This window comes from Gopherus evgoodei, chromosome 9 (genome assembly GCF_007399415.2).
Source record: "Gopherus evgoodei ecotype Sinaloan lineage chromosome 9, rGopEvg1_v1.p, whole genome shotgun sequence".
NCBI lineage: Eukaryota > Metazoa > Chordata > Testudines > Testudinidae > Gopherus > Gopherus evgoodei.
Genome location: NC_044330.1, coordinates 106,655,738 through 106,794,092, shown reverse-complemented (window position 1 = coordinate 106,794,092; position 138,355 = coordinate 106,655,738). Strand labels below are relative to the sequence as shown.

At 42.8% G+C, this 138,355-nt stretch overlaps 2 protein-coding genes across 4 annotated transcripts in view; one reads left to right on the top strand and one right to left on the bottom strand.

Moving 5' to 3' along the window:
- Nucleotides 1-31,855: 31,855 nt before the first annotated feature.
- Nucleotides 31,856-110,951, bottom strand: LRCH2 (leucine rich repeats and calponin homology domain containing 2). 3 transcript variants are annotated; one of them, XM_030576583.1, is made up of 23 exons: nucleotides 110,710-110,792; nucleotides 90,447-90,590; nucleotides 82,074-82,218; nucleotides 79,731-79,857; nucleotides 74,031-74,136; nucleotides 73,807-73,943; nucleotides 71,332-71,465; nucleotides 70,595-70,682; nucleotides 69,173-69,284; nucleotides 68,756-68,853; nucleotides 68,601-68,668; nucleotides 68,272-68,376; nucleotides 65,676-65,753; nucleotides 62,183-62,251; nucleotides 53,945-53,993; nucleotides 52,528-52,644; nucleotides 45,840-45,884; nucleotides 42,868-42,918; nucleotides 41,333-41,390; nucleotides 39,335-39,447; nucleotides 37,708-37,845; nucleotides 37,322-37,399; nucleotides 31,856-36,193 (listed from the first exon to the last, which is right to left on the bottom strand). In XM_030576583.1, the coding sequence occupies exons 3-23, from the start codon at nucleotides 82,094-82,096 to the stop codon at nucleotides 36,074-36,076; spliced, it is 1,914 nt and encodes a 637-aa protein (XP_030432443.1). In that variant the 5' UTR covers nucleotides 82,097-82,218; nucleotides 90,447-90,590; nucleotides 110,710-110,792; the 3' UTR covers nucleotides 31,856-36,073. The 3 variants fall into 3 exon arrangements, with proteins under 3 accessions (XP_030432443.1, XP_030432441.1, XP_030432442.1); XM_030576581.1 differs by lacking the exon at nucleotides 90,447-90,590 and having other exon boundaries at nucleotides 110,710-110,951; XM_030576582.1 differs by lacking the exons at nucleotides 65,676-65,753; nucleotides 90,447-90,590 and having other exon boundaries at nucleotides 110,710-110,951.
- Nucleotides 110,952-137,047: 26,096 nt separating this feature from the next.
- LOC115658078 (UAP56-interacting factor-like) overlaps nucleotides 137,048-138,355 on the top strand; it is an 18,084-nt gene continuing 16,776 nt past the window's right edge. Inside the window, exon 1 of the mRNA XM_030576587.1 lies at nucleotides 137,048-137,161. Coding sequence (XP_030432447.1) covers nucleotides 137,086-137,161 — 76 coding nt within the window. The 5' untranslated portion in view covers nucleotides 137,048-137,085. The remainder of the gene's footprint in view (nucleotides 137,162-138,355) is intronic.

Sequence of the window (138,355 nt, the reverse complement as noted above, 5' to 3'; positions counted from 1 at the left end):
CTCTAGTAGAAGTTCCCATAGATCCTCTCTTTCATTGCACTCCCTTCGGGTCTGCACTGAATGATTTGATGCTCACCCACTGTATCAGAAACAGTAACTAGCTCTGTCATTTTCTTCTCCTCCACTTTCAATACAAAACTATCTGGGCGAAGAGTTCTCTCTCTGTTCCTCTTGGTGCCATGCCTGCGCTGAGGCTCCAGGGACGTCTGCTAGTTCTTTTCTTCACAGCAGCTTAAAGCCTGGTGCAGTGTTCCCGAGAGATTTTTTTTTGAGCTGCTCTTCCTTTCCTAACACATACTTGCTCTCTTCCCCCCAACCCTGCCAGGAGAAAGATCTACAGCTCCGATTTCCCTGGAACTCTCTGGCGCTCCTTTGGCCTGGATGGGAGGGGACGATGTCCTCCAGGGTTTGGGCAAACCCTCCGTTCTGCAGTCTCTGTGGTTGAGCACTGTCTGGCTTGGCACACCCTGCTGCAGTCGGGCTAATTTCATTCCTATTGTCCATGACAGCTCCACCGGCCCCACACCGAGGGCTGGCAGACAGAGTCCTTACTGAACAAGTCAGTGGTTACTGTGCAGAAAGCAACTGACATTCAACCTCTGTGAAGCTCTTGGTAGGTACAGTAAATAACTCAAGGCTCAGCTGTGAACGTGGCTAGAATAGGCGGCCACTGGCCTATGGAGCTGCGGGGCCTCAGGGGGAGCTCCTGGAGCCGTAATGGGTCTCCCTCACCAGTGGGAGGGCAACAGGAAGGTTTTATTCCTACCTCCCGTCAGGAGTGCACTGTGCATTCCTCTCGGTTTGCAGAGAGGGACTGATGACCTGTCCCTAGCCCTTCCCTGAGCCTTTGCAGTTAACCAGGAGCAAGCCCAGGAACTGCTACCACATCCAGCTCCTGCAGTCGGGCACCAGAAGGCGTAAAGGCTTCCTGCCCCCAATCCCCCCCATCAGTATTTGCATGGGGACCAGCTACAGCCTGACCTGCAGGCAGGGACTTAGCAGCCAGTCTATACCAGCAAGCTTGCAGATAGCGACACATAATCCACAGATGAATCAAACCCATGTGATCCATCCCGGTTATCTCACTCTGCACCAGACATGAATGGAGGCACTCTCTGTAAAGCACAAAATAGCTGCCATCCACAGCCGAGTACTTGGGCCATGAAACTAGCCCAGGACTAGTTTTAGGGAAGATTAGAGTTTGTCCACCAAATGCTCTTGGCTATGAACAGACAAATTGATTTAGATCAAACAGAAACAGAAATTTTCACCAAAATTTAATTAACTCCAGCTTGAATTTTTATTATTACAAATGATGCCACAAGTCTGCAGGAAAGCTATGACTGTGGGAATTGTACAATATGAGTTTCTCTTGAGAATTTCCAAATTTAATTTGTCATGCCCTGGGGTTTGCGGAAATCAGGATAAACATCTGGAGACACGTTTTGCCTTCAGTGCAACCTACCGAAATCTCCTAGGAATCTTATGCTAACCCAGCCAGTGAAATCAGAGTCTAGGTCAGAAGGGGTCATTTGATTCTCGGCCATTACGTTGCACTCCGTTACCCAACAGCTTGTGTTTGGCTAAAGCAGCTGAAAGGCAGCCAGACTGTGTCTGACGACATCCACCACTTACTCTGGGAGTTTGGGCCAATGGTTAATCACTCTCCCTGTTAAAAATCTGCGTCTTAGTTTTGTCAGGCTTCAACTTCCGCCACTGATTCTTGTTCCGTGTTTCTCTGTGGAGGAAAGAGTCCTTCGCTCCCGGCATTTTCTCTCCATGGACACACGTGTACCTCAGAATCAAGACCCCTCTCAATTTTCTTTTTTAATAAACTGAACAGATGGATCTTAAGTCTCTCACTGTCAGACATTTTTTGCAGCCCTTATATCATTTTTGTGCCTCTTTTCTGCACCTTCTCCAGCATTTCAACATCTTTTTAAAGATGTGGACAGCAGAACTGAATGTCCTGTTGCAGGATTGGTCTCACCAACGCTGTATACAGAGCTGAAATTAACTCCCTACCCCACTCACTACTACCTTGTCTCTATATCTAAGGAGCAGATGAGTCTTTTTGTCATTGTGTCACAACAGGAGCACCTGTTGAGTTGCTTCTTTAGTATGACTCCTAAGTCTTTTCAGAGCCACTGCTTTCCAGGATCTAGTCCCCTATTCTGTAGGTCTGGCCTACATTCTTTGTTCCTAGAGGCATAACCTTGCATCCAGCTCACGCCGTAAGACGGCCCTGGTCTTCTCATTGTTTAGCACTCCACCCATAGTTGTGTCAGCCATAATTTTGTTTTGTGATGTGATTTTGTATTTACTTTCAGATCATTGATGAGAATGCTGAATCGTGTCAGCCCTGACAGGGATTCCTACGGAACCCTGCTAGAAATACCCCATTCAGCCTTGATGAATCCCCATTGACAACTTCGAGATCTGTCAGTTAGCCAGTTCTTAGTCCTTTTAATGTGTGCTCTACTGTCAGGGACCTGCGATCATGCTCATTTTAAAATCAGAATATTGGGTGATACTTAGTCACACACTTTTTACAAAGCCCAAGTATATTAAAACTACGCAGTTACCTTTATCCATCAAAACCAGTAAGGTTTCCCCATCTCCAGTGTTGATGAAGGGTCCAGCTGGTGGGAATGAGACGATGGAATCATCAGCCAATGAAAGCTCCATGTCCTAGCCCAATATTGAACACAGGGGCTCTAGGTCCAGGCTTGGTAGGTAGCAGCATAACGAGCTGCACTGTACTAGCAGGAACATCAAACAGGCTCTGCCTCGCCGAGTGATGCCCCATGCCGGAGCGATTGCAAAGCACCTCCCTGCTCCTCCACCCCCCCTCACAGAAAATAAAGTGCCACTGCGTCTCCTAGCACCTCTCTGCTGTTACCAGGACTTCTCTCACCCAGCTGCTCCCCCACAGGATTCTGAAATGCACTCGCATCCATTGGCGAGGGAGCCCTGCTTCCAGGGCCTCTGCTAATATTCCTGCAGGTCGGCTCTGGCCCGGAGGCATTGGCTGCGGCTGTTACTATTGCTACCCGCACTCAGCCTTGTGACCATTTGTCTTGCCCTGCCTTTACACTGTCCTGCAACACGCTATACAAGCTGTGTTCACCTCAATATATGTTCAACACTGAAGAGTCAAATGCAGATTGTTTGAGCTCCTTAACTCTGACCACTCTGGCCAGCCTCGACCAAAGGCGGTAGAGCCCAGTTCAGCCCTGAGTTACGGGTGCGCACCTCTGTCACGAGTGGGGAATCTAGCTGACGGACCCTGTGTGTTTTAATCCTCTGGAATCTGAAACGAGTCCACTCACTGCCCCTTTCTGGGGTCCCTAGACACACTCTTTGGGCACAGCTTCTCTGTCTAACACCCCTTCCTCAGTTTAGACCACGCTGCCCAACTGCCCAGCTCTGGACCCTCGGACTCCCCCAGACCGTAAACCCCTCCTCCCCCGCCCCCCAGACCCCACGCAAGGTATGAGCCTTGTGTTACAGCGCAAGTGTCTTGGGCTGCGGGATAAGGGTCAGCATGTAACTCAGCCAGCATTCCTCTTTCCTCTGCCACACTGGAAATACGCACATCTACACTGAGATAATAAACATTGCCCCGCCGCCATTCCCTCACCGCTCCAGGGCATTCCTGGGGCTGGGGTCAGGTCGCCTGGGACCCTGCTGGATCCTTCTGCTGCAGAGCACGCTATGGGTTCTGAAACATGGGGCCTGCTTCTGCAGCTCACTTCTGTCCTCGGCCAGCCCATCCCGTTCCCCTCTTCTGCCCAAGCTCCCTCTCTCAGCCTTTCCCTGCAAGCCCTGTTGTTCTGACTGTCTCTTTGAAGGGAGGAGGAAGTGGACAGGCAGGACAGACAACAGGAGGAAGTATCTTTTCACAGCGTGAGCAAACCACCTGACCATACCTATTGTCCACTCAAAGCACAGTCATTAAAGTAAGAACTACCCATTGTCTTCAAACTGGTCTGCACCTGTTGCAGATCCTGTCAGCAGTGGGAGAGAAACACTGGCATGGGGGCTTCCCCGATACAGAAATTTCCTAACAACTAGAATCTATAAGTTGCACCGACTCGCTCCCCAAAACCATCACATTCCACGAAAGTCAGTCAGAACTGCTTGTGTGTATCTTGGTGTTACAGTGAGTAGCAGAGCTATATTGCCAGTTACTGGCTGTTCTGGCCAGCGTTCTGTTCTGGTTTGCTGGAGGCTGGGTATTAGTACTGTGAGTCAGTTCTCCCCAGACCTTAGTCCTGCCTATTCCATTGCCTGTCACTGTAAACTTCGATCTGTCGAATTGTTTAAAGAACAGGATTTAACATCTTCCTGTAAGAGACAGTCATCTGCATCACACAAGGCTTCTTTCTCGTTTGATGGGTCACTTAGTCACAGGGGCTATAGACCATGAGAATGTTTGCTGTTAACGATATCCCATGTTATAATGTGAGTACGAACAATATATGCAGCATCCAACAAGCATTTTGTAACACACTAGACACATTCCATCTCTATAAAAGCAAGAATGCTCCGTGTCAGGCAATCTCCTTTGTTCTGCACTCCGCAGAGTGGTTCTCCTGGATTCCATCTGAGAGCAATGTAGTAATTCATTTCTTCGATTCTCTTCTGCGGCACTACGGTAGAGGTCTGCTAGCCACAGAAACACACTCTTCCCCACTGAAAAGCCCCTGAACATCTGGGACTGACCCCATGCGAGAACCCTCTCCTTGGGCTTGGCTTTTCAGACCAGAGGGTGAAGGAATCAGCCTTGTATTTCTGAGGCTGGGAGTCGGCAAGTGACGCAGGCTGCCCTGAAGCAGTCTGTTCAGGGACTCGCTCTTAAACCCTTCCCCCCTGTATTTCTCACTCTGGGTGAGAACTGGGGAAATGGAGCACTTGGATATATGCCAAACCCAGGTACACGCGACTGTCCCAAACTGAACTAGAAACCAAGTCCCAAAACTTGGTCTGACTCTTTTTTGCAACACCCTGAAGTTCAGGGTTTGCATCCAGAGTTTTGGCTGGGGTTCACCTGCTCTCCAGACGCAGCTAGTTTGCTTTGGAGGGCTTCATTCTACATTGTGCCCTTCAGGACAAAGCCTGGCGTGGCGTGTTGCAATGATTGGATATAACATCACGTCAGTACGTGCTGAGCATGGGGCCCACGTTTTATCAGACAGGGCATGTAGGAGAGGTTGAAGGCTTGTTCCTGGAGGTGGTGGTTGCTGCTTTCCTGCACTGGTTTATTGGCTGAGTTAAATTATTATTTGTATCAAATTAAATGTTCCATCCTGGGGAGCTGTGGGAGAGGTGTCAGTATTTGCAATCCTGTGTCTGACTAACCTTTAGGGCATCTGCAGCTTTCTGTAGGGTCACGTCTAACATTTATTTAAATTGAAAATCAGAATATAAATTGGCCATTCAGCACAGCCCACCCACAAAGCCCTGCACACCTGGAGCCAAGTTACAATTTGAAATTTTGACAAAAAACAAGGGCCCTGGCTCTGTAGCCCATTCTACTCTGTGCCCGTCACTGCGCTCTCCCGTTCCCTTACAAGCATGACTCCACACATGGTGTAGGCAGAGACCCATTTATGGCCCTTGTCCCTAATCGGAGGCAGCTAGGATTCATCTTTTCTGCCTTGTTTCCCTTGCAAAGGAACAGACCTGGATCTGCAGATGGCTTTGCCAGCTTAATTCTGAAGGATACACTGTGCCTCTCATCTCTCTAAATGGGCCCCTTCATTGTAATGCACCACTCTCAGCATGCCGGCCTGCTCCCTCTCACCTTGGCCCTCAGGTTCCTTGAACTCTACATTTCAGATGAATCCCAGCTAGAACTGAAAATAAATAAGCACACTCTCCCGTGGAAAGAATTACATTTATAATTAACTAGCTCTGGGGGATAACGTTCTGTAAACCCATCTGAAAAAAGGAACAGAAAAAAATCCCAATTTAGTTTAAGGTTTTTCACTTTTGTCAAAATTTCAAAATCAGTAACAATTAGAAGACACTCACTCAGCATCAGTAGTAAACTGTTAGACACATGGCCTCCGAAATAAGCTCTTTCCTCTAATACCTTTGTGATATTATTGGGAGATTTGAAATCCTGGGTGGTTTGTGTCTGACATCCGGTCGGGTAAGTGCAGTATTCAAGGTGCAGCACTTTGGTAGAGTCTGAGTGAAGCAATGCAAAGCAAGGATTTCAACTGGCTTTTAACCATAAAACAAACAACTTGTAATTTGTCACTCTGGTAATTAGCTGTCTGTCGCACATCTTCAGTACACAGACTGGAATTCTCCTCCAGCCTGGGACAACCCTCCCCAGGTCAAAGTCTTGGCCCTCTAGACATGTCTCCAGGATTTGAGTTGAGGGGGAGAGGAAGGAGGGAGGCCAAGTGATGTCACTTCCCCTCTTTTATAGTTTCTTCCAGATTGCTGGAAAGATCTTTTGATGTGGAGATCAGGCAGTCTCCACTGGTCAAGCATTCTCCATTGTATACATACTCTCTCTGAGAAGTCTTCTGGGATGGCTGTTGGGAGAGTGGATTCCCTTTAATGGGCCATCAGCACATCTGGCTCCTTCAGTGTTATACTGCAAGGCTGGTTGTGGGTGTTCCCAACCTCACAACATATTTCAGTAACACACACAGCAAAACTTCATTACTTCCCAACCAATGACAGCATATAGAATGTTCAACAGATCAAGACTTTTAGAATGATACCTCACGAGACAGACTTTGTGTAAAACATACCCTAATTCCATGACAGTGGTGAATAAGGGGGTGCCACGGTGCCACTCTGAGGTCTGGAGTGTCACAGTTATCTTGCCTTAATTTGGGGGAAGAAAAAAGCCTCTTTTTTAAAACTCGAGAGACAGCCTCCTTTTGCAAATCCACCTCTGTAAATTTAAAGATGCAGTAACCCAAATGCCTGCAAACATGCGATTGTGATGGATGTTTGGTTGTTCCTTATGCCCTGGTTGGAAGGTGTCTGTAATGTTACACTACTTTTAATACAAACATAACACATGTGAATGCCTCCTCCTTCAGAAATGCTTCCGTCCGTCACAAACTATTTCCTAGCAAGCCTGTGTGTATGTGCAGAATTTACACACACATGTAAACACTAAAGCACATTCTGAAGTAGGCTAATTCCCATTAAATTCCTCAAGATGGAAACCTACAGTGTACAGACTCAGCCTACATCTTTGTTGCAACATGCTTCATTAGGGGAAACTAACAGATTTCAATATGAGTCATGGGATTTTGAGACCAGGCCATTAAGAATTAGACACATGCACACCAAATACATATAAATTCTGCTTACTAATAGCTCCCTGCTCCAGGATACTGCCTTCGCTAGTCCCAGAAGATTCAGAGAGATGAAGTATCATAAAAAGATTAAATTGAATAAGAGCAATCAAGTTTACACTGGAAGGTTTTTTCAAGGCTCATGAAACTTGGCTGCCTAGAGCTTGCTTCCAGGAACACTATCAGAGAGCACAAGTCAGCCCCAGGGCAAAGGCTATAAGAAAGATAAACAAATATATTTTTTCCTGCTATATATGTGACAGGAGTCTACATTGTTCAAGGTATTTCACAGTGGAAATTCCCAGCCATCAGTAGTGATGCTGAGGAACTGGATGATGCAAAGGACCAAGTGCCTATAGGAAGGTCACTTCCCATTGTAAGCGGAGTTCTTTGAAATACATTATTTACATGGGTTCCACCTGGGATGTGCACTTACCCCATCCACTGGAGACTGGGCACTTTAAGTAGCAGGGTCAGCTGGTTGCAACTGACCCCCTGAACGGTATCAAAAGGGTTGAGTGACCAACCGACCCTCAGTTCCTTTCCACCACCCCTGGCTGTGAGATGGCCCCAGCTGGTAACAAGCCCTCATTGCTCCGAAATCCAAGAATTACAACTCAAAACTGTGCATCTAATGTATCAATGTAATGGATTTATTTTACTGGTTTTCTTGGCAGCTGATGGTGGCTGGGCTCTTCGGTGGCCAAAATGAAACATGCAGAGCAGGGACATTCAATCAAACTAGACGATCCTGTGCTTGCTGCCCCATACTGCTACACTCCAGCTCTTCCAGGAAGAGGGAACCCCTAATGCCAAATCTCATCTGAGAAAATCCTGCCTCTCCCACGGAATATTTATCTTCAGAAGGTGCCACCATGCACCTTCCATGTGGTCCTCACTGCTGTGACAAACTGCCTCTCTCCTGATCACACACCCAGCTCCTAGACTGGTCAGGCCCTTAAATATCTTCAATTGCACCTCAGAGTGAAGGGGAAGCCGCTGAAGAGACTAGCAGCTACGTTCTGCACTTCCTGGAGCTGGTCACAGTTGGATTGGTTGTAGTTAAATCAAGCAAGGAGGAGACGGTGGCTCACCCTTGTAAAGTTCACATTAGACGCAAGTGTCTGTAAGCTCCTGGCCATATTTAGGCCATAACGTAGCAGCCACTGCTACTGTGGAATCCAGGAGCAGCAATAGGTTACAAACCATTTAGGGATGGAGACGGCCTCTCTACCCATCTTTCTAACTGCTTCCCCCGGCCACAAACATCATTTCAGTCTGTCCCAGGATGAATCTCGACTAGTTTGGTCTCATCCTGGTGGCTTCTGACTTGTCAGACACCAGTGCCAGGCTTACGATGGCACCAGTGGCACTGGGCCCGTGCTCAGAAGGGGCCCCAGCCTGCTCTGCTTGCACTGTGCCCTGAGATCCCACCAGCCTGCTGGCTTCCCCTGCCCACCACACCACCCACCACTTGCTCCTCTCCCACCCCCAACCCCACCCACTGGCTTCTCTCTGCCCCCTGGCCAGACCCCAGTGCACCTCCAGCTCCGGGCAGTCTCCGCTTCCCACCACCTCTAGGTCCCCGCCTGGGACTGATGCAGAAGCCTGGCCAGTCTCAGTCAGTTGCCTGGAGGGGCCCAGCCAAGGCCCCCTCAAGTGGGTCCTGAGAAAGCCCGGCCGGGGCAGGCCCAGCCTGGCTGATCGCACCACTCCCAAGGGGTCAGAGCAATTCCCCATCCTGGGACCAGCCCTGGCAGCTCAGCCTGGCAGCCGCAGTCACCTGAGTGTGGCAGGGAGGCAGGGAGTGGGTCTGTGGGGAGTCTGGTTGCTGCGAGGGAGCGAGGAAGATCTCTGTGTGTTGAGGAACTAGGGAGTGGGGGTTCAGTGTGGGGTGCTGGGCAGTTATGGAGGGGTTGTGGGCAGGGCGCTGTGCATTTGTGGCACCGAGCAGGAGCCACACAACGGTTCTGTGCTCAGTCTCACACGCTGCCCATTAACACTGAATAGGAGCTGCGACAGGAGGGAAAACTGCAGGGTCCCACAAGAGAGGTGATTTGAGGGAGATGAATAATTTCCCACCAACAGCCTCTGATGTAGGAATGTAGCAGCAAAGCCACCCAACGGCCCCTCTTTGTCCATTCCTATAAGATCCAGTGGATGAACTACCAATACCGTATAGATAATGTCACCAAAAGGTGCTGAGAGGTGTAAATGAAACACCGTGGGCACCTGACCTGTGTCCATTGCCATGTCAACCATCAAAGATATCAGGGCAGACCCAGGTCTGAACCCGACCAATAAAGATACAAGTGTAAAATCCCAGACTAGCTGGATATTGTTTCCACCTTTCCAGTTGCCTTCAATAGACAGGGATCTTTCAGACAGGAGAACTGGTGAGTTTGCTGGCTTCCAGAGATTTTTTGAGGAAGGGCCTAGCCACCCCTTGTTATGTGCGATGTCAGCTTGCCTTCCAGAAGACAGCAAAACAGTATATTCAACTTTTCCAAAATACTTAGTCTGAAATTCAGTATTTTGGGTTGGTTATAACCTAAAATGCAGCTATAAAACTGTAAAAATAATGCTTAAAAAGTAACATCTTGCATTTTTATACACCACCTTTCATTCGAAAAGATCCTTCTCTGCTGTACAGAGAAAAATGAATGATAACTATCAGGTGAACCACTTCATTCACCGGGATGTAGACAAAATCTGATTAAAAAAACTGATACAATTCAGTTTTGCACAATGTCTAATTAACCTGTGGCATTCATTGTCACATGGTATAACTGAGGCCAAACCTTAGACATATACAACAAAAAAGCAAATGTTATTAATTGGAATATTTATAGTTACATTAGATAAGATTATTTTTTAAGGATACAGTATAAACTCTCATTCTTAAGGAGTTAAGGCAAACCATCCACTGTTTGGAAGAAAAATGATATTTGACTACATGGACAACTGGTCTGCATTATCACCAAAATTCTTGTATTTCCAATACAGGTCAGCAGATTATTATTAACGGAGTTGGATGGGCTCAGCACGTGTATATTATAGAAAAAATATATAGTAATGGATTATATGACTATAAATACAATAACCACTATTCAAGGGATATTCCTTGGAAATTAAATGTTTAGATTACAGGATCCAGAGTCATAGACCAAGCAGTTACTGGCAGTGGTGCTTCTATTGCATCACTGGTCAAATATTTTGCCTGTGGGGAAAGCACAAAGTTAATCTGCTGTTTCAGTTCTGTCATAGGCCCCAGGCCAAATTCTGATGTGTTCATTTCACAACAAAGAGTAGCAAAAAGTCTGGGCGCCAGAGCACAGTTTACTGACACAGAACATTCTTTATCTTATCAAAGGCTTCCTCCTACTCCCAGACCATGTTTGGTGCTGATGCCTTTGAGATGTCTGTCAAAGATGCTCCCAAGGTTGCAAAGGAAGGCATGAAGCAAGAGTAATAATTTGCTAACCCAAGCAATGCCCACACTTCCTCTTTGGTCTTGGGGATCAGAGCTTTTTTAAGGGCCTCTGTCTTGTCCTGAAGGAGCTGGATTTAGCTGTTTCCCAAGAGACACCCGAGATATCTTGTTTCTTGCATTTCTGAGGGTTTACTGTGAGCCCAGCCTCCTCCAGCAATTGTAGGACGGAAGCCATAAGGACGTAATGTGACCACCAGTCTGGACTCACCACTGCTCTAAAATGGATTTCCATGAGATACCTGCCCTTTTATCTTTCCTGGATAGAGGATCTCATAATCCACCTGCCCAGCTCACCAGATGACTTCATCTGGGCCCTGTCATTTGGCCCAGAGTTTGCTTTCTGTGCCAGGGATGAGTTGCAACCCACAATCCCAGGCTGATATGCTGTCTTCTTAACCCCTTTGTGGTAATTGTGATGTTCCCCTCTGGTGTTTTCTGGACCGGTGATCTGCTAGGTCACTCCAATCTTTGACTCTGGGAGCCAACCTTACCTTGCTCCACTGTGAGAACCCCCACTCCCGGCCTGTTCACGCATAGCCTCCTGCGTGTAAGCTGCTCCCAGCTATGTGAGTGAACACTTTTGGCCAGCTGCTGCTTGGATTGTGCAACCAAATGACCCTAGCCAATATTTCCGATCCCAGACACAACCCTAGGAACCTCCGTCTTGCAGTGTCCAGTTACGCTTGCTGGATGCTGCAAGCTTGTATGAGTTTGTCAATTTAACAAAGAAATTGATATGTACCAGGCTTGTTATCACCGAGGGGAGTCTCTGACACGCTTCAAAACAAACGCACTACTTCAGGTAGAATAAACAAACAGATTTATTAACTACAAAAGATAGATTTTAAGTGATTATAAATCAAAGCACAAGAAGTCAGATTTGGTCAAATGAAATAAAAGCAAAGAGCATTCTAAGCTATCTTAACACTTTCAGTGCCCTTACAGACTTATATGATTCTCCCCACAGGCTGGCTGGTTGCCCTTCAGCCAGGCTTCCCCTTTGATCAGCACTTCAGTGGCTTGGTGGTGATGTCTGTAGATGTAGGTGGGAAAGAGAGGAAGAGCCTGGCAAACATCTCTCCCTTTAATCATGTTCTTTCTTCCCTCTTGGCTTTGTCTCCCCCGCGCCCTGTTCAGAGTCAGGTGAGCATAACCTCATTGCAATCCCAAACTGACCAAGAGAAGGGGGGTGACTCACTTGAGAATCCAACAAATCATTTGTTGCTGCCAAGGCCAGTGTCCTTTGTTCCTGTGAGGCTGGGATGGGTTAGTCCCATACATGCCCTGATGAGGTGTGAACTCTGCTCCTGGAGCATTTTGCTTGGGCTAGTTTTAAGCCATGAGGACACATTTTCAGCCTCCTAAGTATATACATGAAATTACAACCTGTAACATCACTATAACAACAATGCTCAGTGCACCACGAGCCTTCTGAAAACACCCAACATGACAAACTGTGCATTGGACACCCCACGATCATTTTATAAGAATGAACATGGGGGCGCAGAGTATTCCCCCGAGGTACAGAGCATCACAGTAGCATCAGGCCTTGGTCTGCTGGGCTCGTGGAACATTTTCTCAGACAAATTGTCCCATAACTTCCCACATATGCGGGACATAGGGTAGTACATTTTGGGAGCAGGATTGTTCTTCTCAGGCCTCCTTAAAGAGATCAAGGATTCTCTGGTGCAGTTGTCTATACAATAATTCAAAGGGCGGGACCTTTGTCAATGCTTGTGGCACCTCCTTCACTGCGAAGAGAATTAATGATAGAAGCTGGTCCCAAGCTTCGAGGTCTGATTTACAAAAAAGGTTAATGTGTTCTTAGGGTCTGGTTAAATCTTTCCACAAACCCAGCTGTCTGGGGGCAATAGACAGAGATTTGACTCTTAAGGAGTTGCCAGATCTCCTGTAGTAAATAGGCAATGAATTTGTTTCCTTGGTCAGTGAAGACCTCGGTGGGCAAACCTACCTGGGAAAAGGCCGGTACTAGTTTCTTTGCAATTGTTTGGGCTGTCATGGGACATAAAGAAATAGTCTCTGGGTAAGCAGCAAAGAGTCCTGTGGCACCTTATAGACTAACAGATGTTTTGGAGCATGAGCTTTCGTGGGTGAAAACACCCAGAATCTACAAACTCCTACAATGTTTTCCCGAGTTTTACTGAGCTATGATGCTTGGTAACAGCTGTCAGCTCTGGGATCAGAGGCAACAGAGTTCTCTGATTCCTTGTTTGGATGGCAGCCACCAGGGAATGGGGTTATGTTGTCGAACCCAATCTGAATACCAGCTGAAGTGTGCCCAACTATTGTTCTAATAGCATAGAATATAATGTCCATCACATTGCAAGGATGGAATTCTTCAGACACTGGGCAACAGCCTGTAGTGTGACCTGGGAGCACAAGGCTCCATTCAGAATTGGTTGTGAGGGCCTCTTGACCTCTGCCACCTCAAGGATAGTAGTCTTCAGACTGTCATAGTCTTTGGCCACCTCATTGTGTAAGGTCCTGTAAGTGACCTGGGCTTCCTTGGACAGGAAAGGTACAAGCTCTGTGGTTTGGGTTTCCTTAGCCCACTGTGGCATACAGCTACCCACTCAAACCTCAGCAGATATGTTTTTAGGTCATCAGCTGGCTCCAGCTTGGAAAGGGCCAGACCAGAACCTTGTGCTCCACAGACAGATGAAGTGACAATCCACTGGAGCGCCACCTCTTGAAACGGACACACATGCTGGTGGTGTTGCTGTTATTGAACCAGCTCAAGAGATAGGGCCTGCTGCTGCCGGGCAGCCCACCAGGCCTCTTCCTTGCTGCTCCAGGAACAGCTGAAAGGTTTCAGTGCAGGCCTGCTCTTGTGTCAGAAATCTTAGTAGGTTTCCTACTTCCAGAACCTGTTACCTCAGGCTTGCCTGAGTCAGTGGAGTGTCTCGTGAAGTGAGCTGCCTTAATTTTACAGCAATCAACTAATATTTAACTCAAGATAGTCACCTGGGCTTTACATTCCATAGCCTAGAAGAGTGTTTCTCAAACTGGGGTTGCTGCTTGTGTAGGGAAAGCCCCTGGCTGGCCAGACCAGTTTGTTTACCCGTCCTGGCCGATCACAGCTCCCACTGGCTGCCGTTCGCTGCTCCAGGCCAATGGGGGCTGCTGGAAGTGGTGACCAGTAAGTCTCTCAGCCCACGCTGCTTCCAGCAGCCCTCATTGGCATGGAGCAGTGAACAGCAGCCTGTGGGACCTGCGATCGACTGGGGCAGGTAAACAAACTGACCCGGCCTGCCAGGGGCTTTCCCTACACAAGCGGCAACCCCCAGTTTGAGAAACACTGGCCTAGAACAACAGTCCTTTGGTGGTCTAACTAAAAAGGTGCAGTCACAGTCTGGCCACTGTCCCGACTGGGTTTCTTGGATTAAGACAGAGGAAATCTTTCCTCCTCTGCCACAGCTTCATCCAGAAATGGCTTCCGCCCATTTCCAGCCCTTCTTGTTGCCAGAGGAGGCCCAGCTTATATTGGTCCTGCCAGTAGCTGATCCTGGGTGCCCTCTCCTGCAGGTCTGAACTTGCTATTCTTTTTCTCTTTGTTGTGGTGTGCCAAGGTAGCGGGGCCTCTAGTCTGGGGCAGCAAATGCGTATTACACCCCTGCACAAATCCTAGCAATGTGAATCAGCCATTTAATATTTTATGCTGGGCATATGGCTACTTTAAAATGAATTTTTATACTGTGTTACTAATTAGAACAGGTGAATATTACTAAAAACTAAAACTTTCAAAATGTTTTCATGGATAGAATCACAAGGTTTTTGTTGTGACCTCTTTAAAAATTGTTCATAAATCAAAGATGTTTATCCAAACGTTTGCACCAGAAAGTGAGTTATTTGCTTTTCCTTGGCTTGTCATTACGCTTTGATTATAACAAAAACAGTAACATGAGACTTAAGTGACCAAGAACATCCTCCCAAAGAACAAATATTTGAAGACAGCAGTTTGTCACCAGCCTGTAAACTGATAGTCACTGGATGAACTACTATCTGGTGAATTCTTATGAAGAACAAACACATTAACAAAAATCAGGATCAGCGTCAAAGTGATTCACATGAACAGAAAGGATCAATGTCACAAAAACATTTATAAATGATTAACTTGACAAGCTTAATTTCAATAAGAAAATTAGAAAACAAAATCCAATTAACTCTGGGAGCCTGGCAACCCGGAAATCCAAATCAACTAAAAGCCAAGCCAACTTGAGGTACAAAAGTTAGTTACAAATTTGCATACATAATTTGGAAGATAAAAGTGGTGTGACCAAGGCCCTGACAACGTGTAGTTTAAAAATTTGGGCAACAGGCTGTGCAGAACTAGGAGGTGGCTGCAGAGGCCATGTTGGAGTGAACTGCCTCCATGCTCATTGGAAAGCCCACCTATGCGGAGCAACAGGTGCTCAATCTCCCTGATCAGCTATTTTTTCTAACTGTGTTGGGAAGGAGCTTTTTCGGTTTGTGCGGGGGCGGGTGGAGGAGAAGGGTGTCTGGCAAAGAGTGGCCCGTTCTCGTTCCTCTCACAACCCATCAGCAAGCAGCTCCATCAGGAAGTGGCTGCAGCGGCGACGGCTGCTAAAGTCAGCAATGTCTCTGCGGAGCTGTTCAGCTGGCTAGCATGGAGCTGGCATGGCAATGGCAATGGCAGTGACTCCTTGGCTGCTAGAGATGCAGATGAGGAGTCATCTCTGCTTGTGGCCAGCTTCTCAGGTCAGCCTGGGCATTCCGCAGGCCCAGGCAGGTTATATGAAGTAGAGGAGAAGACCCAGGGAGCCTAGCGTCTCGTGCCATAGGAGTAGTACAGGCTGGGGGGCACTCCTTGTGAATGGATGCAATGCAGAGCTGCAGTTGGCCAATACAGTGGGTTACTGTTCACTTTGATGTCTTACTCCTCTTCAGGGCTCTACCACTTTTCATGACCTTATGACAATCTTAGAAGTAACTGGAAAGTAAGGGAATATACAAATAAATATACAGTAATTCCTCACTTAACATTGTAGTTATGTTCCTGAAAAATGCGACTGTAAGTGTGTGTGTGTGTGTGTGTGTGTGTGTGTGTGTGTGTGTGTGTGTGTGTGTGTGTGTGTGTGTGTGTGTGTGTGTGTGTGTGTGTGTGTGTGTGTGTGTGTGTGGTTAGTTTCCAGGGAAAATTTTTTTTTGCCAGACAAAAGGCATTATATACATTTCAAACAAGCAATTTAATACAGGTACAAGTTTTAAAACAAAAAAAATGTAATATTACAATCATCACTGCGGAGTATGAAGCTTGGTCGAGGTGGTGGAGTCAGAGAGTGCAAGAGGATGGATTGCCCGGCTGCTTCTCTTGCTGTTCTTGCAAGCACAGGCACTGACTTTGCTGGAGGTGGGGGGTTCAATCCTTGGCCCATCCACTCCACCCCTGCCCCCAAACCCCCACCCTTGACCGCCTCTTCTCCCCTGCACCTCCTCCCCCTTTACTTCGCACACTACATCCTTGCTCCTCCTAAACGCCACAAGCCAGCTGATTGCTGTGGGTAGGAGGTGGGGGAAGGCGCGATCAGCAGGGTCTGCCAGCGGGCGGGAGGCGCTGTGGGGACAGGGCGTGGGGAAGAGGCCATATAGGGAGGCTGCCAGCTGTGGAGAAAGCAGGCAGCCAAACAACGTAAGAGTGGAGCATTGCACAACTTTAAATGAGCATGTTCCCTAATGATCAGCAACATAACGACGAAACAACGTTAACCGGGATGACTAAGTGAGGAGTTCCTGTATTGCAAACACAGAGCTAAGCAAAACCTATTTTAGCATCCTGATGCATTCAAACTCCAAGTAATTCCTAGGGTTTCTGTGGTGTACTGTACCAGGGGGAAGTAGTGGTGTGGGGCCTGTGCATTATCTCAAGGGCACTTACCTTGATTATGAAATTGGGTATTTTCATCTCTTAAAGGACAAGTAGAAAAAATATTTCTTTACAGGGCTGTAATTTGATTGCTGGAGAGTTAAAAAGGGCCATAAAAAGTTACATTCACTCCATGAATGCCAATATTAAAATTAATTAATAATTGGAGATATACCTATCTCCTAGAACTGGAAGGGACCTTCGAGTCCTGCCCCCTGCCTTCACTAGCAGGACCAAGTACTGATTTTTGTCCCAGATCCTTAAGTGGCCCCCTCAAGGATTGAACTCGCAATCTTGGGTTTAACAGGCCAATGCTCAAACCACTGAGCTATCCCTCCCCCAAACATCATGCTGATAAAACCTTTATGGGACACTATCATATATTCCACCTTGTGTGTGTATAAATACATGCCATTTTTGTTATACTAAAGAGATAACCATTTAATAAACCCAATGTTAAATACTGGAAGGACAGATGTTTACTGAGCAGCTGAAAAATACAAATATTCAAATCATTTTATAAATTCATCATATTTTAAAATATCAGTTAAAAAGTTTAAGGAATTACTACATACAGGCTGGTTAATTGTAACATTTTCCTATTAAAATACAAATGAGTTTATAATGATACACATTTAAATCTTTAACGTATTTCTGAAGTTCACAGGTAATTAACATTTTCTAATTCTTTTTACACTATCCGTTATTACCTGCAAGTTATTGTTGTGTTCCCCTACAGAGATGTTTGTCATTCAGTTACAAAGGCAAATGAGTTGAAATGACTTTTTAAATTAGGATATAAAGCTGTCTGATCAGAACATTTATTACTATGAGATTTCCATCCTGTTAGAGCCCTCGTTTGGAAATAAAGCGAACAATTACCTATGCGGTTTGGGAATAGCTTTGACATGCTGAAATAACATGCAACCTTTTAAAAAAGAACTCTAAGATTTACAGAAATCACTTCAAACTTTTTAACAGCTATCTGAAATGCTAAATTTGTAGCTAATTATACCTTGATCGCTATTTCAATTTAATATAGCCCCACAAATATATTTTGAAGGGGTTTTGTTGTTTTTTTAAAAATATTTTATGGTGATTCCACAAGTAAAATGTACTGGAATGTTGCAGTTTATATAGGGATTGTTGTATGATCAATATTCTCAACTGAGTGCACAAAAATCCTCTTTCTGCAACTTCCACAAACTCTTGCTCCTGTACACATTTAGAGGGGGAAATTTTTCAAATGCTAAGGTCAGAATAATGAATCTCAAATCAAAAAATCACAGCATGATGGTTGGAAATTGGGAAACATCAGCTGCTTGTCATGTGAAAACTGAAGAAAGATTTAAAAAACCAGACTTGTATGTGAATGAGAACGTGTATTACTTGACTAGTTAAAAGTCTACCTTGAGAAGCACTGGTAACTTCAAACCACAAATGGAGAGATAAGCTTTCCCTTGCAACAGTCAACCTGTGATGAAGGAATTGTACATGGAGTGTCATGCATAGTTCACATGGAAGAAAAACAGACTGAGATCTTGCACAAGAACCACATGAAAACAAAGATTCCTGTGTCACTGCCCAAGCTAGTGAGATTTGAACAGAAAGTTGCATAAGTTCATAAATGATATTTGCATTACCAGCTAAGAGGAAAAAGGTATTGCAATAAAGATTCTCTAGAAAATATACTCAGTGTTACAAAGTCCTCTTCCCTTCTCTTCATCAATAGTATTAGCAAGAGTGTCTGCCTTTTGCATTGCCTTTAACAGAGGTGGTAAATAGAAAAAACAGTAAGTACTGCCTTTGCCTGAACTATATAGCTAGCAGGTGGCATCCTAAAAGCTGGAATAATAGGGACCATTTTTCTTGGGTCCCCTTGGCCTAAAAAATTAACCCTCTCCCTACACATCTCTCGAGAGCCCCCTGGATGCTCAGTTTTTCTAGAAACACCTCCATGTGGAGATTGCAGATTGTTAGATTATTAAATCTCCTCTATGCAGTACTGACTTGTCTCCATTACTGTGTGGATACTGAGTATCAGACTTAACCAAAGAACATTCTATGTTTAAATCTTAAAACCTTGAATTTTTGCTATAAAAGAATTCTTTTAATACCCGCTTACAAGCGTTTTCCACGGGATTTGATCCACTTTCTTTGTCATGCTGTTTCTCAATTTCTACTTCATAATTTCCCAAATCAGGCTTCACAATAGTAGAATGGAAGACCAGGCTCTGCTGCAAGATGCCAAATCTTACATCATGAAAAAAATGCCCAAAACACCCTATGCAAAGGGAACGCTTTCACACTTTTAGTATTCAGGAACCCTAAGGCCCAGAAAATCTCAGTGTAAAAAAAATTAACTAAAAGCTAAACACAGGCAGAGAAGAAGGTGCCATCAGCATTTAAGTCTTGTATCTTAGATTATGATTTTGTACCATGACAACTGAACATTAGGATTCAGAAAACACACAGAGCGTTCGCCCTCAAATATACAACCAACAGGATGTTTGTTGGTCTTATGTAATATAAATTAGGAATGATTCCACATCAAAAAGTCCTCACTAGAAGTGAGGACTCTGTCTTCACAGGTTATGAACTGTTGGTCAAGCAAGTCATCACAATCTCCCCTACTCATAAGAAGGTATTTCAATACACAAAGTATTGTGGCAGAAAAAAGTATATTAATTGTTAAGAGAACAAAAACTGTGATGCAAAAAGTCTTCATTGTTGCCTCAAACATGAGTACTGGCCTTTAAAAGAAGCAATGACTAAGTGATTGAATTTGGCAAGTTATACACCATACGATACAAAAGATTAAAACGAATAACTTGACTACATAGAAGTTATGAAAGTTTGTATTTTATACATAGAATATGTACACTGGTTTTGGACATGTGGGTTTTATCCATGCAAATTCAATACAAAACTATTTACAAAAAATAACAGTAGGATTGTTTTTCAAAGAAACATGTACATGTTGGAAGCTCCAGCAATAATGGAAGTCCTGAAAAAAGAGACACAAGATACAGTATTGTACACACAGGTGAACTTAAAAATGAGGAAAAGGGTTTACAAAACATGAAATGCAGAACGAATTAAAACACAATATCAAATGGTTGTATTATAACTATTTACACAATTTAAGCATTTGCTGCTACGTAAGTGATCACTTTCCAGATATCTGTCTCATAATTACTTTGTAAATTTTGCATACATTTACATGTTGCTGATTTGGTTACATTGTGTTCTGAGTTTTATAATCACAAAAAAGGTACAAAACAAAGTATCTGAATACGGACCAAGTGGTAGTTTAACATGGTTTTTAAGCAATCACATTTTCTTGGTTCTATAGATTACATAACAGTTAAAAGTTAATTCCAACTAATCCCACACTATTCACCGAACAATCCCTTTACAATGTTTGTGTGCGCACTACACAAACAGGACTAACATATGCATATACTGTATCTGCAACGCAGAACAGCGGCGACTTGGAAATTCCCACTGTTGTGGCAATGCCCTATCAATGCTTACTACAGTACATGGGCTCAGCAACCAAAATGGTACTAATACTTGCAAATAAAGGCTTGTTCCTGCATGTGCTCTACCAACAGAACTCCCATTCTTCGATGTTAATTCCATGTGGGCAGCAACACGGTCAGGCCCAAAATAAGAACTGCCATTCTGGGCAGACTCTACTGATTTAAAAGGAAAACAAAAACAAAACATAAAACTCCCACACTTTCGTGGTTACCTCCACATATTTGATCTGTCTGGCGTTATGAAAGTACTACACTTCCACCGGGGGGGGGGGGGGGGTGCAGAGCCTTAACTTCGTCTTAAGTGCCAACAGGTTGTTTTAAATGGGTTGCTATGTAGCTCAGTTATAAAACACAGGGGAAAGCCTAGTTTCCCTGAAGTCAAGGAGAGTTTTCTCATTGATTTCAATGGGGCTAGAATTTCACCCATCGTGAATTAATCTGTATCCGGTTTAAATCAATTCCTCTATTTTAAGACTTGTTAGAAAAGTGAGGGAGAAGTTTTGTAAAGCTTAGCAAGGACTGGCATTCTGATGCATGGAACAGAAGGAAGTTTACTTAAAGAACCTTTGTTTAAAAAATGTTAATTTTAATTTACTTTAAAAGCAATTAGAATATCATTCAGAGTGACTGATGCCATCATGGTTGTTACTGTTTTCTCCTGCCAGCCTTAAAAATTATCTTTAGGTGGCTTTATAAACTAAAGCATGTTTTAAAAAAAATGATAAGAAATAAAGAAAATCACAGTGAAACAATGTAGTATAAAACTATAATTTAAGACTGTTAACAGAAATGCCCTATAGACAATATCTCTTAAAAATTAATACAAAGCTCTATTCTATGAAATAAAAATTAAAATCATTGTCTGGAATTAAACTGAGAAGGAAGCTTCTCTATTTTAATCACAGGGGCAAAGTAGAGAAAACAATTTCCACATTAGAAATAAAAGTGTAATGTTTTCTTTTCACATTTATATCAAAATAACTGTACATAAAACATTGTGCTTTTTAAACAAAATCTGTGCATTTTATATACATATTTTCTCCACAGGTGTGCAGAGACCTCTAATAAATGCATTGTGTGTATATTATGCTTAACTGTGTGTGTTGCACATGTAATGGCCAAGAGTGTTAATACTATTTCTTTTCATACCATTACAACTACTGTATAGTAGCTCAGAAACTGGAGTCAAGAAGCAATCTTAACTCCAGGGAAATTTCTTCGTTTGCAGCACTGCGCACTCCCCTACAAGCATTCTTCTCACGAGTCCAATATGCCAGTATTTTTTTTGAGTGAAAATTATTGGAAAATGCCCGCTCTCACCTCACTTTCCCCAAATAATTATTCTGGTCTTTCCTAAGATTTTCCGCTCTCTATGCAGAGAGGGTACTGTCCCTTCAGATGGTCCACAAAAGAGGATTTGGATTTTCACAGCCACAAAATCCTAGCTCCCTTACTTGTATACAGCAATTGTCTTTGTGGAAAGGATCTTGGAGAAGGTACTTGTTCTACGCACTGCCCAATGCTCTAGGGAGAGTGGACGTGCACAGGATGGGAAGGGAGCATTCTTTCCTTGATGACTGGGGGGAGAAGGGCAGCAGGAAGAGATTCTTGACAGACCTATATGAGAGAGCCAGGAGCTTCCTGCAGTACTACGATAGAGGAACAGAGTCCTTAGCTTCCGGGAAACTGAGAAAGCCAATTCTATACCTACTATAGCCTGTACAGAGAGATGTAGGTCCAGAACTAGGATGATCCTTTCAATCCTAAAACTATACTGTAAATCCAAACCATCTACTTTCTTCCCCCAATTCGCTTCACCAGGCTAACCCGTCTTCTGAATAATCTGGTCTTGGATGCAGCCAGCATACACCTCACTGGAAATTCTATGCCACACAAAAATTGCACATATTCTCTTGTATATGGACCATTAGAATTTGCCTTTACAATTTCAGATCAGAGTGGTGTTCCTTTATTTACATGCAACTTTTTCAAATATCAGGCATTTCATTTTCAGCTGGAAGTTGTTGGAAATGACAGACGAGCGTTTCAAAATGCTCATTTAAAAGCAAGGTTGCACCCTTTGGTATAACCTAGTGCAGAAAATGGTAAAAGAGGTTGCTTACCTGTAACTAGAGGTTCTTCAAGATGCATGGTCCCTATCTGTGTTCCACACTTTGGTAAGTATATGCACCACACACAAATCGAGATTTTTAGTAAGCAACGTCCATTGGTCCACATGTGCACAGTTGCTCTCCTTATGCTCTGAAGTGAGGGTGTGAGGAGCAGTGCAGACTTATGCCGCTTCATTTTGTTCTCTTACCATGAACCCAGTCATCAGCCACCATAGAGGGGATGGAGAGTGGGTAATAAATACAGCTAGGGACCATACATCTCAAAGAACCTCCAGTAACAGGTAACCTACCTCCATTTCTTCTTCGAGTGATGGTTCCTAGGGGTATTCTACACATGGGAAACTAGTCAGCAGCAGTCAAACAGGAGGTGGGAGCAAGGATGAAGATGGTATGCATGTCTGTAGTACAGCTGTTTCCACAGCTCTATCTGCAGCACTGGTATGGACCAACGTATGTCTGAAGGTACTGCTAGAGCTCCAGGTAGCTTCCCTGCTTGTATCCAGCAGAGTACATCTCAGAGATGCTAGAGAGGTTGTTTTGGCTCTAGGGGAGCAGGCTCTCATCCCTTCAGGATGTGAGAGAGACATGCTAGTTGGTAGCAAAGATTCAGCTTGAGATCCTTTTAGAGAGAGTCTGTGCACAGAGAAAGCTTGAGTTGTTGACTGCTCTGCTAAGGCGCTAAATAGTATTGGTGGTTTCCGATTTGCTTTCATTCTCTCCACATAGAACACCAGTGCCTGTCGGATATCTAGAGAGCGAAGCCTATTGTCCGCATCAGAAGTGTTGAGATTTTGGGGAAAAAGGATGCCAATAAGTGGATGGTTTGTTTTATGTGAAACTCTCATTATTTTAGGGATGAATTCCAGGTAAAGGCAGAGAGGTGTCTCTATGAAAAGTGGTATAGGAGTATTTGCCTTGAATATAAAAGAGTGGCCATACGGGCCATCTAACCCAATATGCTGTCTGACAGTGGCCAGTGCCAGAGGCTTCAGAGAAAATGAACAGAACAGGAAAGTTTTGAGTGGTCCATCCCGTTCCACCTTCTGGCAGCTGGAGCTTTAGGGACACCCAGAGCATGGGGCTGCATCCCTGATCATCCTAATAGCCATTGATGGCCCTATCCTCCATGAACTTATAACGAGGCTCAAAAAAGAACGAGATACTTTTGGCCTTCACAACATTCTCTGGCAACAAGTTCCACAGGTTATTAATTTCATCATGTGACCCTGGATCTTGTATTATGTGAAGGGGTAAATAAAACTTCTCTATTGACTTTCTCCACACCAGACATGATTTTTATAGACCTCCATCACACCCTCATTTAGTCATCTCTTTTTTAAGCTGATCAGTCCCAATCTTTTTACCTCTCCCCTAATATGGAAGCTGTTCCACGCCCCTAATTATTTTTGCTGTCCTTCTCTGCACCTTTTCCAATGCTAATGGATCTTTTTTTTAGATGAAGTGACCAGAATGGCATCAGTATTCCAGGTGGAGGCATATAATGGATGTATAGAGTAACATCACGATAGTTTCTGTCTTATCTCTCCCTTTCCTAATGGTCTCTAACTTTGTTAGCTTTATTGGCTGCCACTGCACATTGAGCGGATGTTTGCAGAGAACTATCCACAATGACTCCAAGATCTTTCTTGGGTGGAAACAGCTAATTTACACTTAATCATTTTGCATTCTGGTATTTTTGTGTCCCATTGATTATTTTCATCTCACCAAGTTTCCAGGGCGCCTGCTACATCAATATCCTCATTTAATGCCAGGCAATTTAGTTCACCCACATTGGTATTTAGACTATTATTTTTATATAAGCACTTACAACATTCAGTTGCTTGCTTTCATGTGTTCTATTTAAATGGGATTCTTATGTTTTACTGTTCCTCACTAGTTCTAATCTGTACTTTACGAACTTCTTTCCTAGCCTGTTTACTAGGATATAGAATATCCCCCTTAATAAAGTCATCTCTAGGGGACATCTTGGTCCAAACTATGTGCTCCTCCACACCTGTTGGCTTTCTCCCAGCCCTACGCTTAAAAAAAAAAAAAAATCTTCTACAACTTTTTGAATTTTACATGCCAGCAATCTGGTTCCAATTTGGGTGGAGCCCATCCTTCCTTTCCCCGAAGGTTCCCCAGTTCCTAATAAACCTAAAACCTCTGCTCCCTACACACTCTTCTTGTCCACACACTGAGACTCTGCAGTTCTTCCTGTCTTCCTCGCACTATGTGTGGAACTTGAAGCATTTCAAAGAATGTTACAGTGGAGATCCTCAACATTAATCTCTGACCTAACAGCCAAAATTGGCCCTCAGGACCTCTCCCCTACCTTTTCCTATGTCATTGGCACCGACATGTACCACATGTACCACTGACTCCTCCCCGGCACTGAACATAAATGCACTGTCTAGATGTCTTGTGAAATCCACAGTCTTCACACCTGTCAGGCAATTTACCATAATGTTCTCCTGGTCACCACAACCTTAACTACCTATATTTCTAATAATCTGATCCACGTTATTATCTGTTTGTCTCAATAACTGGAGTTGCCTCCCCCAGTTGGGTATCCTGAGTGCAAGAGGATACCATGACATCATCTGGAAGGAGGGTTCCAAATATGGGATTTTGGATGTTCTTCCATGAGACATGGGATGGGACCGTTCTGCTGTGTCCCTGAAAGTCTTACCTGTATACCTGCTTCCTTTAGCTCCTCTAGTTCAGCCACTCTAGTGTCAAGAGCCTGTACCTGGTTTCTGAGGGCCAGGAGCTGCTTGCACTGAATGCACACATGGCACCTTCAGAGCAATAAACCGGACAGCCCCATTCTGCTGCTGGACTTTTGACTCTTGAATGGTCTTTTTGGGGGGTGGGAGGGGTGATGGTTATTGGCCTATGTTTAGAGAATGTTTGTTAGATATATCTGCCTCATACGCCCTCAAAACTCCGTTTGCGGGTCCCATTCACTAGCTCCTCTGGTTGCTAAGGAACTCGCATTTTAAACCCATTCTCCCTGAGTTAGTCCTGCTCCCTTGTCAACGGAGTCCAAAGGGGGTTAGCATCAAAGGATAGCAGGCTTGAGCTTCACTAGTAAGCTCCCAACTTAGCCTAGCTGGCCCCTTGGCTCAGCACACAGCCCCCAAAATCAACCACACTATAATCTTAAGTCAACCAAGCACACAGCAAGCAAGCACACAAAAGACAAACTCATCCCAAGGATCACATAGTCTTGCCTCCTTCATCTGAGAACACCCTTGCAAAAAACTTTCGTTTGCTGCTGTTTGCTAGTTGTGGTTAGCCATGAGTTCCCCCAGCTTGCTCACACTTCTGATTGATGGGATGGTGCCGAGGAAGACAACTTTCATCGCCAGGTGGGGCGTGGAACAGGTGGCTATTGTCCAGAAGGAGATCTGTTAAGTACTGACAGGACAAGATGGAGATCCCATTCTGGTGTTAATTTCACCACTGGTGAGAAGGTTCTAATGAGCCCCTTTCAGGATGAGTTGTTGGATGAGTGAAAGTAGTATGGCACTCGATTGGAGGACTGAAGGATGAAAGGCACTGATTGCTACAAGATGGATCTACTGTCTAAAAGGTGAGTAGAGTAGTCTAAAATAACAGGAATGCCAAAGGATTATGGAGATAACTAGTGTGACCAAGAGAAGTGCTTCCATTTTGCTTTGGTTGAGAATGGAATGGACTTCCACCCATCCAAATACCAGGTCATGAGTTGCAGAGAGGTTGTGCAGGGATGCCTAGTTACACCATTATGTTGTCAGTAGAGTTGGAAATGGTCAAATGCTGCTTGGAGGATGGGATCCTCAGGAAATCCAAGATCCAGAACTGTCTCCAGCCAGTTGGGTGTGATGAGGATGACCTGAGCCTTATTGTGATGAATCTTTACCAGAACTTGTGGTATCAGTGGGATGGGAGAAAAGGCATATCTGGGATGGTCTGTCCAAGGTAGCAGAAGGGTATTGCCCTTCGAGCCCCAGCCCAGTACTGCTCTGGAACAGTACACAAGGTGAATTTCTTGTTCACCTATGAGATGACGAGGTCCTAAGATAGTGTTCCCCACAGGGTGGAGTTCTTATTTAGGACGGAATTGTGAATTCGTGGTCTATAGGAAGACATTTTCTGAGACGGCTGCTAAAGGAGTTCTGCACACCTGCTAGGTATGCTGCCTTGAGCATTATGTGGTTTCTGATGCATCAACGCCATAGGTTAACTGCCCCTACACAAAGTAAGAGACCTTGTTCCTCTCTTTGTGTAAAAGACTGTCATTATGTTATCAGATATTATCTAGATAGATCAGGATTGGATGAGTGGAAGGAATGTGTTGCAAGCTAGACAGATCACCTTTAACTCCACTAGGTTGATATGCATCCTGACCTCTCAAGGGGTCCAGGTGCCTACTGCACCGTGATTGTCCACATGGGCTACCCAATCCTCGACTGTGAGAAAAGGAATCTTTCTGGATTTCCCCACCAGGCAAAAGAAGCCGGGATCTTGGCCAGGACTGTTATTCAGAATTGAAGTTGTCTTTGTCTGGTGAGCAGATGGCCTGAAACTAGGTTTATAGGCAGCAGAGGCGGTACCCAGTAAACACTGTTATGTAGGTGCGTGCGGCCATGCTTCCTAAATGGGAAAGGCAGACCCTGTCTGTAGTCTGAGAGTGACCTGTTTTATCAAATTACTCATGGTGTAGAATCTCTCCATCAGAAGGTAGGTTCTTGCTGAGTCCAGAGTTGCTGTTATGAAATTTATGATCCTTGTGGGAATTAAAGTAGATTTTTGTTTGTTGATGCAGACTGCCAGGTAAGAGAAGAGGTGGAGTACGAATAAGGTTGTTGACTGGACTTCCCTGCCAGATCTGCCCATCAGCAGCCAGTATTTGAGACATGGAAAGACTGTAAAGCCATTCCTTCTCATCTGGACCACCATTACCCTGTATCTAGAATAAACAGGAGGACTCTGAAGTGATAAAGATCTTGCCCAAGGAAGAACCTGAGAAACATTATGTGATATGGGTGAATGCATAATGAAAGCAAGCATGTTCCATGTCAAGATCTGTGAACCATGTTGCCATCTTCCTGAGAGGGGATTATTGATGCCAATATGAACATGTTGAATTTTAAATTTTCAGATGAAGACATTTAGTTGGTGTAGGTCAAGAATCACTCTCTATTCTCTGTTCTTTTTGGCAACTAAGAAAACTGGGCAGTAAAATCCCTTCCCTTGATGTTTAGGTGGCACTCATTCTATGGCTCCTTGCTGGAGAAGAGAGTCCACCTCCTGATGTAGAATTGTCTCATGAACTCGGTCCCTGAAAGGGGGCTGAGAAGCGGGTTTGTGGGTAGGAGGTAAACTCAAATTGTATGGGTGAACAGTTTCCAGCACCCACCTGTCTGTTATTGCCCTCCAATTGGGGATGCAATGAATAAAGTAGCGACCAAATACCTGGGGATAGGGTCAGAATAATGAGGCATCAACACAGCAATGCAGACCTTGCATGTCTTGTCAAACGAAATTCTTGGGCAGGAGGTTGGAATCAGATGTGGTAGATCTTGAGGAAGCTGTGTACCTTGATCTCTGTATCCTCTGTTGCTCCTGTGGTGGTTCGTGAGGGGGCTGTCTTGGCCTGTACACTTGTTTGTGGTGCTTCCTGTGGGACAAGGGTATAGATGTCCAGACAGCAAAGTGTTGTTCTCAAGTCCTCAACAGAGTGAACAAACTCAGTGTTTTCATTAAATAAGTTAACTTCATCAAAGGGCAGATCTTCAATGGTACTTTGCACCTCCCGAGAAAAACCTGAGGATTGTAACCAAGATTCTCTCCTCATAACAACTGAGGTAGCCATCTTTCTGGAAGCAATATCAGCAGCATCTACTGCAGCCTGAAGAAATGTTTTGGCCACGAAGTTTACCCTCATCAATTAGGTTCTGGAATTGGGTTCTATCCTGCTGAGGAAGTTTGTCCTTGAAGTCTAAAAACTTCCCTTAATTAGTGAAATCATATTTTGCTAAGATGGCCAGGTTGTCAGCAATTTGCAATTGAAAGCTTGTTGAAGAGAAAACTTCTCCCCCTAGGAGACTAAGGCATTTGGCATCCTTCTCCAAAGGTGTTCTCTTGGGGTGCTGCAGCCCGGATCTCAGTGGCTGCTGAAGTTGGGTGCTGAATGTGAGAACAAAACCTGCTCCTTTAAGTGGATTGAAGTAGTGCTTCTCAGCCTTTTTTTTTTTTGGAGGGGGGCAGGGAGAGAAGAGCGCATGAGGCAGGAATGTGCTACACTACTCTGGCTGAATCCATAATGACTGTTGATTGGGAAGGCCTCTTGACTTGGACCTGAGAGTTGCAAGATATCCAATTGCTGTGCTGAGACTCCTGAACCTGCTTGAGCTGCATCTGGCACTAAGACACCACTTTTTGTGAGAGTTCCTGATATTGCCTATCATGATCAGCAGATGGGGTGACTGCTAAATCTAGGAAGGATGATGCAAGATGGCCACTGGAACCACTGGAACTGTCAGATCTGGCTCAACTTCCTCTCCCTCACACTCCAATGGAGCTGTTTAGTGTTGGGCAGGAGATACTAGATAAGGTTCATGCATGGATCAGGGTGCCAAGAGAAAGTCTCCTAGGGCCCCAGTAATGCCACTGCAAGAGGTCAACTGGTTGGGGGGTAGACCCATGACATTAGGAACCATCGGTCCTTTGGAAAGTCATACTTTGACAGAGGACTGAACCCTGTTTTCCTGGAAATTCTGTCCTTGCCTCCCTTTGTAGATGCAGAGGTTCATATGTAGCCACTCACTTAATCCGATGTGAAGTTTGGTTCCTCATCAACCATTGGAAGTGTTGATACCGATGGACGGGTACTCAGGTTCATGTATGAGAGAGATTAACTCTGTACCCTCAAGATGGTTTCTTCCTCTGGTATGACGATCTCTCTAAATAAGGTTGGACCTGAGAGGAAAAGGGATTGAGGACACAAGAGTGAAAATATCCCCACGGGATACATAGGTCTCAGACTGACACATAGTGTAGGGTGTTTTGGTGGTTAGGGCCACTGGAGCCAACACTTCCCTGATTAGAGTGGACATCAGATTTGTCTGAGACTTTGTTGGTGCAGAGAGTCTGATCTGGATGCTGAAGGTAGTGGATGCCTGTCTTTTGGTTTCTATGTCAACACCGAGATTGGAATTAACAGATCTGTACACCTGCATGCCACACATTCTCCTGTAGAGGTGGTTTACCCAGGTCTAAGTCCTTAGGGTGTGTGCAAGGACTCACCCAACTTGGATGGAGTTCAGGAGGGATCTCTTCAGGTCAGATTTTTAAGAGGGTCTTTGCCCCTGTGCTTGTGAGAGTGCCCCATACTCTCACGAGAATCCTTTGATTCGTTAGCCTTGCACGTTGTAGCCTCAGCTCCTGAGTTTGTGCTCAGAGGAGTGATGCCTGTTGATTGAGATTGTGTACAAATGAGGTCTCCCCAGTCTGGATGCAACTGTGGTCTCATGGTTTTTACCCCAGGAGGTGTTCTCTCAGTCTGAGCGCTCAACCCTCATGAATTTGGGGAAAGAGTGGCGGATGCTGCACGTAGCAGGGATGTGAGCCTTGCCAAGATGGTAAAGTCAGCATCGGTATTAGTTATTCACCGAGAAGGAGTAGCGGGCAGGAAACAGTTCTTAAACCCTGGGACTGTGGGCATAGTCCTCGCCCTTGGAGAATTTCTCCAACGTGGGGAAAAAAAAACTAACTAAACTACACTATACAAATACTACAACTCAAAAATAATATAGTTTTTAGTATTTGCACTATCTATAGACACACACACAGATTGATTGATTGAAGAAAACAATGGAAGAAGCTGTGGATGCAGAAGATCCCACCTCAGGCAACGTGGAAGGAATTGGAGAGGCATCGGTCCACACTGCCTCGTACGTCCTCGGTTCAGAGCTTGAGAAGAGCAACTGTGTATGTGGACCAACAGACACTGCTTACTAAAAATCTCCAGACTCAGATGCATGGTGCACACATGTACCATCACTCAAAGAGGTAGAATGCATAACCAGTGCAGAATAATTTTAAATAGGAAGTGCTAAAAATCTTGTAAAAATTACCAGTGAAAATATAAACTAGAACCTGCTACACTGAGACAAAAGTTAATTAGATTATGTCATGGTAAAAGTAGGCCTTTTAATGCAAGTGAAGGCTTGACATTTTGTCATTTATCAAATTATGAAAAACATGTTGGGTAAGTTGGAATTTGGTAAAGATACATTTCTTTTCAAGACCTTGTTTACCAAATAAGTGTTTTATTATTGTCTCTGTGTTGGAATGCAGACTTATTTTGAAAAAGCCAGACAAAATGCAGCCCTATATTATGTTCTGGCATTCAAGAAAATATCAATAGGAAATGACGTCAGAGCTTAAGTGATCCTTTACTTCATTTTCACATGCTCCACCTGTGAACAACAGTAGTTTTGAAAATATATTTTAAAAACTATCATTTCCTGAAATACTGGGGAGAAACATGGAACTTCTGAGTTTTAGTGAAGACAATCACCATCTTGTCAAAAAATTATCAAAATTGAAAATATTTATGGAATACATCACATCTTACCATGGCTTGAATCTGGCCATGGATTTTAATGCCAATGTTTTTTATTTTGGAAGATAATTGCCTCCAAGTCACCAAACATTTAAAAGAAAATGCAGTTTTCTCTATTGTGAAACAACTGCTGATAGTTTCCACCTCCACAATTGAGGCTATTTAGTTTCTTGTGGTATAAAAGTTGTGCTCCTGAGGAATTCTTTCATGTCTCAGTACTGCACGACACAAAATTTAGTACTTTGCTATATACATGTATTAATGTACATATTTTAGAGCTTTCTGTGGCTTACCAGAGAGCTGAAAAGAGATGAATCCTTGACTGGCTTTTAGAAGCACTCTAAAATTTACAGTGGCTTTATCTAAAAAACTGCTGTGAGAGATCTCCACACCCAAACCTCTGCTCAGGCTCATTAACTCTTATAAAACCTTCTCCTGATCTTTATTTTGTTTTCAAAATACTATAGACTTTTGGTTTCCATAAGATCAGATGGCGAAATCTTGGTCCCACTGAAGTCACTAGCAAAACTCCCAATGACTTCAATGGAGCCAGGATTTTACTCAGAATCCTTACAATTCACGTCATAGTTAAATTACTATTTCCTTTCTTACTTTGCTCCTTTATACAGTACATTATTTAGGGCCCTGGTTATGTTATGGAAGGGCTTAAGAAATCTGGACACAACTGAGGCTTTTTGATTGTCTGTCAATGACTTGCACTCCTGTGTGCCATATCAAAGTCACAGATCATTCCAGCCTTTAATTGTTTTTATGTAAACTACTGAGACACTTAAGTGTATTTCTGAGACAGTTCGAAGTCATTCAGCCACCTTGAACTAAGCATTTTATAGCATGTTTTAAGTAGCGCAATGAATCACCTAGAAATGCCTTAGCTGAAATATCTTATTCCTTAAAGAACAAAACATTCTTACATGAGACATTGGAGCCATCCAAACATCCTGCCAATCTTTGGGGGAAAAGAAGAAACTTATGGGGCCAAAGAAAACATATTGATATGTTCAGACACATATTATAAAACTATAAGATGCATTTTTAATTATCTTGGGGTAACTCAGCTTTGAATGCTCAATAATCATCACGTGAGTAACTCCTATGATAGTTAAATCATCCAAAGGCAATGAGTGAGATTTCCTAAAGCTCTTACTGTTAGCATAACTATTCCTGTTCAAGTCAAGCCAATGCTGAGTTCTCTGAAGCCCCCGCCAAAAAGGGCCCAATCTGAGTAGCCAGAGAAGGTCCTACACAAAACGGAAACACTGTTTCAAATGTGCAGGATGTTGGGATCTCTTCACTCCATTTGATGCCCCAGTGCAGAGCCCTGAGGCAGTTTCCCACATGGAAAAGTAAGGGGGAAGACAGACTACTGGGAGCATGAGTGTGTGAAGTTAGTGGGTCTGTAAACAGATGTGGTTAGCAATAGAAATAGATAATAGAAGGATTGATGATGGCTTCTTATGATTAAAGATATTTAGAAACAGCACTCTAAACATGCAATATTAGTTAATTCCACCAGCTAGGAGCATCCTTCTACATGCTGCTTTCCCCTTGTCTGTACATGGGAGGAGAGAGGGACTGCTACTTCCACCAAGTGGGCTGGGCTAACACAAGGGAATTGCCAGGCCCTGACACACTGCATCCTGATTTCTGCATGGAAATCTAATATTCATTCAATATTGACCTAAGGAACCCTGCCTTCCCTTACTCTCCAAAGCTGCAGTTGGGGTTTATTTTGAATTCTGAGGTGGAGGAAAGAGATGTGTTGTAGACAGCAATGCCTCCCCTATTTTCAGATTGGAGGTACTGTTTCTTCATTCCTTAAAACGTGGAGCCGTATTAACTCCTTTTTCAGTCTCTTCTGCAGATGCTACTACTCCTGTGGGAATTCTGCACCATTGCACAATGCAGAATTTGTGCAGAATTCACATTCTGGGCAGAATTTCCTTTTTCCCCTGCAGAATTGGTGCTGCAGAGCTGCTGGCTACCACTAGGGGCCAGCAAAGTCCAGCTCTTTAGCTTGCAAATACATTGCTGGGGGGAGAAAGAGGGTTCTGGGCAGTTGTGGTTCCCAGCATGCCCTGAAGGAGGAAACACCGTACAAGCCTGGCACCTGGCATCAGGCTGTTTTTCCCTCTGGATCCCTGCACAGGAGGTGCTTTCGTGGGTAAAAAAAGCACTTCTTCAGATTTATGGAGTCATGCATCTGAAGAAGTGGGTTTTTTAATCCACAAAATCTTATGCCCAAATAAATCTGTCCAACTATTTTAAGCTATTTAGGGAAAACTGTGCTAACTTTTATTTATTTATTTTTAAGTGAAACTAGTGTACTATACTGACAGCTAGACTTAGTGTTAAAATTTTAAGTCAGAATGTAATCTTCTCTTGACATATTGCAATACTTCACAAGGGATAAACGAAAACTAAGTGACTAGAAGTGGTCTTAAGTGAGGACTGTACTGTATTCAGCAAACTTTACAGAGGAAACTTAATTCCATCAGGAAAACTGAAGTGTCGTTCAGGACTGTTGAATGTATTTAAAAACAGTCCAACAAACACTTGTATTATCCAACAGACTATGGTTACAAAACTCTGAAACTTAATGTCTTTGCCACCAGCAAGTTTATGGTTAACACTACTGGAACAGGAATTGCTATTTTTGAGGTCAGGAGGGTATGTATAAAAAACCTGCAAGATAATACAGTTCTTAATATGGAACATTTTCCCTCTTTGAATGATCAGGTAATTCTTCAGCTATTAAAATACAGCAAAAGTAACAACCAAAAATCTGCTTACTGAACTAAAATGTGCTTGTTCATTGTAATCAACTAAATTTTTTTCCCCCTGATATTGCATTTATGTGAAATGAGAATACATTTACTCATTCTTTTTTTAGAATGGACCTCTCCTATGAATATGAATTAAGATAAACAACAAAAAGGATAATTCAGAGGAAAGATAAATGAAACTACTTATTTTAAGGGCCGAACATTATATTGAGCCAATTAAAGTTTCTGCATGAGTTTAAATGATATTTTTATGTATGTGATTTTGTAAAGGAGGGCATGAACTGTATTTGAGAATGCACTCTATAAACAATAGCATATGTTAACAAGAGCCTATGAATTACTTTTATTTCAATGGATTTTAGTTAAAGAATATTAAAATAATTTTATCTTCTAAATCTTTTAGCCATTGGGATTTTAATTTTCTTCTTAACTGGCTTTAATACTTCAATTAGAGAGAGTAAGGAAGAAATAAAGCAATATTTTCTTCCTCATTCCTTTGCCAAATGAAATGAAATAGCTTTAGGTCAATTGGCAAAAGAGAACAACTTAATTTTTTTTATATCATTTGGCACACAAGGTTTTACCCTTGATCTAAATTAACAGTCTAAAAATACATCTGAGACATATTCAGAGCCCAACATTTTTGATTAAGACACATATTTACTAAGAAGGTAAACTTGTTTGGGAGAAAGGGAAAGACAGAAAGAAAGGGAGTCAACTGTCTATCCATCTTAAAATAGCTCAGAACACTGTGGGAAAAATATCAGTCAGAAAAGCTGTACAATCAAACAAGTACTTCAACCCAGAAGTTCAACAAAGCTTCTGTTGCGGGGATTTAAACATTTGTCTCTGAGAGTTCGATATTCTCAGCACAGACTTAACTGTTGATAATTGGTGACACTGGTGCAAATGAGAAGCATTGGTGTACGGTGATGATGCGGTATGTCATGCAGGTGGTTATTTCCAAAATAAGTCCCTCTCAACAAACGTGTAAACACTGAAAAATATACAGATTCCTAGCTTGAATTTTTTTTTAATCTAACTTGTGGTGATTTGTTACTGTAAAAAAAAAAAAAAACTAATGCAAAATCAGGAACAACATGATGTAAAATCCTGAAAGTCACAGCATAAACCTGAGATTTTGGCAGCTTTATCAAAACATCCTTAATGATTATTATGTATGCATCACTAGTCCATACATTTCTTATTTAAACTACGGATGTCATGGTTTGTCTCAAAGACGGAAAATAACTCAAAAGTGACAATTTTTGTTAACAATACATTAAAAGAGAAGTGATTGGGTATTATCAAATTAAATAGCATAAATAAAATGTATTTACATTATTTTCCAATTAAACATAATCAATTAAATTGTGCAACTTAAAACACCTAACACAAAAAATGTGAAGCATCGTTTAAATCTTCACATATTACTGACCTTACAAAAAACTATTAAAATATTAAAATTCCCATTGTATCTATTTCAGATAAAGAAATTGCAAAAACATTTAAGACTATTAAGAGTCATCAATTACACAGGCACTTCACATGTAAACGATCTACCATACAACTGAAAAAATAGTTTGGCACAACTTAGAAGATTGGAAAAAACACCTTTTTCCTATATAATGTTTTGTGTAAATACCATACATCCAACTAAATACTGGAGATGTTAGAAGTATATAAATTACAGTCAGAAGTGCAAGAAATAAAGAACTCAAATATAGAGCTATATGAAACAAAAATGGATTAAATGTGATCTGTCACTCAGATTTTCATTATCATACTGTAGCTGGTTTTTGTTTTATCTTTACATTTAACCCAAATGATTGCCGAACTTTTTATAGTAGGGCTTTGTTTGGGGGGGTGTCTGTGTGTTATCCTTTATAAAACAGAACTAAACATTTTCAGTGTAGTAAAAAAAAAATCCAGCTTTTAAAAATAATAATATCATGAAACATTAATGGGAAACTTGGAACTTATATTACCTGGACAGAGAATCTGATGTTGTTAAAAATCTCTTGCGCATCCAAGTTTTAAAACATCAGTATAACTGTATATTCAGGTAACAGTCAGTTAGAAATCAAAGTTTTACATGTCCCTCCAAAATAAGGCTCTGTCTAAAGTGTCTGGGCAGAAACTACTTCTGATGGCTTGGATGTTCCCATTGAGGAAGCTGAATTGCTTGGCGGCAATCTAAATCAATAGATCCATGATAAGTTGTCTGGTTTCCAAAAGTCATGTTACACAGAAGAAAGCTGGGATGCTTTAGATGAAGGTAGTTCAAGCAGAGCCTGAACTGTAAGACCAACTTTCACTAGACCCCTTTCCTCCAAAATGTGATGAGGCAGGCAAAGCCTTTCCTGAAAAATAAAATGGTAAATGCATCATGTTTCAATCATTTTACACAGTTTGGGTAAAAAGTGTACTTTTAGAAGACTTCAACACTCAAATAGCTCACTATGACTAATTAGAGATCCATGTAGAAATCTTCTCTGGTCAATAAGTTTGCATATGCAAAATTTTAAGTGTGACAAGGTGCTCAGAAGTTAATTATATCTCACATAAGATCTGATAATTGCAGCGTGAAAAAATGACAAATATAAATTAGAGCAAAACAAAAACTAAAGAGTGTTTCATTAAAATGTTAAACTAAGAAGAAATAAACACTATTTCTTAGAAGTCTCTGACAGTTTATTGACAATTTAGGGCTGGAGACTCCCATTTGCTTTCATAAACTGAAGGAGCATAATGGAGTGAGGGTGGGGTAGTGCTGGTCAGTGGCAGACTTCTTCCTTCTTTGTCCTTGCAGAAGATCTACTACAAGTTGTCTGCAAGGAGGATTACAATCTGCTGGAACTCCTGTCCTACTGAGGTGGAGTTAAACGGCCACTAGCAGAACAGTCATGTGGCTACTGCAAATACAAACTCATGGAGTTTCCTGTCCCCTAATGCACAGAAGAAAATTTGGCCCTTAATTTTTCCCTTCATGGAGAAGGTGGAAGAATGAGCATGGGTAAAATGAAAGTGAGGGAACAGTAACAAAAACTACAGATGAGCTAGTACAGTTAAGAGTCATGCAAGCTTCTTCTGTGTAGCTCTGTCAATGCACCTTGTGATCTGCAAAATCCCTTTCATTCTAGTCCAAGAACTTTCCTAGGCAGATACTGCCATTCACGCCACAATGTGCCACTAAATGAAGTGTTTCTGATAAACACACACACACAGCTCTTCTATTCACCAGTAGATCTCAAAGCACTTTATACAGAAGGTCACTATCATTATCCCCTGAAACTGAGGCACGGGGAAGTGACCTGGCCAAGGTCATCCAGCAAGCCAGTGGAAGAGCCAGGAATGGAACACAGGTCCCCCAACTCCCATTTCACTGCTTTAACTACTAGGCTTTCTAGATAACCCAGAAAAGTAAATGCTGACACAATTTGTCTGTGATTATTAATAAAGTATATTAATCAATAAAGTGATTAGTATACCTGTGGCACGCCCAATTTTTTACAAGCATCAAGAAAGTTTTCAACATTTCTTCTGCACTTTGCCATACTGAGTTTAGGCTGTAAAGATAGGATGTTAGATCTTTGTTAGGCATTTATAAAAGGACTTTACAATTATGATGCAAATTCAATAACAGTTGTATTAGAAAACAAGCGAAGTTACAAAACTAATTTTTTAAGGACTTAGTACATAACAGACTGCTAAACCCTTGAGCCTTAATGTAACACCAAATACTGGCTTATTGCATCCTGAAATAATATAAAAATTGATAATATAATCATTTAAAATAGCAAAGATAATTCACAATTTTGAACTCCAACAGTTTGCTTTCACTTCAGATAGAATAAAAATGATGCAGCTGACTCACCACTGCTGGTGATGGTACATGAATACTTGCAACAGAACGTGGCCTTATGTGGTTGGCTAAATGGCAAAGAACAACCCCATCCATCAACGCTGCTCCAATGTCATCTGGCAAAATGACCTTTAGCCTCGATTCAAGATTCTGTAAAATAGAAGAGGTGTCTATAGTAATGATATTCTCACTGTTGAGGAAATTTTGGTTTAATTTAAAATCCAGTAATCCCATAAATATAAAAACAACACTAAACCTAAACTGTTATGCTACTGGGTACAAATATTCTTTGTATAATTAACTTGCTTTTCCTCAGTTCAGTTTTTAATGACGTGACTATGTTCACAGGTATATCGAGTTAGCAGCTCATGCAGCTGCTCACCTGTGCACATGTGCAGATCAGCTATGAAAACAAACCTACTGCTCCTATCAAAGCCCATATAATGGACAGCTTGCACATTCATTTTCTGAAGGTGAAAGATCTGTAGGCTGAAATGTCAGGCTGAGAAGCAGCATCGGCTGCTGGTGAAGATATAGAGGCTATGGGTTTGATACATGCTATTCATGGGAGGCAACTTCTTTTTTCTTCTACTCTGGGGGTCACACCCACATAGACACACACAGAGATGGTTGGAGTGGTAGCATATTTTGGGGGGTGGGGTGTCACCCGTCCAAGAAGTGATAATTGAGTGGTGAGGGGTGGAAGTACCTACACCTGTGTAGCAAGAGAGTTGGGGGAAGGAGGAAGTGCTTTTCACCACACAAACTACAAGCCTTCATGGAAAAAGGGGCAGGAAGCACACTTGATTAATCATCTTAGAAGCAGTGCTTCTTCTAAACAGCTTAACTGGACTTCAGCAAATTGCTGCTGCAACAGGAGCTGGAGCTGCTATCATGGTGTATAACTGAAATCTCAGTGTTTAACTGAAATCTCTGTACATTATGTGCCCTTTAGACACGTGCAGCCTCTGATGACATGCGGCTGGGATTCTGAGGATGAATTAAAAATATAACTAATACAACATCAAGATGAACTGACTGTTCTAAGTTTCTGTTTTATCTAATCATTCTTTAGTAGCTGCATAAAAAAGAGTTACACTTTGTTTTAATAATTAAGAATGTAACTTACAAAATGATGTTCAGAATAGAGCGATATAGGAAAACATTTATTCAAAACACTGAAATGTAGATCCAACATGGCTTTATTCACACTTTTTTCAGCTAAGGTCCTTCCCACCAAAGCATGTCTGATGATTCAGGGATGAGGATTTGAAACCTGGGGCCAACTCTTCAGGTACATGCCAGAATGCACAGCTTTTTAGTCAAGAGATGGGCACCATTCTCCTTGTGCCACGTTACAGCAGCATTGGCTCTCAAGGGCCAAACGTATGGCCCAGATTGACATGGTATAGGGTCATCCCAACTGCACCCCCTTTCCTAACCTGGTAGGAGAGATGTGTTGCATACAAACTCCAAATATGGAGTTACAATACTACAGTGATCATCCTTGCACTGCCTGGGCCATGTAAACAGGTTTTACAACAAGTACATGCTGGTGGTGCAAAGAAAAGTAAGCGCACTGCACGCAAGGTTGTGGCCCCACCAGCTGGAGCCTAAACAGCAAGTCATGGGAACGTACATTGCGAAGATGTCTTATTTGTTCCCTTTCTTCCCTTAAATGCTCCATTTTCCTCCTCATTGTAAATCCAGGGTCCACTACTCCAGAGTCCTGGCGAGAGGAACGGCTGAAAGCTGTTATAAAACAGACAGTTGTCAATATTTGGAACACTCCCACTTTGGAAAAAACATCCACCAGTAAAGCGAGAGAGAAAATCACAGTTATTGAAATGTTAAGCAGAACAAGCACATTTCAATGCTATAAAGGCTCAATGGCCTAGCAGTGACATGTAGTCTTTAAGTGTTAAATTTTCAAAGGGAAGCACATTGGCTCTTCCTTCAAAGGTCTGTATTTGTGCCTGGAAATTGGGTAGGTAGCAAATCTGTCTGGATACAAAACCGTGCTTTCATTTTTGACAGGGTAGATCATACTGGTTTTTGAAAATATCTATTCTTACAGCTTTTTACTGTAGCCCAGCATAAAACTGTTGTGGAAGGAACTCCTTTAAATTATTTATAACCATAAATTATTAAAATAAATATTTAAAACTAGGTCACAGGAGAGTTTATGAAACCACAAGTTACAAGTATGAATTTTCTTATTGATCAAAGCTTCATAATGCTGCACTGGTACAATGGAAAGGACAAGGTTAAGCATCTGAGTTTGCACTTGATTTATCATTCTCCACTATCAAAAAACCTTGCAGGAGACTATTTTATTATTGGATTATTCTCTTCCTTGCAAACACCAATAACTTTGCAGTATTTAATTTGGAAGAATTTCCATAATATTTAGAAATATTGTAACTTATTACACTTTTACGTTTAATTCTTGTGAAAACACATTGAAAGAGATTCTATTTTTTTGGACTGGGGGTCGTCTTAGCAGGAAATAATCTAGACATCCCCAATAATGACCATTTTATGTAACTTGTTCCTAATGCCAACACTGGTCCTGTACATTTTATGACATGCATGCTACACATAAAAGATGTGTATTCTCATCTTAACCACTGAGTCTATGGAAATACCCAAAGCATAAACTTCTTAAAAGGTGGAACTCTTTTTTATAATACACTGTACATTAGAGAGTGAACTGTCCACAGAGATAATAAATGACCAACTGCAGAATGTATTTTAATACTGAGTGCTTACAAGCTAGTATTAAAAGAACAAATTTGTTAAGACAGCAAAAGATTGACCTGAATGCATATTGTAAAGAAGGAAGGCAAGCTTTTCCTAATGAGCTCAGAACCTCCCAGATGTTCGTGTGAAATTCTTCATTGTTTGGCCAAGGCAGCATTTCTCAACTATACTTTAAATGGCTAATATATATATAACATGCATACGACTGATGCAAATGTCAGAAGATAGCACTAACTAAAAATATTTGTAGCCTTGCTTCCTAGTTTTCAGAAAATTAAGGTCTGCTTTAAATAAGAGGAGTTAGCAGCACTCTGGAAGTGGCAAGGGCATGGCAGCCTAAATGTGCTGCGCCTAATGATTATTGGCAAACTCTGAAACCCCACATATTATTTCAATGGACAATAACCTGCCCTTCTGTGAAGCTCCCAGCCATTGATTGTGAAAGGCAGATCTGCATTGGTTTTCCCCCCTACAGAGGATGGCAAAAGACACAAAAGAGAAATGAATAGAGCCCTGCAAATCCGTGGAGATTTGCTTTATATCCACGGGTACCTGCATCTGTGGCTACTCAGACCATTTTTGCAGATGCAATGCAGATCGAAATTTTGTATCCATGCAGGACTCTAGAAATCAATGTAGCAAATAACTGCAATTTAGAGACAGTGCAGTTATGAGCTTATCAGGAGCAGCTAGCCATGCCTCTTCCAACTGTACACTTGCCATAAGTCAATTGTGGGCACTGTACTGTGCAGTGGCCTCTCCCCTTCTATTTGTTCCAAAAAGTCCCAGTCTCATCTCTGCTGCCCTTATCTTCAGCTCTAATGTGGGAAGCAAGATTTGCTGTGGCATACTGTATTAGAGAACATCACCTTACCTGACCTAGGTTTGAGACCAAACGGACCATGAGAGTTACTGTCTGTCCTTTCATAATCCTATTAAAGAGAGAGATAATATATCAAGTTTTCTGCAATTTTCTCCAATTTTTGATGAAAAATTAAAAATAGTTTTCACGCCCTAAACTTCTGTTTCCATGACGACAACCTGCTTTAACTTAGTTACAAAGCTATAAAAAGGGGAAGACATTTTAATAAGCAAGCAGCAAATGAAGACTCATCATCCACAGAACAGAAAAAGACATAAGCCTCTTCTAGGCACAAAAGTGGCACAAGTTTAACTCAAATCTGTTTTTAAATCAATTTAAACTAGTGCAAGCCTCTGCGTGGACACATTTCTAAGCTAGCTGCGAACACTAAGTGTATCCCCACACAAGCTGGGATCAATTTAACTACATCTATATAAAAGCCAATGCCAGTTAACTTGGTGCCACTTGTATGTGCAAGCAAGACCAGAACCACTTACAGAACAATGGGAAATGACAGCATGGGTAGGTAATTGTGGAACGAGCAGCTTGCAGATAGACAGCCACTAATCCAAGTCTGTCTCTCCCCTGCTGTGACAGTACAGATCAAGATCTAGTCTGGACACCCTTTTGCAGCTCAAATGGGGGAAAAATAGACCCAGGAGGGATTTTCTGCTTTCAAGAAGAAATTACTTTCAACAGCTGGGACAGCGGTCTCTCCCTTTCCAAAAGGTGGCGAAGGGAAACTCCAACCTCTTCAGATCCCTGATGTGCTTGGAATCTTCTCCCAGCCCCCTCCACTGTACACAGGAGACTCCTACCTCATGCCACACCCTCATGATCCCTATATGAGGGTGGGTGGAAACCTTCAGCTTCATTGGATGTCTTTTCTTCCTGGGTCAGTATATAATGCAGCTGACAGCCAGGGAAACATCATGGTCAGGCCACAAAGCATTTTCCTTCCTAACCCTCAAACAATCAGAGAACCACACCGCCTGGGTAAAAGACGCATAAGGCAGTCACAACTGTGGGGATGAAACCCCTTAAATTAGAGGGGGGCCTTTCACAATTCTGGCTCCTCTATGGACTCGCTGAGGTCCTATACCATAACTTGTTTTTAAAACTAAAATGCTACACATGTAGGTAGCCTGCACTCTGTTTCTGTTCAATATGGCAGCTATGATTTCTCCCTTCCCAGTAGTTATTTTCATCAGCTAGAGTAAGAGAGGCAGAAAACAAATAGTGCTTTCTTATATTCCAACCTTCGAAAAAATCAGAGAGGGAGCGAGAGATTTGATGGTAGTGGAGGCAGGACAAGTTAAGGAAGTTAAAAAGAATCTGTCCTTGATTCCTACTTATTTCTGCTTTAAATTATTGCAGAAGTGCATAATATTTCAATTTCTCTTTCAAAGCAAAGCCCATTGATTAACATTTTCTGACCTGTCCAAGAGTTGCATGTTTTTGCACAGTGAACCACAATGAAAACAAATTAGCACACACAGAAAATGTTCACTGAAAAGAAAAAAAAAAAAAACACCACAAACTTGTACCTCAGATGATACAGGAGACTGTGGGGACACATTAGTATTATCACTGTCTTGCTAAAAAGAAATCAAAGAGATGAAATTATAAAATGAAAATTATGATTTTGAATAGGTATAATATGAAATTATGAAAATGCATACAAAAGACACATGCAACATTTTTTCTTCAAGTGTCGGGCAAAGTGGTAGTGACTAAATAAAAAAATTGCAAATCAACTAAACACACATGTACAACAGCCATAATTCGGACAAAGGGTTTTTCCTATTGTAAAACATCTTTAACTTGAACACCTCAATACATGGGAAAATGCGTAAGTCTATTATTCATTAAATACATTTCAATTTGACATACTTCATTTTGAAGCTAATGTTATTTTAAAATATAGTCCTTTCATTTAGTTGTAAAATGTTTAAGTCACAGAGCACACCTTTATTTGTAATTATTATTTTGGAAAAGATTGGAACTAGTTAACTGCAGTTTTCCTTTAAAGATGGTCACAAAAATAGAGTGTAAAGTTGTCACTGGATCTTTCTTTGAGATCAGCTTTTTCTACACTACAGAACAATTTTTCTCCAGATTTTAACTTTAGATGCATCTATTAATTCACACTTGAGTAACTATAGCAGTTGAACTGGTAACTGTTATAATAATCTAAAGGATTGCTTGGTGTGTTTCCATATTGTTAAAAAGACAAAAAAGGTAAAGGAAGACTATTTCAGCCACCCTGAACTTGCAATTGGAAAGGTAACTGACAGCATTATGGTTTGCCAATGGTTTCGCTTTAAATATTTCCAACAAGAAATGAAAGACAAGACAAAGAAAGGAGGACAAAAAATGAATTTCAAAAGTAACACTAGCTCTTTACTTACTATAGTCCAGACTTTCAAATGTGAGGCCGGAGTCCATTTGGTATTAGCTAGGGCTGCCAATTAAATGGCAGTTAACTCACGCGATTAAATAAAAAAAAATTAATGGTGACTAATCGCAGTTTTAATCACACTGTTAAACAATAGAATACCAATGTATTAAATATTTTTGGATGTTTTTCTACATATTCCAATATATGGATTTCTGTTACAACACAGAATACAAAGTGTACAGTGCTCACTTCATATTATTTATTACAAATATTTGCACTGTAAAAATGATAAAAAAAATCAGTATTTTTCAATTCACCTCATACAAGTACTGTAGTGCAATCTCTTTACCATGAAAGTGCAATTTACAAATGTAGATTTTTTTTATTACATAACTGCACTCAAAACCAAAACAATGTAAAACTTTAGAGCCCACAAGTTCACTCAGTCCTCCTCCTTGTTCAGCCAATCGCTAAGACAAACAATTTTTTAAAATTTACAGGAGAAAATGCTGCCCACTTCTTATTTACAATGTCACCTGAAAGTGAGAACAGGTGTTCACATGGCACTTTTGTAGCTGGAATTGCAAGGTATCTATGTGCTAGATATGCTAAACATCCATACGTCCCTTCATGCTTCAGCCACCATTCCAGAGAACATGCTTCCATGCTGCTGATGCTCGTTAAAAAAAAATGCATTCATTAAATTTGTGATTAAACTCCTTGAGGGAGAATTGTACATCTCCTACTCTGTTTTACCTGCATTCTGCCTTATATTTCATGTTACAGCAGTCTTGGATGATGACCCAGCAGGTTTGTTTTAAGAACATTTTCACTGCAGATTTGATAAAATGCAAAGAAGGTACCAATGTGAGATTTCTAAAGATAGCTACAGCACTCGACCCAAGGAAGAATCTGAAGTGCCTTCCAAAATCCAAGAGGGACAAGATGTGAAGCATACTTTCAAAAGTCTTAAAAGAGCAACACTCTGATGCGGAAACTACAGAACCTGAACAACCAAAAAGAAAAAAACAACCTTCTGCTGGTGGCAGCTGACTCAGATAATTAAAATGAACATGAATTGGTCTGCACTGCTTTGGATTATTATTGAGCAGAACCTGTCATCAGCATGGACGCATGTCCTCTGGAATGGTGGTTGAAACATGAAGGGACATCTGAATCTTTAGTGCATCTGGCACGTAAATATCTTGCAACGCAGGCTACAACAGCGCCATGCGAATGCCTGTTCTCGCTTTCAGGTGACACTGTAAACAAGAAGCAGGCACAGCATTATCTGCAAAGGTAAACAAACTTGTCTGAGCGATTGGCTGAACGGACTTGTAGGCTTTAAAGTTTTCAATTGTTTTATTTTTGAATGCAGTTTTTTTGGTACATAATTCTACATTAGGAAGTTCAACTTTCATGATAAAGAGACTGAATTACAGCCTTGTGGTAGGTGAACTGAAAAATATTATTTCTTTTGGTTTTTACAGTGCAAATATTTGTAAAAAAATTACAAAGTGAGCACTGTACACTTTGTATTCCGTGTTTTAATTGAAATCAATATATTTGAAAATGTAAAAAACATCCAAAAATATTTAAATAAATGGCATTCTATTATTGTTTAACAACGCAATTAATCGTGCAATCACATTTAATTTTTTTTAATCTCTTGAGTCCTAGTATTAGCATTTCATGCTGATGGATGCTATGGAAATGATATGGTGCAAAAAGCATAAGGAAATATTAACAGGCTTTTTGTGGAAGAGTCACTCATCCAAAGTACCTAACATCGTGCATAGTATGCATATAGCAGTGTATATATTGCTTTTGTTCAGTTTAATATCTGGACTATTACTAGTTCGGCACTAAAATGTAAAAATCCGCATATGCTTCATTGTCTCCTTGTTTCCTTGCGTTCCCATCTGTCTGAATGCAACTGTTGTCTCTTGTTTTATACTTTGATTGTAAGATATCTGGGGCATGGACAGTCTTTGTGAGATGTCTGTATAGCACCTAGCCAAGCGTGATCCTGGGCCACGGCTGGGTTCTTAAGTGCTACAGTAATACAAATAAATAATGAATTTTCTGAGGTATTTTTTTTACCACGATCATGCTCACCTCATCATTTTCATTTCCACTTGAACTCTTTCTGGAAGACTTGTACTACAAAACAGAAACAAGTTTTGTTTTTTAAACAGGAAACATGGGTTTCATTTGTACAAAATGGAATCTCTGTCCGTCAAATTGCCAGATAGATGGGCATCATTCAGTAAACGTTTTTAAACGGTGAAGAACTCGGGGCTGGGAGCCAGCAGTTTCTATTCCTGACTGCCACTAACTCCTGACATGATCCCGAGCAGGTCACGTTACTTACCTTTGTTCATCCACATTACTTACCTATGTCACAGGGCTGCTGACAAGCTAACAGTGCTGCAGAAGTAAAAACAAAAGATTACTTACCTTGTGCAGTAACAGTGGTTCTTTGAGATGCGTGTCCCTATGGGTGCTCCACATAAGGTGCACATGCACCTCTCAAGCCCTTGATCAGAGATTTTCCATTAGCAGTGTCCATTTGGCCTGCTCATGCCCTCTATACAACCTGATGCCACACTCTGAGGGCATACAGGGCTACATGGGCAAACTGCCCTCAATTCTTCTGTATCTGAATGCCCAACAAGAACAGTCTGAAGCAGAGAGGAAGGAGGGCAGTAGTGAAGCACCCAGAGAGACGCACATCTCGAAGAACCACAGTTACTGTGTAACTACTACTTTGAGCAGTGTCTTTATGAGTGCTCCACTTCAGGTGACTCCCGAGCAGTGTGCTCACTGGGAGGGAGTGAGTTTTGGAATCAAGTCCAAAATCAAAGACCGTACAGCAGAACCAAGTGCTGCATCAGATCTGATGGTGTGATCTAATGCATAGGGTTGAGAGCACTGTAGCAGCTCTGTTAAACTCAGATGCTGGAACATTTTTGTGTAATGCTGTGGAAGTTGCTTGTTATCTTGTAGTGTATGCTACAGTCCTTTGAGGAGGCAAAGCACCAGCTGCATCATACCAAGCACTAATACAGCCAGAGATCCATCTCAACAGCCTCCATGAAGAGATCGTGCATTTCTTTGACCGTTCAGCAATGGCGATAGAGAGTCTAGGTGATTTCCAAAATTGTTTAGTCTTATCCATATAAAACGCCAATGCCCATCATACAACTAACGTCTGAAGAGAAATCTTCTGGTGAGATTTATGTGGTTTAGGAAAAAACACTGGTTAAGATTGGTTAAAACAGAAATTCGACAGCACCTCAGGTAAGAGCTTTGAGTGCAGTCACAGAGAAACCTTGTCCTTGAAAAATATCGTGTGGGGGTCTACCATCAAGGCCCCAATTTCTCCAATCCTGAGGGCTGACATGATAGCTACTAGAAAGGCCATCTTCATAGATAAGTGAAGCAAGAAGCAGGTTGTTATAGATTAAAACGGAGGTCCTATAAGGTATCTAAGTACCCAGTTGAGATTTGAAGTCTGAGCAGGATTCTTAACACGTGGGTGAAGATTACCCAGACCTTAATAAATATCGATGACATTAAGTGCACAAAAATAGAAAACCCCTCTAGAGGGAAATGAAAAGCTGATATTGCAGTGAGAGGAACTTTAATAGAGCTAATAGATACACCTGTTTTTTTAAATCCAGCAGATAATCCAATATGGCTGATGGAGGAGAAGATGTGGGCACAAGGGGGTGATCTTGATACTAGCGGTTGAACCTCTTCCATTTCTGAAGGTAAATAATTAGAGTTAACTCCCTTTTACTGATTAGTAATATTGAGCAGGTGGACTTTAATTCCTTGAGCCATCTAGGAGCCATGCCTGGAGATGGAGGACCTCTAGGTTGGGGTGAAGCACATGACCTACATCCTGAGAGAGGAGAAGATGGACCATTGGGAGCTTGAGCACCAGCTGGACACATAGGTGAAGCAGGTAAAGATATCAAGCTTGCATCGGCCAGGTCAGCACTACAAGGATAAGCCTGGTCTTGTTTTGCCTGATCTTGTTCATCACTCTAGCATTAGTAGTGTTGGAGTGAATGTGTAGAACAGGTCCTCTGTCCAAGGAAGCAGAGAGGTGTCTCCCAAAGGGAGGTGACTTAGACCTTCTCTTCAGTAGAATAAGAGGAACTTCCTGTTGGGGGATGTGGTAAATAGGTCCATCTGTGGAAGTCCCCACCTCTGGAATATTCCATGAAGGATTTGAGAGTCCAACTCCCATTCATAGTCCTGGGAGGAGCACCTGCTGAGCAACAGGCTTTGACATTTTGGACTTCAGGAAAGTAGCTAATATCTGAAGCTGATGGGCTATACAGCAGTTCCATAATTGTATAGTTTCAGTGATCTTGCACCTTCCTGTTTACTGATATAGAACATGGAAGCCACATTATCTGTAAATGATTCTGACTGATTTACTCTTGATAAGGTGTCAGAACTGAAGGCGGATAACTTGGACTTCTTAACATTTAGCTGGAGACCCAATTCTGGAAGAGGGAGAGAGCTGTCTGGGTGGAAATTAGCACTGCTTTGTAAGACTGGGCCTTGACTTTTCAGATACAGGACGACTAAAACTGCTTCTTGCTGAAGATAAGCAGCCAGCCCCACTTGTAGCAGAAAGAGAGCCTGAGACAAAAGGCCTTGTATCAGAAGCCCATTATGAGGCCTAAGACTTGAACAAAAGCAGTGGTCAAGCCTTGCTAATAGAAAGCAAAGTAAGCAAAAAAGTCTGGCTCTGCCTGTGTGCAGGCTCACAGAACCTGGCAAGAACAGGGCTGGTATTGCAGAAACATGCACACTCCTAAGTGCTAGGCACAGGACACTCATGCAAGCACATTCCAGAAGGGTGGTACTAGAATACCCCGACACCAAGTACAGTACGAACACACTCACCGAAGATGATGCAAGGATACACTGATACCCTGACCTTATCTCTAAGAGGAGGACAGTGTGAGGGACAGAGATGTTTTGATTGAACCAGCATATACAAGGTAATGGGTGGTAACAAACCACGTCATGGAGCAGTAACTAACTATGTCTGAGGGGCAACATGCAACTTGTTTGTACTGGTGTATAAAGATGGATCTTAGAGGGAGTGTCTTTGTCTGGCTTAGGGGGCAGTGGAAAGTCCCACCACTAATTGAGCTGGTCCATCGTCATGGGCATACATGTGCGAGTGTAACTGTAGACATTGATCCGTGGAGCTAGGATCATGCTTCGTTGGCAATAAACCTGGCCAGGTGCCTTCGCTTCTAAACCAAGTCTTGTGGTCTTATTGGGCAGTTCTATCTAGGTCTCCTGTGTCTGCTATCTGCACAGAGCTAGGAGAGCACCCTGAAAGAACAGACACAGGCAGCCAACATCTGACACCACCACTAAAAGCTTTAAGAACACCTTTGGGGCCAAAGAGAGGTCAAAGAGAAGTACTAGATATTGAAAATGATCCTGGTCCATGATACTAGAGCGCAGGTATTTCCTGCGTATGGGATGTACTGCTATATGAAACAAGGCATCCTGTAGGTCAAAGGCTGAAAGCCATTAAATTCTTAATGGCAGATTTCAACTGCCTTAATTATGAGACCATTCTTTCTGCAATCTTCTGCCTCATTCACTACACACCTCTAAACTTCTGGAACAAATGAAGCCTGGAACCTACAGACAATCACTTACTTTACTAGACAACCCTGGTTCATCCCCACAGGGTCCATCCTATGCACTGAATGAGGAACGGGTCCTATGAGGAAACAGAAAACAGCATCCCTGTTCTTAGTTCGGGCACTTGGACCTAGACCCAGCACAGTCTGCAGCAGCCCAGAACTGCAATTACAGGGAAAGTCCTGCTCAGCCCTGGGCTGGAGCATGCTCAGTGCAGAAATCATCTTTGGAGCTTCTAGCTGCTAAAACTGAGGATGTCTCTACTGAACAAGTGTGAACTGCAATTTTTCAAAGGCTTATAATTTGGCCAAATTTTGGCAGATTTTTGTAGGGACAGCAAAAGGGACATCCTGGACACAAAAGCCACCATCCTGTCAAATTTCAAGTACCTATTCCAAAGCAGCAGCCCTAGACTTTTTTTAAAGAAAGGGTCACCAAAATTTTATAATATGGGCAAAGCAACATTCTTTGAAATGACAAACATTTTAGCTATAATTAAAAAAAAATCTTACGTAAGACAGAGTCATTACTGGCCCTTAGTATCAGGAGGCGGCCGTGTTAGTCTGTATCCACAAAACCAGAGACCCGTGAGACCTCAAAGACCAACAGATTTATTCTGGCATAAGCTTTCGTGGGTAAAAACACCCACTTCTTCAGATGCAGGCATTATACATGAAGAGAAAGGAGTTTCCTTACAAGTGGAGAACCAGTGTTGACAGGGCCAGTTCAATCAGGGTGGATGTAGTCCACTCCCAATAATTGATGAGGAGGTGTCAATACCGAGAGAGGGAGAACTGCTTTTGTAAAGAGCCAGCCATGCCCAGTCCCTATTCAAGCCCAAATTAATGGTGTTAAATTTACAAATGAATTTTAGTTCTGCAGTTTCTCCTTGAAGTTTGTTTTTGAAGGTTTTTTGTTGAAGTATAGCTGCTTTTAAATCTGTAGTAGAACGTCCAGGGAGACTGAAGTGTTCTCTTACTGGCTTTTGCATGTTACCATTCCTGATATCCGATTTGTGTCCATTTATTCTTTTACGTAGAGACTGTCTGGTTTGGCCAATGGTGCGGCTCATGTGGTTGGGTCCTCTGATGGTGTCGCTAGAGTAGATATGGGGACAGAGTAGGCAATGAGGTTTGTTACAGGGACTGGTTTCTGGGTTAGTGTTTCTGTGGTGTAGTGTGTAGTTGCTGGTGAGTATTTGCTTCAGATTGCGGGGCTCTCTGTAAGCGAGGACTGGCCTTCCTCTCAAGGTCTGTGAGAGAGGGATTGTTTTCCAAGATAGGTTGTAGATTGTCAACGATGTGCTGGAGAGGTTTTAGCTGGGGCTGTAAGTGATGGCCAGTGGTGTTCTGGTATTTTCCTTGTTGGGCATGAGCTGCACCATGAGGGACTCGTTCACCTGCACATCTACCAATGTGATATATGCCATCATGTGCCAGCAGTGCCCCTCTGCCACGTACAAACCGGCCAAACTGGACAGTCTATGTAAAGAGTCCTTCTCTTTCCCCCCTTTGCTCCAGAGAGTCACATATAGTACTAGGGGACACACTTCTTGCCAATTCAGGATGACGTGCAGGGAACTCTCCCCAGCCTGGGCCTGACTAGGGCCTTGCTGCACTCCACAAGGTGCTTCCAAAGCCAATGTTCTGGCATAAATGCACAGCAGCTATTGCATTTAATGGAGATATGAGCTTCTCCGAGGTAGCATGGTTATCGTCACTGGCCGAAAAAGAGTGACAGGAGGAGACGTGGTTTTTGAAACCTGGTATCCTAGGCATAATCTAAGTCCCATGCTGGGAGATTGGAAAGAATCTTACGTTGGGGAATCCAACAATAACTAGTGAATACTAAATAACAAATAAAATGAAAAAGTTATAACGAAGTATCAGCTCTGGACATTAGAGGATTCTGACTCAGACCATGCGGTGCTAAGAAAGAACTGGAGAGGTAGTTGGTCAGTTCCACCCCTTATCTCCCTCAGTGTGGAGCATGAAGAGAATAGGGACGCTGGTGTGGACTAACGGACACTATTTGCAATAATTCTCCAATTTCAGGAGGATGGAGCACATATGTATTCAGTTGACTATACAGAGGCACTTGCACTCAAAGAAGAAATGTGCAATTGGATTCAGTTTATTTAGATTTTCTGTAACACTGTTAAAGCTGTCATCTCTTTATAGATAGAAGGGCTAATCTGAAGCTTGTCACAAAAAACACAATTATCTACAGAAATTGGGTGATCGTGTGCCTATTTTGCATCATGCAGACACTGACATCTTGTGACCATTAGTACACATTGCAAACAAATGGAAATAATCTCAGAGTAATTCCTCTCTCTCACCCTCAAGTTAATGCAGTAAGATAGGTACTAAATCAAACATGTAAGGGTGATATTAGCATACTGTACTAGGATATGGCAACTGATTTAAGATATACTGTATATCTTTCTTATATGGCAAAAATACCAAATTGAGCATAAACGTTTGTTTAAAATAGTTTTGGATATTTTTTGTGGTTTTAATCTTGAGGTGGGGAGAAGAAAAGAAGAAATGATGGATGTTTGGAAGGATTCTAGGTTAGGTTTTATTCTCTACCTTCAGAACACAGTTTTAAGTTTACATTTGCTATTGAAGATAAGAGGAATAAGAAGCATTTCCACACTCAGCTAAATGTTTCCAGTTTTCCTGCACTCTCAAATTGCCCTGGAAGCATATGTATTAATCTAACAGGATTGAACCAACTGGAGAACATAAGTTAGAAGAAAATGCTATCCCATCAGGCCCCTTCATTTAGTTATCCATGAAAACCCACCTGTGTATCTTACAAAAGAGGAATAAAGCCCATAGTATTTTTAATGACTCATGCCTAAAACACAGTATTTCAAAATATTGTTTGTTAATATGGTTAGATGATATATACACACTTCTACAAATTGCAGCAGAGAGTGAACCAGAAGATAAATGTATCAGTTTGTATCATACTAGTCTGGTGATAATTAAGCTTAAATACATTGTCTTCCTTTAGGATACAGGAAAGTTGCTCAAGTTGTAACTAGAAACATTAGTTCTTCAAAGAGGGAAAAGAGGCAGCAAATGAAAAAATAAGTATACAATACCTTGAAATATTCCTTTCTAACTTGTTTGCTCCTCCTCCTCTCTTCATTCTGCCAAATAACAGGCTGTGTTTCTGGCCAGTGCTGCTCATCTGTCAGATCCTTTTGATTCTCTAGTGGCTGCAAAGTATTTAAACATTAGCATGGATTATGAGGACAGTGAAATTATATTAAAGAGGTCAATTTGAACAGAAAAGTTGGTTTAACTAGAAATACTATTTATCTTGGGCCTTATTTGCCTCTGTTACAGTTCAGTTTTGTAGCACTGTAATTTCACCAATCTCTGATACAGGTTACTTCTACAGACAGCACTTCTTACATTTCAAGACTCTAAAATAAGTTATATATGGTGGAGAGTATAAGTTTAATGATGGCCTTAAATTACTTAATTTTTTTTTAAAACCACAGCTTTCTTCATTAACCCTGCTGGGCCTGATTTTCACCAATTAGGCATGTACTGAAATTGTATACACTAATAGGCATGCAAACGGAAAGGTAGATTTGTGATGAGCTATTCATGAGTGATCACCCTATTTGAGCACACAGCAAGTCACTGTGCATGCAAATTGAGGTGTGCATAATTTTACACATCAGGTCAGTTATCCACTGATTTTTTTTAATAAAGCATTTTTTGTGACTCCCACCTACAACCAAATGTATGCAATAGATGGCACTATCTAAATATCCATCTTTACAACATGTAAATTAATATAATAATTTGAAAGAAACAATAAAAGGCTTATTCGTAAAAGATCAGTTAATTTAAATAATTAAATGTTCTCATATCCACTAAATATAAAGGAAGATGATTCAAAAGGAAATATTTACCTACAAGGGCAATGCATATAAATCAATCTACATTTCTAAAGCTCTCTTTGTATTACCACCTAAGGGCACCATAAAATGAACATAAAACAAATACTGAATTGAAATCTACAACCAAACATTTTGAGTTTGATCACAAACATTTCACAGCACTTTGATGTGTTTCCTACCTAGGTATAAAAAAGCAAAACAAGAGAGCTACAATATAAGGACTATTTAAAACTGAAGAAACAGAAAAATCTGTTACGCACAAGGCAAAGAAATAATACAAGAATAAAGTAGGGCGAAATTAAGACCCATAATGTCTTAGAAGCAGTACAAAGATCTTAAATTGATATAAGCATTATTTGAAAGAAAAAAATGAAGCCTGTATTAAAGATGCAATACAAAATGAAGTTTACATGAAGAGGGACATTTTTAGATTAACTTTACCTTTGCAACCACAATTATGTACATAAATTTATTAGTAACTGCAAACAAATACATCTGTGAACACAAACACTATGCAAGTTATGCTACACCAGTAGCACATCCATGGATGAAATGATTATCAAGGGCTAATAAAGGTTATATAGTTTTACATGCACATATTTACCTGCCATCTGTAAGGAGACACTGGAGAATTTGTTTCATCTGTTGAGACACTGTAAAAACAAAAACAAAACAACACAAACAAACCCTATTTGAATATGTATTTTCTTGGTTTTATTAACTATGTTATTACTTTTTACACACTATTAGCAAGACTTCCAAAATATTTTATAAGGATATAGAAATTTGATATTTAAGCAGATTTTCTGAGGTCTGAATGTAGTCTTAAAAATGCATATTGTTATCAACATTGTTTTGATGTCTTGTCTGTTGCCCAACTTTATAACCAATACTGTGAAAGATAATTTTATGAGAATTGATTAAAATGTAATGAACTTTGAGATTTTTGGATCCAGATCCATTTCAAGGTCCTTTATAGTTTTAGCATACTATGCTTACTATTTTCCAAGTTTATTTCCAATACATACTACAACTGGATAACAAAAATCTTTAAAATATTACTTGTGGAATTCAGTTACTTACTTTCTTCAAGAACCAGATACAGACTTTATTCAAAATTACCAGTAAAACTGAAGTCTGTTCTAATGCCATTTTAAAAGGGCACTTTCAGGTTAAGGGCACACACTTATTCCCCCCCCCCCCCACACACACTGAATATTAAGAACATCTAAGATTACAACAACTGAAAGTTCAGAGTAAAAATTTCTCTATCGTTTCCAGAGTTTTTATTTTGTGATTGCAACAGCCCCTTGTATAGTTACTTTCACTGTTTGCTCTGTACGGTCAGTTTTTGTGTGTGTGGGGGGAGGGGGGGTCCTTCACATAGCAATAGGGCAGAGAAACATTTTAGAAGAGGAAAATTAAATTGTAGAACCTCAAAAGTTCACATGGGGACTAACGGGTAGATATAGTACTTGAAACTACTTGTATTATTCAATTCAAAAAATGAGCTTAAAAAATGTAAGTTCTTTGAAGAAAATCCTTCTTCAAAGTTCCTACTTAAAACTCACTGCTTCAGTAATGGTTACCAACAACCATCTTGGCTGACACTGGGGACCAAACCAGGGAACCTCCAGAGCTGAAAGCATGAGTCCCATCATGAGCTGAAGAGCCAGACACAGTAGCTGTGGGCTGCAAGAGATCCTCCCTTCTGAAGACTTTGCACAGGGAGGGATACATAGCACTCACCAAACAGTGGGTTACACTTAGTTATCTACAACCTGGTAACAGTTAGAAGAGTAGCAACTTGTGATTTCTGCTCCTACTGCGTAAGAACTGTGCATATCCTGCTATTCTGTTTCTGTCTTCCTCAAGCTCACTCTCCTTATTTCTCCCATTTGCCTGACAGACCTTATTTTTTAGACTGTAAGCATTTGGGGGGTTAGGGACTATTTTCTGTATGTTTGAATGGAACATGTTACATTGGGGACCAATCTGGCCAAGGCCTCTAGATGCTACTACAATGTAAGTAATCAATCCTGCAGCTCTCACATAGTGAGATCTGACCACAATGAAGGTTTTTGCCTGTTTAAATTCTTCAGAAACACAAGGCAGGTGAAGTGATATCTTTTATTGGACCAACTTCTGTTTGTGAGAGAGAGAAGCTTTTGAGCTTACACAGACCAGAAAAAGACCTGGTAAACTTGAAAGCCTCTAGTTTTCACCAACAGAAGCTTGTCCAAGAAGAGATATCCCTCACCCACCTTGTCTCGCTAGTATCCTGGAACCCACATGGCTACAGCACTGTTAAGTCTTCAGGGCAGGGACAGTCTTTTTGTTCTGTGTTTTTACCATGCCTAGCACAATAGGTTCCTGGTTTATGGCTGCGGCTCCTAGACGTTACTGCAATACAAAAAACCAACAATAATCTGTTACCTGCCCTATGTTAAAAGGTTCTTCAAGGAGTAGCAGTCAGTGTGGATCCCATAGCAGATGTGCATGTGCCTCATGAACACGAGATTGGATTTTTTTTTTTTTTTTTTAAATAGCAGCATCTGTTGGGGCGATGCATGCACCCTTTGCCACCTTGGGCTCTTGAGCAGTGACATAAAGGGCAGGGTGGCTGCAGCCTTTTCTCGTTTTCATTGCAATTCAAAGCCTGTGGAAACTGGGGACTCTGGAAAATGGGACCGGAGGATAGGCTGTGGGATACACATTGATAAGAACCAGTTGCTGTAGAGTATGTAACTGTTCCCTGAGTATGCAGATTCCTCTGTGGTGACTGGCAAGCAGCACTCCCTCAGGATTGTGGGAAGAAGGATTTCAGCTGCACACGTTAAACAGCTATTTTAGTACTGCCCTCCTGAACCTGGCATCTTACACAAGACGTAATGTTTGACAAAGGTCAGTAGATTACTCAAAGTTGTTGCCTTACAGATGTAACCAAGAATAAAAGATATCAAGTATAATTCCCCTCTATACCCTAAATATAAGTATTAATTTATGTAGTGACTTGGGCCTGTAAGATGTTCAGCACAGGCACACAAGGCCTTAGGCCTGAAACAGGCTGGTGCATAAATTCTCAGGGGCCGTGGTGTGGCTCAGAAGTTGACAACTGGATTATGATGTTGCATCATACACAGGGCCGTCCTTAGGCACAGGCAACATAGGCAGCTGCGTAGAGCACCTGAAAATTTGGGGCACCACTAGGTCTTAGTGTCCACCGCTTGTTTTCCTATCCCTGTTCTGACCCTTCCTGCAGGCTCCCACAGATGGCTGCTCTAGCCTGGTGAGTCTTCCTTGGGAGGGAATCTAGTAGTTAAAAGTGAAAAAACCTCCAGCCTGCCAGACCTATTAGCACACCATTGAAACTGTTAAAGAGACATTCAAGGGATAATAAAGCCATTTAACAGGCATTTGCCAACCCCAAGATATATACTGACAGGTTTCAGAGTGGTAGTCCTGTTAGTCTGTATCAGCAAAAACAAGGACGAGTCCTTGTGTCACCTCAAAGACTAACAAATTATTTGGGCATAAGCTTTTGTGGACTAGAACCCATTTCATCAGATGTCCACGAAAGCTTATGCCCAAATAAATTTTTATACTGTCAGTTTCTGACTTTACTGACAAAAACAGTTGTGCATTAATGTAATATTTACACAGAACATGTCAGTCTACAGGACCTTAGTTTAAAATTTGCTTTAAAAATATTTCATTAGTGAGCTGGTGAAGATTATAAAATCACATTTCTAAAAAATGCTTGCATAGCGTTTTAGATGCACAATTATCTTTAGCCTTAAATGTGTGGATCTTCAGACATAGTTTTTTAAATAAATCCTTCAAAAGACCTCCCTTATCTAAAATACACAATTACTATAGTTAAAAAAAAAAGTGCTTCCAAGTCTTCCTGTCCTTTCTGTCCATCCCTTCACCACCTCTCCCCCCACTCCCCACTGAAAAGAGCCCTTAAAGGGACAACAGTCCTTCCCTTCCAGATAGCTGGACAAAGAGTTCCCTTTCTTTACTTCTGACTATCCAACAAACTAGTTTTAAAAAAACGCTCCAGCAAAATCAGTACCTTAGTAAGACAAAATCCTTGTTATACCTAAAATCTTTGGACACTTTTTTTTTTTTTAAAGTTGGTGAAATTTCATAACCATGTCTCTTGTTATGGAGATCACACAAAGTAAATTACTGTTCCCTTTTTCCAAAAGCAATGAACATTGTTATGAACACACTAAACCTCTCTGATTAATTTAAAAGAATGTCTTTGTTTCAGTGAGTTAAATATGTAGTAATCTGGAATGCTAGCTTAAGATTTGAGTACATTTAAAATATAAATTCAACTTAGAAATACTGATGAAGAAAATGTAAAACAGAGAAGAGCTGCATCATGTATTCCATTATATGTAATGTTGTATTCAGCAGGACAGCTGACTCCCCCTTACTATGAAGTTTTTGCAAATAAATCTCTGACAAACTTCAGGGCATATCAAAAAACCTGTGACTGTCATTTTTTATTCCCAAATTTTAGTGCTTTTAATTAGGTACTTTCTTCATGTCCATTCTGCATGAGGGAGAGTGCATGGAAGTCTCTGCGGGGAACTGTGACTCTCCGCCACCGTGAGGCAGGCTGGGCATCTTATTATCCTTTGCTGTCAAGTCCCTCCTCCCCCTCCCCCACCAGGCTGTGAGCTTGGGCTGCCATCCAGCGTAGGGGCACCGGTTTAATAATACTGCCTAGGGCCCCATAAATCCTAAGGACGGCCCTGATAATACAGTATGACATCACTGAATACAACACAACAGAAAGTGAGGGATAAAAAAGCAGTAAGTCATTTCTGATGACAAGGTGCTATTTTGAAGGTAACTGCAGTAGCTACAAAGTCGCTTAATACTCTTCCAAGACTTTTAGCAGATAGATTTAAAAATAGGCATGAGATATATGATCCCTCTACAATACTGTTCTGGTGAGCAGAACTATAAATGCCACAAGCTGCAATTTGGGAAACAGGCTGCAAAATTTCTACTGAGGGCCATTATAGGTTTTGTTAAAATCCTAGTTTTAATTGCATTAGAAAATCTAAGGAGGAAAAACAGCAATGCACATAAATAACGAACCAGAAAGAATCCTGTGATGGAGCGTTCATCCAATGAAAGACCCGGAAGGGTTAAAATGGCTAAGTGACCCAATTAACTGCCCAGGCTGCACCTGGAGCACTCCAGGCCAATGGGGGCTGCAGGAAGCAGCGCGAGCCGAGGGACAAGCTGACCACCCTTCCTGCAGCCCCCAATGGCCTGGAGTGCTGAACCGTGGCCACTGGGAGCCATGATCGGCCGAATCTGCAGACACGGCAGGTAAACAACCTGGTCCAGCCCACCCGGGGCTCTCCCTGAACAAGCGGTGGCCCTACTTTGAGAACCACTGCTCTATAGTCCGAACCATATCTCCCTTCACCCAGGGAGTGACTGCAGACTACTTCCATGCAGTCCCCTCTGTTGCCAGCTTCCTGGATTATATAGGCCCCACCTGTTCCTGCCCATCTGAGCTCCCTGCGATTGGCCAAACCTGCAGACGCGGCAGGTAAACACACTGGCCCGGCCCGCCAGGGGCTTTCCCTACTATGAGAATCACTGCTATAGAGGATAGTCCAAAGTCACTCCTTGGGAAGAGGGAATTGGGAGGCTGGCAAACCTAAGGGGGGGGGGGGAGAGCTAGGAAAGTAGGACAAGGCTCAGGGGGAAAGCAGCGAGGTATGGAAGAGGTCAAACCTTGGCTGCCAATGACAGGGCCCCTGAGCCAAGACCCAGAGTAGAGGGCATATCCAGGTCCCCCTACCAGCCACTGATGAAATGGCACCAGTGGGGCAGTGAGTAAGAAAACTGCCTGAACCCATTTTTCAAGAGGGGCTTTGATAACCGGGGGGGGAGAAAACAAGTATGGTGACCTGGCCAGAGGGGCCAAGTCATGAAGAGGAGGCTGGGGTTCCTGGAGTGAGAGGGGCCTGCAGGGCAAGAGGACAAAGGAAGAGACACCACCAGGGGAGGGCACAAGGCCTGGCCGGACCTAATCCCCAGGATGGCTAGCAGGTGGCGCTGCCAACAGTGAGTGAACCCTGTAAGAACTCATTTTTGGTTTATACATGGATAATGTACCTTTTTCAAAAGGTACAATCTATGTTAAGATACTTGGAACCAGTCCTGTGTCAGATACATCATAAATACATATTTAAGTGTTTTTAAAATTGTGTATCCTTTATAGACCTATTCATCAAAGAAATCCAATCTGAATAAAAAGCACTGAAAAACAATTGTATTTAGAAAAAATTTTACTTGTATATCTATTTCCTTTCTGCCTTTCCATTTATTACTACAAGTATTTAATAGGAAACAAAAATCCTGTTTTTAAGTTCCATCTACTCGCGTTGATTATTCCTTACTTGAAGTAAATCCTGTCAGTTACAGACTAGGGGTATGGTTACACTTGAAATTTCAGCGCTTTGAAGTGTGAGTGTGGTCGGAGCGCCAGCGCTGGGAGAGAGCTCTCCCAGCGCTGCACATAAACCACATCCTCTACAGGTGTAGCTTGCAGCGCTGGGAGCCGCGCTCCCAGCGCTGCGGCACTGATTACACTGAGGCTTTACAGCGCTGTGTCTTGCAGTGCCCAGGGGGGTGTTTTTTCACCTGAGCGTGAAAGTTGCAGCGCTGTAAAGTGCCAGTGTAGCCAAGCCCTAGGCTGCTGAGGAGAGGATTATGTTGTCACAGACAAAGGATTAAGACTCTGGGGCTCTAATTTTACAGTTCAAAAACAGTTTCTTCTGACATTAAAAGCGAAGTTTGTATCCGCCAAATTTGTTTCTTAGAAATAGAATAGGTATATCTATTGGTCCTCTACCAAGGACTGGTTCAAACACAGACAAAAAGATGCTAGTTAAAATCTACCTTATGAAGAGGGCCTTCCCCCCATGATTGTTCCTGAATATACCAAGTAATTGTAATTGTGCTCTCCCTTGCCCAGTAGCTGGGTTTAGGATTTGGCATTATTCACTGATATGATTTGCAGAGTAGCTTTTCCACTCTTGATGCTTCTGACTATTTACAGTTGGGAAATGTTTATTAGCAGCTGCAAACAGCAAAAACCACCATTAAAGAACTCTAGCAAAGCAATAGTATCCCTAGGAAAAAAACAACAACAAAATTTAGGATTTAAAAAAAAAAAGTTTGCTTTCAGTTTACTGCCCAATTTTAATGCCTAAATAACTTGGAAATGCACTGTTTACACCATACAGAAGTGTTTTTCAAATTACTAACAGTTTAACTTAAACACCAAAACTAATTTTCTCAAGTTCTACTTAAATGTTTGAAGTGAGAAATTCCACACTTACCCCCAAGTTATTCTTAATATAGATAAGAAACTAACTTGACTATATTTCAAAGAATAAAACTGGTAAATTAAATTCTATGGCTGAGACAGCTTTTCATTAGGGACATGACAAAATTAAACAAAACTGACATCTCAAGGACACGGTCAACTTGCATTTCTTTTAAAATTGGCAAACTAAAACAAATTCTTTTGACAGGGCACTCTTTCAAAGACAGCGTTCTGAGTTTTTTCTTTAAAATGTCTTATACAATTTTTACCTTTTATCTGTTCTTTTCAACCAGAAAGAAACTGACAAGCCGACTAAAGAGGGCAAACAGTGAAACTGATTCTATGCACAACCTGCCAAATGTGCCAAGTAAACAAAATGAAATAAATAATAAAATAAAGATATTTTCACTGACTTCTGTCAGAATAATCTTGGATGTTACTACATCATATAGTAGGCACATATCATTCACAGAAAGAAATAAGTGAAAGGTAACTATGCAATTCATTCCCGAGTATTTCAAACATGCATTATCAGAGGAACTGGTGTAAGCTTTTAGTGATATAGAACAAAATTCTTCAATTTATAACCGAACTTAAGCCATGGAATCCAAGCAACCCAAACCATACGAATGTTGTAAGATACTAGAATTCAATTCAGCCCCAATGGTGCAGGGAAGTGCAAACTGCACATCACTGTGTCCACCAGAGACCAAGTGGAGAGAAAAATCAAGCCTGGGAAGAGCAGGCCTCTCTGCTAGCTGCTGAACCCACAAGTTCTCCATTGCATCAGCTTCTCAACCAGACTCTCAGCTGTGAGAACCTCTCTCTGCTTAATCCCTCACCGCCCTCAGATTGGTTTTCTGCTGCTGGGGACCATGAGTCAGAGGGTGGTGTTAGCAGACACCAAGCAACTCTGGCCTTTGTTTCCTAAAAAAATATACCCCTTTATCAACACTGGTATAAGCCAAGTTTGGGGGTCTCATCACAAAAGGCAGATAAGGTCACCCAGCAGAGTAGCGATACAGCAAAGGGCACATAACAGTCAGGAATACTAATCATTTTATGAACTCATGGCTGAAAGAATAAGAACTTTCTGTTATGTTTCACAGTGTGAAAAAATACTGATCTACCGAAATATACATTGCTGTAAAATGTCTTAATGATCATGTTATACCAGAATTAAACAAAAAATAAATTCTTGAAGAAGTTCACCACCACAACCCCAGAACAGCTAAAAAGTGCTCTGGTATTACTATTCCAACAGCTGTATTTCATATCCAAATTTTGTCACTGGAAGGAGTGTGGGGCTCCCACAAAAGTCAATAAGTTATTCGTGAACATTCAAGGGCAGAATTCAGCCCTCATTGTTCAATGTTCCTTCATCCCTACCCTGTATGAAATGTTCACCACAAAAAAAAAAAAAATCTTATTTCAATACTATGAAAGAAAGCGCTAAAAATTTCTTAATACCTTTTTTCAGATTCCACGGTCTGCTTTGGCCTGTTTCTTGTGCTTACTGAGGTTGAATGATTAAGAAGCCTACAAAGAGAAAACACATTTATCTGGCAGTTCTCTAGTTAGCAACCTCTGTAAAGTATACAGCATCTTCTCCATTAAATGCTTCCTACAAAATAAACGAACACTCTGAATATTTGTGGCATATTTTACATAGAATCTGAATGTGCTTATATAAAGAAAACCCAACAGAGCCCAGTCCTGCTTCCACTGAAGTCAATAGCAGAGTTTCCAACTTTTATGCTCTCTCAAGTCTTGCAATAGTAGGTATTTCTTTAAAAGAAAACAAAACCAAAAAACAACTCTTTAGAATCTCAGAGAAAGCTAGGTCTCCTTCCTCATTTTTTCACACAAGAGGCCACATAAGCTGCTCTCATTGGGTTTGAAGCCCAGCCAGTATTCATGCACAGACAGGAGACAGAGGGACATGGGAATGCAGAATGGGAGCAGTCAGGAAGAACATACAGGTGGTCAGTGAGGCACAGCATGGGGAGAAGGGGAAATGTAAAATAAACAGGAGACTGGCAGTGGGGTTTTGAGCAGGAGACCGCAGTAAAGGCTAAGAGAATTGGGAGGGAGTCAGAACAATGATGGGGAGAATGGTGTTGAATAAAATGGCAATTACCCTCCTGAACCCTGGAACCCTCAAAACCGCTGGTGGCCTATCCTTGTGTGCACATTTAGGGGTGGATTATTACCTTGGAACAATCACACACAGTGTAGAAAGAGATGGGGCTGCCCCCCTTAAAGGATTAAAAAGACAGACAGATGGTAAACCAATAAACAGAGCAATTTTTTTTAATTGAATGATTTTCAAGCAAGCCTCATGCTATTTTGGGGTTGGACTCAGGATTTTTGAATTCTTAGAACAGAAAATATTGCACTGTAATACTCCATTGTTCTCAGTCCTGCTCACCGTGAAATCAAAGTGTACCCTTAAATTACACAAAAAACCTAGAATTCAATAATAATGATAATAAAAACAAATATGTACTAAAGGATAAAAAGTAAAATTGGAAAAGTGAAATAGACCCCTACATTTTAAGTCACAGATTAACCACTCTCTTACAACTGTCTTTAACTGCTGACTTGTATCACAGGCTTTCATTCAACCTCATCATCGGTGGCTCAGCTTAAATGGTACTATAAACACTTTTCAATGACAGGGTAAGTGTTGCGACTGTACAAATCTCATTTAACGTAATAAAATCATGCAGACTGAACTCTGAAACTGGAAAATATACTCCCTCCAGTCCATATTCCCTATATTCAGTCTTTAAGGACTGAATATTTCGGGGTGTTTTGAGGTAGGAAAAAAATTCTAATTCTCCAGAATAAATACTTACATAAGGCTACAATGTTTGTGCTATGTGATATTGCAAATACTGTAAAATAATGCAACCATTTTATGATCATTAGTTTTCAGGAAATATTCCCACTAAAATCAGTGGACAATTTTGCCATCAGTATCCTCTAAATAAGACCCTTAGAATAAAACTAAAGATTAAAAAAAAGGAATAATTTGAATCACTTAATAACTTTGATGCCACAACTGAAAGTGTCAGTGTAGATAAAATGATTTCATGTAAGACAGACATGCAGTTTTAGAAATAAGCCATTTGACACACTAAATACTAATGATGTGTGCATTTTTGCTGGTTGAAGCTATTTCCATTAATGACACAAGTCATTGATGCTTCCAATCGTTAAAAACCAAGACATTTATATGGGTGTTCAAATATATTTTAAATACTGAACTTAGGAAAAATAAATTCAGATCTCTTTTTTCCAGTACTGAAAATAGTCTGGAACGGTATAATCACAAGTGAACTGGTAAGTAAGAGCAAGTTCAGTATCTGTCAGGTTAGTGGTTGGATGTTTGACTAGTCAGGGCTTTTTGAATTTCCTGTGAGACTGAATGACAGAGTTAAATGGATTTTTGCAGGTTCGTTGTGAAAATGTTGTCTACAACCTGTTTATAAAACTGCATGGAAGTTAGTTAATCTGTATTTACTAAGTTTCCAAGCCCAACAGTTCAAGGTAAAATTCTCTGAACTGGAAAAAGAGTCAGTCATTTGTTCATTCCAACCATTGCCCCACCCCCTGAGAACATTATACTTTTCTCAAAAAACAAAAACCAACCACCAGACATCAGTAAGCTTTATAACTCCAAAACTAAGATTTCAGTTTATTAAAAAAAAAAAAAAAAAAAAAAAAAAAAAAGCCAAAAAACTGCAGGGTCCATGCAAAATGAATGTGTCAAGTCACTCACAAATGCTTAACTCAAGTTATTCTCAGAGTGATGCTACCAGGACAGATTCCACCATTTCCATCCACATCACATATCTTCACACTCAACCCTCACTCTTTGTCATATACTATAATCAGTAGCTGAAGGGAGTCTGGCTTTATTTATCACTAGAAGAGTACTTCAGTATTTCTTTGCAAGACATATAGCATGAGTTCCATCATCTTCTCCTCTTAAAAAAAAAATCCCATGTTCTGATAATTATACAAATTTTGCTGTACACCCAACTAGTGTATACAATCTCCACTCTGATTTTCAGTGTTCCATTGACATACATTACAAGTACAGGATCTTCTCCAAACTTCAGATTAGAAGGGATGATGGGGGGCTGACCTTACCTATGCATACTTTCCAAAGTTTAATAGGTTGTTTCATTTTTAAATAATGTGGAATCTTCACTTGGCATTAGTAGGCTCTCTAATGTTTGTGATTCCTGAGTACACTACATTGTTCTCAAGAATTTTCCAAGTCAAGTGAAAAATTGTCATGACACATTAACTGGACATTAAAAGATTTTTGCCTGGAAGTCCCCTTAGATTAAAATACTCAAGAATTGCTCAGTGACAGGAGTGTCTGCAGAATATGCCAGGTGAACAGGACCTTGGTGAGTCTTGCAAGTGGGGAAGGAATTCAGATGGATTCTAAAATCAATAGTGAGGAGGACCCCATTCCTTTCAAGGCATATCCCATCTTTACATATGGCTTTTCCTTCCATATCCCAACACTGAATTTCTTGTACCCTATGTGGCTTTTACTGGTTGCCAACTCCCTCCATCTTGAACTTTGCAGAAAATTGTTATCTAGGGCAAGATATAATATTTGAAATTTCAGACTGGTTGCTTAGGTCTAGTGAAGTCAGTGGTTGGGACTGGAAAAAAAAAAGTCAAGCTTACAATTGGAAGTTACCTCTGAATAGCTAATGTTAAACTACCTAATGTTCTGAAATACAAACACACTTCCTCTTGGACAATATTGAATGTGTTCATAACAATTTAGTTTGTGATCAGTTTTTTGGCCATTTAATATCCTATACTAATTCACACAGTGACTTTTTCTACTTTGCATTAGCCAAGTCCTGATAATATTGCTTTTGTCTAACATGCGATCTTCAGAGTTTTAAGCTCCACAAACACTAGATACCTGGATGCACGTCCTGCAGCCCTCGTCCTCTGGAAGAGTTTTTCACTGAATGAAGTTCTATAGGTTAATGGTCTCCGTCTGCATTCACATTTCATGTACACCAAACCCAGAGATGGAAGAAGGAAGCAGGAGAAGTTGATGGGAGAGGACAGGGAAGTCATTAGTATAGCAAGCAGTAAAGAAAAAGAGGATAGATTTCACAGGATTAAAAGAAAACATGCTAAATGATCAGAGTTAAGGTTAATAAGAAATTATTGGATTCCACAAATTTTAGAGGAGTCCATGTGATCAGGTCAAAATTGCACAAATCTAAATATTTACAAAGTTGTAGATTCAAAACCAGAAATACTTCAACTGAATCTCTAATTCCAATTCTTATTGCTGTCACTACAAGGAATTATATACATTCACAAAAACTTATGAGCCAAAATCAGGGCTGACTTATATCTTGTTATATTTTGCTGATTGCATATAGTTTAAATCAGTGCTGAGTTTGTCTCCACATTTAAAAAAAAAATGTACACAAATATTAAATACAAGTGCCATGGATATAGCAGTAACGCTTAGCAAATCAATAGGTTCATGCAAGTATAACCATTGCAATGTCAACCAAAGCAGAATTTAGAGTTCTGAACTCAATTACTAAATACAGCACAGTAACGGCTATGCTTAACAAAAGTAATTTAAAGCAGCACTAGGTTAGAAATCTGGTCACAGAGGAAATGTTTGGTGTAACAAATGATGACATAAGGAGATTTACAACGTTTTTCCAATATAATTATCAGCATTTAAAAAAACTAACATGACTGTTTTGAAACAATGTTTACTATAATTTTTAAATATTGTTTATATTTATTTTATAGTACAGGAAGAATTCAAAATATTTTCTAATTCTTTTTTGCCAGTTGCCACCTAACCAGGACTAAACATCACTGTTTCCTACTTATCTCTTTCTTAATTGTATTTCCCTTCCCTATGGACACATCCACATTCCTAAATACTTTAAACAGAATTACAAGTAATTAAAGCTATAGAAACATTCATATTATCTTTTCACACAGTTAATATTAAACTCAGCTAACACTAATTCATTAATGGTGATTTAAGTAGCACTCGATGGGGATAAACTCTGGCCAATTTCTAAAGCTTGACAATATGCAGCTGCAGTATCAGGATATTTTAGGGTTTAATATCTTTCACAATGTTTTAAGACAAACTGGTGCGTAGCATCCCCATCATCTCATTGCTGTGCTGAAATTTAAGACACTAATGAAAACTATATTCATCTGATCATGGAATGTGTCATCTTGCCAGATTGCTGCCACACTCTGTCTGCTTCCTTCAGTCTTGCTCCTCCACAGCTGAGCACATTTGTGGGAAACCCTATGACCATGCAGACTCCCCTACTAGAAATACTCCTTAACCCCTCTTAGTTCTGCCATGTTCCTTATAGAAAACCACTTCTTCACTATCACTGAATGCCACATCCAGAAATCCATCTGCCAATATGCCATTGGCTCTCCCAAGTAATCCTTTCAGAGCCTTCCATTCAAGATTGCACTGATTCTATTCCATTCTCCCCAACTTCAAATACAAGCTTCTGGTCCTTAACAACTTAGCCTTTCCCTACTTATCCGCTCTTGTATCTTTTCATATTGCCTTCTTTCCCCTTCTCACTCCACGGCAGCCAGCCTCCATCACCTGTTTTTCCACCTACACAAGCACCTTTTTATTTTTTTTCTTGTTACACCTATATGTAGAATACCCTGCCCAAACCAGTCCATAAAGCCACTCTCCTGTCCCAGTCCAAATCCTTCCTCGGGGGCCCCTTCCTCTGCAATGCCCATTGGAGACTGCCAGCTAGCTAGATGGACTACTGATATTCAACTTGTTTGTGAGTTTTATCATTTGAAAGACACATACTTAAACAAGGGTCCTCTCTCCTCATCCTTTAGCAAAATGTTATATCTTGGTAGTCTGAATGGAGGAGTTACCCTCTAAAATCTGGTATCCTGCATTTACTGAAAACTTCATATTCTGTAAAAATAACCAACCACACAGACGCAGTACATGGTGCTAAATAGTCATTTATAATCTACGCTGAGGCCATTTTAGCACATCAGCAATAATGCCAAGAATTTGCCATTACTAATTTCCATCATTTTTACATAGGAGTGTCTCACTTTGAAAAGTGAGAGCGTTAAACACCTGATCAGATAATCAATGACTAGCTTAACATTATGAAACATAAAATGTTCACGTCAAATGGATTTCCTGTTCTCGTTTCCACTAGATGAGCAATGAAAAAAATAATCATTAATTGCTATCACAATATACAGGTTACATCTGGACACTATGGCTTCTCTGTCTATCCATTTTATGAAAACAGACATTAGAGACACACATCTAAACATTCTGTATGAATTTGTTTGACTGTTTAATGTCTTTAGTTGCACAAGTCTATCCTCAAAGCTATAAAACAAAAACAAACAAACACAAACACACAAAGTTTTAACCAGACAAGTTAAATGGAAAAACAAATTAATAGGTTAGACGAGTTGTGGGCCATATTTACTGTATTTGGTTTTTGTATTACCTGTTTTTCTGCTCTTGTTGCAGTAGCTGAGCTGCTATTTTTCTCAAGTCAGTCACTTCTTTCAATTCATCATATTCCTCTGCCAATAGCTGCTCTTTCTGAAGCCTGAAAGATTAATTTAGCTTAAACATTTTGTTTTCAGTAGGTTATGGAAAGGCATGTATGTTTGGGGACTTGTTTTTTAAGCAAATGATAGTGTTACTTGACAGCAATTGAAAAAAACCCTTCCTAAAAGTTGATCTTCTGCCCAACCACAGGTGCTTGTACTCACTATCGCAGAACTATGCTTTGGAAATATTGACTTCTGAAGAGATGTTTATAAGGCCTACCTTTTTTCATCTTCCCATTCATCATTCCCTTCTATTTTCTGCAATTTCTCAGGGTGTTTTCCTCGTTCCTTATACAGAAGGAAAAAAATTAGGAGTTTAGACATTAATGACCAAGATGTGTCACCTAATTTTTTCCACTTATTAAGTTACCTTACCTTAACATAAGAGACAAATGGTCCCATTTGTACATCTCCTTGCTCAGGAATAGCTGCATCTTCTGTGTTAGGGTCAATGTAATCATATACCTCCTGGTCTAGGGATGATTGATCAAGTTTGGAAAAAAAAAAATGTTAAACAGTTCTCTGAACCTAACATTATTCCTAAGAGGTATTTGTGACAAAGTCAAATATAACTAATACAGTGAGCTCTTGCTATATCTAGACAAGATTTGCAAGAGAGGGCTTTTTCTTTGTTGTATGTTTGTTGATCTTGTATTTAGAATTTTATTACAATGTTGTTTGAGTGTAAATGCACAGATCTAATACACCATCATATAATCTTGTGCAGTGCTTAACGGAAATTATCTGCACCTGAAACAACAGTGTTTGTGTACTAAAGAGATTAGGCATTACCTTTATGTGAGTCAAATTTACTTCCTATTAAATGATTGTCATTCCTTAACGTCTGTTCCCTCGTCGATTCTGATACCTGAGAGTGAAGGCTGATTGTGTCATCATCAGACGGCTGCAAAGAATAATCAGAATTAAAAACATGACTGGCATATTAATTACTCAGTTTACTGATAAGCCACAAATTACAACATAGAATCTGAGTGCCTACTACGAGGGGAGATTTAGATGAAACACTTATATGAATGCAAACTGCGGTCAAAACATGTTTTGTTTCATCTGAAAGACAGTACTTTTTATTTACAGAGCCCTGCAGCATAATTCTGGGGCGACTAGTCTCTTAGCTGAGTAAAGTGTGCCACCTACAAAATCAACAGTTTCTGAAGCACACAGATATTTCTCTACCCAAACGGTTACCAAGCACCACCACACTTAATTAAAGGAGCTGTGATTCTCTCCATTAAATTTGTGTGGCCACTTTACTTCTAATCAGTTTGACCTTCTTGACATAATCCTGGAATACTCCTCCACTTTACGATTTCCTACGAACAATCTAATTATGCTTCAGATGAATTTGCAAGTACAGTTTTTAGCCTAGACTTAAAATTATAAAAAACTGTGACTAACGGAAGATTTACCATATTCAGTTTTAGTACTACTGTTATCAAATTGTAGTCGATTACACAAAGATCCATACAGCTACATAAGCATGCTATTGGAAAAATAGGATAAAAACCCCAATTCCCTTATAGCTTTTAAATGTTGCTGATAATATGTCTGTCAATCAATAGTCCCCATTAATAAACAGCCAATGCAAAGAAAAATACATTATACCTAAACTTATATTAATTAAAACAGAAATTATTAGAAAAACAAAAGCAACTCTCAAATTAATTGTTCCCTGCTGTAAAAAAATTATCTTGTATTTTATATCTGAAAATGGCCAAAAAAGCCACCGCTGATTTAGTTCAGAGTTCAATTTTAAAAAAGCTTGGAGTGGGGTGACAGAGCACCATGCAACTAATTAGGGCTAAATATTCAGAGGGACATATAAATAAATTTTAACATTTAGTATAATTCTATGCTTTACAGCAAGTTTCACCAACAGAAGATGGTCCAATAAAAGATATTACCTCACCCCCCTTGTGTCTCTAATATCCTGGGACAAATGCAGCTACAATTACATGGTTTACAGTAAGTTTGTCACACATTTTACTGAGTTCATTTAATGCATTACATTTAAGCTTTCTCAAGTTCTACAATGCACATCTGAATGACAAAGAAATAAGCAATTTAGTGCAGCAAACTTATGCACAAGCTAAATGATAAACTGCTTCTGTAAATGAAGAAAAAGTACTGTCCTTTCAGTCCTCTTCTATCAACAGAAAAATAAAAATATACAGTGAATACTAAAAAACCACTCACTTCAGTTGTAGATAATCTTTTATCCCCATTATCACTGCCAATGCCAGAGTCAGGACCATGATTTTTATTGGGATAAAAGTCTTCCATACTATAACAAAGAGAAGACATAGCAGGTAAGACAAAAATATCAATTTTTTAAATGGTAAGTGAAAGGAAGACACGATTTTCAAGATGTTTCCCCCCATATCTCTATGGTTGCTGGGACAAAAAAAAAAAGAGTTTATTACTTTCTTTTACACTTATCTGTGACATAAGACCCACTATAGAAATGTTTAGTGTGCTGAGAGGTTATTTTAAAGAATGGTATCGGATGGAAATTTAAGGTTGAGAAGATCAATTAGGTCATCTCATCCAACTTCCCAAAAAATTCAGGATTGTTTCCCAAAGTCCATTCAATCGCTGTGTGAATTTCAAGTGCAATATTCTGCACTAACCCCTGCACAGGGATGCTCATTGTGCACCAAGAGTTCCTTTTTCAGCCTAGCTTACGCCACTCTCAGTGCAGAATAAGATGCATCCGACGAACTGGGTATTCACCCATGAAAGCACATGCTCCAATACGTTTGTTAGTCTATAAGGTGCCACAGAACTCTTTGCCGCATTTACAGATCCAGACTAACATGGCTACCCCTCTGACTATTAAAATTACATGATCTTATTGTGAGAGTAGTTCTCCATTATCCTAAACGCTTATTTCATAGCAAACATTAAATAGTTCTAAAGAAGAAAGGTAATACCTGTCTGTGAGTGGCTGGGATGGGATTCTTTTACCCAGTGATGGAAGATCTAAGGAATCTGGTTTTTTATCTATTCTGAGGCATTCTTGAATACTGAGGAATTTAAATATGTGAACTTTGCCCTTTAAACATATCTGTTAAGAAACATGAAAAAAATTAATTTAGATGTATGGTATATTTATAATATCATACATCAGACACTTTCTACATTTAAGAGTTTTTTTATTTACTTTCTACTATTCAAATGAAAAAAATGGAGCTTTAGTAGTTTAGCAGTCAGGGCTGGAGAAAAATCTATTTGTCCAGAAGCCCAAGACAAGCAGACCTGCTCTTTGGATACATAAAAGTGCCCGGCCTGCCTGCAGAGTAAGGACAGCAGAGAAGGCTGCCGGTGGTCTCATTGGCATCAGGCACAGAGACAAGGTGGGTGACATGATGTGTGTCTTATTGGACCAACTTCTCTTGGTGAGAGACAAACTTTTGAGCTGTGTAAACTCGAAAGCTTGTCTCTCTCACCAACAGAAGCTGGTCCAATAAGATATATTACCTCAACCAACTTGTCACTCTAATATTCTGGGAGCAACATGGCTACAACACCACCGCATAAAATCAGACACAGAAGTATCTGAATACCAATCACAGGGAAAGGTATCAGGGTGGCTGAAGCCGCAACAAAGGTAAATAAGACATCTCAGAAAGGAGCTGAGTTTGGACATTTCTGATACATGCTGTATGAAACTCATAATACATATTATCAAACTAAGCTAGTATACTGGTTATAAACAAACAAAATTCAACTCCAATGTTCATTTTCTTATGTCAAAGATGTATGAGTTGTACTTATTAGAAACAATTGTATTAAAGTAGATTTTATGATTACTTTCAAATTTCAATAAGGGAAAAAACAAGTACACCTCTACCCCGATACAACGCGGTCCTCAGGAGACAAAAAAAATCTCACCGCATTATAGGTGAGACGGTGTTATAGCAAACTTGCTTTGCCCCTCCCCCGTTCCTTGTTCCCTGACCACCCCCTCCAAAGACCCCCATCCCTAATCACTCCCAGGACCCCACCCCCTACCCAAACCCCTTGCCCTGACTGCTCCGACTCCTATCCACCACCCCGACAGGCACTTACCAGCAGCAGCAGGAAAAGGAGCAGCCCGGCCCCAGTCCACTCCGCTCCGTCAGCTCCCAGCCGTGGCGTTCCACTTCCCGCCGCTGGTGAGTGCGGGGACCTTGGGGAAAGGACACCTCCACGTACTCACCTGCGACGGGAAGTGGAGCGCTGAGGTTGGAAGCTGGCAGAGTGGAGAGGGCTGAGGCCGGGCTCCTCCGCTTCTGCCACAGCTGGTGAGTGCCGGGGGGGGGGGGAGATCCCTTCCCCCAAGCCACATCCCCTGAGTGACATGGCTGGGGCTGGAGCAAGGGAAGCAGAGCGGGCTGTTCCTGGTCTCCTGCTAATCTCCCAGGCCACTCTGGGACTGCGGGGCCCCCAAAAGTGCCCTCCCACAGCTCTTTCTAGACCCTGGGGGGGAGCCCCTGACTGGCCCCCGAGACCTTCTGCCCCTTATCGAACCCCTGAGCCCCAGCCTGGCCTGGCGCCCTCAACATGCTGCTCAGAGCAGTAAGTCAGAGCTTTATCGTGTTGTATGCGAACCCACGTTATATTAGGGTAGAGATGTACTATAAAATATCCAGATAAAAACTATGCTGACCTGGAGTCAAAGTTGTGTACGTATCAGTAATTTAATGGTAAAAAAAAGTTACAGGGATGTAGTAATTATCTCCAAAAACAATCATCACAAACCCAAGAATATTCAAATTAAACTTAAGAAATCCAAAGATGTTAAGGTATGGAAATGGAAAGATATGGCTGTTGGGTGCCTTTAATCCACCCTGTAATGACATTATTCAATACAATTACCATGCAATTATGACTAGTGAATGATATGGTTTGTGGTTTCAGATTAGATTAAACTGATTTAAGACTTTTTGGGGGCGGTCCTTGCTCATTATGTCTCTATAAGGCTGGGTTGAAGAAAAGATCAGCAACAGAAAGCAGATGGAAAAAACAAGCAGAAACGTGGATGCAGAGAAGGAAGACTGACCCTAACATTCACACCTACAATTTTTCTCCTGGGTTAAGTCTTTGGATGTTCATGACAATTTATCAGACTACCCTATAATATAATCAGCATTAGCCTGATTTTCAGGAGTTTATTCATAGTTTTGTTTTTTTAAGGACAGAATGGACTATTACAATTATCTAGTCTGGCCTCCAGATTAACTAATGTAAAGGGTGGGATGAATGACTAAACTACAAAAAGTTTTTGAGCAAAGGATTATGGGTCAAGAAATGCCCTTATGATATTTCCTTGTGCCGCTGCCAGTTGGTTGATAATTAACCTAACACATCTCACCCTCTCTTAAAATCCTGGGAAAGTTGAGAAAATGGAAGTTTTTTATACTAACCTGTGCCGGAGGTATCTGCATTGGATTGTTATCCAAAATTATTACTTGTAAATGACGTAACTTCCTGTAACAAATTGGGATCTCTGTAATTTTATTACAAGAAAAATCCAGCTTTACCAAGGGAAGGTCTCCCAATTCTGTTAAGGGGGAAAGAAAAGAAAATCAGACACCCTAATGTTTTGTGTAATTTACCTATTTCAACATGAGGATGATGAGCAGCTTACCATCTGGCAACACATGGAGATTATTTCTTCTAATGTTTAATTCTCTAAGTGATTGGAGTTTTCCTATTTGCTGGGGAAGGACTTGAATCTCATTGCAGCTGATATCCTAAGTAAAAGATAATGAGTCAATGAGCTGAATAGGTTGATTGAAATTAAACAAAGAAAAAATTTCAGTGAAAGCTATTACAAAAACATGTTTTAAAGAACAATATCCTCATTCCTTTTTTCCCCTTTTCTTACCAAAAAGAGAGCTGCTATAACCCAGCTTTCAGGAGAGCCTTTCCCAATCTGAAACAACATTTGGTAATGTGGGAGCCCAATCAAGGAGTCTAATCCAATGGACAAAGAAAGGTCACCTTTGAGATTTGCACTGGACCCAATCAGGAGATCTGGATTTGATTCCCATCTCTCTTTTGTGTGACTGAAGACAGCTCACTTACATTCTGTATCTCTGCAAAGCGGGGATAATAATTTTTCTTCTTCCCTATGTTACACAATCATCTGAGACCCCCGGATCTAAAATGATGAGCCTCCACTGTAGCGGTTCCAAAACTGTGGACTGCAACACCAAATGGGGTCACACCATCAGCAGAGAGGATGACGGCAACCCCTACTGTGTGGAAAATGCCATTTCATGCCACACAGCATAACCCTGCATGTACAGTGAGTGCAAGGTCACGATGCATGGAGGACAGCATTTCACTCTACAAAATAGCATCCTCTGCATAGTGTGACCTCACACGCACCAGACATGCAAGGTCACACTTTGCAGAGGGTGCCATTTTGTAGAGTGAAATGGCATTCTCCATGCAGCATGACTTCACACATATGAAGCGTGCAAGGTCACGCTCTGTAGAGCATGCCATTTTGCTCTATAAAATGGCATTCTCCATGCTGTCTGTGGTCCCAGCTGAAAATACTTCATTAAGATGGGGTTGTGCTAGCAAAAAGTTTGGGAACCTGCTGCTCTACTGCCTCAGAAAAAAAGATATCATCCTGGTCTCTCAAAGGCTGCTGCAGACTCATTAAACCTCTCTGGTTTAGCCACAACGAATAAGCAGAGTTTACACCTACTTCTCACAGGTGTTGGAAGACTAAATTATTGTTTGTTTAGGCATTCATGTAAGCGTGGGAAGGTACCTCTCAACAAGGCGGATACCACCATAAGGCAGGCGGTGAAGAAGTGGATGTACCTTCCCCAGAGGGCCAAAAATAAACTGGCGGACATCTTGCATAGGCAGGGTAGAGTCAACATCCTTTGAATGGTGATGTAGGCAACACTGCAGTGATCACTCACACATTCCGTCTTTTGATATACCAGGACGCTATGGTGAGGAGCACTGCAGCCAGTACTGTGCGTGATGTCAGCAGGAAGCAAACAGCTAGGTCCCCTTCCAGCCAAGATGTCGCCACATACTTGAGTGGCTCCCTGGAAGGCGAATTTGGAACAGACTGGGGAGACTTTGCTTCACTTGGACTTGTACCTATAATGCTACACGATGGCTGCAGCAGTTTATTGGCCGCCTCTGGACATGGTATGAGGAACATCAGGAGCTGGGAGTCTTGGTGCCACAGGTCAAGAACACCGAGCTCACAGTCATTACTCCGACAGCAAGAACCATACTCAAGAGGACACTGAAGGATGCCATCCGTTGGCAGTAAGTGGAAAACTTCAGACGGAAGTCGGACCAGGGCAAAGCTTTTGAGGTGACAAACAAGTGGGATGCTAGCAACCACTTCCTCCCCAGGGAGTTTCACATGATTCGCTGACTGGAAATTCATCAGTAGGGTTTGGCTCAATTGCATCCTGCTGAACGGAGCCATTGGGACAATCAATGCAGAAAGTCTGACTGTGCTAACGAAACACCCCCCCACATCTTGTGCAGCTGCAAACCCAACTTCAAAGCCTGCCAGCTGCACCACACCACTATCCAAGACCACCTAATCAAATCCATTCTACCAACTGTGGCAAAGGTTGCCATGAACTCCACCGTCCCTGGAACAGAGAATTAACTGCAACTGGACATAGTCATTACTAATGAGGAAAAGAAGGTGGTAGTCATGGTGGACGACACAGTTCCTTTTGAGAACAGAACCCCGGCCTTCTGCAGTGCCAGAGCTCGAAAGCTGGAGAAATACACTCCCCTGGCTGATGCTCTGAGTGCCAGGGGTTACAAGGTTCAAACAAACGGACTGATTGTGGGAGCCTGGGGCACCCAGCATCCTGGTAACAAGCGAATGCTACTAGAATGTGGAATCAGTCAGCTCAGTGCCCAGCTAAAGCAGTGACTCACAGCATCAGACACCATCAGGTGATCAAGAGACATTTATTTTGACTAGAACATATCACTAGAAATTGGCAATACCAGGAGAAATGACCTACAGTGCCAATGAGAAGCAAAGACAGAAAAGTAGCTGAAATTCTTCTCTGGTGGACCATATTTATTCATGGACAACCTACTTTAAATTTTCAATTATTGAGGGACAATCTACACTCATCATTATATTTTCCACAAGCTAAAGTTTCCATGAGTGATGTATCTGAGTATTTGGATACTGATATTTAAAATGTATTGTTAAATTTATTAACCCTAATTTGAGATATTGCAGATTCTGTATTATATCAATTTTATGACTTTTTAAATCAAACTTGCTACTTTTTGGACAATTTAACATTATACTCTGATGAACAGAAACTTCTTTATTAACCAATGTCTTAGATAATTTTAGCATAAGTTTTAATAAAATATGGAGAAGACCTAAAAACTTATTTCTAACCTGGCTGAACACTGGTTCAACAAGAGAGACCTATAGCTTGTTTTCCAGGCGTGATTCATGTGTGCAATGATAACACTTACATATCTAACTACCCAATGCTGCAGATGAAAACTGGATGTTGATTTTAAAGGGTAGGTCCTTAGATGTAAATCCAGCTTCTCTCCTGTGCAGCGCCCCTGCTCAGGTGGTGGGACAAGTGACTCCACTCCTGCATACATGTGCCCATTCCCTCTCTTCTGCCTCCTTACTTTAGGACAGAATTCCTTCCCAACATCTCTCTCCAGCATCCATTTGACTACTTGGGTTGCCTACCAATCTTAAATGTTCAATTTGGATTGTTAACCAGTTTTCAGTACACTTAAATAATAGTTTAACAGAGTTTTCTACTCCAAGTCCATGAAGTAAGTAAGAAGGGTAATAAAAACATTAAAAATTTACACTTCAGTTTTATTTGTGGCAACAAATGCTTTTTAATCTGTTGAATTTTCTTGATAATTATAATGCAGAGTGGTGACGTACACAAAGTGAAAATTTTTTTTTTAAAGGGACAAAAATAGAGTTGGAATGGTTAATATTTTTAAAAATACTCATCAATATTCTTGGTTGGCAACTGTTGCTCTGAGTCTTTAGAATAAAGACAGTATGCCTACTTGACGGGCGAGAGATGTTATCTCTAATGCAGATATCAAATAATAGTGGAAATGAACATGAAAGGGTATTTAATCACCAGGATTAAAAACACCTTCATGTTGTGTGCAGCTGGCAGTGTGCTTCAAAACCACTACAGTAAAGGGAGTAGAGCACAAACCCACATACAGGAGCTATATTTAATATTCAAGATCACATTTTACACCTTGTGGTGGATTTTTTATTTCTGGCAATATTTTACATGCGCATATACAGAGAACTGCAGGTCTAGATTTCGGTCAGTGAGTGATCCCATGGATCTGTAATTTTAAAAAGCCAGAATTTTCAAGTTCTACATATATACAGTATAAGAACGAACATTTAAAATGTTGCAGAAGTGACAAGAACAGCATACACAATTATATTACCAAAGGCACTGAGTCTGAATTGCTACACAAATAGGGGGTAGGCTGTTTACAAGGTACAGTGAGATAACAGTGCACCTCAACACTGACAAGTCACCAGATCTAGCCCAGGTCCTCATTGTTTTATCAAGTTATTATGCAGCCATTAGTACACTCAGACTCCATTCTGGGTGCAATTGTAGACAGACTGCAAAAAACTAATCTTTACTTAATATCAGATTACCTCCTCACATTAATTATTACATGGCAATTCACTCTTACTTGGTTTTTGAAGATGAACTTTATGAAACCCCTGTAAAATCCCCAATAGTAAAAACATTTATCCCATTTTCAAATGGCAAAGATGTCAGCTTCAAGGGGCTTTAAACAGTGAGTAAACACATTTTAAAACATATGAAAGATACCATTTCCCACCCCCCCCCCAAAAATGTTTCTTTATCCACACAGAAGATATAGTACAGACCCACGAGAGAAAGGGATAGGATAAACAATGGGCATTCATTTCACTAACATTTTTCACAAAGGAAACTGAGTTAAATCTTTATTTCTGACTTTTTAAAATAAAAAAGCTGGGACCTGGAATATGCTTATGTTTCATTACAGGTGTGAGTGCAATGTTCTAGATTAAGTATTATCTGTTACAGATGAACTACAGCAAAAATTAAGTTAAAAGACCCAATTTCATTTTATAGTAAGTGAAGCTACATTCCTTTGTAATTTACTTGTTACTACATATTAAACTGAGAAACCGTATTCAATAAATACAGGTTTCCCAAATCTTTCATGTCAATGTATTAAGAGAAAGTTTGATTACTTACTTATTTCAATGTTCATTTATTCTAAACTGTTAATAACTTTGCAACTGTACTTTGAGTTCTGCAATCTACTGTACTTTTGTAACATGCTATCAAATGCTGACCATGCAATAACTAAGTTGGCATTCTGCAGCAATGCATCACATCCCCCTGGACCCAGAACAGTATAGGAGAGGGTCCTCACAACCTGGAGGGATTAGGATCCAGGAGGTTCTTTAGCTTGTCCCTGTCACATGGCCTTTGGGAAAAACTATAGCGGGGAACCAGTCGGACTCCAGCCAGGAGGAGCACAAGGAGCCAAAGTAGGGAGCTCTGGACATTTCGGGTAGGGCTACAGAGAGTTTTGGAGCCCACAAGACCAAGCCTCCCAGCCCAAGCAAACAGATAACTCCCTCCCTGAGGTTTCATGCCCCAAGCTCCAACCAAGCCACAACTTCAAAGAGCGGTCTACATAGCTGTTTTTAGAATGCTAGCAGGAGCCCTGCTAGCTCAAGGCTGTCAACCTGGGCTGAGAGACTTGCTCCTCTGGCTTCAAAGCACTGTGTAAACATACCGTTAGAGAACTTCTCACAGTTTTGACTTGTCTTTCTTTGCCCTGTGCCAATCAGCTGTTAGCGCCAATCCTCTCCATCCTGTCCACCCCTTACAGTCTCTTCACCTCAGTTTAACTCCACACTTGTCTCTTACACTTTTCTCCTCTGTCTTGTTCCCCTCACTTCCCCTTCCCTGTTAGCTTATCTCCTACATAATTCCCTCCCTACACCCCCCACTAAAAAAAAATAGGCAACAACATGACATTTGCTGCCGTCATATTGTTCACACTGCTTTGTCTCATATCCGCTTCCCCGACCATATGGGTGTCTTTATGCTATAAGCTCTTTACGGCAGAGACTGTCTTCTACTCTGTACAGTGCTTAGCACAACAGGGCCCCACTCTTAGTCAGCCCCTTGCACTACCATAATAAATGACTAGCATCAAATTACATTTTTTACAGCACTAATAATTTATCTACACTGTAAATACACTTAACACTGGTGTACACAATTATACTCACCAACTCCATCAGGTCTCTTAACTTTCCAATTTCTTCTGGAATGGATACCAGCTTATTATTACTGACAACCAAAACTTTAAGTGGCAGGTCAAACAGGTATTTTGGCAATGTTGCTAAAAGATTTCGACTAAAAAGGGGGAAAAAAAGATTACAATAAAATAGTCTTTTGAAGCTTGTATGAATTCCAAGAAAACATTCTCTCTGTTCCAATAGGCATTAAAATACACAGCAATACCCCTCATTCAAATTTTAACTGTGTTTCTCAGTGTGAATCACTCACATGAAAAAAGCCTGCCTTAGCCAAATAAATTCCATGTCCCCATTCAATATGAATAAAATAGCATTCTAGTGTAATAATTTAGTCTTCCAATAATATGATGTAAATCTAGGGAACAAGATGCAATTATAAAAACATTTCAACGTCTTGGCAGACCAGCCTATACAAGTAATGTCAAGTGAAACAGATTGAAGATAAACGAAACAAAATAAGCAAACCTATTGACTTGTAAACTGAATCTCTGGGCTTGTCTACACTTGAAAAGCTACAGGAGAACAGCTGCACTTTGGAATAGATACTATCTAGGCCAGGGATTTTCAAACTGCAGGTCAGAGCCCTTCAGGGGCTCGTGAGGTTATTATAAGGGCAGTCACGAGCTGTCAACCTCCATCTTAAACCATGCTTGCCTCCAGCATTTACAGTGGTGTTAAATATATTAAAAAGTGTGTTTAATTTATGCGGGGGGGGAGGTCATACTCAGAGGCTTGCTGTGTGAAAGGGGTCGCCAGTAAAAAAAGTTTGAGACCCACTGACCTACGCTGATGGCAGGAGTTCTCCTGTCGGTGTAGGTAACTCATCTCTCCAAGAGGCAGTACTGAGATTGATGGAAGACTGTCTACAAGTGAATTTAGATTGGCTTAAACTATGTGGCTCTGGGGGTGTGAATTTTTCTCACCCTGAGCAATGTAGCTGGATTGATCTAATTTTCTAGTGTAGACCAGACCTCTGTTAGGGCTTATCTTCATTCCAACAGTAGAGTCTAGTTACTCCACTCCAGCTAGCCTAGCTCAAGAGAATGATGGACCAAACTGTGAAACACTCAAGCTATACAATGATTTTGACTAGCAACACAGAGAGAGAGTTGAGGGAGCTGTTTTGGGTAACCACAGAGACAGATCCTGCAGGAGTGCCTGAGTCCGTTGTCCTCTTCACCAAGCAAGGATACTTCCCCAGAGAAGTAAAGCACATCATGGAACAGGCCACTCAAATACCCCAAGAACCTGCTCCAATGCAGAAATAAAACCCCCTACTTAAATTTGCATTTGTTCTTGTCTTGTTCGAAGAGGTTTTTTTCCTGCATCTTTTATCCCCAGAAGCAGAAAAGGATTGTGCTGTACAGCCCTTTGCACAGGAAAAGAAAAACAGCATAGGTCTCTCAGATGTCACTAGTGTTCTTTAAAACCTCCACAAGGCAGACCATTCTTACTCTGCAAATTTGCCAGTGCGTAACTTCCTAAATATTCCTTCCTGTTTCAAATTTGGCCCTGTATACTACATCTCCACAAGCTTCTGACTAAACGAAAAAAAGGATAGGATGGGGGTGGGGCGGAGGCACGGCACATTGGCGCTTTCAAGACATGATTAACAATTATTTGTCCTGAGTCCTCTCTCTCTAGCAATCAAGTCACCTCAAACTTGACAAGAGCAAAATGACGGATGGTCACAAATCCCATGTGCAAAATGTATAGTGGACGAGATTATTCCAGAAGGTTTTAGGTGATCAGGGACCAAAACTTGGGCATACTGTAGAAAACAAGTCTCAACTGCACATGGGAAGGTTACAGTTTTCCATAATGGCCCATACAATATTTATGTATACCAATTACACTTTATAAGCAATTCTTCCTGTAAAGCTGGTGTTTCTTTCATCTCAAGATCCCATTATTTGTTTTCAGTAATACAGTCTACTCTCTTGCTACTCATTTGTGTGCTAAGTCACTAAAGCCTTCTGAACAGAATAATCCAGGCTCTACAGCCTATTTCCAACCTTCATAGGCACTTTTATCTGCATAGCACCAGAAAGAAAGAAAACTTCCATTAGCTTCCCACATAGTTAGCTTCTGCAAATTATTGTTTGGAATATGGAATACAGTCAACTCCTTCCCATGAAGGAAGAAGGAGCTACTTGATCTACAACCAAAGACAAACAAACTATAGAACAACGTTTACCAAGCTGAGGAAAAGCAGGGAACAAAAGTAATCAAGGTCCTGAGGAGGATGAATGCCATCTTTCCTGATGTCTATATATAATCCCAAGACATCAACAGGAAAAAAGAGTTACTCACCTAATATTAAGATATGTTAACATCTGCAGATTTTTGATGGCTTCAGGAATGGATTTGATGCAGTTGTGATACAAATTTAAAGTCTCAAGTGGTGCAAACAGCCAGACATCTGGAGGAATTTCAGTAAATCTGTTCTTTGAAAGATCTGAAAAGAAAAGATAGTTTTCCAAAAAGTCAAAAATTTAACCAAAATTGGAGATGAACAAGATAACTGCTGTCCTTGCCATGTTGCTGCAAGATTAGGTGTTTGATGTTTATAAGTATTTTAGTTTTACTAGATGCTGCTGAGAAACAACTTATCCATTCACCCTGTTAAACAGCATTATTTTAGCAGATTTATCATGCCTTTCATCTCAATAAAACACAACTGTCATGTCTTCCATTTAAGTAGTACTAATGAAACAGTTCAAAACAGAATAAAATCCAGACAAACTAATGCTAGGATTACTTTGCTGGGCAGAAGAGGGGTGTAGCTTCCATCACACTCAAGTCGCAATGGTGATATGTTTCAAAATGCAAGCCATCATTAGAAACTAAGTGGTCAGAACAAATTTGAATACTACAGACTATACGAAAGAAGCTCCCATACCATAAAAAAGTTGCAACAATGACTTCATCAAGTCTATGTTCTCAAATCAAGTGATAGAATCAGTTCATGTTGTCATCTTTGACAGGTGAGTACACTGGGCAGTTTTAATATACATCAATTTAAAAGTGTGATATGAACCCTGAATTCCAGAGGTATCAATAAGGCTGCCATTTAGTCATGGAGGGCAAGGAAGGCACAGATTCTGTGACCTCCAAAGACCTCTGTGACTTCAGCCAGCATCAGCTGGGAGCTGCAGGGTCCCCTATCGCCTGTGGAGGCATAGAACTGCAGGGTACCTCCCGCTGCTGACAAGCAGGAAGGGGGAAGAAGGGCCCCTGCTTCTCCTGGCCAGCAAGGGGGGCCCCCACTGCCTGAAGCCACCAACGGAGGGGGTTCCTGGAGCTCCCAGCCCATGGCAGATGCCAAGGCTCCTCATTTGGTTATGGATATTTTTAGTAGAAGTCAAGGACAGGTTACTGTTTCTGTGAATTTTTCATTATTGCCTGTGACCTGTCAGTGACGGTTACTAAAAATATCCATGACAAAAATCTTTGCCTTACTGATCAGTTAACCACCAAAAAGTTTTTTTTTTTTAAAAGATGTCAAGATCCTTAGCACAATAGTATATATAATAAAGACAAGTGACTTCATTTGGCTAGATCAGTAACCCCCTTTGAGTCCATTCTCACTACCGAGTGATTTAATATCTGAGCAAAACCCATTCAGCTAATTAAGTTATGACAGGACAGTGAGTGGGTGGGCATATAGTCACACAGAAATGTGAGACTGGAATGGACCTCAATAGGCCGCTTAGTCCAGTCCCTGGCACTGAGTCAAGTCTAAGTATTATTCTAGGCTATCCCTGACAGGTATTTGTCTAACCTGTTCTTCATAACCTTCAACAACAGAGATTCCACAACTTCCCTAGGAAATTTATTCAGTGCTTACCTACACTTTCAATGTCTAACCTAAATCTCCTTTGCTGTCATTTAAGAACATTACTTCTTGTGCTGTTTTCAGTGGATGAGGAAAACAATTTAACACTTCTTTATAACAATCTTTTACATACATAAAAACTATCACATCCCCAGTCTTCTCTTTCCCAGACTAAACAAACTTAACTGCATGATTTGTGTACAAAGCTACAGTAACAGCATATTAGAAGTAGACATCAGCGTAAGGACCTTGCCGCTCTCTAAGAACATTTGGCTTTTTATGCCAATTTTCAGTAAAGATCAAAGTAAAATCCTGGCCCCACTGACTTCAGTGGCCAAGATCTCAGTCCACGTTTTTAGAACAAAATAAGATCCCTGAATATTAGGGTTTAAATGAGCCGTGACAACCTTTACAAAAAATTTTAAGTGTTAAAAAAGTAACTACCTACACAGTATCTTTTCCAGTACAGATTTTTCATTTATGAATAATTTTTTTCTTCAAGAAAACAAAACGACTGAGAAAGAGTCAGGTCTTTGTATTTCTTTATACATTTTTGTATCTTCAGGGAGTTCTTAACCTCATCTTGTCAGTTTAGGTAAACAGCTTCTTCTCCCAAAATAATCCGTTAAAATGAACAGTAAATTTATTTATGGAATTAATTCGTTAATTATATTTAGGCTTGGAAGAATTAGATTTTTAAATTGGTAAACATAATTTCACCCACACACAACAGACAAAAAAATATTTCCACTGATGATAAAGTAAGGCAAAAGTAAGAAAAATGCTGCTTAAGAACACTGATTTTAATTTAAGGACATATGATGCAGACAATTTGTGTTTTAACTTTTTAAATCTCTAGATCTACAATCATCAAATAATTATAAGTAGTATTACACCACTATCATTCTTCAGCATTATCACCACATAGAACAGATTTTTCCTCTTGCTGTTGAATAGGTCCATGAAAGATTTTTCATTGCTTATGCACTCCTTTCATCATGTGGATAAAACAAAAAAAATCCTTAAAAACAAACACTGATAGTCAAAATTATAAAAAATAAAATAAAATCTAGTTCTGCCAAGCCTACTGATATTGAATAAAAGAGAGATTAAGGGCACACAATCTAGATAGAACACAGAGATGCAAATATCAGAGGGGTAGCTGTGTTAGTCTGTATCCATAAAAATGAGGAGGAGTCCGGTGGCACCTTAAAGACTAACAGATTTATTTGGGCATAAGCTTTTATGGGTTAAAAAAAACATAAAAGCTTATGCCCAAATAAATCTGTTAGTCTTTAAGGTGCCACTGGACTCCTGCGTGTATTAGAGACACAGATTTGTTCCTTTATTCAAAATAACTGTAGAAAGGTCTTAAAGATAATAGTTAAAACTGCATTTCAAACTTATCCTTGATAAACAGACTTGCTTGTGCAAGAAAAACCTTTTAGATCAAAAAATTGCAGTTTAGAATGGTTTTACTATAATTTAATGGAATTAAAACTAAATCTATATAATTAAGAAAGAATGCATCTTGTCACCATAACCCTAATTAACAAAATTTTCTGCTTCCAAGATGCTTTGATTTTTAAAAACACTAGAAAATGGAAGATTCTCCTATTTGAAACTGGGTTTCTGTAGCAAAGCTATTGAAAGTCTAGTAGAAAGAAAATCACTGGTCTATTCAAATATACAAAAAATAGTGACCCAGTCACTGGATTACAAAAATTTTATTTCCCAGCGAACTATAATCCCTGTACAAGATGCATACTGTGCTTCACATTGGATTTTTCCTTAGCTTTTTTACATGCAGGAGAACCTCAGAGTTACGAACACCAGAGTTACAAACCGACCAGTCAACTACACACCTCATTTGGAACTAGAAGTATGCAATCAAGCAGCTGCAGAGACCAAAAAGAGCTAAACAGTACAGTATGGTATTAAACATGAATTACTAAAAAAAAATGTAGGAAAAGTTTTAAAAAATATCTGACAAGATAAGGAAATTGTTTCTGTCATTTAAATTAAGATGGCTAAAGGCAGCATTTGTTTTCTGCATAGTGAAGTTTCAAAGCTGTATTTTGTCAATGTTTAGTTGTAAACTTTTAAATGAATAACCATAATGTTTTGCTCAGTTACAAACAACATCTATTCCCAAGGTGTTCATAACTCTGAGGTTTTACTGTATACTTATGAAATAAAGTTCAATCTTGAATTATCTTTAGTATCTGGGTCGGAAAACAATGCAGGAGTGGACAGGGCCCAGGAATCCTGATCAGAATACAAAGTAAATCTTCTCCAGAAAGTGTTCATTACTGCCTGAAACCCCTATCCTTTTGTGACTAGAGAGCCTGTGTTTTAGAGTGCTTACAGTGGAAGAACTTTTCTCTTTCTTCTGGGACTGATCCCAAGAGGTATTGAGCACTCAATTCCCATTGAAGTCGGTCAGGGGTTTACAAAAGTTTAATATCTTTCAGCATCAGTCCCATGGAGAGATGAGGAAAATGGAATGTTGAGAACTGTGGCAACCCATCCCCACAAAGGCACCTAGCATAGGATGGCTCATGGGAGTTTCCCTAGGTTGGAAGGGAAAAAAATGTTGTGGCCCTTCAAAGCCCCAGTTCATGAGGATCTTCTGAGCACCTCTCTGTTTCCTGATGCAGTCACACCCCCCTGCCCTCAGGAATATTATTACCTTCCAAACCAATTTCCCCATCCACACACTGAACTTCCTTCCAAATCCCTTCTGTCTTATTTGTCCTCCTCTTTCACTCCCATTCATCTTCCCTCCATCCTCCCCAGTTTCTAGATTTTTAAGGCTTCTTTCCCCTTCTTTAATTCCAGCTTCTGGAACATCTCCCCCCACTCTTCCACGCCCCATCCCTATGAAATGTTGCAGACAAATCAAGAGAAATAAAATATTGTTTAAAATAAGGTTAAGGTTTAATCCAGATGCTTTTACACCACAGCTACAATCCAAGGCATTTTAAATGAATTAAATGCAGAAAACTGCAGATAAAATTACAGTGCAACTGTTACAGGCATATAAATACATTTTGCCACCACTGATGTTCAGACAGGTACACTTGTGATAATTTTCAAAAGGAGGTTATGTGCCAAAATGCAGTATTGCATGTGGAGATAAGCTCAACTAAGCGCAGTTCTCAGAATGCTTTTCATACAGTTTAAGAAATTTCATGTCTCAAATAAAGACTCTGAAAGAACAGATTTATTTGCTCAAACATGATTTAACACTAAGGATGGTTTTAAACAAAAGCAAATTAACACTGGTTAATACTGTCCAAACCCACGTTTCCTTCCCTATTTAAAATATACCATTTATTATTGCTTCACAAAAAAACCTGAGGCTGTCCAAAACCTGGGCAGTGCACTTTATTACACTTGCTTAATAAACACAAATGGTATCTGCCTCACTGACAACCAGCAGAGAAAATGTGTTTTGGTGAAGTCTAATCATGCAAAAGGGAAATAAAAGCACTAAAATCCCCACATATATTCCACTATAAATTGCCACAGACACAGGCCCTTTGAGAAATGGCATTCTCAGTGCAATCTATATAGTTTAATACTTTAAAGGCAGGGATTTTCTAAGTGTTTTTAATTCTTTTGGTACCTAGCCAGCTGTTAAAGACAGACACTGAATTTTAATGCATAAAGATAATTGTAATCAATAGGAAAAGTTCTATGGTACACATTGTGGAAAAGAAAAAAATCTCTCCATTAGCAAAGGAAAATTATATGTGACATAAAAACATTAATTTTGTGCTCCCTCAGCTGACTTTACAACTGGTGCTTACGCAGTACAATGTTTCCATACCTGGGCAAGCGTCATTCCAGATTTGCAAAATTCTAATCCCCCAGGTCAGTCACTTTTTTGAGGAGTGAGAAAACGAAAATATTTTTCCATAGCATATATCCTTGTTGTCATGCTAAAGGGTGAGAGATTATATTTTGTGCTGTTCCTGGTAAACTTTCAGGTAGTTTTGCAAACCTGCATTATATGATAATGCTCGTTTACAATTGAAAGTCTCTGGCACGGTAATGTGTTAGATTAGATTAGTTTATTATTAATCCTTGGACTACTACTAGTTATGTCAACAGAATGAGAGTAAAATAGAACTTTTAATGTAAATAGATAAGTGGTAATCTGGCATCTTTTCAGTTTATATATTCTACCAAATATGCTACACATTTCACTCTGAATACATAGCAAAGCACTTCTGTTTCCTCCCCTTCCAAACTAAATAATACCTCTAAAAGGTTCTAGAAAAATATCATCAATACACATAAGATCTCAAACTTTTGAGAAACACTACAGAGCGATTCCAAAACCTTCCACTTGCAGTTCAAGTCTGATCACACAATGCATATGGCCATCTCAGTGTACAGGTAATTTTCTCCAAGTACTGAGAGGGGCACCTTATACGTGGAATAATAATATGATAAGATAGCACAATCAAATTACCCTTTACACAGTGTATATGCAATCACTAGACAGAGCAATGTTGAATCAACTACATGCAGTCAAATATTGGGCTCATTAAATATAACACTTGAAATACATAACGTAATTACATGCTCTACCTATTATTCCTGTCTTATATAAAGGCAAATATCCAGTCACTCCCTTTTCCTCTTTTCAAACACTAGGGCAAGTGTCATGAGGAAAATCAAAAAGGGGGTAGGGGGAGCAAAAGACCTCAAACTCAAGATCTGCACCTTCCTTGACAGAGCTGCAATAGCGGACGCAGTGGTGGAATCCACAATGCAGATATGGCTAAAAGGCACTTTGACAGCTGTGTCATTTAGCCCTACAGATAACCATGCCTGAGCTACACTGCAGCTTTCACTGTACAGCCAACAGTGGATGTGTCCCATTCTAGCCTGTGCAGACAAAGCACGGGAGACTGCACAGCATGTATGTGCACAGCACAGAAAAATGTCTAGTGTTTCAGAGCAACATTCCTCCCCATATAGACATATACACACACACCTACCTCAGGAGCCACAAAGGCTGAAACACTGCAACATCTGCTACCACCATAGACATTTAACCAGACAACATTGCTGGAAAACAAGTGCAGATGAGCTATCAACAAGAGAGCTTCTTTTGTCAGAGAGCATCCTCAAAAACAACAGACAAAGCTCAAAGATGAAGGCCTTGTATTCAGAGGATGCTAATGTGGACTCAGCAATTTGAAAAACCTCTACTACTATTAAGTATCAGTGTCACCTATAGGCCATATGCTAATACAAAAAAAAGACTGTTCCACCATTATCTTTCTGTTATATGGACTGATGCAGCAGCTGCTCTGCGTGTATGTCAACACCCACTAAATTCAAAGGGATTCCCATTCAAGGAAGGTCTGCAGCATTGCCCCCCATCCACAAATGCAGAAGTGAACACAGACACAAGATTGCTGCGACCATCACCAATTCGTTACTGTACATTTCTTGTGGGTAAAGTGTTTGTATTTTGTTTTTCGCGCAATGTGGCGAGTGTATTTAAGACTTTGATTTTATTAGTAAGCTTAGTCCTATAGTACAATGTTCTACAGCTAAAATGGTAGAATAATTATAGCATGTCAATGAGATGAGCTGTTATAGTTTAAAGAGATTTTTTGTTTCCTGACATATGCAAAATAGGAATGTTTATCTCACAGAAGCTCTCCTACTTCTTAAGCTCTAGAGAATTCTCACTCCAACTAGGAGAATTCAAGCTTTTCATAGTTTCCTTCTTGGTTCCAAAACTACGGATAGTTTTTGAAAACCATGTAAATGAAAGCTGAATATGTTGAAGGAAATCAAGTTTGAAATAGCTGGATTTAAATGCTAAACACTCTTGTTTAAAAAAAAAAAAAAAAAAGTTACTGGATTTCCTTACAAAGAATCTCAGTTTAAGTTTCTTTAATTATACTACTTTAACTGGAAAGAATTCCTTTCAGATTTGTCGTGTACTGTAATATACACAATCTTCTGGAACAAGTCACATGACTAAGTGATGTGCCATTTAAACACCATTGCACAGTGTGCTAATTACACATTGTTGATTAATTTTCCAATCAAGGATCAACACCATGAAACATGTATTATTTCCATTTTGCAGACATCCCACTCTCACTCCAGAAGCACCACACCTCAACCACAGTTTCATCTTTCCGTTTTACGGAAACAGCATACCTTGCCTTGAGGTAAACACGGGAACAATGGTCTGGTCCTGTACTCTGAGAAGGGCCCCTAATATGCAGACTATAGTTAACTTGCACATCAGATTCCCACCATAGGTCTTTTCTGCTGGTCCCCTGTAATCAGCCATTTAAAAAAAAATCATCTAATAATATGATCAATCCCACTGTTCCTGGAATTCATCAAAATTTTAACAAAAAAATGTATAAAGCAGAAAATAGAGTGGGATTTCATACATGAAATATTTCTTCTTATGAGCAGGTTATTAAATAGCTTTCCAATATAGGGATTCCTGTACTGTACTCTGAAGCATATGCTGATGTCAGAAACTGGATGTAATACTAGACGGACAACTTGTCTGCTCCAATACAGCAAGTTGTAGGTCTGGAAATCTATGCTTTATTTCCACCTCTGCCACTGACTCACTTGAGCAAGCCACTTCATGGGCAGGGAAACGGAGGTACTAAGTGGTATAATATTATTTACCTAACTCACATGGGTGTTAAGGCTTTCAAGCAATTTGCAAATGTTCATGGGGAACACGCTTCATAGTGTTATTTATGTTTCGCTAACATAAAAATGTAGTCATCCTCTTAAAAGTCATCATCTTCTCCCTCATAAATGCTGGCACACTTGAAACCAACCTGAAGTAAATGGAAATTCTTGGCAAGAATCTGGATTCAATTATTAATTAGTCTTCCAGTTTCACAATGGCGCCCAATGTTTGTGTCACTCCTGACGACATCTGTCTGTCAGCTTTGATGAGGACAGATCAACAATAGGAGAGGCTGAGGGTGAAGAAAATATTCTACTTATCTTGGATACTTAAAATATACAATGCTGTGAAAATATATACTATATTTTAACCCTATATTCCTGTTGTGTCATAATTTCAGTTTCCCACCGCCATCTTTCCAGTAAACCCAGGGTAGAACTATGGCTTACAAAACTGTTTTAATATTAACATTGTTTTATAAAGATTAATGTAAACAAATCACAGCTTAAAGCACCATATTTTATTTTAATGAAACGTTACTACAGTTCTATGGGTGGTGGCAAGGGGTTTGAATCATTAATTTAGGAGGTGGCACTGCCCGTACAGTTTGGGCTCCACCCATTTAGGGTTGGGAACCACATCTGAAGATATCTTTGTTTCTCTGACAAGTGTGAATAGAGCCAAACCATGAGGCATATGGTCCCCTGTGTGGTAAGCCCACACTGGGACTAAGCAGCTCTATGATTTCACCAACGCTGTTTTTTGTGAACTTCTCCCACCATTCTTCTAGCACCAGTGACACTCAGCCAGAACTAGTAATTGTGAGAGCACTAGTGTAAACTAGCTGTTGGAGTTTTTATTACAATTGGCTAATTCTTAGTCAGCACAAGCCAGGACCATGCAATATACCACTGAAAGCCAGTTCAACCATGCTAAAGTAAAAAGAGGCAGGGGTATGTCAAAGAAAGCCTCTGTGTAGACAAGAACAAAAAAGAGTTCATTCTAGTTTTCTCCAGATCATTCCATTGGATGGATAATTAAACAATTTTCCTTAGCCTATTACTGATGCATCATAAAAACCAAGCCAAATTTACCATTTTAGAGACAGCAGGATCATTTCCTCATGAACAGGTTTACATGGCAATGATTAATCTGTGCAGGGCTAGAAAATATGGGACTCACAAAGGATGCTGTGTTTTACAAGTCATACACCAGTATCTGAGTTATACATCTGAATATATTGAAATTGAATCATTAATAATCAAATTAAGTTAACCATTAGCCAGAGAAGAAAGGAAAAGTTACTACTCAGATTTCATATCTAGCATCTGCTCCTTTTTGCTCCCAATTCTGATACTCAATGAACTGGACAATTGTATTTAAATTTATTCTTAGAATATAGGTTTTTTTAATAAGTTTATCCAACACAAACATAGCCCCTTTCCCAGATAGAAGGGGAAAGTGAAAGAATGAAATCACAGACTAAAATAGGTTTTTTTTGTTTGTTTTTGAGAAAAGTAAAACCTCAGCACTAAGATTTCTTGAGAGCAGGGAAAATTATGATCCTTGACTCTGTCTCAAGATGAACGGTAAGCCACAGAAGGTAAAGGGGAAAAAAGCCCCAAGGCTCCGATATCTGCCACCATTGGAGTATGCACTAATTCACTCTTGGATACGAAAAAGATTTGATGCCATTTAAACATCTATTAATACTAAATTGTAGTCATTCTAATATAAAACAGGCACTTTTTATTTCAGGGTAAAGATCCTTGGATTCCTATGACCACATCAGTGGCCAAAGAAAGTTAAAATGAAATTTAAATTTACTAAGTAATTATTGTACCGGTGATGTGATTACAGACCCCACATATAAGTAATTCCAGGTGCCTGGCCTGAAAGTCAAAACACCAGGAATTTTATATAAACTTGTGCATATTTGTGATATTTTTCTCACTGAAACACAATGTAATTTCAGTAGAGAAGAGGTGGGGCAAGGGTTCTTTTCTGTCAAAAGCACAAGAAAGAGTTTGGACAACTGGGACAACTGAGTTTGGACAACTGGTATTCCAAGAACTAGCACAAACTTCTTGTGACACTTATAGTAAATATGCAAAATGGAGATAGTTCTCTACTTCACTGGGATGTGAAGCTTAATTTATTAGTGTGTGTAAACAGCTTTGATGTTTTTGGATGGATGGCACTATACTAAAATTAAATATTAAAAAGCAAGAGAATCTTTTCAACAATAATTAGAAAATAACTTTCTCTGCAACTTATTGCAGCTGCTTGTTCAGTACCATTTAAAGTTAATGTTGGGAACAACTTTAAAAAAATAGTCAGTTAAAACCCACTCCTTCTACTCAACGTACAGACAAACTGTCTTCAGAGTTACAACTGCCTAATGATTTGCAATGAAACTTTCACTGTATACAAAATTTCACAATATTTCATTTAGCATAGAGTACAAGAGTAAGAGAAAGACACTTGTGACAACCAATGGAAAATGATTCAAAATATTTGATATATCAATCCCCGGATTCTTATTTAAAAAGAAAAAACAAAGACGTGCATCTGAAACAGAAACACACACAATCATGTTCCAGATAAAGCCCTTACCGACTATTCCACAATCTATAAGGGAAGAGGAATGTCCAATGAAAGCTCAGTTTTTAAGCCGACTGTCTCTCTGGGCTCAGTTCTGCAAGGTGCTTAGCACACTAGCATGATCCAGCAAAGCACTTAAGCACATGCATAGCTTTAACCATGTGAGTAGTCCACATGTCTTCCATGCAAGATAGCAGCACACTGTGCAAGATCAAGCCCTGTAAGAAGCTGTGATTCTTCTAAGTAGAAGGATGAAGAATTAAAAAGAGAGAATCCTCCCTCTCATAGATCAGCATCCAATCATTGCAGACTAAAGGTTCCTTGGCAGGGTTATTGAGGACTTTTTCTAAGCTTTTATTCCATTATTTCAGCTGTTGTAAAAGAGGTACAAATACCTATATAACCCTTGCCAGATATCCAGAGACTCCCACTGTCAGTTATTTTTCCCTATTATTATGCCCTGTAAAAAGAAGGGGGGGGGGGGAAAGAAGAGGATAAATCTCAGAAGTACAGGTCAGATAGAGCAACGGGGGGAAAAAACACCTGCATCAACAGCAACATGTGGTTTGTGTCTAACATCATTCTTTGGTATGATTAATAATAACAGAAAGAGAGACGTGCCCACGCCACTCAGAAAAGTGCCAAGTTTCTGAACAATTTGAAGTGCTACTGGTATTAACACATCTTTCAGGACTCTGAACAACATTTCTTTAGAAACTGAGTGTTTGTGTTATACTATGTAATAGTACACCAGGGAAATAACAAACATAGTCTACTTCAAAACGAGGATAGTTGTTTCTGAAGAAGAGATCCATTTCTGCTGCTCATTCCCAAACTGAAGCCGTAATCATCTTGTGACATCAATCATTTCCACAGTAACCAACTTCAGTGTCAGAGGATATGATTTCAATTTGGAAAGAGGAAGTATATCTTTTCTTGTCACTGAGGAACAGAGGCCCTGTTTTTATGCAATTGTCTTTTTTAAAAAAGGAATGACAAATAAAATGTGAATAATAATACCATTCTCCAAGGGAAAAAATGTGGTTGATGAGAAGTCAGCAGACATTTAAAGACAAGACTCAATCTATTGTCCATAAACTGAATCAGTCCATAAGTCATATACAGATATCTGTATCTAGAAGTATGCATTTAGAATAGCAAGACATGTCCATGTGTACATATCTGCCTTAAAGACCTCTAATGAGTCTTATGAATTTATATTGTAGCATTAATCAAACAAGTATTTATAAAACCAATACAGAAGATTAGTGGTAGAAAACAGCTCAATGACTTTAGCTAAAAGCAGTTCACAGATTAGTCTCTCATCAGCTTACCAAAATGGAAATAAACCCCATCCCATTACACACTTTTTTTTTTTAAAAAAAGACTTTACAACTGTATCATGATCTATTACAAGAAAGAAGTAGAGAGAAGCTAGTAAGTGAAAGATGGTTTTAAAATTACAAAAGACAACATGCAATATGTTGCTACTTTAAAACTGTATTCTAAGGGGAGCTGGCAAAGACTCCACTCCTGTATTTAGGCTAACACATTCCACTGTGAAATATTTTTGTGACTTTGAGAAATTCTAAAACCCTCAATGTTCGCAGCAGGTTTTTCAAATTTAGCAGTGGGAAAGTCCATGGCCTAGAGAAGGGTCTTTTGTCCAGTGAAATTCCATTCAGGTTTGGCTGACAAAAACTTTCGGAAGTCTCCACTTCTCTCAGGTTGCTTGTGTTGTCACCATGCCATAACTGAATGTGAACACTAATTTTAAAGCCAGGCCTACATTTCCAAAGCAGCACACACCTTTCTCCCCAATACACTTACACTTGGAACACGGGGAGCTGATGACCACTCCAGTGGTGACTAAGCGTTTGCTCTTGCCGCTTGCCTTCCTTAGTCTTTACATGGAGAAATGGTCTGAGGTAAACAGGATGAAGTTCAATAAAGATAAATGCAAAGTGCTCCACTTAGGAAGGAACAATCAGTTTCGCACATACAGAATGGGAAGAGACTGTCTAGGAAGGAGTATGGCAGAAAGAGATCTAGGGGTCATAGTGGACAACAAGCTTAATATGAGTGAACAGTGTGATACTGTTGCAAAAAAAGCAAACATGATTCTGGGATGCATTAACAGGTGTGTTGTAAACAAGACACAAGAAGTCATTCTTCCGCTTTACTCTGCACTGGTTAGGCCTCAACTGGAGTATTGTGTCCAGTTCTGGGCACCGCATTTCAAGAAAGATGTGGAGAAATTGGAGAGGGTCCAGAGAAGAGCAACAAGAATGAATAAAGGTCTTGAGAACATGACCTATGAAGGAAGGCTGAAGGAATTGGGTTTGTTTAGTTTGGAAAAGAGAAGACTGAGAGGGGACCTGATAGCAGTTTTCAGGTATCTAAAAGGGTGTCATCAGGAGGAGGGAGAAAACTTGTTCACCTTAGCCTCCAATGATAGAACAAGAAGCAATGGGCTTAAACTGCAGCAAGGGAGATTTAGGCTGGACATTAGGAAAAAGTTCCTAACTGTCAGGGTAGTTAAACACTGGAATAGATTGCCTAGGGAAGTTGTGGAATCTCCATCGCTGGAGATATTTAAGAGTAGGTTAGATAAATGTCTATCAGGGATGGTCTAGACAGTATTTGGTCCTGCCATGAGGGCAGGGGACTGGACTCGATGACCTCTCGAGGTCCCTTCCAGTCCTAGAGTCTATGAGTCTATCTACCTAAATCCACTAGCAAAAACAAAGTCAGAACTAACTAACATGACATTTGCTGCTCTTACAAGGGTAGTGAACAATGCATGTTCTATTCTTTTCTCCTACCCTTTGTCTGTCTTGCTTATTTGGATTGGAAGATCTTTGAGGCAGGAACAGTCTTACGCTTGTGTTTGTGCAGTACCTAGCACAATGATTCCCATTCGACCCCTAACCACCATCATAACATGATCAGTAACCACCAACAATTCTAGAATAACTGGATGGTATCAGACTTGTCAATTTAGTTCTTAGTAACACACTTTTAAAAACTGAACATTTGCTCCAGGTTCAATTAAGATTATTAGCTTTAAATTAATGTCATCATCCCCAACAATATGAGTCTGGCTGATCGGCAGACACAAAAAACCCATCTAAGGAATAATATGGATTTCACAGAATACAATTAATCCTCATAACCAAGAGCAAGACATGAGCAGCTAATGAAACTTATTTCTTGAAGGTGCACAGGTATTTCAGAAGCTCTTTTTTCATTAAATGTGAAAAAAACTACAATGAATATTGAAAGGTACCTAAGGGATGTTTTAGTTACTCAGTGCTTCTCTATTTATACCTACTGTAGAGCCACCAGCATCATAGCTTATTTAATCACTAAATGCATAGCAGGTAGCCCAAGCATCAAACTACTTTGTATTTGCAGCTGCATTTTTCCTCTCTCATTCATTCAACGCCACACAACAACCAGACATACAGAGGTTATCACAAACTAAGATCATCAGGTTTTACTGGATAGGATGCTTAAATTTTCATCTATACCAGGGTAGGCAACCTATGGCATGCGTGCCGATTTTCAGTGGCACTCAACACTGCCTGAGTCCTGGTCACAGGTCTGGGGGACTCTGCGTTTTAATTTAATTTTAAATGAAGCATCTTAAACATTTTAAAAAACCTTATTTATTTTACATACAATAGTTTAGTTGTGGCACCTTATAGACTAACAGACGTTTTGGAGCATGAGCTTTCACCCACGAAAGCTCATGCTCCAAAACGTCTTGTTAGTCTATAAGGTGCCACAGAATTCTTTGCTGCTTTTACAGATCCAGACTAACACGGCTACCCCACTAATACTTGACAATAGTTTAGTTATATATTGCAGACTTACACTTTAACATTTTTAGGTGGTCTCTTTCTGTGTTACTGGCACGTGAAACCTTAGATTAGAATGAATAAATGAAGACTCGGCACACCACTTCTGAAAGGTTGCCAACCTCTGATCTATTCCTTTATTTCAAGATTTGAGAAGGCAGTGTGGTCTAACGGAAAGACCACTGGACTTAGACCCAGGAGACCAGGGTTCTATTGCTGGCTTACCCAAGATCGCTAGAAGGCCACTTCGCTTCTCTATGCCTCAGTTTACCCATCTGTAAAATGAGGATAATGATACTGTTCTCCTTTGAGATACTCATGAAAAGCACTATATAAGAGCTATTATCTAAAATATATACTCTTACTCCCTGACTAAACTGACATTGTTCCATTAACACTACATTATGTAAAAATAATTTTAAAGCGAGTGCAAAACTATTTAAATTACAACAGCCTGTACAGTGCATTCTAACAATCCAAAATTTTCAAATATTTCACCATGCCAAAACAACTGAATTGCAAGTTCAAATTGTGCTCCCATCTTTCCACTTCAGAAACAGGTTCTACAGGACTGAAAAACCAGGGGCCAAAACCAAGCAATAGTGCTCTATAAACCTACCACATAGCCATGCGGCTGTTTTACATGACTGCAATAGAAACAATAACTCTACCTCAGATTGAATGAGCCTTGACACAGCTTTTAATATCATCACAATGCAAAATGCAGTCACCTAGTGACTGCACTGCCTGAGGAACTGCAGTTAAATGATAGAAAGCCAAGCGGAATTTAAGAGTTAGTCCTCTCCAAGGAGACCTTTTGACATCAAGTATATGGGAAAAGGCCTTCTCAGGATGGGTATGCAGTTATGGGGAAAACTATTGCCAATGCAATACTCTTATTAAGGCAGAACTCAGATGAGTCCTCTGCACCACTTGATTCTTTCAGCTTGTGGTATAAAGTTGACCAGATATTAGTGCCTGAATTTCAGTTACTCTATGAAATTAAGTCACACCATCAAGGAAAATATTCTTCCAGACAAGGAATTTGATGTCAGAGGTACTGAGTGGCTAAGATGAGCCACCATTTTCTTTGTCAAGACCACATGGGGAGCATCCTAATTTCACAGAGCATCCTAATTCCTCAACATTGGGAGCATCCTAATTTCACAGTGTCAGGTCCTGAATAAACCAGACAAAGAGGGGCTGCAAACACATATGGCCCCAGATGGAGTTAATCTAAGTGAGATGAAAGCAATTAAGCCATGTGTAGGGCAGGCAAAAGGTTCCACATGGGCCTACAGCATAAGCCTTTTCAACTAAAGACTGTAAACCTTTGTTGTCTGGTAGGCTGCTTCCAAGCGGCCAGGAGGCCTTAAAGACTTGCTCAAATGCACAATGCCTACAGAGCGCTAACTTCTCTGAAGCCAGGCTGTCAAATAACTTCATCTCATAGTATCAGAGGGGTAGCCATGTTAGTCTGGATCTGTAAAAGCAGCAAAGAGTCCTGTGACACCTTATAGACTAACAGATGTTTTGGAGCATGAGCTTTCGTGAGTAAATTTTCATAGTAAATTTTCCTTTCAGTTAGATATTTAGGGATGCTAAATTATTTCCACTACCTTCATCGACTGTTTTCAAAAATTTAAATGTAGGTGCTAATTTTGAAACTGGAAACCATGTAACCAATGTGAACAGGACTGCATTCTTAGTGTCTCAAAAAAAACAGCTTTGCAGCTCTTTAGATGAATACATTTAAACAGTACACTATCCAAATTTAAATTGAAAAAAATAATAAAAAAAGGTAATTTGACAGGTACTGTCTGGAAAAACTAGTTATACGTGAAAGGCCTTTAAAATTCATTGTTTACAGGCTCCCTAAATAAATCATTTGTTCTAAAAGAACAAAAGATACTGTTAGTTCATAAAATACCTTGTGGTATGTAAATTACTAACTGGCACATTTGTGCCGAACTAAACTACACAGGGTATGATTACTACACTAATACATGTAAAACAGAATCTGAAAAGTATCAGCTGGTGGGGCTTTGATAGTATTTTTTTTTAAATGATTCAGTGATATCACTTTGACTTGCCCTGATAATCTCAAGTATTTGGAAAAAAAATTTTAATATGGCTTGAATATTGAATTGAGATTTGTTGAAATAGGCCACTGAAGCAAAATCCTAAGGAATCAGTGCAACTAGCAGGTGAGAAGAAGCAACTTTTACTCTTACCTGTGCAATCTGGAGGCTATTCAAACACTTCCAGAATTTATACCCTGCCCAATCTGTTCATGTTGAGTTATTTATCAGGCATTATAATAAAGGAAGATTTGAAGAATACATTTTATTTCTAGTCTTCTACAGAAGACAGTTAATGAAAGACTGACATTGCATTTTCACCTTTATCCAACCAGACTGGCTTTTTTCAGGAAATGTCTATCTTCAGTCATATAACAGGGAAGGAAAGAAAATAAGAACTGTTCAACTGCCAATTCATAAGAACTTTACTACTGAGACAAATGTCTAATGCTCTGCTCACATTAAATTTTACACACTCTGGAGAATAAAAGATTTCATTGGTGAAATGTTAACGTTACTAATGAAGAGACAGGATTATAGGAAGAAAGGTCTCCCAGCTACAGTAATATTGCACAACTAGGTGAGATAACTTACATGAGATGTCAACTTAAGTTAGACTTTTTACTGGAACTAAATGCTTCTGAGTTTGTTAATGGTGCCTTCTTCAGTTATTTCTTAAATAGAAACAAACTATTATAAGTTCTATTGATATTAACAAACATTATTAATGTTAGTCAAAGTACATTTAATATGAAAAGGCTTTAAATTTTACCAATCACTCACTTTGCACAGATCTAAACCTATTAGTCAGGAGACTGATTTAAAAAATAAGTGACTTCAACTGCGATCTCATTGGGCGATGCTTTTAGACAAAGACCAAGCCCCAGATGCCAGGAAGAGTAGGTACTATCTTTTGGAAAAGCATCTGCTAATGTCAAAAATTGAACTCCTTTTTCCCCAAACAAGTCGTTTGGCTGCTGGAAGGGAAGACTGAGCACTTTCTCTCACCAACTCCAGAGTCTACTGTAAGTGAGGTGATGGCCTATGCTGTTCTATCCCCCTCTAGCTGTCTTGGGGCAAGTGATAGAATTACTCCACTCATCTAAGGCCTTGGCTACACTGGTGCTTTACAGCGCTGCAACTTTCTTGCTCGGGGGTGTGAAAAAACACACCCGAATGCAGCAAGTTACAGTGCTGCAAAGCGCCAGTGTAAACAGTGCCCCAACGCTGGGAGCGCGACTTCCAGTGCTGCAAGCTAATCCCCACAGGAAGGTGGAGTACCTGCAGTGCTGGGAGACCTCTCTCCCAGCGCTGGCGCCGCGACGACACTCGCATTTCAAAGCGCTGCCGCGGGAGTGCTCCCGCGGCAGCGCTTTGGAGTTTCGAGTGTAGCCAAGCCCTTTGTCCGAAACAGCAGCAGAAAACACTAGCATTACTCTGGTCAATTTCATTAATTTCACAGTTCTGAACAGTAATGGAAAAACTGGACAAAGTTGTTAGATTTCATTCTATTGCTGCTTAAAAAAAAACAAAACAAAACAACAAAAAAACCACACACACAACCTGCAGAGGCCGTGGAGCTTTTTAGAAGCTGCAGGAGATACTGCTGCATTTGTTCATATTTGGAAGGTTTCTTCCACAACTTTAAGGACAAAGAATACTTCGGTAAGGAAAGAGTGCTTACACTTGACAGAATTTGTTGTTGGCCCTCATATATGCCACTGCAAGCTGCCTAGTCACTAGTAGCAAGTGGATTTTTCAAGCTCTGATTCAATGCATTGGTAATATAAAGAGTAAAAACATCCACCTTTTCTAATAGCTTTCAGAAGTAGATTCCCTTCCACTTTTAGTTATCTGTTTCGGAGGCAAGAGCACTTTTCAGATTTTCTTTTGACCAATTTTAATAAGGGGTACTGGGTACATCTGATTTTTCAGACATTAGGTCCATCTTTTATTCAGTTTAAGTTTCTACAATACCCCAGTTACTATAGCCAATGATGTGTATTTTCTGATAAATATTTAATTCATAATAATCATCTTACTTTCATGTTCCAATCTTTCATAAATTTAATTTAGTTCATCTTTGTTTTGACTTAATTCAACATTGCTTTAAAAAATTAAAAAATTTACTCTCTCATTTTTCCAGACTTCAAATTTTGTATTAGCAGGCTGTTCCTGATGCTGCTTGGAATGGTGAGCTTCAGAAAACAGACTAATTTGTCTGTTGTATTTCAAGGATGCACATGCATCAAAAGACCTAGTTTTATTTCTATAATTTACTATTTTATATTAACATTAATTATGCTAATATGATTTTAAGAACATTTAGAATCACAGTCATTTGGGACTGCCCATGCTTTAAGAAGATTTGGTAGGAGAGTACAGTTGAACATTTTGGATTTTCATCTATCTTTTTATGGTGCGTAGCCTGAAAAACCTGTGTTTGATCAGAAGGCTTCAGTGATCTGAAGCTTAGATCTGATGAGCAAGTGTTATGCTGGACTCGGAGATGCTCGCTGCTTTTATAAAATAACTGAAATGAAAAGATATCTTTCTGAAATCCACAGTGCTTACATTTGGCAGATCTTCAATAGTCAGGCCAGACTGTAAAATCATGGGGGAAGAAATCAAATCTTTGTATATGTTCATACAGCATCCAGGACAATGGGTGTTCTGAATTACCAGCTAGGAAAAAGGCTAGTGCATCTGTGAAATCGTCCTTGGGTGTACTTTATAAAGTGCAGTATCTGCCCAAATTGAGAGCCAGCTATGAAAGCTGGCTGAATTAAAATACAAAAAGTAAACCACAGAAAGCTCAAAAAGTAGAGTATTATGACATTTCTTCAGAGAACACCCGAGCAGACTGAAATTTCAGAATAAGTTTTCCTTAACTCAGAAATCCATACTAGCATACTAGACAGACTCCCAAAGGGATGGTAGGGAGGAAAGTATCCCTTCAAGATTTTAAAACTTGCTTTTCCATTATCCTCTGCCTCCAAACAACTACAGTGAAACCCCACTATAATGCGACGTTTGGGGTCCAAAAAATTCCATTGCGATAAATGCAGGGTCGCGGTATAGCAGGGTTTCAAGCCGATCAGTTTAACTCAGTGGTCCCCAACGCAGTGCACTGATGTGCGCTGCCTAGTGCCTAGCAGGGGAGAGAAGCTGCGGCCCTGCACCTGCCGGGGACAGAGAACTCCGAGGCTGCAGGCGCCAGTGCTCTCTCTCCCCGGCAGGTGCGGGGCCACGGCTTTTCTCCGGTTTGGAGAGAAGCCGCGGCCCTGTGCCTGCCAGGGACAGAGAACTCCAGGGCTGCGGGCGCCAGTGCTCTCTGTCCCCGGCAGGCACAGGGCCGCGGCTTCTCTCCCCTGCTAGGCACTAAGCAGGGGCACCTCAATGTCCCAGCAGGTGCCATGGCATTGGGGACAACTGGTATTAGGCCGTAAAGGGGAGCCAACTTATGATCGCATTATATGCCATTTCCTGTTATGGTAGGGAGCGTTATTGCGAGGTTTGTCCACAAATAGGAAGAAGTTGTATAATGAGAACACTTTTTGTTCATAAAGTAGAGGTTTTCGTAGGGCTGTGCATAAGCATTTCACATAAAGGGTTTTTGCTTTGTTTTTAAAAGAAAGGTTAGTCCGTTAGCACTGATTCAGATATGAATATGAAGGGGTAATTAGAATGAACCTAAAGCACATTAAACTCCAAATTTGTCACTGTAATGCAAATCTATCGTAGTTACACTTAGTATTTCTGCTTGTTAGCCTACACAGAATAGTTCTCAAAGAAAAACTTCCAAACTTACAGAAAAAATTTTCATGACATCTTAGTAAATCAGTTTGATCCAGCCAACTAAAAAGAACACAGGAGACAGTTTTACAAGTGCCTAAGCAACAAAGGAGTAGAAGTCCAGCTAGTCAAACAAAATTACATCATCTTAACTTTTTCTTCATTCCATGTACTAATAGAAGAGTAACATGCCTGATTATTTTTCTTTCATCAGCTTTAAATTTTATTAGTTTTTCTATTCAGTTTGCACATATGACAGCAGTCCATATAGAGCAATTTTCACTTGTGTTACTGATAAGTTTCAGGTCCTTGTCTCAATCATCTTATCAATATTACTCCTAAGCTTCCTCTATGGGAAGTTCATTTGCACATACTTCCCCGGACCCTGTAAGTGTGTGTTTAACTAGTATTTCAGCAGAAGTGAAGCTGCTGAAGTTTCGGCATTTATTTGGATGCTAATATGTAACTTTGTTGGCGGTGGGGGAGAGGAAGGGAAATCTTGAATTCACAAATCTCTACATTTAAAATAAGACTGTAATGGAGTTTCTGTACACCCTACAAGAATCAGAGAAAACGGATGCATGTCTCTCCCAAATGCCTGCGAATGAGCCAGGGAAGAAAGAAGAGTGACCAGGAGGATAGGTCTCTTCCCTCCCCCACTACACAACTTCTGCATGGATCCAGAGGAAGAGCAGAGAAAGTGGACAGTTAGGTACCTCCCCTGCAGAATGTCTGCCTGCAGTGAGGGAACTGGAAAGAAAAAACTAAGATGAACTGGAGAAAGGGGGAACTCCTAAGTTTATTTTGTCAAGCTGTGGTGACATGCACAGAGACATACACTGATCCTGCGTATATTCACCAACAGCCACTGAGAGGCATGCGTGTTTACCTGTCATATGTGCTCGTAACAAAGCAGCAGGAGAGAAAGATAAAGGAAACTTCCAAAACAAATTAGAAAGCAGAACTTGGAGATTGGGGGGCAGAGGGAGAGTGCGGCAGTATAGTATCTAACATTGCTTTTGTTAGGTTTTAAGCTCTGACAGTATCATTTTAAGGTTCAAACTAAACAAAACACAATAGTTAAATAATATTGGGGATGGGGGGCAAGAATGAAGAGAGCTCTACATCCTAAGTTTTGCCCAAGTTAAGAAAACAATTAAAATTTAACCTTTTCTATAAATCAGGGTTGCAGCCTCATTTGGAATACTCTGAGCAGTACTGGTCAGACCATCTCAAGACAGATATTGCAGAAAGATAACAAGAATGATGGGGGAAGGATAGCTCACTGGTTTGAGCATCGGCCTGGTAAACCCAGAGTTGTGAGTTCAATCCTTGAGGGGGCCATTTAGGGATTTGGGGCAAAAATCTGTCTGGGGACTGGTCCTGCTTTGAGCAGGGGGTTGGACTAGAAGACCTCCTGAGGTCCCTCCCAACCCTGATATTCTATGATTCTAAGGCCTTGGCTACACTGGCGCTTTACAGCACTGCAACTTTCTTGCTCAGGGGTGTGAAAAAAAAAGACACACCCCTGAGCGCTGCAAGATACAGCGCTGTAAAGCGCCAGTGTAAACAGTGCCTCAGCGCAAGCTAATCCCCATGAGGAGGTGGAGTACGTGCAGCGCTGGGACAGCTGACCACACTCGCACTTAAAGTTTCAAGTATAGCCAACCCCTAATAAAGACATGGGCAAATTCTTCTATGAAGAAAGGTTGTTTACTTTAGAAAAAAAATACATAAAGGACACAATAAAAGTATACAAAATAATCAAAGCTACAGAAGATAGACATTTCTCTTCTTTCCATCTAGCAACACAAGAACAAGGGGCACACTTTCAATTAAATTAAAAAAGTGTGGAAAATTCAAAATCATGGAAAGGCAATACTTTTTCACATGTGCAATAAAACTGTGGACCTCACTGCCAGATGAAGTCATTGACGCCATGAACTTAGCAAGATTCAAAGAGGACTGGAAATGTATATGGACAACAAGATTATAACAAAAGTTTTGGAAGGGATATTAAACGTTATTGTTTAGGACTTAAGACAATTTTCAATTATTAGAAAGCAAGGCAATATGGATGCCAGATTAACCCACATTTGCAGGGTTCTACACCTTCCTGTGAAGCAGCTGTTGCTGGCCACTGACAGACAGCATACTGGACTATCTCTAGAGTCTGATCCAGGATAGCAATTCCTTTATTCCTATCTGCAAGTTACTGCTAAAGAAGTTTTTAGTATATATTTTAAATTATCTACACATGCACTAACTCTGAAAACATGAGTTAAAAGAGATTCTGTTCTAGGATAATAGGAAATGAATATGGACAAAACATTGGAATTTGTTTCATGTTTCCAATAGGGTATATTTATAATATTTTAACAGATGAACTGTGGGGAATTTTATAAAATAAGCTTTTTAAAGCGTACTAATACAATGCTGTCTTGGAATGCTGTTCTAAAAAACTGATAGTCCATTTAGTAGGGAGAGTCAAGGAAATATAAATTCTAAGTTAGGTAAAAGGAATAGATCAGAACTCAAGTATCAGAGGGGTAGCCATGTTAGTCTGGATCTGTAAAAGCAGCAAAGAATCCTGTGGCACCTTATAGACTAACAGACGTTTTGGAGCATGAGCTTTCGTGGGTGAATACCCACTTCTTCAGATGCATGTGGTGGAAATTTCCAGGGGCAGGTATATATATGCTAGCAAGCAAGCTAGAGATAACGAGGTCAGTTCAATCAGGGAGGATGAGGCCCTGTTCTAGCAGTTGAGGTGTGAAAACCAAGAGAGGAGAAACTGGTTCTGTAGTTGGCAATATACAAAAACCTGTAGGAGAGCACTTCAACCTCCCTGGCCACACTATTGCAGACATTAAGGTGGCCATCCTGCAGCAAAAAAACTTCAGGACCAGACTTCAAAGAGAAACTGCTGAGCTTCAGTTCATCTGCAAATTTGACACCATCAGCTCAGGATTGAACAAAGACTGTGAATGGCTTGCCAACTACAGAACCAGTTTCTCCTCTCTTGGTTTTCACACCTCAACTGCTAGAACAGGGCCTCATCCTCCCTGATTGAACTGACCTCGTTATCTCTAGCTTGCTTGCTAGCATATATATACCTGCCCCTGGAAATTTCCACTACATGCATCTGAAGAAGTGGGTATTCACCCACGAAAGCTCATGCTCCAAAACGTCTGTTAGTCTATAAGGTGCCACAGGATTCTTTGCTGCTTTTATAGATCAGAACTAAATCTTTTGTCTCTACTTCACTGGTATAAACACAGACTACATCTAAGAGAAGGCTAGTTGAAAGTTTCAGTCCAATTCCTAAAAAGACGGCGATCCATAAATCTCCAAGAAGCATTTGCAGTTGGCGACCTCAGTTTGTCATCTTTTAGATGATAAGCCCAGGATTGACTGGATAGAATGAACGAGTAATTACCCCAGAGTAGTCCCCAAAACAGGGGTAGGAGACACACTGGCAGGCAGGCATTGCACAGAAGCTTCCGTTCCTTTTTATGCTATAACTATTTTATTTTTCAGAACTTTTAGTCCGGCACCTTTCATGAGCAAGAAATGCACCAACATAATATGCTTCAGCTTCTGTAAGGTTAATTTACATGTATTATGATCTGCAGATTCTTACTGAAGACGGATGTTCTTCAGTTTGCAATCACATATTCTCTACTTCAGATGCACCTCACTCAATTTCTACAATAAAATCTAGACTCAACAAATTACGGAACAGTTTCTGGTTCTAAAATAACAGATTCTTTGAGTTCTTAGTCTCTGGCAGTCAGCCAGTTACCTGCCACCATTCTTATCAATGTCAGTACCATCCAAAAAACCCAACCAAATAAACGAATAAAAAAAACACCACACCACACTTCTATTTCATTCAAGAAGGTACAATTTGGTTAGAAGACTATGATGTAAATCATCAAACCAACATGCCCACAACTCCTCTCTTTGGGTGTAAACTTATCGGCATTATGTGAGAACAACAATTGATCCATCTAAAAGGGGCCAGATAAACATGAAATAAACTGGGTCAAATAATGTCAGCAGCATCAGACAATGATGCACCCTTCAAAATTGGTATGCTTGTTGACAGTCTCAGCAGAGACATCAAGGAATCAGAAGATAGGCTGTTTTAGCCTCCCCGTTACATCTTACGACAACCGCTCCATATCAGAGACACTTTTGAGGCAGGCACACTACAAAGCCCATCATTTACCTCTCTCTTTGTTAAGGCTGTGGAGGAGGGAAGCAGTTGAAGTGAATGAACTTGTGGTTAGTCCTCCGTCTACAGCAGGGTTTCTCAAACAGGGGTTACCGCTTGTGTAGGGAAAGCCCCTGGCGGCAGGGCCGGTGTGTTTACCTGCCCCGTCTTCAGGTCTGGCTAATCACAGCTCCCACTGGCCGCGGATCGCTGCTCCAGGCCAATGGGAGCTGCTGGAAGCAGCAGCCAGTAAGTCCCTCGGCCCGCACCAAGAAACCCTGGTCTACAGGATGGGCATCCATAGCACTGGACAGGTGCTTATGGGCACATTTTTAATATCTGAAGGAAAAATAAATGAGGGCTGAAGTTTGGTGGGACAATGTCAGGATGCTGCAAATCTGCTTACTATGTGGTCCCTGTTCTGTGTACAGAGAATGTTAGTTTCAAGGGCGGTCAACATAGCATCTTTCACAAGCATCAAATTCACATGATTTTTTTAAATGACTAAGATCACAAAAGTAAAAAAGCAAAAAACATAAGACACACTTCCTGTGCATCAATCTGACAGTAGATTTACAAAAACAAAAACAAAAAACCACCACCACAACTCATTTCTTGGCCAAATCAAGATGTCAGTGATGTAATAGACCTGTATGCTTAATTCCCATCAGACTTAACACTGCCCACACAATGAGAGGATGTGGGCCTCAAGACTGTAGTTACTTTGGTCTCAGCATTTCCTATTGGATATTCTCCAATTTACACAGATTCTCCAGTTTAAAGGATTTGACAGATGCATAATCAGAGTTAAAGGGCCAGATTACTGTTGCTGCAAGATTATTGCAGGAAATAAGTTTTGCCACATAATATAATGAGATGCGATAAGATGCCACAGGCCTTTGCTACAACACTTGCAACTCATGGTTCAGTAAGGCATTTAAAACTTCTGCATATGCAGGAGACCACACAAATAAACTGGAGGAAGGGAAGTGTTCAAACTGGGAAACATACTCCCACACCCATCCTCTCACCCACATCTCCTTTCTGGATAGGACAATTCAGTTCAAGTTTAAATGAGCAACTGTGTGTCACATTGATTTACACTTAATTCAATAGACGTTTTATGAAATGTGAACCAGAAGTACTTCCAACTCAGTAAACAGAAATTGGTCTCCAGGGAGGAAGGATATTGTTGTGGTTAAGGCACAGAACCCTGAAGCTATAGTAGTAGTTCTAGGATCCTGTTTTCAGCTCCACCACAAACCTTGTGCAAGTCGGTCACTTACAGACAAATTTTCAAAAACAGCATTTATTTTGCATGCCCATCTTGAAACACTTTGGGTCTGATTTTCAGCATGCTGAGCACAGGCAACTACCACTGACTTTTATAGGACCTGTGGGTGCTCAGCACTGCTGGAAGAATGTCTCAAGATGAATAACTAAAAACTGAGGCAACAAAACAGTAAGTAATCTTAACCAGAACCACTGTGCCTCAAATTACATAGTACAAGATGGGGATTAATGCTTCCCTGCTTCACAGGCATGTTGTGATGTGAAGCTAATTTATTAATAGCGTTAAGTGCCATAGGAGTGCCTGTAAATAAATACAAATAGTGGATCAGATTTGCATTATTATTACAAGAATCTAATGCTTCTTTAGAGAAAATCTGTAAGTAACAACTTTTGATGCACTCACAGAATACTAAAAATTCACTCACCAGTCAAAAGAAACAGATCAGATAACTCCAAAAACAACAAAACTACAAAGTTCTTGTTTACAAACAACTTTTGGAAAGATCTGTATAGGAGTTGAACTACAACCTATATGGCTTGAGGATTAATTCTTTAGTAGGTCCTGCATTAAACCAGTTCCACTGTATATAAATAGCAGATTACTATCTATTTGAACAATTTCTTGATGCCATAAAAACACATACTGCTCTTTGGGGCAGGGACCTCTTTGTATGTGTTTGCACAATATCTTACATGATGAAGCCTCAATTCCAATTAGGGACTGTAGGCACTACAGTAATATAAATCACTCAGGTCAGATTGGCATTCTGACAAAAGAGTCAGATAGCTATTAAATTTACACAAAATTATGTTGACTTTGTATTTTAATTACTGTATACATTCAAAACCGTTTCAGTGGTATCTTATGATCAATGTATACCCATTAAATGTATGGACCCATGATGAACAGAATAAAAGACAGAAGAAATCTTTTATTCACTATATCCATTTCCTCATATATCTTTTCATTGTTGAGTATTTACACATAGAAATGCTTAGTGTGTTGACAGGCACATTTTATACCCCTCCCCCTTTTTTAAAAAAAACAAACAGAAAATGTAGAGCTCTCACTCCATAACCCATTTGTAAATTAATCTTGGGCATCCATTGTAAGACAATTAAAGCACTCTTGCCTATCCACATTCTGCATAGCATATGCAAATATACCACATGTGTCAGAGAATAAAACCATTAACAGACCTACTGCTGGATACTCCAAACATCCAGTTTCTTAGCAGGCCTTCACAAATCATTTAAAAAAAAAAAGTGTGATCTTATTGAACAAGATTGCCTATAACCCAACACAAAAAATGCAGTCCACAAAGACTAACAAAGAATAAGTATTTGACGAACCATGGGAGCACAGAACTGTCACAGAGGGATGAAAGCACTACAAGGGCAGACTCTCATTTTCAAAATGATAAGCCAATTACCCACAATCCCATGAAAACAAGAAAAATATCACTTTCTGTTTCCTACTAATATATGTTAAAAACCCTTACTACTTTTGATCAAAATACAGTAGACCTCAGTTAATATATTTCATTTTACCATCCTACCCTAATTAACTCATGTTCAGTGACCAGTCCAGTAGCAAATAAATTGAAAATTAAGAGTATAAAAATACACAATAACCCCCCCACAGCTTATAATGGAAACCAGGTTGTTTAGAGACTATACAGAAGCAAATACCTCCAATTCATCTTACATTTTAAGAGAGTCTAGATAAATTCAGTGGTCTAGGTTCCCACATCTGTACTTAGTAACATGGTGAATACATTCAGTCCTGATCTGCACACTGTGTTCACAGGCTGCGATGTGTGCACACCATGCCCCCACCTTACCCCTTACTAGTAATGGGAAAGAGGCATATTGGAAAATCCCAAGCAACAATGCTGCATCATGAGGGACTTGCCACCCTGATGGGGCCAGAGCCCCCAAAATGGGACAAATGAGCCACAACACTCAGGCCTGATTATTGAAACAGAGAAATAAGTGACTGCCTGTGTCCTACCCAAAGCGCAATCCCAACCGATCCCCCCCAGGGACATACCCTTCATATCTCCCTCCAGCCCATCCCCCCCTACACACACACAGCCCCCCTGGGACATACCCTTCATATCGCCCCCCAGCCCAGCTCCCCTCTACACACACATACCCATGCCCCCCAAGCTCCCTGCCCCCACCCTTCCTATGTCCCCCCGCCCATCTCCCGCCCACACACACTCAGCCCCCCCGGGACATACCCTTCATATCTCCCCCCCTAAACACACTCAGCCCCCCCGGGACATACCCTTCATATCTCCCCCCAGCCCATCCCCCCCTACACACACTCAGCCCCCCCGGGACATACCCTTCATATCTCCCCCCCTACACACACACAGCTCCCCCCCGGGACATACCCTTCATATCTCCCCCCAGCCCACTGCCCCCCTACACACACACAGCCCCCCCATGGACATACCCTTCCTCTGTCCCCCCGCCCATCTCCCGCCCACACACACTCAGCCCCCCGCCCCCACTGACCGGGCATCTCCCCAGGGCCCCGCCCCGCACCTGCTTGCGTGGTGTCGCTCAGGTCGTAGCCGCCGCCGGGGAAGTCGCGGAGCTTCCTGCCGCTGAGGCAGAGGATGCCCGAGCTGGCCGCCTCCTCCAGGGCCCGGTCCAGGCTGCGCCCCGTGTGGGGCTGGGGCAGCGGGGCCGCGCCCCAATACGGCCCGGTGGGGTAGGACAGGGTGAGGTGAGCGGGGAGCCCGAGCCCGCCGCCGCCGCCGCCCTGCCCGGCCGCCATGTTAGTGCCGGAGACAGGCCGGCCCCACAACAAACAGCGGCGCGGCGCGCAGGCGCCGCCGGCCAGGCGGAGGGGGCGCGCCCGGCGCGGGGCAGGGCAGGGCCGGGGGCGCGCCTGACGCCAGGCAGCGAGCGCGGGCTGGGCCGGGGGCGCGCCCTGCGTGTCTCCTCCGCGCCCCTGCCGGCCTGAGGGTCGGGCCCTGTGGGGGGCGCGCAGGGCCCCCAGCGGGCAGGGAGCGGGGCATGCTGCCCTCACTCCGGCCGCGTAACGAGTCAAGGCACCTCCCGGCTTAACCAGCGACCCCCGCCCGCCCGCCCCTCACACCGCGCGGCCCCGCCGGCACCGCGGTGAGACTCGCTCGGGCCAAGTCCTGCCTCTGAGATCAGGGCCAGGCCGGGCCGGGCCGGGCTTGCAAAGCCTCTGCCCTGCGCTGGGCACAGCTAGTCCTGTCCAGCGGCTGTGCCCGAGCCCGGAGACAGCCCGGCGGGCTCTGCCCCACGCACCCGGCTCTGGCGTGACCGGCTGTCCCGACTTCGGAGTCTTTTTCTTATCTAGGCTCCTATTACCCCCTCCCACCCCATCCCCATTTTTCACATTTGCTGTCTGGTCACCCTACCTGGCACCTGGCCTCCTTCCCCTCCCCGCAGGAGGCTGTTTTTTAAAGAGCAGAGAGCACTTGGGGAAATACCTTGTACTTACTGTGGGAAGTCCAGCCACTCCTGAATATCCCTCTGGGCTGTGTTGTTAGCACGCTGTGTATTTGCTGCTGCACGTTGTCAGTCTCGACATAGGTGCAAACTGCAAGAAGAATATCAAGCTCAAAATACACCAAGCCAGCAGCTCAACAGTTTCTCTTATCAGTGTGTAAGAATGTTACTTGCTACTTGTGAGTGTGGAGGCAAGTTTATGAGACTGAATGAGCAATATCAAAATTGTAGTATACGAATTTTACAATGTAAAAAAGCCAGAGTCAAAAGATGAACACCTGGAAAGTGATAATGAAGTGAAAAAAGGTAAGTCCATCATTTAATACACAAATTGATGGGAACTGAGGCAAGCAATACGTCTGGGTTCAGCTGCTCTGCTGTAGCAGACATCCTAATGCCCTTAGAGGGCACAGTATGAGAAGTCTTGGAAATCATGATGATGTGAAATGAAGTGGGAAACCATCTGATTGGAGAACTGCTTTTTTACTGCTGTAGGGCAGTCTCAGAATATATTTGCCAGCTGTCCACCCATTTCCCCAAGGTATCTGTTTCCTGAAAAGGATGCAGTAAATAATAGTCCTCTAAATGCATGTGAAATCCTGGGCAAGTGACCTAGATATGGATAAGCAATTTGATAAAGTTAAAAGTGATAGAGCTTTCTATTGAATTTAGTAGTATAGTCCTTGGAGAGGGAATTACAGAACTACTGTGACAGATTTTACTACGTATAGTCATCTTCCACATTATATTGTGTTATGGGCACTAAGAGTCTTTGTGAAAACTATTCAATGCAAATATAATTAGTCATGAAAAGGTGAGAATTCCTGTTCAGTCATAACCAATCAATAGCCAATTTAAGAATAGGAGCCATACCTGCAACCTTACCCTCATGAGCAGTGTATTGACTTCACTGGCTGGGACAACTTGGATGAACAAGGATGCAGGATGGGGCCCATAGATTAATTTGTTAATTGCTCCAAAACCATTTATCAAAATTTATAAAATGGAAGGTTTCACCAGGTACTCTGTTATACTGTCCAACATACGAATGCTTCTACAAAAAAAGGATGAGTTGCAGTTTAAGGTAATCGTAAAAATCTGTTCATAATTTATCCGTACTAATCCAGTATTAAAGTATTCATTCTTAGACCAAATCATCTGCTGGGATAAATGGGTGAAACTTCAGTGGTTTTTCTCAGTTTGTACCAGCAGAAAATATAGTCTTCTGTAAAGTTGTATATTGGTAGAATGGATGTAAAGAAGAAATATCGAGTGGGTGTGGAATATAAGGAACTTTCGAAAGAACTGTAGGAGCATGTTGGTTTATGTTGTTGCAAGCTATCATCTTGCTAATAACATGGAGGAGGAAATGTACACTGTATTGAAAACAAGGAGATTCGGTAAAGCTTGAAGGGTCACAGAATTTCCCTGAAAAAGCAAAGGATAGTCCTTTTTCAACCATCAGTGTGCCATCTATGAAAGTCTAGGGTACTTGCAGAGTAGACACGAAAGATCCATTTTCATCCTGTTTGATTAACCATTTGGCACAATCCTAGCCTACCATGGTGGCCATGGCAACTCTTAAATGACTATTATAAAAATATTATTTAAAGTAGTATACATTAAGCCATAATACCAGTTTAGCTGTGTGTGTGTGTGTGTTAGAGAGAGAGAGAAATGTTTTACAAGAGGCTAGGCCAAACAATCAGAAATTCCTGTATACAGGAACATAAATGCTATGGTGAAAACAAATCAGTAAGAGCATCTGTTCAATAACTACAGAGCATGATTAGTATTTGTGATGTAGGAGAGAAAAAAAATCAATAAGGAATCTCATCAGACAATACAAAAGAGCAGAAATAAAGGATGCAGGTAAGGTTCTCACATGAAAGATAAATTAAGCAATGTTGAAGTGAATGTGGAAAAAAATATTGATGCTCAGACTCCAAATCTTGGATGCAAAGTGGAGGAATATAGAAAATCAGAAGCCACTGTTGCAATATCCTACGCTCTATACTAATATTATTAGTACTTGTAAAATTGTTAAACATTTTGTGATTAGCAAGTGTCCTGGAATACTACCTCTTCTGCATGAGGACTTATCTAAATTGGTGCTCTGTAAATATGAGATACTGTATACATGTCAGTCAGAAAGAATCACATGGCTAGGCATGCTCCCAAGCAGAATAAGCCTAAAGTAAGATCCACAGAAGCAGATTTTCAGTAGATTGCACAGGGTGCGACAGAGAGCAGAATTTGTTTTCATATTTAGATCTTTCTATGGTTCCCTAAAGTGGAAATTTTATATATGAAATGTGACTAATTTTGGGGCTCTGAGGGAAATTGCTTCCATGAGCTCTATAAAGAAGACTAGCCTTCAGTCAGCAAGTTAGTCCATATGTCAATGTGAGGCAGCTGAAACATTATTAGTCAAAAGAGGAACAGCCCCTGAATATAGCGTGGGCGATATCTTGTCTGAAATTCAGTAGTACAGAATTAGCCAAGATAAGGAAGGAAACTACCAAGTACTGAAAGATTTAGTTCTTTAGTGCTTTGACTGTTTAGCATGTTTAATGAGATTTATAGATTCCAAGGGCAGAAGCAACTATTGAGATCATCCAGTCTGATCTCCTGTATAACGCAGGCCATAAGAGTCCCCTAATGTAATTCCTAGGGCATATCTTTTAGAAAAAAGTAATGAGGAAGCAGTCACGGATGTACAGACAATATGGTCATGTCACTGCAAATAGACTGATTTTCTCCTACAAGAAATCCCAAGTCTGTGAAGGAAGTAGCATGAGAAGTGAAATAGGCAATTGTCATAAGTAGTATCAGTGGCCCAAAACATCTGCTCTGCTCCAGCCTAAGGCGGAAAGGTCTTCTAATGCTATCTTAAACAGCCAGCTGAAGATTTCCTAACATGGGAGAAAATAGAGGCAGTCCAATGCCAACCATCCTTACAGTTCTTAGCATAAGTAGTATGTTGGGGTCGGGCCAGAGGACAGTGTGGCCAGAAATAGCAGGCCTTGCCTCTTTGCCCCAACTTCCTTTGAAAATTATTGCAGCTGGCCACAATTTAGAGCAGCCTCCAGGCTGTGCTAAGTTGCACTGCGGGTAGAACTAGCACCTGGCTGGCACTAGGCGCAGAGGAGCACAAAAGTTGCATAAAGCTACCTTTGCCCCCTACTCTGAGTCTGGCTAAAACACATTCAGTCATATGCGAGGATCAGGGCCAATATATCTACATAATCTCTAGTTGTCACAATTTTTTGTTAACGACTCCAGATCTGACTTCAAAGTCATATACAAATTTGTATCCTTAGGGTTCAGTCAGCTATTGGTTGGCTGAGTCTCAAACACTCGTGTTTGCAAGCATTATTTTGCATTGTGAGACTGCTGTGTAACTGATCTCAGCATTCTTATGAGACTTCCTTTTTATGGTTTTGTTTTGGGTTTTTTTGCACTAAAGCAGCATGGGAGCAGCACAACTCCTCACAGGGAACTAACTGGTGGCAGTGTGGTATTTTAGATTAACATAGTGTTTGCATCTGGATTTCCAGGTTAAAATCCCTCGCAGATTTGAAATACTTTTGAGTAGAAATGGAGTCAAGTGAGTATATTCAGAACAGGATCTATCTTTTTGCAGAGTTTGGGGAATATTTGCATCAGAGGTTTTGGTTTGGCTCATTACCAAAAAGGCTGAGCCACAAATTCCAGATCTCTGAGCTCTCCCAAAGATTAGGGGGCTCAGTTCTAGTGCTTCAGCTGAGGCCCACCCTCTGCTCATGAGATTTTTAAAAATATATATATATATATCAACCAAATAGCAGTGGGAATAATCTGTCTTGTTTTAGAAGTTGAATGAGCTGTTGGTGAGTAGAGCCAGCTTCAGGGTGACACTAAACTCAGTGACTGTTTCTTTCAAATTTAGTGGAATTCTCTTTTCTGTCTTTAATCTGTCAAAGTATCCATAAATTGTGGTCTCCAATGGCAACAATTTAGTGTATGCCATCAAAGGCTCATATCCTGGTGTGTTGCAGGAGCAGCCACTGTATAGAAGCTATCTGACCATGAAAGAATAACCCTAGTGGAGGGAAAACAACGAGGAGTCCTTGTGGCACCTTAGAGACTAACAAATTTATTTGGGCATAAGCTTTCGTGGGCTATAACCACTTCCCAATTTGTTAGTCTCTGAGGTGCCACAAGGACTCCTCGTTGTTTTTGCTGATACAGACTAACACGGCTACTCCTCTGAAACCTAGTGGAGGGGAATCTTTTGGTGGTACAGAGCTGATGTAGTGTCTCCTATGTCAATTTCCTTCCTGCTGCTGATGTAGGAATGAGGCCTGAGAAGAGACGTAGAGCCAGGGCATCGCCACACCAGTTAACTGCTTTATTGAATCTTAGGGATTCTTGGCAAGTGGAACAATTTACAGCAGCCTGAAGATTGCTCTAAATTGCACTAGGGGATTGGCCCAGCTCTTGGAGAGCCCAGGTTGGGGAAGCATTAAGGCCAACTTTGCAAACCCCCATCTGAGCTCTGCTCCTTGCCTATAGCTATGGATGTGGGCAAAAATGTAGAATTGCAGTTATTTGAATTCCTCTCTAGTTTCAGTAACTTTAGAGATGAATAGGTGCCGCTCAAATATCTCATAGAGCAATTATTTCAGGCAGGTTGTCTGAACTCTGTTTTACAGTACCATATTGAGTCATATTTAGAAAGTTTTCTTAGAAACCATAGAGCTATTACTTTAGTGAAAGATTAATTCAGGAGAGAAAGTGCTTGGAGGCCACCAGAGAAGTCCTGATATAGCATATATCAAGTACTGGCTCAATCCCACCTATGGACAAATGCTGCCTTTAGCTCATTCACACAATAAAAAGTATAAGTAGCAAATAGGATGGGCTAAATGAAATGACTGAGGCATCATTAATAAAGAGAATAGTTATTTGAAATGATGGTGTGGTCACCATAGCTACAGATCAAAAATTAACTATTGTGAGAGGGTGCCTATGATTTCCAGGTTTTTAAGTGAGGAACAGGTAGGAAAGCCAGTGTTCACTTGAGAGTTTCTAGTAAATGAATCCAACCTTTTGTTTGATTTCTGGGATTCTGAAGTCTAATTTTACCCACTTATTATTCCACTTGTTCTGTCTGCTGTCATATCTTTCAACATTTTTTTCTCACTATCCTTCCAGTTTGTCTTTATTAACAAGCACTCTATTTCCTCCCTCTCTTTATTGCTATTTCCCCACAGTGCTAAAAAAAAAAAAACACCTCTAGTTTTCAGGATGCTGAAAACCACTACAAAGTCTCCAGCTCTTGTGGATAACTTCCACTTTGAGAATCTTTGTGGTTATCCACATCCGTTGTACATGAACTTCACCGTGTCTAGTCTGCGATTTAAGGTATGGTGTTATGTGCTAGCACACATATAATTTTAGAAGTTCAATATATACAAGCCACCCTGCCTTTATCACATGTCTGAGTTAGAGCCTGAGGAAGCCATGTCTAGATAAGGCCTTTGTGCATGTGTGTCTGCCCTTTAGCATGCCTGCAACACATCATATTACAACACACAAGTCTTCTCTCCTCCTGTGTTAATAAAAGCCCTGTTCTATTACAAGTAACATTTCACTAGACTTTCATTGTTTTTTTAACAAGTTTAGTACATTAAAGTATTATAACTTTTTTACTTTTACCTTTACTTTTTGAACCAACACACACTAGACAGCATGCAGACACAGCTCATACAACCCACACATTAGACAGCACGCACGCACGCACAACAATCCACGAATGTGCTTACCCTATTGTGTGCATCATAGCAAGACAGCTGAATCTCCAGACCCCTGAATCCTGAAAAAGGAAAAAAAGGACATTAATAACATACAGAAACATGAGACACACCCAAAGCAAAGCCCAGCTGTCTAAAAACATCTCCATGCTTTTCCATGGCAAAATGGTCCCTTCTGGCCCCACCCTAGTCTGTGAGCTTCTACAACCAGGCAAGATCATTCCCATCCAAGTATCTCCACAGGAGACAAGGAAACTTCTGGTTCAAATTTCAAACATAAAAAGAAACTTTAATTATGGAAGTGACATAGAAAAAGAAAATAGTAATAAAGCTCCTTATCTCTTCAAGCACCTTGGTGAATGGTGTTTGTAACTGTCCGGTGTTGGGGCTCGGCCCTCTCAGGCGCAGCTGGGAGCCAGGGTGCCTCACTACAGGCGGCAAAGAGTTCGGGGTTCCGGCCCTTCAGTAGGGGTGAAACAAACAAATAGTCGATAAGCCCAGGCCCTGGGTCAGGGCGGGGCAATAAGCAGTTCAAAGCTCAGGCCCTTCAGCAGGGGCTGAGCAAACAAATAGTCTCTAAGCCTACGAGAACGGCCTCCTCAGGCCAGCGAGAGGGGGAGTCTGCCTCCCTTGGACGGGTGGCAGGGAGAACGCAGGCCCTCCCGCTCTGCTGTGTTCCGGCCCGGGGCCCTAGCAGCGGCCAAGAGTGGCTGCTGTCAGTGGGGATCCTGGTCACAACACACTGACATTGGTTCAGGCTCTTCGGGAGCCAAACCAGGGGCAGCTACCCCCGGGCCACTTCCCACCTCCCCCTCTCGGGGTACCTGTGTCTCGCCGGTGTCTTCCAGTGGGTCCCAGACCATGGGTTCCTCAGGACACCGGGCGCGGGGCAGGCTCGGCCAGTCCCCCTCAGGACACCGGGCGCGGGGCAGGCTCGGCCAGTCCCCCTCGGGACACCGGGCGCGGGGCAGGCTCGGCCGGTCCCCCTCGGGACACCGGGCGCGGGGCAGGCTCGGCCGGTCCCCCTCGGGGTACCGGGCGCGGGGCAGGCTCGGCCAGTCCCCCTCAGGACACCGGGCGCGGGGAAGCTCAGGCAGCTCCTCAGGATACCGGGCGCGGGGCAGGCTCGGCCAGTCCCCCTCAGGACACCGGGCGCGGGGCAGGCTCGGCCGGTCCCCCTCAGGGTACCGGGCGCGGGGAAGCTCAGGCAGCTCCTCAGGATACCGGGCGCGGGGCAGGCTCGGCCAGTCCCCCTCAGGACACCGGGCGCGGGGAAGCTCAGGCAGCTCCTCAGGATACCGGGCGCGGGGCAGGCTCGGCCGGTCCCCCTCAGGATACCGGGCGCGGGGCAGGCTCGGCCGGTCCCCCTCAGGATACCGGGCGCGGGGCAGGCTCGGCCGGTCCCCCTCAGGACACCGGGCACGGGGAAGCTCAGGCAGCTCCTCAGGACACCGGGCGCGGGGCAGGCTCGGCCAGTCCCCCTCAGGATACCGGGCGCAGGGCAGGCTCGGCCAGTCCCCCTCAGGGTACCGGGCGCGGGGCAGGCTCGGCCAGTCCCCCTCAGGACACCGGGCACGGGGAAGCTCAGGCAGCTCCTCAGGACACCGGGCGCGGGGCAGGCTCGGCCAGTCCCCCTCAGGATACCGGGCGCGGGGAAGCTCAGGCAGCTCCTCAGGATACCGGGCGCGGGGCAGGCTCGGCCAGTCCCCCTCAGGAGACCGGGCGCGGGGCAGGCTCGGCCAGTCCCCCTCAGGGTACCGGGCGTGGGGCAGGTTCGGCCGGTCCCCCTCAGGAGACCGGGCGCGGGGAAGCTCAGGCAGCTCCTCAGGATACCGGGCGCGGGGCAGGCTCGGCCAGTCCCCCTCAGGACACCGGGCGCGGGGCAGGCTCGGCCAGTCCCCCTCAGGACACCGGGCGCGGGGCAGGCTCGGCCAGTCCCCGTCAGGGTACCGGGCGCGGGGCAGGCTCGGCCAGTCCCCCTCAGGACACCGGGCGCGGGGCAGGCTCGGCCAGTCCCCGTCAGGGTACCGGGCGCGGGGCAGGCTCGGCCAGTCCCTGTCAGGACACCGGGCGCGGGGCAGGCTCGGCCAGTCCCCCTCAGGGTACCGGGCGCGGGGCAGGCTCGGCCAGTCCCCCTCAGGATACCGGGCGCGGGGAAGCTCAGGCAGCTCCTCAGGATACCGGGCGCGGGGCAGGCTCGGCCAGTCCCCCTCAGGATACCGGGCGCGGGGCAGGCTCGGCCAGTCCCCCTCAGGACACCGGGCGCGGGGCAGGCTCGGCCAGTCCCCCTCAGGATACCGGGCGCGGGGCAGGCTCGGCCAGTCCCCCTCAGGACACCGGGCCCGGGGCAGGCTCGGCCAGTCCCCCTCAGGATACCGGGCGCGGGGCAGGCTCGGCCCGTCCCCCTCAGGGTACCGGGCGCGGGGCAGGCTCGGCCAGTCCCCCTCAGGGTACCGGGCGCGGGGCAGGCTCGGCCAGTCCCCCTCAGGATACCGGGCGCGGGGAAGCTCAGGCAGCTCCTCAGGATACCGGGCGCGGGGCAGGCTCGGCCAGTCCCTCTCAGGACACCGGGCGCGGGGCAGGCTCGGCCAGTCCCCCTCAGGACACCGGGCGCGGGGCAGGCTCGGCCAGTCACCCTCAGGATACCGGGCGCGGGGCAGGCTCGGCCAGTCCCCCTCAGGGTACCGGGCGCGGGGCAGGCTCGGCCAGTCCCCCTCAGGAGACCGGGCGCGGGGCAGGCTCGGCCAGTCCCCCTCAGGGTACCGGGCGCGGGGCAGGCTCGGCCAGTCCCCCTCAGGAGACCGGGCGCGGGGCAGGCTCGGCCAGTCCCCCTCAGGACACCGGGCGCGGGGCAGGCTCGGCCAGTCCCCCTCAGGAGACCGGGCGCGGGGCAGGCTCGGCCAGTCCCCCTCAGGGTACCGGGCGCGGGGCAGGCTCGGCCAGTCCCCCTCAGGAGACCGGGCGCGGGGCAGGCTCGGCCAGTCCCCGTCAGGGTACCGGGCGCGGGGCAGGCTCGGCCAGTCCCCCTCAGGACACCGGGCGCGGGGCAGGCTCGGCCAGTCCCCCTCAGGGTACCGGGCGCGGGGAAGCTCAGGCAGCTCCTCAGGGTACCGGGCGCGGGGCAGGCTCGGCCAGTCCCCCTCAGGACACCGGGCGCGGGGCAGGCTCGGCCAGTCCCCCTCAGGATACCGGGCGCGGGGCAGGCTTGGCCAGTCCCCCTCAGGGTACCGGGTGCGGGGAAGCTCAGGCAGCTCCTCAGGGTCCCGGGCGCGGGGCAGGCTCGGCCAGTCCCCCTCAGGGTCCCAGGCGCGGGGCAGGCTCGGCCAGTCCCCCTCAGGATACCGGGCGCGGGGCAGGCTTGGCCAGTCCCCCTCAGGGTACCGGGTGCGGGGAAGCTCAGGCAGCTCCTCAGGACACCGGGCGCGGGGCAGGCTCGGCCAGTCCCCCTCAGGACACCGGGCGCGGGGCAGGCTCGGCCAGTCCCCCTCAGGACACCGGGCGCGGGGCAGGCTCGGCCAGTCCCCCTCAGGGTACCGGGCGCGGGGCAGGCTCGGCCAGTCCCCCTCAGGAGACCGGGCGCGGGGCAGGCTCGGCCAGTCCCCCTCAGGGTACCGGGCGCGGGGCAGGCTCGGCCAGTCCCCGTCAGGGTACCGGGCGCGGGGCAGGCTCGGCCAGTCCCCCTCAGGACACCGGGCGCGGGGCAGGCTCGGCCAGTCCCCCTCAGGGTACCGGGCGCGGGGAAGCTCAGGCAGCTCCTCAGGGTACCGGGCGCGGGGCAGGCTCGGCCAGTCCCCCTCAGGATACCGGGCGCGCGGCAGGCTCAGCCAGTCCCCCTCAGGGTACCGGGCGCGGGGAAGCTCAGGCAGCTCCTCAGGGTACCGGGCGCTGGGCAGGCTCGGCCAGTCCCCCTCAGGACACCGGGCGCGGGGCAGGCTCGGCCAGTCCCCCTCAGGACACCGGGCGCGGGTCAGGCTCGGCCGGTCCCCCTCAGGACACCGGGCGCGGGGCAGGCTCGGCCGGTCCCCCTCAGGGTACCGGGCGCGGGGCAGGCTTGGCCAGTCCCACTCAGGGTACCGGGTGCGGGGAAGCTCAGGCAGCTCCTCAGGGTCCCGGGCGCGGGGCAGGCTCGGCCAGTCCCCCTCAGGGTACCGGGTGCGGGGAAGCTCAGGCAGCTCCTCAGGGTCCCGGGCGCGGGGCAGGCTCGGCCAGTCCCCCTCAGGGTACCGGGCGCGGGGCAGGCTCGGCCGGTCCCCCTCAGGACACCGGGCGCGGGGCAGGCTCGGCCAGTCCCCCTCAGGATACCGGGCGCGGGGCAGGCTCGGCCAGTCCCCCTCAGGGTACCGGGTGCGGGGAAGCTCAGGCAGCTCCTCAGGACACCGGGCGCGGGGCAGGCTCGGCCAGTTCCCCTCAGGACACCGGGCGCGGGGCAGGCTCGGCCAGTCCCCCTCAGGGTACCGGGCGCGGGGCAGGCTCGGCCGGTCCCCCTCAGGACACCGGGCGCGGGGAAGCTCAGGCAGCTCCTCAGGGTACCGGGCGCGGGGCAGGCTCGGCCGGTCCCCCTCAGGGTACCGGGCGCGGGGCAGGCTCGGCCGGTCCCCCTCAGGACACCGGGCGCGGGGCAGGCTCGGCCAGTCCCCCTCAGGATACCGGGTGCGGGGAAGCTCAGGCAGCTCCTCAGGACACCGGGCGCGGGGCAGGCTCGGCCAGTTCCCCTCAGGACACCGGGCGCGGGGCAGGCTCGGCCAGTCCCCCTCAGGGTACCGGGCGCGGGGCAGGCTCGGCCAGTCCCCCTCAGGGTACCGGGCGCGGGGCAGGCTCGGCCGGTCCCCCTCAGGACACCGGGCGCGGGGAAGCTCAGGCAGCTCCTCAGGGTACCGGGCGCGGGGCAGGCTCGGCCGGTCCCCCTCAGGGTACCGGGCGCGGGGCAGGCTCGGCCGGTCCCCCTCAGGACACCGGGCGCGGGGAAGTTCAGGCCGGGTGGGAGCTTGGCCTCCTGCGTCTGGTCTCTTCAGCGGCCAGCCTCCAGGTGGGCGCCGGGGCTGTGCTTTTATACTTCCTGTCCCGCCCCTTGACTTCCGGGGGGTGGGAACGGGCGGCGGTGGCTCTGCACACGTTGGAGGCTGCAAGGGCTCAGCTCTCTCAGGTGCAGCTGGAAGCCAGGGCACCTCAGTACAGTGTTCTTCGTACACTCCAGGCTGCTAGGCCCACCGTTGATTTCAGCAGTGGTTTGATATGTGTGGGGGTTGATGAATCTGCACCAAGGCATTTGCAACATGTGTGAGTGTCAGGTCATAGAAAGGTTTCAGAGTAGCAGTCTTATTAGTCTGTATCAGCAAAAAGAACAGGAGTACTTGTCGCACCTTAGTCCTGGTCTACACTACGCATTTAAACCGAGTTTAGCAGCATGAAACCGATTTAACCCTGCACCCGTCCACACAACGAGGCCTCTGGGCGGTATCCCACAGTGCACCACTGTGACCGCTCTGGAAAGCAATCTGAACTTGGAGGCACTGGCCAGGTAGACAGGAAAAGCCCTGCGAATTTCATTTCCTGTTTGCCCAGCGTGGAGCACTGATCAGCACAGGTGACGATGCAGTCCCAAATCCAAAAAGAGCTCAAGCATGGACTGTATGGGAGATACTGGATCTGATCGCTGTATGGGGAGACAAATCTGTTCTATCAGAGCTCCGTTACAGAAGATGAAATGACAAAGCATTTGAAAAAATCTCCAGGCTATGACAGACAGAGGCTACAGCACAGTGCTGTGTGACAAGCGTAACGGAAAGCCAAAGAATCAAATGGATGCTCACGGAGGGATGGAGGGAGGGGTTACTGAGGACTCCAGCTATCCCACAGTTCCCGCAGTCTCCGAAAAGTATTTGCATTCTTGGCTGAGCTCCCAATGCCTGAAAGGTCAAAAACATTTTTCCAGGTGTTTCAGGGTATATGTCGTCAATTTACACCCTTCCCCCTCCCTGAAAGAAAAGGGAAAAAAACGTTTCTCATCTTTTTTCAATGTCACCCTATGTCGACTGCATGCTGCTGGTAGACGGGGTGCTGCAGCGCTGAACACCAGCATCCCCTTCCTGGTGGCAGATGGTACAATATGACTGCTATCCATCATCATCATCAGCCCGTGAGTGCTTCTGACTGGCCTCGGTGAGGTCAGCCAGGGGCGCCTGGGTAAAAATGGGAATGACTCCTAGTCATTCTCGGCAGATGGTACAGAACGGCTGGTAACTGTCTTCATCATAGCAACTGGAGGCTGAGCTCCATCAGCCCCCCCCCCCGCCCCTTCATGTCTAAAGAAAAGATTCTGTACTGCCTGGACTATCATAACAGCTGGAGGCTTCCTCCCCCTCATTTTATATCACTAAAAAGTCAGTGTTTCTTATTCCTGCATTCTTTATTACTTCATCACACAAATGGGGGGACACTGCCATGGTAGCCCAGGAGGGCTGGGAGAGCAGAGAAGCAATGGGTGGGATTGTTGCAGGGGCACCCCCTAGAATGGTGTGCAGCTCATCATTTCTGCAGGATCTCTGGGGCTCTGACACGGAGTGGCTGTGCTCTCTGGTTCTCTAGTACACTTGCACCATATACTAGGCAGGACTGACTATTTTTAGATCAACTATAAAGAAGGAAATGACCCAGGGAGTCATTCCCATTTTTGTCCATACACCCCCCACCAACCTCAGCGAGGCCAGCCAGGATCACCCATGACAGTAGCAGACGGTACAAAATGACTGATAACCGTCACCTCATTGCCAATTTACAATGGCAGACGGTGCAATAGGGATGGTAACTGTCTCTGCTACCTTGCAAAGGCAAATGAATGCTGCTGTGTAGCACTGCAGTACCGTGTCTGTCAGCAGCATCCAGTACACATATGGTGACAGTGACAAAAGGCAAAATGGGCTCCATGGTTGCCATGCTATGGCATCTGCCAGGGCACTCCAGGGAAAAAGGGCACGAGATGATTGTCTGCCATTGCTTTCACGGAGGAAGGATTGAGTGATGACATTTACCTAGAATCACCCGCAACACTGTTCTTGCATTGGGATCTCAACCCAGAATTCCAGTGGGCGGGGGAGACTGCAGGAACCATGGGATAGCTACCCACAGTGCAACGCTCTGGAAATCGACGCTAGCCTCGGTACATGGATGCACACCGCCGAATTAATGTGTTTAGTGTGGCCATGTGCACTCGACTTTATACAATCTGTTTTACAAAACCGGTTTTATGTAAAATCAGAATAATCCTGTAGTGTAGACATACCCTTAGAGACTAACAAATTTATTTCAGCATAAGCTTTCGTGGGCTACAGCTCACTTTTTCAGATGCACAGAATGGAACACACAGACAGGAGATATTTATACATACCGAGAACATGAAAAGGTGAAAGTATGCATACCAACTAGAAAGTAGTCCCTGCCCTTCATGAAGTATGCATGGATACTGTGGTAGGACAGAACCATTTACAGCAGACTGCCAGTAGGTAAAGAAAAGTCAGCATAATTTGAACCTACTTTTTCCCCTCAAGAAAACCAGTTTTGCATCCCCTTTAATAGATGATATGCAAGTGAGTAGCAGGGGGGAGGGGGAGGTTGAAAGATCTAATGAATGACAAATCTGTTCAACATAAGCCTTTCTACTGTGATACATTGATTTCAATGTAATCTTAATGAAACTTCCATTTCTGATGCTAGTACTCCCCACCAAACTGAAAATTATACTCCCTCTAATTCTTGCTACTGAAAAATTGACAAGTAACACGCCCCTCACAAAAATAAAATGAAATAAAAGACAGACACACCCTTGTGGCCAAAATAAGAAGTGCCACAAAGAATATGTAGCTCTGATCATTTTGGGTTTTTTTTCTTACCTTTTACATAAATAACATTGTTTTTACTTTGAGTAAATCTTCTGAGATGTGGAATTGCACTTTAAAAAGAGAAAACTGGAAACACCAAATGTTAAAAGATTTCAGGGGAATGCTATCCTTATAACATTAAGCAGCTCTTATCTTCATTTCCAAGGATGCCAATGCTCTGATTTTCTTTTACAGCATGTGATTTTAGGATGCTTAATGAAAGACAAAGGGTTTATAGCTTCAGTGTTATGGTATAAAATAGCTAATTGTATCGTATACAAGTTTTTAAAAAAATCAGATACCAGAAGTGCTCAGTGTTAATATACATTATTATTTATCTTAAAGTAATACAATTTAAGATTAATTTGTACGGCTATCATGACAAAATTAGTAACTTTCCACACAGAATACATTAAGACTGCTAAAAGTGTGAGAAAATAGTTCAGGGAATATTGTAGTTTGCCTGGGAATTAGAGGGCATATGTTCCATTGCCAACTAACTTTTGGGTTGATTTTGTTTTTTCTAATGAACTAAAAGCCTTTTAGAATTCCTTTATATTGTGATTGTGTCACAATAGGAGTGTATGGTAAACTCTGATGCTCTAGGGGGGAAATTGAGCACAGATCGCTACCATTTGAGTTAATGAGCAACCCAGTTAGGTGGCAGCCTGTATCCTACCAGAGGGGAATGCAACATGAACTTTACAACATAAAAACAGCCATATTGGGTCAGACCAAAAGTCCATCTAGCCCAGTATCCTGTCTTCTGGCAGTGTCTAATGCCAGGTGCCCCAGAGGGAATGAACAGAACAGGGAACCATCAAGTGATCCATCCCCCGTTGCCCATTCCCAGCTTCTGGCAACCAGAGACTAGGGACACCATCCCTGCCCATCCTGGCTAATAGCCATTGATGGACCTATCCTGCATTAATTTATCTAATTCTTTTTTGAACCCTGTCATAGTCTTGGCCTTCACAGCATCCTCTGGCAAGGAGTTTCACAGACTGACTGTATGTTGTGTGAAAAAAAATACTTCCTTTTGTTTGTTTTAAACCTGCTGCCTATTAATTTCATTTGGTGACCTCCAGTTCTTGTGTTATGAGAAGTAGTAAATAACACTTCCTTATCTACTTTCTCTACACCAGTCATGATTTTATAGACCTCTATCGTATTCTCCGCCTTAGTCATCTCTCTTCCAAACTGAAAAATCCCAATCTTATTAATCTCTCCTCATAAGGAAGCTGTTCCATACCCATAATCATTTTTGCTGCCCTTTTCTGATCCTTTTCCAATTCCAATATATTTTCAGATGGGGCAACTATATCTGCACACAATATTCAAGATGTGGGCATACCATGGATTTACATAGAGGCAATATGATATTCCCTGACTTATTATCTATCCTTTTCTTAATGATTTCCAACATTCTGTTCACTTTTTTGACTGCTGCTGCACATAGAGTGTTTTCAGAGAAATATCTACAATAACTCCAATAACTCTTTCTTGAGTGGTAACAGCTAATTCAAACCCCATCATTTTATATGTATAATTGGGATTATGTTTTCCAATGTGCATTACTTTGCATTTATCAACATTGAATTTCATCTGCCATTTTGTTGCTCAGTCACCCAGTTTTGTGAGATCCCTTTGTAGCTCTTTGCAGTCTGCTTTGGATTTAAGTATCTTGAGTAGTTTTGTATCATCTGCAAATGTTGCCACCTGTTTACCTCTTTTTCCAGATCATTAATGAATATGTTGAATAGTACTTGTCCCAGTACAGATGGCTGTGGGACACCACTATTTACCTCTCTCCATCCTGAAAACTGACCATTTATTCCTATCCTTTGTTTCCTGTCTTTTAACCAGTTACTGGTCCATGAGAGGACCTTTCCTCTTATCTCGTGACAGCTTACTTTGCTTAAAAGCCTTTGGCAAGGGACCTTGTCAAAGGCTTTCTGAAAATCTAAGTACACTATATCCACTGGATCCCCTTGTCTGCATGATTGTTGACCTCCTCAAAGAATTCTAGTAGATTGGTGAGGCATGATTTCCCTTTACAAAAAAAATATTGACTCTTCCCCAACAAATTATGTTCATATACATGTCTGACAATTCTGTTCTTGACTGTAGTTTCAACCAGTTTGCCCGATACTGAAGTCAGGTTTAGTGGTCGGTAATTGCCGGGATCATCTCTGGAATCCTTTTTAAAAATTGGCATCATGTTAGCTATCCTCCAGTCATTTGGTACAGAAACTGATTTAAATGATAGGTTACAAACCACAGTTAGTAGTTCTGCAATTTAACATTTGAGTTCATTCTCCCAAGAGTTCTGAAGTCCATCTGTTCCTGGTGACCAGATGTTTTACAATTACACTTTACAAACATTCAGTAACTTGGCTAGTTTTTATTAACTGTTATTTTAAAATGATGGAGCCAAATTTGTTACTCTCATGCAACCCAATTTAGTTCTTTAGGGTTGCAGACTTATTACAGAGTAGATCTTGACCTTTTTAATCAACCTTCAGCATGTGAAACTCTTAAACTGTTGACTTCTGAGATTATGTGAAATGGAATTAACTGTGTTGCTTAGATTGTCTTAAATAAAGCAGGGCAAACGGGATATTTGCCAAGTTATTATGAGGTCACAGATTTAGTCTGGAAGGGTTATAACCCTAATATCTGGCCTTACTTACCTTAGTTACCTGTCTATGAAGGTGATACCACTGCCCTAAGATCTAGGCTTATTACATTTTGTTTCTTCCAGAATCCCAGTATCATATATATGTAATAGTAAAAAATATATAAACCTCATTTACACTGTAGTACCATACAATTAGTTTTGCCATTTCAAATCAGCAAATATTGCTATACATGCTGTCTTTTAAATTAATCTCTGTGATTCAAAATATTTCTAACTCTCACCTTTAAACCTTTGAGATAAAGTGACATTGTTTCACTGTTAATGTGATGAAAGGAAACACTATTGGAAATCTCACAGGTTCGTTACTTTTTCAAATGTTTTAACAAGGCAATTGTTATGATTTTACAGAAAATCACAAATGCATCACTATACCCACTTGATACACTGTGAAAAACTCCAAGGCTTTGTTAGGGGAAGAATAAAAATGCCTTTGAATGAAATCTATATAGAATGATTTTTTAATCCATTCATTTAACCTATGCTTTCAAGGTTTAAAAAGATCAAAAATCTTCTTAGGGCAATCATTTAAATACCTAATGCCAAAAGGGATAAATAATTTATCTCTGTCAGCAGAGTTGGAATGACACAAGCAATCACATCTGCCAATTGATTTCATGGCCATAGTAACCGTAACATAGCTAACGTAGATTTTGTTTGGTATCTCTAGCACTAGAGAAATTAAGCAAAATAAAATACAGTTCCCCTCATCTCAGGTGGCTCTCTGTTCAGATCACAGTTTTTTAAGTTATATTGATGCCTTTTTTATGCAAATTTAACAGAATACTGTAAGATCTCCAGGATCTCTCTGGAGAGTTCTTCACAAGTTATTCTACTTCAATCAGCATCTTAATGATCTCCCCCTAAACCTGGATTTTAGATGACTGAAGCAAACAGTTACCTTCAGAAATAGCACCAATGTGGGAAAAATTAGATCTGTATCATTCATGATCACTATGGACAGCAGGGCCAATTTTCTCCTCTCGCACTAGAGTAAATTTGGAGTCAACTCCATTGTCAGTGGAGTTACAGTGGGGTAAGAGTGGTGTAACAAAGTAATCTGTGCACCCCCCATTGTATTCTTCTCACCCAAGAGATTGGGGTAAGACAGAATAATTTAGTGAAAACGTGGAGAGCTCCAAGCAGTCACCCCTCCACACCTCCAAAAATCATGAGGTTATTTTTTAAAAATCTCACGATTATTAAAACAATACATTTTGGATTAATTTTATTTGCCTTCTGGTTCTTGAGACTCTAGCGTTTGTGTTTTCAGGCTTTTCTCCAAAATTATAAGGGCTATGAACTTTCATTCAAAAAAAAAAAGTTGAGATTCTCTTGTGATGCATGACTCCAAGAGCTGGAGCTTTAAGAAAAACACCAAATATCAGAGTTGGCCCAGAGATCCCCTAACTTCCCAGAAGGCATCCTGTTCTTACGCTGGGTTCCTCTAGGGATCTAGAGAGGAAAACTGAAGAGAAGAATTTATCCCAGTGCAAGCAGCTGAGGCGCCAGCTGTAGAGAACCTGACGAGATGGATGACAGACAAGTGTGCATATGAGGGGTGTGCATTCTGGCACTCCCTCCTAACGGTATGAGCACTAGTATAGCTTTTCCAGCTCTGGCGATTTTACCATACGTCTCACCATATTTGATGTTCTTCTTAAAGCCTCAGGTCCGCAGGCTACTAACTCTTTTACCCCTCAGTGCAGACCTCCATAGTCGTTTGCAGGCTACAGTGTTTTCCACTGGATCCACCCTAGTCTGGCCTACTAGATGCAGGGAAGAAGAGCAGCTTCCTCCCACCCTTGTTGGGAGCCCTAAGTAAGGGCAGTTGCAGGGTGGACCTTTTGCAGGCCAAGACACCATCACCAACAGCCAACCCCCCCTTCCTAAAAAAAGGCCAGCCAATCACAAAAGCCAAGAAAAAAGGCCAGCCAATCATCAGCGTAGCTAAAAGGCTGGCAAGCACAGCAGAAAAAGCTGAAGTGCCACAGCAGCCCAGTGCCCCCTGGAAGTTTGTACCTAGGGCGACTGCCCTGCTTCACCCACCCCTAGAACTGGCCCCCAGAAGATGCCGGCACCAGGCCTTCAGTTCCAACCAATCCTTTGTTTCCTTGGGGGGGGTTTCTTCACATGTGTTCCCCTGCTTCAGAAACCATGACCACTCTGCACAGACCTCACCTGGTCTCCCCAGTTCAAGGCCCACAAAAGTCTTATCAAGTAACCTGCTCCTCTTACCCACCCCCACCCCCGGGTTCCTTGTTTTACTGGCAGCTTTTAGGCTCCTCCCATGGCACTATTCTGGTCACAGCCTGTCTTAGGTTCCTTCCCCAGCACCAACTCCCTGGCCACGATAGGCATGACCGCCAGCCCTTCCCTCTCTGAAGAGTCTGCCCAGCAAGCTGCTGCTCCTTCCAGCTGTACCTCACTGGAGAGAGAGACACCAAATCTTTCCTCATCCACAGTCCCCATGAAACTCCTCCTTCCCTCAACTGACTTCCTCCCTGTTGCAAAACTTGATTTACATAACCCTCTCTCTCTTCCCAGCCAGCCCTGCATCCGTCTGGCCATAACTAGCTCCCACAATGGCTGCCTTCAAAGGGATGGCACTTGGAACAGGGATGTGTAGCCCCAGGCTTGCCCTTGAAAGGACACCCTGGGGCTCCTCACAAACTATTACAATTTAACACTATAGTAAAATGCAGGTCGAGTTCAATATTACAAATCCCAAGCATTCAAAAATGAGTCAGGTGTCAAACAATTATCAAGAGATTGGCTTTAAAATGTGCAATCCGTTCATGTTTTGTTGCAGAGAAAAGCTCAAAACCATGAACTGAGACTGGGTGCACCCCAAAGGTCCAGTATCAGAGGGTAGCCGTGTTAGTCTGGATCTGTAAAAGCAGCAAAGAGTCCTGTGGCACCTTATAGACTAACAGACGTTTTGGAGCATGAGCTTTCGTGGGTGAATACCCACTTCCTCAGATGCAGGATTCTTTGCTGCTCTCCCAAAGGTCCAGTAACCCTCAAGGCAAATTAAAAGAAAAGCAACTTTGGCTTAAACACAGGAAAATATGGGGTGCAGAATGGAGGAGGGATTGGGAAGAGGTGTGCAGAGGAATACAGAGAGATTTGCAAGTAGCTGGGGGAATTTGGAGCATACAGTGTAGCTGCTCTGTGCTACTCTGGTGATAGGAAGCAACTGTAAATCTTGTTTAACTGCCCAGTAAGCTGAGGCTGCTTTGTGCTGCTCCGGAGTGGGGAAAGGAACCCATGTGTACAGGTTAACATGGCCATCAAAGTTAAATTTAAAAATACGGAAAGTTGACACTTCATCTGTCAAAGTCCTTAGAAACATCAGATAGTAACTAGAATGTGCATGCCACTGCCATGCTCCCGCTTGCAGCCAGGTCACATGCTGCAGATGCATCTTGCCTTAATCTTCCTAGCTGGGTCAGCAACATTCTCTTTGGGATTCTTGTTTACCGTTCATGTATGACATTTTCAATTAAAAATTGAAACATGCCACAGAAATACCTAGACAAAAGATGTTCAAATGGAGTTAAGATTGACCACACATATCAGCAATTTAAGATTAACTACACTACAGATATATTGCAGTTATCCCAAAAGCTATAAACCCAGGAGATTCAAAGTTAAACTTAAAAGAAATCCAAGCATGTTATAGTATGAAAATACAGGTAAGGAATTCAACCACCCTTCACTTTGCCCTGTCGTGACATGGGTGGGGTCGGGGGGAGAGGAAATAAGAAAAAGTCTAATGGGTCTTTAAAAATCAGATTAATCTAATGTGGTAACAGAAACAGCAAAACGCCTTAATCATAATCACATAGTTATTGCATGGTGTCACTACAATACAGTGCGATGGTTGTTCAGATGTTCCTACCTTAAACACCATTCTATTCTTTCAATATTATAAATGTAAAATTCCCTAAATTATTGCCCTCACTTTTCCAGTTTGAATCTGCTTTCCCATGTCTTGTAAAGGTTATTTCTATTATGGTAGTGGTAGGGGCTGTACACATAGTAAGAGACAACCTTTGCCCTGAATAGTTTTCAATCTAAGCTCCTGATTCCATCAACACTTCCTGGCATGCTTAACTTCAGTGCCATTGACTTAATGGCACTATGAAGGTAGGCATGCTCCTCAGTGTTTGCAGGATCCGGTCCTAAATATTTAAGGCATCAAGTGGGAAGAGAAAGACCCTTCACCTCTCTGTGGTTCTTGCCCAAGGTCTCAGGACAGGTTAGCAGCGACAGCTTGTCCGAGTACCAGTTCAGTGCCCTATCCCCTGGACCACATTCTGACTGAGTCTGTTCCGCTTCCATCACCTTTAAGCTTCAGCATTCTAGCATTTCAATGTACTCCTGTTTTTAAGGCCCCTCCACACATATATATTAGGAACTGTGACTCATAGCTGTCTCTTGTTACTGGTACTTTGGCTCCCTCACGTTCCTTCCATATCTCCAAGAATTTCATGTCTATTTCCAAGGATATTGGGTAGTGCATTGTATGTGGCGAATGCCCCCACTTGAACTGTGTACTGTACACTGGGGAAAATGAGACACTGTCTCAGAAACCCACAACACTTTGCAGTTGTGCAAACTTTGTTCAATGACTTATGTGACCTTTATTATGTACCCTATAGCAGAGATGATTTCAGAGCAATTGTTATATAAAATTGCAGAAACAAACATGCTATTCATCTAGTATCACATTAGCCCAATATAAAAGGGTAGATTGTTCTTTCAGCAGATTTTCTATTCCTTTCTGTTTGTTTCTCCATAAGGCATTGAAAGCAGAGGAAGATAGCTTGGCAGGACATTCTGCATTCAGAGAGTGGGTGATGGACGTTCCTGGGATTGACCAGTTCTCTTGTATAGGGAGAGAAATGTCCACTGAAGACTGACTTGCACTTGCAATCCATTTAGGGTGCTAAGACTTGGGTCTGGATTTTAGTCATGGGGGACACAGATTGTGTTTTAAAAGGGAGACGAAGCAAAGGGTAGAGAGGAAACTCCAGCAATAAACAAGTCTATATGAATTATGCTCTGCAGTTTACTGCTAATTTTTTTTGGGGGGGGGCGGGCACAATGGTATTTAGGATTTATAAGGAAGCATCTATCAGTTTTTAATTTATCTTTCATCATACCATCGAGGTCCCTACCAGATGAAGTAGGGAAGAAAGAGTCTGACACAGGTTTTGTCTAGATGATGAAAAGAGGTGCTTGTGGAAACTGAGTCAGCAAACTCAAGTTAGCTAATGAGATTTGAAACACCCCTTGGCATCACATGCATCACAAAATAGCACCTTAAAATGGTATTAGCTGGTTCCTTAGTGCTAGCCGGCCACAGGGAAACAATTTTAATTTTGTTAAACTGTTGTCTACGCTAGATGTTAAAGGAGTTAACATGATTTGAAACACAATTCAATTTTAAAGCATCTTTGTTCCCTGCCAGCAAGATCCAAAGGGGACTAAATGCTTTGTACTTCCTTAATGGTTTGTCTACACTTGAACTAAGGTAGGGTGTGAATTTAGAGCACAACAGCTATTTGGAATAACTGTGTGGACACTATCTTTCTATAGTATCAGTGTCTACACATGGAGTTATTCAGGAATAACAAGAAAATATTCCTGAGTAACTCCAATTTAAGCCCTAATCTTAAACCACTTCCCAAATAGAACCACCAACATCAGCTGCTTTTGAACAGGAACATCTGTGGGCTGAAGGGTCACTATTAGGAGAAGGCCCTTAATAGGCCATATTATTATTCATTTGTATTACAATAGACCCTAGAGACCAGCCCAGCATGGAGCCCCATTGTGCTAGGAACTGTACCAACCCAGAGCAGCAACACATTCTTCCCCTCAGAGAGTTTACAATCTAAACACAAACTGAAAATACCATATTTTTAAAGGGCAGGTTTTTTGGCCTTGTGGGAACACCACTTCCAGGGCACCCTCTCAAGGCACAGTGGGGCCATGCAGCCCCTTCCCTCAGTAACTTTCCACGCTCTAAAGTATTTAAAACAAAACTCTCCTTCTGGGGTCTAGTTTATGACAGCCTGTCCACACAGTTCCCAGTGGTCTTCCAGGCCCAAATCCTTCCTGGCCCAAATCCTTCATTCTTGGCTAAGGCATTACACTGCCCTTCTTCTGAGTTGGGGCTGGGCTTCTCCCTGCTCCCTTTAAGTTGCCCTTTGGCCATTCCACCCAGACTAGTAACAAAGCATTTCAAAAAAGAGAATTCAAAATAAAACCTTCATAGCAATCATCCTTCCTCTGAGGCATCTCTGACAGGTACAGCTTTTCTCTGTGGCTTGGAGACCCAGGCACAACCCTCTACAGCAGTGGTTTTCAACTTGTGTGCAGCTTATAGCTCAATCAGCACACAGGTGTGGCCCATGTGACACCCTCAGGGCCATACAGATAGTGTGTATATATATAGTGTGGCTGCAGCCCCAGTAACACAGAATGGTGCATATGTGGCCCACAATGGCAAATACATTGAGAACCACTGCTCTAGAGGCTCCCCTAGTGTCTCAGGGACTCCTGCAGACACCTGCTCCCTAGTGAGGACCGATGACCCCAGCTGGCTAGCACCTTTCCTTCTCTGATGGGCTCAGGCAACCTCTTTCATTTTCCCCATCTGAGGAGGAGAATTGGCTGCATCACACTTGTGGCTGAGACACAACTCCCTTCAAAGGGCCAGCCCCCCTGTGACAAGCCTTAAGATGGGGAAGGCCCCTTTTCCATAACTCAGAAATGGTGGATAATTTCCCCAAATTATATTCACCTCTGGGCTATGCCCAGGCATGGGCGGCACCAACCCCTGAGGAGAACTGCTCAGACTCAGATGAGCCTGTGGTTAGCATGACAGCCCTGGCATAACCTGAAGTAGTGGAACCTCCATACCCCCACTACAACTCATGAAATAAATCTAATAAAAGGAGACAGGAGAGCAGTAGGTCAAGAGAAGAAGACACATTTGAGGTTGCCGCTGGGACAGGTGGATTTGGAAAAGGAGGCAGCAGCTGCTGGGATAGGTGGAGGTCTGGGTGGAAAACTGCTGCTGGAAGAAGGGATGAAGGAGGTGCTGTTGCTAGAAAGGGTGAAGTGGGTACTGCTAATGCTATTGGAATGGGGCGGAAGAGGAAGGGATGGTGCTATCTGGAGCTGAGGCAGGGAGAGAAGATGCTGGCTTGGACAGAGGGTGATGATGAATATGAGGAATGGAGGGTGTTGGTGGAATGGGTGCTGGGAAGGGGAAGGTGTTCACTGGGGTTGCTGGAGGAATGGCATGATGAGGAAGAGAGCTGGTTGGGTTGCTGAGAGGCTGTCAGGGTTCCCCCCCCCTCTGAACTTTGGGGTACAGATGTGGGAACCCACATGAAAGACTCTAGAAGCTTATATTTTACCAGCTTAGGTTGGGTGCTTGGGTGCTGGGGAGAGGGAAAACGGGCAGGGATAGGGGGATGGTGCTGGGGAAGGGTGCGTGAGGCAGGGTGGGTATGGTGCTGGCTACGTGAGTGCTGAGGGAAGGATGCCCGGAGTGGGACAAGTGCTGGCTCCCTGGGTGCTTGGGGAGGGTGCTTGGAGCAGGGTGGGGTGCTGGATGGCTGCTGGGGGGAGGGTGCCTCAGGTGGGGTACTGGCTGCTGGGGGGAGGGTGCCTGGGATAGGGTAGATGCTGGCTGGCTGGGTGCTGACAGACGCTGGCAGGAGCGGGTAAAGAGGACTGGCTAGCTGGGTGCTGGGTGTGGGTGCTCATGGTGAGGTGGAGGGTGCAGGCTGGGTTGGTGCTGGAAGAGGGTGCCCAGGGGGGTGAAGGGTGCTTGGGGCACATAGGTGCTGGGAGAATGTGCCACAGGTGGAGTAGAGGGTACAGGGTGAGTGGTGCTGAAGGAAGATGCCTGGAGCAGGGCAGAGTATGTCCTGGCGGAGCACTGGGGGAGGGTGCCTGCTGGCTGGGCACTGGGGGGATTGTGTAGGGGGGTGCTGGCTGATGCTGGGGAGGGTGCCCGGAGCAGGTGCTGGCTGGGTGCCTGGGGTGGGTGCTGGGGAGGGTGCCCAGGGTGGGTGCTGGCTGTGGACTGGGGTGGGTACCAGGGGAGGATACCAGAGGTGGGTGCCAGTGTGGGTGCCAGGGGAGGATACCTGGGGTAGGTGCCAGGGTGGGTGCTAGGGAGGGTGCCAGGTTGGGTGCTAGGGAGGGTGTCATGGGGTGGTGCCAGGGTAGGTACCAAGGGTGGGTGCTAGGGAGGGTGCCAGGGGAGGATACCAGGGGTGGGTGCTAGGGAGGCTGCCAGGGGTGGTGCCAGAGTGGGTGCCAGGGGAGGATACCAGGGGTGGGTGCCGGGGTGGGTGCTAGGGAGGGTGCCAGGGTGGGTGCTAGGGAGGGTGACATGGCGTGGTGCCAGGGTGGGTGCCAGGGAAGGATACCAGGGGTGGTGCCAGGGGAGGATACCAGGGGTGGGTGCTAGGGAGGCTGCCGGGGAGGATACCAGGGGTGGGTGCCGGGGTGGGTGCTAGGGAGGGTGCCAGGGGTGGTGCCAGGGTGGGTGCTGGGGGAGGATACCATGGGTGGGTGCCGGGGTGGGTGCCGGGGAGGGTGCCAGGGGTGGTGCCAGGGTGGGTGCCAGCAGAGGATAACAGGGGTGGGTGCCGGGGTGGGTGCTAGGGAGTGTGCCAGGGTGGGTGCCAGGGGTGGGTGCCAGGCTGGGTGCCGGGGGAGGATACCAGGGGTGGGTGCCGGTGTGGGTTCCGGGGAAGGTGCCAGGGGAGGATACCAGGGGTGGGTGCCGGGGTGGTGCCAGAGTGGGTGCCAGGGGAGGATACCAGGGGTGGGTGCCAGGGGAGATACATGGGGTGGGTGCTGGCTGGCCCGCTGGCACTCTCCGGCCTGGCACATTCCAGGCAGGCGCACAGAGGAGCTGGGCGCAGAGCCGGCGGGCGGGGACGGGCAGCTGGGCAGCGCGCCCGGAGCACCGGCCAGGCTGGGCACTGCCTCTCCGCTCCCGGCGCTGGATCCGCAGCAGGAGCCCATGGAGCCGGCGGGGCCGGAGCCGGGAGCCGGCGCGGGGCCGGAGCGGGGCGCGGAGGAGATTGACATGTCCCTGGGTAGGTGCCGGGGCGCGCAGCCTGGAGCGCTTGGAGAGGCAGAGCGCACAGTGCGCCGGGCGCAGCGGCAGGGGAGCCGGGCCCCGCCAGCCCCGGTCTCCGCGCTGGGCTCCGCGGGGCGCAGCCGCTTGGCTGGACTGGCCGAGCCGTGCCCCGTGCGCTGGCGTTTGCCGCAGCCTTGCGAGGGGCCCCTCCGGGCTTGGCACGGAGCTGCAGGCCGGCCCGGCGCCGGCCCCGCTGGGTGAACCCTGGGCCGGCTGGCGGAGCTGTCCCGGGGCGCGCCGCGCCTGGTGTCCCCGAGTCCGAGAGCGCCTTGCCCGGCCGCCCGAGCTGGCAGTGAACGGGAGGTGCCTGGCTGCCCGAGCTTTCCCTGCGCCCGGCAGCCAGCGGCCCGCCCTCAGCACAATGCCAGTGGCATGAAATCATCCCCGCCCCCTGGCTGGGCGCTTCCCCGGCGCCCCTCTGCAAAGGGGCAGAAATGCTGGCGGACGGCGAGAGCTGATTCTGAGCCTTTCCTTGTACTGCCTGGCACTACTGCCTGTGCAGGACTCAAGCGGGCATTCTGCAATCCGGGATCTCGAGGCTAGGACCCCCGGCTCCGCAGTCTGATGGTAGAAGCAAACAAAACCAGAGACAAGACACTGCTGTTGGGTGTAGAGCTGCTTTTCCCACACCCTCTGCACAGGTGGAGCAGCAGGTGGGGTTTGGCTCAGACCCAGGCCAGCAGCTTGTTTCTGGGTATTTCCAGCGAGCAGGTTCATAGGGAATGACATGTGGTCTTTGCTGGGATATTTGGGATGTGTCTATTCTAAGGCGGAGGAATATTGTGAACATGGTGAAAAACCAAATACTGCAGCAGGAAGAATGCTGACTTTTTTCAATTGTGCTCTAATAAATGAAAACAAGAAAAAGAAATTGATCTAGTGCAATTTGACTGGAGAGGTGGATTAGATGCCAAATTCTGTCATGTCCCTTTGAAAAATTTGGCCTTTATTTATAAGTAAAATTAGGTCCCAGTTGCAGCATAATCTAGGAATTTTAAGGGCCTAGTCAACTGCTGTGGATATTAAAGGGAGCTGGAGTAGACCCTTCCCAAGGACTAGTAACATCAGAATAGCTGTTTTGTCAGGTTTCCCCCCTGTATTTTGAGGTTTCAGTTATGTGACAGTGCCCCATAGAATTACACAGAAAGAT

What these genes read in the sequence shown, in the direction of transcription:
- LRCH2 (XM_030576581.1), bottom strand. Translation starts at nt 110,944, where the DNA reads ATGGCGGCCGGGCAGGGCGGCGGCGGCGGCGGGCTCGGGCTCCCCGCT. An exon ending in GAATGGGAAGATGAAAAAAG is followed by an intron (nt 68,377 to 68,600) that starts GTAGGCCTTATA and finishes TTAATCTTTCAG; the next exon opens with GCTTCAGAAAGAGCAGCTAT. An exon ending in AAATAAGACATCTTCGCAAT is followed by an intron (nt 37,846 to 39,334) that starts GTACGTTCCCAT and finishes TCTATTTTACAG; the next exon opens with AATCTTGAATCGAGGCTAAA.